Source organism: Oncorhynchus mykiss, chromosome 20, assembly GCF_013265735.2.
Source record: "Oncorhynchus mykiss isolate Arlee chromosome 20, USDA_OmykA_1.1, whole genome shotgun sequence".
NCBI classification, from domain to species: domain Eukaryota; kingdom Metazoa; phylum Chordata; class Actinopteri; order Salmoniformes; family Salmonidae; genus Oncorhynchus; species Oncorhynchus mykiss.
Window position 1 is genome coordinate 19,743,826 of NC_048584.1, and position 121,896 is coordinate 19,865,721.

The 121,896-nt window shown below is 41.7% G+C and overlaps 2 protein-coding genes, 1 long non-coding RNA gene and 1 pseudogene across 4 annotated transcripts; 2 read left to right on the top strand and 2 right to left on the bottom strand.

Annotated features, from left to right (window-relative positions):
- Window positions 1–15,062: 15,062 nt before the first annotated feature.
- On the top strand, window positions 15,063–17,737 carry LOC110498767 (annotated as a pseudogene).
- Window positions 17,738–53,924: 36,187 nt separating this feature from the next.
- LOC110498765 (src kinase-associated phosphoprotein 1) lies at window positions 53,925–98,264 on the top strand. The gene is made up of 12 exons (XM_036955941.1): window positions 53,925–54,350; window positions 55,778–55,883; window positions 57,727–57,752; window positions 58,152–58,268; window positions 76,748–76,828; window positions 76,941–77,024; window positions 77,124–77,248; window positions 77,373–77,436; window positions 78,347–78,586; window positions 81,345–81,398; window positions 81,685–81,794; window positions 96,607–98,264. The coding sequence occupies exons 1-12, from the start codon at window positions 54,311–54,313 to the stop codon at window positions 96,697–96,699; spliced, it is 1,140 nt and encodes a 379-aa protein (XP_036811836.1). The 5' UTR covers window positions 53,925–54,310; the 3' UTR covers window positions 96,700–98,264.
- Window positions 98,265–99,280: 1,016 nt separating this feature from the next.
- On the bottom strand, window positions 99,281–102,671 carry LOC118942049. Its single transcript, XR_005037955.1, has 2 exons — window positions 100,034–102,671; window positions 99,281–99,815 (listed from the first exon to the last, which is right to left on the bottom strand). It is a non-coding gene; the product is annotated as an uncharacterized LOC118942049 (long non-coding RNA).
- Window positions 102,672–105,577: 2,906 nt separating this feature from the next.
- On the bottom strand, window positions 105,578–121,604 carry LOC110499128. 2 transcript variants are annotated; one of them, XM_021576054.2, is made up of 7 exons: window positions 121,502–121,604; window positions 120,590–120,639; window positions 120,251–120,337; window positions 111,857–111,957; window positions 111,632–111,727; window positions 111,199–111,420; window positions 105,578–110,518 (listed from the first exon to the last, which is right to left on the bottom strand). In XM_021576054.2, the coding sequence occupies exons 2-7, from the start codon at window positions 120,611–120,613 to the stop codon at window positions 109,321–109,323; spliced, it is 1,728 nt and encodes a 575-aa protein (XP_021431729.2). In that variant the 5' UTR covers window positions 120,614–120,639; window positions 121,502–121,604; the 3' UTR covers window positions 105,578–109,320. The 2 variants fall into 2 exon arrangements, with proteins under 2 accessions (XP_021431729.2, XP_021431728.2); XM_021576053.2 differs by lacking the exon at window positions 121,502–121,604 and adding an exon at window positions 121,224–121,491.
- Between the last annotated feature and the right edge of the window lie 292 nt (window positions 121,605–121,896).

A 121,896-nucleotide genomic window follows, 5' to 3' on the forward strand; every position in this document is an offset into this window, starting at 1 on the left:
GTTGCAGAGGGAGATGTTTAGTCCCAGGGTTCTTAGCTTAGTGATGAGCTTCCTGGGCACTATGGTGTTGAACGCTGCGCTGTAGTAAATTAACAGCATTCTCACATAAGTGTTCCTTTTGTCCAGGTGGGAAAGGGCAGTGTGTAGTGCCATTGAGATTGCGTCATCTGTGGATCTGTTGGGGTGGTATGCGAATTGGAGTGGGTCTAGGGTATCCAGGAGGATGATGTTGATGTGAACCATGACCAGCCTTTCAAAGCACTTCATGGCTACTGACGTGAGTGCTACGGGCAGTAATCATTTAAGCAGGTTACCTTTGCTTCCTTGGGCACAGGGACTAGGGTGGTCTGCTTGAAACATTTTGGCATTACAGACTCAGTCAGGGAGAGGTTGAAATGTCAGTGAAGACACTTGCCAGTTGGTCTGCGCATGCTTTGAGTACACGTCCTGGTAATCTATCTGGCCCTGCGGCTTTGTGAATGTTGACCTGTTTTAAGGTCTTGCTCACATCGGCTACCGAGAGCGTTATCACACAGTCGTCCGGAACAGCTAGTGTTCTCATGCATGCTTCAGTGTTGCTTGCCTCTAAGCGATTATAAGAGTCACTGGGCAGCTTGCGGCTGGGTTTCCCTTTGTAGTCCATAATAGTTCTCAAGCCCGGCCACATCCGCCGAGCGTCAGAGCTGGTGTAGGATTCAATCTTAACCCTGTATTGACGCTTTGCCTGTTTGATGGTTAGTCTGAGGGAGTAGCGGGGTTTCTTATTAGTGTCCCGCTCCTAGAAAGAGGAAGCTCTAAATCAAATCAAATCAAATGTATTTGTCACATACACATGATTAGCAGATGTTAATGCGAGTGTAGCAAAATGCTTGTGCTTCTAGTTCCAACAATGCAGTAATAACCAACGAGTAACCTAACAATTCCAAAACTACTACCTTATACACACAAGTGTAAAGGGATAAAGAATATATACATAAAGATATATGAATAAGTGATGGTACAGAACGGCATAGGCAAGATGCAGTAGATGGTATCGAATACAGTATATACATATGAGATGAGTAATGTAGGGTATGTAAACATTATATTAAGTAGCATTGTTTAAAGTGGCTAGTGATGTATTTTACATCAATTTCCATCAATTCCCATTATTAAAGTGGCTGGAGTTGAGTCAGTGTGTTGGCAGCAGCCACTCAATGTTAGTGGTGGCTGTTTAACAGTCTGATGGCCTTGAGATAGAAGCTGTTTTTCAGTCTCTCGGTCCCAGCTTTGATGCACCTGTACTGACCTCGCCTTCTGGATGATAGCGGGGTGAACAGGCAGTGGCTCGGGTGGTTGTTGTCCTTGATGATCTTTATGTCCTTCCTGTGACATCGGGTGGTGTAGGTGTCCTGGAGGGCAGATAGTTTGCCCCCGGTGATGCGTTGTGCAGACCTCACTACCCTCTGGAGAGCCTTACGGTTGTGGGCGGAGCAGTTGCCATACCAGGCGGTGATACAGCCCGACAGGATGCTCTCGATTGTGCATCTGTAGAAGTTTGTGAGTGTTTTTGGTGACAAGCCAAATTTCTTCAGCCTCCTGAGGTTGAAGAGTTGCTGCTGCGCCTTCTTCACGATGCTGTCTGTGTGGGTGGACCAATTCAGTTTGTCTGTGATGTGTACGCCGAAGAACTTAAAACTTACTACCCTCTACACTACTGTCCCATCGATGTGGATAGGGGGGTGTTCCCTCTGCTGTTTCCTGAAGTCCACAATCATCTCCTTAGTTTTGCTGACGTTGAGTGTGAGGTTATTTTCCTGACACCACACTCCGAGGGCCCTCACCTCCTCCCTGTAGGCCGTCTCGTCGTTGTTGGTAATTGTTGGTAATTAAGCCTACCACTCTTTCCTTTTGCTCGATGCGGATGTTGCCTGTAATCCATGGCTTCTGGTTGGGATATGTACGTACGGTCACTGTGGGGACGACGTCGTCGATGCACTTATTGATGAAGCCGAGGACTGAGGTGGTCAATGCTATTGGATGAATCCCAGAACTTATTCCAGTCTGTGCTAGCAAAACAGTCCTGTAGCGTAGCATCTGCGTCATCTGACCACTTCCGTATTGAGCGAGTATCTGGTACTTCCTGTTTTAGTTTTTAAGCAGAAATCAGGAGGATAGAATTATGGTCAGATTTCCCAAATGGAGGACGAGGGAGAGCTTTGTATGCATCTCTGTGTGTGGGGTAAAGGTGGTCTAGAGTTTTCTCCCCCCTCTAGTTGCACATGTGACTTGCTGGTAGAAATTAGGTAAAACGGATTTAAGTTTGCCAGCATTAAAGTCCCCAGCCACTAGGATCACCACTTCTGGGTGAGTATATTCTTGTTTGCTTATGGCCTTATACAGCTGGTTGAGTGCGGTCTTAGTGCCAGCGTCGGGTTTGTGGTGGTAAATAGACAGCTACAAATCACCTCTCCTGTAAAACACATTTAAAAAAGAGATGGTTAAAAGAGACATTGAATGTTGTTTATCCTGTTTATGAGCTTACTTGTTGGTTTGCCAAACACGGAACAGTTAAGTTTAAGATGAAACTGTGGTTGGTGTGTGTAACATTATAGTTACACGTATAGTTACTTTATGGATTATGTTTAACTTTATGTTATCAAATGTGAGAACACATTAAAAATAACCAATGGATTGAAGTCTCTTATATTTAGATATAACTAAGGACATTAAACCATGAACATATGTTTAGCAAACTGTGTCCACAAAGCTTATTCAGAAATGTCCTTTTTAAGTTCTTTTAAAATCTCAAATCTCAAAATTAATAAAGTGTTAGTAATGCGCAGATTCTCTTCACTGCAGATCTGACCCATCACACCAGTCTTCAAGAGGGCCACTATGCTTCAGGTCACCTTCTGTGATCAGAGAACCTTGATGAGGATCTACCCCATCACACAACTCTTAATTTGTATTTATTATCTAACTAGGCAAGTCAGTTAAGAACAAATTCTTATTTTCAATGACGGCCTAGGAACAGTGGGATAACTGCCTTGTTCAGGGGCAGAACGACAGATTTGTACCTTGTCAGCTCGAGGATTCAAACTTGCAACCTTTCGGTAGTAGACTGGTTGCAAGTTTGATTCCCCGAGCTGACAAGGTACAAATCTGCCACCCCAATTAATCAAATAAAACTATGGGCACTTATATATGCTGTGTCCCAGTCTTTCTTTGCATGTAATGTCTGTGGGTGAATTATGAAACAATTACTGTATGCAGATGTGCAAAAAAATGGGGATGTAGATTTGTTTTAAATGTTGCAGATTTAAACTTGAATTGGTGCTTATGGAAACACATAGAAATGTAAACATTCAATATCCAACTTTATCCTCTGCAATACTTTTTTATAGTCGGTAATAAGCTGTAGTCAGGTGGTCATTACCAGATTATGATGAGGTCTTAACTATGACCAGTACATAATATAGCACATAATATAGTGGTCAGAGTTATGACCAGGGAGGGAGGGGGGGGGGGGGGGGGGGGGGGGGCAGGAAAGGGGGCTGAGCTGGACCCAAGGAAAGAAGGACAAGGACCCAAGGAAAGAAACAATGAGCAGCCAAAAACACCCATAAACTATACTAGCCTATTTCAACAACAGCTAACTAACCAAAAATACAGTCGGTGGTCCGCCCAGGTCTAACTAGTGTATTTAACAAAGTTTACCTACGGGTAGTGTACGCCCATGGGCGACTTGTCTTGTTTCCCCCTTTTCCCACCATAAAACAAACACTCAAACACCATAACCAAAAACAATACTCACAGGTGAGGACAAAGTGATATGGAGGTGCTCAAACAAAAGAGAGCTCAATACATAAAGAGATATGGAGAGAGTGAAACATAGCACTCTACAGACATATGGCATTTACAGAGATTGAGCTGCAGAACAAACAACTGACAGGGTTTTTAAACCAAGGGAAAGGAACTGTGATTGGGTAGGAAACAGGAGGAGGTGTGTCTTCTGATTGATGATTGATTGGTGACTGATTAGGGAGTGATGATTTTCACCTGTGAGGGGAGAAGGAGAGAAAAGAACACAGGATACATACACATACACAGACACACACAGGATACCTGTATCCGTAACAATTACAGTCGCGCTGGTTGGCATTGGATGAAGCTCAATGTTAAATTCAAATCTCCCTACCATCATATCTAAGCCAATATGGTGCCAATGTCAACGAACATTTGCAAATCAACTTCATTTGAGGTACACAACTCTCTTCATGTGCCGTCCGACTGTTACCGAGAACCACATAACCGATTTTTAACAGGGCCATTTACCAGGACATTAGGGGAAAAAAGAAGAAATGTGGGCCGAATGTCTAGCCTCTGATAAGAACGAGAATACATCGTCCATAAAGTGACCATTAGACTGGCCACCTATCGGACTGAATACGTTTGTAGGGGCAGCGGTTTTGACTAACCTTTTACCGCAGTGGGGCAAATCAGGGTCACACAGGAGTTCTTGGTAGTCTACTTTCAAACAAAAGTATACACCTCACACACATGGTTATGGGCTTTAAAAAAATAACACCTGTACCATGTCAGACATAGAATTGAAATGTATTCAATTTTGAGTTTGCATCCCAATATTACACTTTATATATGTTAGCAGTTGATGTTACTCTTCAATAACACAGACCCCAAAGCAAATCGGTGAGGAAAATAGGTTTATTCAAAGAGGACAAATCATGCTTGGAAATAGATGGTAGATGTTCGTGCTCCTCTGTCCTCAGTGATTCTCTCCTGAGTGATTCTCTCTACAGAACAATGGGACAGGATGTAGTTTTATAACCCAGCCCTAGCCTGTGGTTGACCAATTAGAATTCCTTGCAATAAAACTGGGTCAATGGCCAAATAACAAGTATCCTATTTCAGACTCAATATGTAGACAAATTCCTCCCATGTCTCTGCATAAATCCCCTATTACAGAAAAAACACAATTTCCATTGATCGTTAATACTCTGTTGACTTTTAGTCCTCTTGACCTTTAGTACGGTATTGACCTCTCGTCCTCTGCGTTGTTTATTTATCTTCGAAATATTCTTACATATAGATCACAGAACACAAAAATATAACAAAACTGTTTGACATAGAAACACTGGATTTTCTGCGGTAAAGAAATAAATAAAAAATCTTAAATATGAAATTATGAAAAATATTAATAACGTTCCACCCATGAGGCCAATAGAGGTCGATTTGGAAGAAGAAAAAAAAAATATCAGGTAGGCTAAATCCAGTGGGTGTCTTTTTAGACCCAACTAGAGTTGCTTGGCCACCACTCAGTAGGCCCTCCATGGATGCCTTTCAAAACCCATTTTGAAACCCCACCTGTTTAGTTTGGGTTGTCAGTGGCTCCTTTGTTAGTTTCCTTTTTCTGTTGAGCAACGATTTTGTGGGCAACGATTTTGTGGGCTTTTGTGGGCTCATAAAATGTGGGCTCATCCAGGACGTTGTGTCCCAGGTTTGTTGTAGTCGCACAAATCACTCTGAAGCAGTGGAAAGTTGCATAAACACACACACACACACACACACACACACACAAAAAGCCATTGACTTTGAAGTGAAAAGCATTTGAAGAAACAACCCACTTGGGAAGTACTAGACCGATGTACCGAGGCAACTGTGATCCCCTTTGCTAATATTTTAACACTTGTATAACACATATTAAAAAGCAGTAGTCAAAGAGTTGCTTGAGGCTGCTTTGGTGGAGGATGGAATCCTCTCTGAAAGCTAGGCTGATGACAAGGGTGCTACGGGCAGTGGAGTCCCATAGACGTGCAACTGCGGGAGGTAGAACGAAGGGAGTGAACATTATTTATAGTAAGGGTTACGTGGGGAAAACCAGGCCTCTCTGAAATAAAAATAGATAACCTTCCCTTCAGCAAATATGTTTTACCTAAACTCTTCCTGAATGATTGAAAAAAACGAAACGAGTGACTTTTCCCTATACCCAAAATAATATGTAAAACAAAGTGCATAGCAGAGAAGATCCTTACCGTTTAACCTCACTTCTTGGACAGATCAGAGCCTTATATGCCGTTTAAGAAACTGTTCTGTAAGCATAACATGGCCACGCAGGAATTTTGATAGTGAGACAGAAGGTTGTGGGGTCACAGACCACCATGGACAAGAGTAGGGGTGGAAAGATCTCCTTTATAGTAAAATAATTGCATTCATCTATCATTGTATTTGCAGGTCAGACATAAACATTTCATTTAATTCTACATCATTTGACATTTTAACAGAATATGTTTTAATACCAAACAAATGACAGAAAATACAGGCTAAGAATGGATAGAGAGATAGGCCTATGTCTTCATCTTATCATATTTATCCAATGCCAAATCAATCTGTATTGTTTGGAACAAAACTGTCCATGTTTGCAAATAGTTACATCTGAGATGTCATTAGGAATCTGAGCATGGTACTTTCAAAAGTTAGGCCTACCTTTCCACCCCAGACAGTAGGCCTAGCGACGCAGAAAAAAATTTAAGCTTTAACTGCTGGCTACTCTTCTTCTATGGCTAAACCCAAATGAGAGAAAGTCACAAGTTGTTTCCCTAAAAGCTGTCTGGGTTTAAACAACTTCTATTATACAGAAAGTGAATAGCTTAATCAATTGATAGTGACAGAATCACATCACTTCCCAAGCAAAGTACATTTTTTTGTCTCCTCGGCTATAGAAGGTTGTAGCACAGCCTCTGAATATCAAAGAAACGAAACAATGACATCACCATATGCATTGGAGTCATGTCTTTCCCTGGTATTTTACAGCTTGTTTCCACCATAAAGCATTACGGACCAAAGTGCTGTAATACTGTAGTACACTTTATATAATCGGATTTGTTTTATTTTCTTCAAAATTTTAAGCTAACAATGGGTAAGCCTGTGCTTTTTTCCATTTTGTTTAATTGAAGGTACTCCTGGTTTTAACATCACAGCCCTTCACTGACACGGAGGTAGGCTATTTAAAGCACGCATGGTGGGTGGAGAAATTGGCCGACTGCACAGCTATTTTCAGGTCTCTCAAGAGATGTTCGATAGGGTCCAAGTCCGGGCTCTGGCTGGGCCACTCAAGGACATTCCGAGTTGCCTTGTCTGTGTGCTTAGGGTTGTTGTCCTTTTGGAAGGTGAAGGCTTGGTTTTGCTTGGTTTTGCTCTGACATGCACTGTCAACTGTGGGACCTTATACAGTGGGGCAAAAAAGTATTTAGTCAGCCACCAATTGTGCAAGTTCTCCCACTTAAAAAGATGAGAGAGGCCTGTAATTGTCATCATAGGTACACTTCAACTATGACAGACAAAATGAGAAAAAAAATCCAGAAAATCACATTGTAGGATTTTTAATGAATTTATTTGCAAATTATGGTGGAGAATAAGTATTTTTTCAACATCAAATGCTTATCTCAATAATTTGTTATATACCCTTTGTTGGCAATGACAGAGGTCAAACGTTTTCTGTAAGTGTTCACAAGGTTTTCACACACTGTTGCTGGTATTTTGACCCATTCCTCCATGCAGATCTCCTCTAGAGCAGTGATGTTTTGGGGCTGTTGCTGGGCAACACGGACTTTCAACTCCCTCCGAAGATTTGCTATGGGGTTGAGATCTGGAGACTGGCTAGGCCACTCCAGGACCTTGAAATGCTTCTTACGAAGCCACTCCTTCGTTGCCCGGGCGGTGTGTTTGGGATCATTGTCATGCTGAAAGACCCAGCCACGTTTCATCTTCAATGCCCTTGCTGATGGAAGGAGGTTTTCACTCAAAATCTCACGATACATGGCCCCATTCATTCTTTCCTTTACACAGATCATTCGTCCTGGTCCCTTTGCAGAAAAACATTCCCAAAGCATGATGTTTCCACCACCATGCTTCACAGTAGGTATGGTGTTCTTTGGATGCAACTCAGCATTCTTTGTCCTCCAAACATGACGAGTTGAGTTTTTACCAAAAAGTTATATTTTGGTTTCATCTGACCATGTGACATTCTCCAAATCTTCTTCTGGATCATCCAAATGCTCTCTAGCAAACTTCAGACGGGCCTGGACATGTACTGGCTTAAGCAGGGGGACATGTCTGGCACTGCAGGATTTGAGTCCCTGGCGGCGTAGTGTAGTGATGGTAGGCTTTGTTACTTTGGTCCCAGCTCTCTGCACGTCATTCACTAGGTCCCCCCGTGTGGTTCTGGGATTTTTGCTCACCGTTCTTGTGATCATTTTGACCCCACGGGGTGAGATCTTGTGTGGAGCCCCAGATCGAGGGAGATTATCAGTGGTCTTGTATGTCTTCCATTTCCTAATAATTGCTCCCACAGTTGATTTCTTCAAACCAAGCTGCTTACCTATTGCTTCCCAGCCTAGTGCAGGTCTACAATTTTGTTTCTGGTGTCCTTTAACAGCTCTTTGGTCTTGGCCATAGTGGAGTTTGGAGTGTGACTGTTTGAGGTTGTGGCCAGGTGTCTTTTATACTGATAACAAGTTCAAACAGGTGCCATTAATACAGGTAACAAGTGGAGGACAGAGGAGCCTCTTAAAGAATAAGTTACAGGTCTGTGAGAGCCAGAAATCTTGCTTGTTTGTAGGTGACCAAATACTTATTTTCCACCATAATTTGCAAATAAATTCATTAAAAATCCTACAATGTGATTTTCTGGATTTTTTTTCTCATTTTGTCTGTCATAGTTGAAGTGTACCTATGATGACAATTACAGGCCTCTCTCATCTTTTTAAGTGGGAGAACTTGCACAATTTGTGGCTGACCAAATACTTTTTTGCCCCACTGTATAGACAGGTGAGTGCCTTTCCAAATCATGTCCAATCAATTGAATATACCACAGGTGGACTCCAATCAAGTTGTAGAAACATCTCAAGGAGGATCAATGGAAACATGATGCACCTGAGCTAAATTGAGTCTCACAGCAAAGGGTCTGAATATTTATGTAAATAAGGTATTTCTGTTTTCATTTTTAATCCATTTGCAGAAATGACTAAACTGTTTTCGCTTTGTCATTATGGGGTATTGTGTGTAGATTGCTGAAGATGTTATTTTATTTTATCAATTTTAGAGCAAGGCTGTAATGTAACAAAATGTGGAAAAAGTCAAGCGGTCTGAATAGCATTTTTTTAATCCCAGCCCCCGTCCCCGCGGGAGGCCTTTTTCCTTTTACAAATAAGAATTTGTTCTTAACTGACTTGCCTAGTTAAATAAAGGTTAAACCAATATAAATAAATGGACAAAACTTTTTTTTTTTAAATAAGTTTGTATTATTTACCAATTTAACTGTGCCAAACTAAATTGTCGTTAAGATTTTGATTTGGACAATTTATGACTTTGCATAATATGGCATGGCCCAATGCCACACGAGTAAATCGAATCCCTGCATGAATAATGTATGATGTCAATGAGGAATTTGCCAAAACGTTCATGTAAATTTGCTATCTCAATATAATTTATTTCCATGATCTGTGAATTTGAGGTTTCAGGATTGTGCTGTTGTCTAACCTGGCAGAGAACCACAACGAAAAGCGTACTATTTTGCACACCACAGGTCAAAACATCAACCACTGACTGATATTCAGTTTTGGAGAGGTAACGTTTATTTTCCAGAATATTCGTGGCTCAAAAGTTCATGGACCCAAATTGCATCAATTTCTTTGGGTAACCATCTGCCTCTTAGCTGTACAGTTAGCTTAGACATTGAGCCTACTGGAGGTGAGGATCAGACGTGCCGCTATGGGATTGTTGTTAGTGGATCGATACCCATTAGGACTGTGGCGGTGCTTTGATCTATCGTGTTCATCTTTTATTTTAAAATATTCAATCCCCTCGATTCATTCGTTAGGGAAAAGATGTATTACCCCAGGCAGGATAGCTCATGTTTAATTACAAGTGAAAGTAATTAGGCGATAACACAACATAACCTAAACATTGATTGACCAGTCATTTGATTAAATACTGCCAATCTAACGAAATTTTGCCGAGATATGTCTGTGACCGTTCAGACCATGCACATGGATGTGTTGAATTTAACTATCAAATGGATACCGTAATTCTATTGAATCGTTGTTGATCTCCCACTATTTCCCTTTACATTGTCATTAAAAATGTAGGCCAATATATCATGATACATGCCTATACCATAACCTTTCAGTGAGGCAGTGATCAAATAGGCTATATTTGTGTGGTATAATAGCCTATTCTTCAAATCTCAAGACAAATTATTGCCATATATCCTGTCCTGAGAATACTATAATAATAGTTTTCAATATTACTTCATAATAAACTCCTATCCTGGAGGAACGATGCATCATTTCGAAAAGATGCATAAATACATGTGGTGTCGAAATTTGACAATGATTTATTTCAAGATTTAAACTTAACATTTAAGTCTCTGTTATTGCCAAGTTGATGTAACCCGAGACCTCCATTCTTAAAGTCTTTATATCAGTCATTGATCAGCCCAGATGAAGGCTGGAGAAAGACGACGAAGAGCACCGATTAATCTTATCACTTGTGGATTTGACGATGAATCGCACATACATTCATAAACAAAAAGAGTCTTGCAGGATTGGCAGCTGGCTCTGACAGTGGGTCACATATCACTAGTCTATAAATCAAAACGAACGACTGGCAGACTGGAAAGAGAGGAAGACAGCATAGGAAGCAATGTATACATCATCTATTCTAAAACATCAAAATCAATTAAATAGAGATAGATAGTCTAGCGAGCCCATGGATCTCTCCTTTACTGAAACCTCAACATAGAAAATCCAACAACATGATGTAACATTCCTTGAATTGGACTATACATTTTCTGCAATGTCACAGAGTAAGCTACATTTATATAATACCAATCATATCCTCCCCCCCGAAAAAAACATTGTCGATATAGGCTACTTATAATACATTTGCAGGATCTTCTTCATTCAGGCTATGTACACCAGACGGTTGTAAATGACAGTGGTTGGCCTGACCAATGCACCTACTCTGCAAACTCTTTCTCGAGTATTTCATGAATCACGTGACAGAGATGGTGGGGGTCAACTATGGTTGCTCACCAGACTTTCTGACATATGATTTAGGAACTTGCTTCAGAGCAGTACAACTTTGTGTTTTATATTATTTACAGGGTGCTGCAAATATTAAATAAACATACCCATAGTTTTTTCTTTGCCTTCAAGAACAAAGATAAGAACTCTCATATTTCTTTGGCATATATATATATATATATATATATATATATATATATATATATATATATATATATATATATATATATATATATATATATATATAAAGTAATATCCTGAACAATGCCCACATCTTAGGCCTCTCCTGAAATGTTGAATGGGGCCATTTATTTATGTATCAGAAAATGGTTGGTTGGTTACAATTTTATCAATTCTAATTGATGCCATGTATATACAGTATCAGTCAAAAGTTTGGACACACCTACTCATTCCAGGGTTTTTCTAAATGTTTACTATTTTCTATATTGTAGAATAATAGTGAAGGCATCAAAACTATGAAATAACACACATGGAATGATGTACTAACCAAAAAAGTCAAAAAATCAAAATATCAAAGTAGCCACCCTTTGCCTTGATGACAGCTTTGCACACTCTTGGCATTCTCTCAACCAGCTTCATGAGGTAGTTAGTTACCTGGAATGCTTTTCAATTAACAGTTTATTTTTTATTTTTTCAATTAACAGATGGGCCTTGTTAAAAGTTCATATGTGGAATGTCCTTCCTTCTTAATGCGTTTGAGGCAATCAGTTGTGTTGTAACAAGGTAGGGGTGGTATACAGAAGATAGCTCTATTTAGTAAAAGACCAAGTCCATATTATGGCAAGAACATCTCAAATAAGCAAATAGAAATGACAGTCCATCATTACTTTAAGACATGAAGGTCAGTCAATGCAGACAATTTCAAGAACTTTGAAAGTTTCTTCAAGTGCAGTCTCAAAAACCATCAAGCGCTATAATGAAACTGGCTCTCAATGAGGGCCGCCACAGGATAGGAAGACCTACAGTTACCTCTGCTGCAGAGGATAAGTTTATTAGAGTTACCAGCCTCAGAAATTACAGCCCAAATAAATGTTTCACAGAGTTCAAGTAACAGACACATCTCAACATCAACTGTTCAGAGGAGACTGCATGAATCAGGCCTTCATGGTCAAATTGCTGCATAGAAACCACTACTAAAGGACACCAATAAGAAGAAGAGACTTGATTGGGTAAGAAACATGAACAAAGGACATTAGACTGGTGGAACTCTGTCCTTTGGTATGATGAGTCCAAATTTGAGATTTTTAGTTCCAACCGCCGTGTCTTTGTGAGACGCAGAGTGGGTGAACTAATGATCTTTGCATGTGTGGGTTCCTACCGTGAAGCATGGAGGAGGTGTAATGGTTTGGGGGTGCTTTGCTGGTGACCCTGTCTGTGATTTATTTAGAATTCAAGTAACACTTAACCAGCATGGCTACCACAGTATTCCACAGCTATACGCCATCTAGTCTGGTTTGCGCTTAGTAGTATTATCATTTGTTTTTCGACAGGACAATGACCCAAAACACCTCCAGGCTGTGTAAGGGCTATTTGACCAAGAAGGAGAGTGACGGAGTGCTCCAACAGATGACCTGGCCTCCACAATCACCCGACCTCAACCCAATTTGAGATGGTTTGGGAAGAGTTGGACTGCAGAGTGAAGGTAAAGCAGCCAACAATATGTGGGAATTGTTTGGAAAGCATTTCAGGTGAAGCTGGTTGAGAGAATGCCAAGAGTGTGCAAAGCTGTCATCAAGGCAAAAGGTGGCTACTTTGAAGAATCTAAAATCTAAAATCTATTTAGATTTGTTTAACACTTTTTTTGCTTACTACATGATTCCATATGTGTTATTTAATAGTTTTGGTGTCTTCACAATGTAGAAAATAGTCAAATAAAATAGTAAAAATAAAGAAAAACCCTGGAATGATTAGGTGTGTCCAAACTTTTGACTGGTACTATATATATATATATATATATATAATCGGATTCGTTTACATTGTTATATGACAAATGATTATTAAAAACGGCAAGGCCTCCTGCTGCCCTTCTCATGCGATGCCAATTGGTAACAGGGGGGATTAAATACAATAAACAGGATTTGCAAATCAAATGGATTTACTAATGTTCAAACAACTAATCATAGTCCACGAGGCAGCCATGTTCACGTCAGCAATTATATCCTAAATTAATTAATGTAAGGCAAGTAAACTATAATGCATGCGGTATATATTAATATTCCGGACTCTGACATTGCTCATCCTAATATTTATATATTTCTTAATTCCATTATTTAACTTTTTAGATTTGCGTGATTTGTTTTGCATTATTAGATATGACTGCACTGTTGGACCTAGGAACACAAGCATTTACACCCGCAATAACATCTGTTAAATATGTGTATGCTTCCAATAAAATTTGATTTGATTCTTATTTACGGAATGAGATCCTGGTGATCGGCGAATAGTGTTTCCCAATAGGCGATGTGGCCATTACTCTTCTTCGCTTTCTAGTCAGCTTCGTAGGCTAAAAGCTACCCATGCTCTCCTACGACCTCTCCCACAGTGGGCGCCTCCCGCCCAAGGTTTATAGGCAACCAATCATTGGAACTGGATTTGAATACTCCTTTATGTTTTAGAAAGGATAGAGCTCTCGTTATTGATTCTAGAGGCAATGTATGTGAAATGAATCTGTAGTTCCGCGATCTACGTTATGGCTACACTACGCTAAAAGAAGGTAAGCCGAGGGCTGAAAAATGCTTGTAAATGGTTGGCTATTTTCTTTTTGATTTATGACCATATGGCTCGCGCGCGGTTCAAGCAGAGTTCATAAAGCTGTATGCCTCCATACCAAACGACATTTGTTTTCTCTTCAAAACAACTGTGTCTAATCTTATGTTTTACCTATTTTGGTTACTTATAATAGCATACCCGTTACAGCATAATCGTTATCATGAATTTAGAGACCTTGATTTTCTTCATGTTGAAGATATCAATGTAAATGAAAATAAACGTTATTAGACATTTACAACATATAGCCTACCATTAACAGTTATTTTTATTTTCCTTTTTTATTAACTTTTATTTATTCAGGTTAGCTCAATTGAGACAGGGTCTCATTCCCAATGGTGCCCTAAGGACACACTTTTTTTTGCACAACAGGAAGAACAATTTACATCAAAAATAAAATACATTAAAAATACATTAAAAAAATAACCACAAGGCACAACCTCAACATCAAAATTTCAACAAATAAACCACTACAATGGCAAGCCTAAATAAATTCAGGAGTAAAAATGTCTTTAACAATTCACATAATAAGTTGCATGGACTCACTCTTTGTGCAATTTTTGCGTTTAACATTTTTGAATGACTACCTCATCTCTGTACCCCACATACAGTTATCTGCAAAGTCCGACAGTCAAACAGTGAATTTCAAACACAGATTCAACCACAAAGTACAGGGAGGTGTTCCAATGTCTTGCAAAGAAGGGCACCTATTGGTAGATGGGTAAAAAATAAAATAAAGCAGACATTGAAAATCCCTTTGAGCATGGTGAATTATGCTATTAACTATTAATTATACTTTGGATGGTGTATCAATACACAAACACTACAAAGATACTGGCATCCTTCCTAACTCAGTTGCTGGAGAGGAAGAAAAGTCTTCAGGGATTTCACCATGAGGCCAATGGTGTTTAATGGCTGTGAACTTTATATCCTGAATTTAAAAAAAACATTATGTTTGGGGCAAATCCAACACATCACTGAGTACCACTCTCCATATTTTCAAGCATGGTGGTGGCTGCATCATGTTATGGCTATTTAGCAGTCTTATTTATTTTTTAATTAGGCAAGTCAGTTAAGAAGAGCTACGGACAAGAAAGACAATTTTATTGAAGGCATTGGAACACCTCCCTTTTATTGTATCATCGCTGCAACTCCCCAACGGACTCCCCTATGGTTTCCCCAATGGGCATGGGAGACGTAGGTCGAGTCATGTTTCCTCCGAAACATGACCCGCCAAAGAGCGCTTCTTAATAACACCCGCCAGCTTAACCTGGAAGTCAGCTGCACCAATGTGTCAGAGGAAACACCGTTCACCTGACGACCGTGGTCAGCCTGCAGGCACCCGGCCCGCCACAAGAAGTCGCTAGAGTGCGATAAAGCCCTTGGCCCACCTGGAGAGCCAGAGCAACCTGAAGGATTTCGATTGCTCATCGCAGTTAAATGGCAACAACAAATCACAGCATTCACAGCACCCAAAGGAGTGTGACCCTAACTCAAATTCTACCTTCACCAAAAGCATCTTCCCATGGATGAAGGAGTCAACAAGGCAGATCTGTAAAAAGAACAACAGAGACAAACCTGTAAAAGTATATGGTGTGTATTCAAATGCGTAGCCAAACAGATGGACAGTAGGCAAAATCCTATTTACAAATAATACATTTTTAAGCTTGATAAATGCTAATATTATTAGGTGATTACGACCAATAGGCGATGGCTAATTGTAGCCTATTTCCAGTTTCGACTGAAGCTTAAATGTTGATATAATGTAATATAATATAATGTTGATAAGATTCCATTTATGATTGTTACATTTAATTTTATCCCGGCAGAACTCTCTGGTAAAGAGGAAAGCCCAACAACTACAGCCTAAAAAGGGTGCGCACAGTTGGTGGAGCTCGAGGCGTTCCACTTAAATCGTTTCATGTGCCAACTTAGGCGCGTGGAGATGCCTAACCAAATCAATTTAAAGGAAAGGCAGATCAAGATTTGGTTTCAAAATCTGAGAAGTACAAGAAAGTACAAGAAATATGAAAAGTTAAAGGACTGTGCTCTTAATCAGGTAGCCCAGAAGCTCTTACCAGTCTTGGTTATATTAATGCAATGGGTGATGATGATGTTGATTACGACGCTGTTTCCCCGCCATCTTTAAAGCTGCAATATGTAACTTTCTGGGTGGCCGACCAAATTCACATAGAAATGGGAGTTATTGATCTGTCATTCTCATTGACAGCAAGTCTAAGAAGCAGTAGATCTGTTCAATTTGTGCTATTTCTATGCTTCCCGTTCTTAAGTTTTGTTTTTGCATATTTTACATTAGGTTTTGTACACCAGCTTTAAACAGCTGAAAATACAATATTTTGGGTCATTGACTATATATTTCACAGTGGTTTAGACGGTACAATGATTCTCTACACTATGCATTGCTTGTTTTGTCACATAAACTGAAATTTGGGGAACTATTAGAAGTTTAGCAACCAGGAAATGGTGGAGCGATATCTGCATATTGCACTTTTAAAAGCTCTTCGATGTAAAATCCCCTGTTTAGGGGACCTGCTTGGTTCTGGTACTGGTTTCCGACCAACATTTTTGCTCATAAATCGATATGTGGAAACGGCTTGCATTGAACGGTAGTCCTGTTTCTCACTGAAACAGGAGTATGTATCTTCTGCCTGTATGAAGCTGGATTTGAAATCTGACTCCACTTGAAGCTGGGATGTCCCTCCTACCATTTCATTTGCTCTTTCAACTGTCCATCTACTCCGAGCTGAACCCTATGTCAACGCCACTAACACCACATATGAATCGAATCCTTACATCGTTATGCAGAAGAAGAGAGTGTTTTCACACATTCAGAGATCGATTTATAGCCAGTAATCTAAAATAATTCATAGATTTTAAATAAAACCACTTTCTGTTTGTCATGGATGGATAAAATAAATATGAGATGAAAGGCGAGCTCCTAAAGAGTTCGGTAAACCAAGCTAGAGCTCTTTGAGACATTCACCGCAATGGGGGCAGAGGTTTTGATAAAGAGAGACCTTTAGAAAATATGCACATTTCTCTAACTCTAAATATACAAATATGTATTTTACTATAAGGAAGGTGAAATCTTATAGTTAGTTGTTTTATAAATATATTAAACTATATTTAGAAACATTTGTGAAGCCTTATTCATACAGTTTTGTTGAATAGGAAATTCTGTTTCATATTTTCACATTTCATCCCTTCATCTTTTATGATATTTGTACTGTGTACTTAAGCTTGTTCTCAAAAGTGACTACACCTCAGCAATGTATAACTATTTTTTACCAGAAAGGTAATATTTGAACCTTTCTTGGAGTATGTAGCATTAGTAGTTATTGTTTATGGCCCTCTCATGATAAATAATTACTTTGGGGGATTCAAGTAGATTGCATTTAGTTACATTCAAGAAGCTTCAACAAAAATATTATGTTAGTGCACCAGTCTATTCAAACTCAATGAAAACCAAACAGAAAAAGACCAACACAACCCCAGAATATGCTCCATGCAGTATGCAGGACAAGGATAGTATTTTATTCATAATGCTCAAGATGGCCCTGTTTATGTTGACGTGAACTTGCCATTCACTGCATATGAGATAAATAACTTGTGTAATAATACTGCACAGATGACATCAAGGCAACATAAACCTACACTGTGATCCAAACACATCATACCTGTTGGGGCATAATTATTCCCAAGAAAGAATCAAACACGCTCTTAAACTGACTCATTACTTGATGGAATCCAAACTTCAGGTTGTGCTATTAAACTTTTTTGTTGTTGCTCAAAGGCACATTACTCGCAATATCCAAATGCATGCAGCACCTGCAGGCTATTGATCCTGTTGGGCAGTTCTCTATTTATATTATTTTGGTTTCTTATCCAATTATCTGAAACCACAGGTTAATGTAAAACATCAAATGTAGTTCAAATTTAAATCAATATAAGGCAAAAACGTTTCTCACTTGTGTGTTCGTGCTGGACTTGACATGGTGTACTTTTATAATTGGAGCAGGCATGCATTGGAATATTAGAAACACATTTATTACAATGTTATTTTGTGTTATTTATAGGCTATTTATTAAATTAATTTATGGGAAATTCTTATTTTTTATTCTGTAAGACTGACAATTTTTATCATAGGGCTTAGTGTTTACAGACAGACTGACTCTTATGCTCGAGGGACCGATGAATCAATCGATGTTCCTCAAAATGTTATTTAATTGTGATATATTTTTACATACTCTATCAAGTAGGCTATATGCTGACGAAGAATTGTCGTATTGTTGAATAAAATGCATGTGTTGTTCAGACGTTCTACAGCACCTGTGTGTTTATTTATGACACAAAAAAACGACCTATAAATCTACTCAATTTAAAATACATGAAAAGTATTAAAATATGTCAAATGAAATAGGCCACACGAAGTGTAGTCTGCTGAAAATTGTATGCAATAAATAAATGGTTAAAAGTCTAAAAGGCTCAATGATTTAGCCGTTTCTTTGTTCCCGCTTGAACAAATTGAAGAATCAGCTGTCAAGCGTTTAGAAGAGGAGCGTAAAGATTGATCATTGCATTCAAAACTCATCTCTAAACTTATCTCTCAGCCAGTAAAACACGCCGAGTTAATAAAATAATTCACGAGCTGCTTTACTCATACACATTGGGAACATCATTTTCATGGAAGATGCATGGTAGGCTATCATACACCAATCTTGTATCATCTTGTTAACCTCATGAATGACAATTGAACATTTCAGTTCACTAAACTTATATAGGCCTTTTCTTAGCACACTCGTAAAACAGCACAGCTAATTGACTACTTCGAGCACGATTGCTTCGAACTCTAAAATATCGAGAAATTAAATCTTTACTTTTTTAAGACTTTATCATTCTCCCACAGTCTGACCAGAAGGTATTTGCAGAAGCTCTGTTACGTGTTCGCGTTCTTATCAAATTGATGGGCGAGTTTGATTCAACCATTTGTCATGTAAATGTGAAACGTTTGATGGGATGATCCCGACTTGACAAACTGCTGTAGGTGCCTTGCCATTGACCTAAAGTGAGTCACATGGCCTGTCACTAAGGTGATATGAGCTTTGGTAGGCAGTTTTACAGCTTTGACATACAACCTAAAGGTTAGGTTGTAGGGCACAGGGAAGATAAATTATCCGTCATCATTAATTTTGCCATAACAATACAGTATGAGCTCTTACTTAGATTATACAAGTAATACCGGGGGACGAACATATTCAATGCCAAGGCCGGATACCACAATTGAAACAATGTTTACATGTCCTCGTCTTCCAATTCATGCGCAACAAGTGATAGTTATGGGTCCGATGGGCAGGTTCTTCGGTGCCTCAGCATAAGACTTAGAGCCACATTATCCGCCAGCATCAGCCACATCATATAGATCTCCAGTTTGGCACAACGGGAAACTCTGTGTACTGCTCGCCAACAGGGCCCAACTTGGACTATGGACTTCATCAATACGCTCTCAATCATGAGAAAGAACGAGGTTTCATTCTGTCGCCTGTGATTCCTGTTTCAGCCATGGGAACGAACATGCCCCCCCTGGACGAGGGGAACAGTGGGCCAGGGTCGGCACCAAGCAGCTAGTATCTTCACTTTAGCAGTGGGAAACAGGGGCAGCAAGAAGACTTGGAGAGTATTTACTCGAGATTAGTTCCTTCCCAATGTAGTGATAAGGATTCTGCCGATCAAACTTAAAAAACTTTCGACTGGATGAAAGTTAAGAGGAATCCCGTAAAACAGGTTGGTTAACTACTAGGACATGGTCAGAAATAACATTGTCATGACAAAAGTTCATTTATAGACAACATTACCATTTTTTTTTTTTTTAGGACATTTAACAGAGACGCTGCCTAATCAATGTGTGTGCTGTCCATGTTTGTGCATAAACAAATGTACCGTGATGCGTAATATAAATGATCAAATATAGAATGTGTTTCTGTATAATTATAACTGCACTGTTTGCTTGGCTGCTCACAATCATCACATAATCATAATAAGTCTACATAGTTGATTCCTGTTTTCATTTCTTCGTTCAAAATTACATTTATTGAATCAGTTCCTTCATCCATTCATTCACTTTTACAGTTTAACAATATGGAGTCCCTGGCCAAAAGAATGTAATCCACACCAACTTCACCACAAAGCAGCTGATAGAGCTCGAGAAGGAGTTCCATTTCAACAACCAGGGCCGATCGAGTGGAAATTGCCGCTGAAGAGCACAACGAAACTCAAGTTAAAATTTGGTTCCAAAACCGCAGGATGAAGCAGAAAAAGCGTGAGAAAGCAGGCACGGTTTTTATAGACACCGCAGCACCGGCTAATGATGTGGTAGAGATCACCCCATCTTCTCCTGATGTGTCACCAAGCTCGAAGCCCAAAAGCAATCATTTTACAAATAATATTTGAAATACCGCACTCAGGGTGCTGCACTTTGCTTATCACATTTTCAAGGATAACTCAGGTTTTACAGGTAGGATTAAGGCGCACTAATTTCTGCAAACAATTCAGTGTAATGTTTGCACTATTCAAACATGGTATTTTCAGACAAATTCGACTTATAATTTAACTAATTATGAGAGAAATAAAATGAATGAAATATTTGTTTTGAAAATGTACGTCTGTATTTGTGCTGATTTCCATATTTGTGAGTGAACAAATACACCATACAGGATATGGTGCAAAAAAACATACATCTATAGTTCTTCTTCTTGGTGTTATTTTTATGCAAATAGTATTTTGAAAGTAAAAAATATCGCTGTTTTGTGAAACTATTTTAAATTATGCTACTCAGGAAATCAGGAATCGATTGTCAACGATTGTCAATCTCGTATTATTGATTTCTATATATATATATTATAAAACTACAACTAATATACAATGTTCTCTCTCTTTGCAGTTGAGTTTTACTCATCGTTTTTCTTTGCATAATGTGACACGAGAAGTCTTTCACCACACATGGGATGGCTACTAATGACCTCTACACCTCGGAATACATCCAGTGGTTCTAAACATGACAACAAATTGCAGGGCGCCAGGTTTCACACTAGAAGTGTTACCAGATTTCCAAATTGTTTATGGGGCTAATAAAAATATAATTTCAACGGTCAAAATGAACGATCTTTTAATGTGGCATGAACACAACCAGTCATTATATTTTAATCTGATTGTCAAACAAATCACGTCAAAAAGTAGGCTACCTGTGCATGTTCTTCCACTCCAAAATAATTCCAGCATCCAAACTGCATGTATATTCGAGCCATTTGATGAATGTAAATATACATCTGTTACAAAACACCAAAATGTGTGCCTAATGATATTCAGCAATTGTCATTGACTAGGCCTAAATTAATTGATTCATCTTGCTGACAAATTAAAAAATGTTGTAGCCTGAAAAGTCAGGACACCTGAAATGGGTCTGAAACTGTCCCAGGAAAAACGTGATGGTCACCCTAACACACACGGTCAATTTACTAGTCTAGGCTAAAATGTGCATTACCACGAACTTCAAATTGACCTACTGGTAGCCAGTGATGTAGGCTAGTGGTAAAAAAAACACTTGGGTAAACATTAAGTATATTAAATACATGAAGTAATGGTCCCTATACTTTCACTGCATTTTTCTGAAAAGGTGGGTAAACGGGGCTTACTTGCGTTTACCTTCCACTAAGACGACACCACCGCCGGTAGCCTACCCTCTAAACCGAGGCAATTATACACACGTGAACACACGCAAGCAGGTAACCTACATTCAATATAATACACGAGTTTAATCAAAACATGTCTTACACCCTAGTTCATCAGTTGTCCATAATTCACGAGTTAATGCTTGGAGTCTTCACAGATCTTGTTACATAATATACTACCTTTCTTTCCTTACGTTAAGGACATTTGTGACAGTGTTAGGCTATTTGTAATTCTTAAGCATTCAACAATTCAAATAGAACATAGCATTTAAAGCCTGTACAAATTATGGATCTTGGAGATCTCGGGGGAAAATGCACTGTAAGTGTAACTACGCCTGTAAGTGTAACTATGCCTCTAATACACGTTTCGCTGTGAAAACAGTTCTCATGGGCACACACATCCAAAACATTGTAGGTCTATGCCATTGCAAAATCACATGCTTCTAACCGAACGTTAAACCTCTTCAAATCGAAAGTCACCTTATAGGCCTTCTGTCATTAACGTATGGCCTACTTGTTGGATGGATTAGATGCGCATTGGTGTCTAGCTCTAGGCTAGTTGTCTAGTGATATTCTCGACCACAAATATCGATAGAAAATAATAAAGGTAACTAAATGGTCTACTTCTCCTGGCCACAGATGGCAAGAAGAACGCCAGTATCCGTGCGCATCTGAAAAACAAAGCAATTAGCACTATGAACAGCTGACTGACAAAATCCCCAAAGTATAAATCAACGGATAAATCGAACGCATTGGAATAAAGGCTGTTTTTATTAAAATATCCATGCCAAACAAATAGCGAAAATTAGGAAGTGCAAAGGAAAATCCATATGTAAAGGTGCTCAGCTAAGGCCGAAATTCAGCCCCAGTCCTACTACTGAGTGGACAGCGCAGCCACAAATAAATGTAATGGTTTATTAAACAATAACATAAAGGTGGGGGTGTGTGTTTCATTTGGAAGCTTTTATTTTCATATTTACCATTGTAAAACATATGCCCTGAGATCCACAAACAATTAGCACAGTTTCTCACTTGCACTTGCCACTTTCTCTTTGATTGTTATAATTGTTCATTCATCTCCGGATGGTATAGGCAGTCTCAATATTTGCACTGGTTGTTAGGTTTGCACAGTTCCTGCCCCAGAGGCACTGGCCTGTCAGTGCCCTCTCCACCAAAGCTGAGGTTCATTCAAAGTTCACCCACAAATGGATTCACGAAGGCTTCTAGTCAATCAGTCAGGACACCAGAATGGCTTTGAAGAGTCAACTACAGGTCTCCCTCTCTTCTTTTTCTTTTCCTTTAATATTCGAGGCTAAAAATGGCAGGGGATTTTTTTCCCTCTACATATTGTATGGCTTGTTAGACAATTGAAGTGGATAATCATCATAGTTCATTTCAAAATGTTACCATTAATTGTTAACAAAGATGGAACCCGTGCTAGATGATGATAATTTCATTAAAAGGCATATCTGCCTCATTGCCTCCAGCCTCCCACAACCCATGCCATCTTCTCCCCCCTCATTGTCTCTCTCTTTTCAAGCTCTCTTTCCCTATTTCCCTCTTCAGACTGTTTGAACAGCTAGTTAGCAGGCAAGCCTGAGGATTTGAAATACATCTACATGAGTTTTTACGTTCTCTTCTAACAATTGGCATTAGTAATAGATATATTTTCATCTCATTCTCTTCTGGAATATGCCAGGAGATGCCGATTCTGGTAGCAGGTAGCAGATCACGCTTTGACCAGGCAAAACGAGGAAGCTATATCATCCACTAGAGGCAACGTGAGCGCCTATTACCTTATAGTAGGCTTGAGGCTTGCTAGGGTGTTGTGGATGGGAGATGGTGGATGGGTGTTATAACCTAATGCTAGGCACTGGTTTTTGTTTTAAGCCTTTCCCAAACCTTAATCCTTTAAAGGTTATTGACACAACTGTAATATGTCTTTTTTTAAACCCATCAAAATCCCTCAGTTTAAAATAGATATATGGGTTGCATCTCAATCCACCACATCCTCCTATGCTGGCCTACCGCATCTGTGGTGGAAGTTGGCCGAGCTACAGCGGTGTTTGTCAGACCATGAGACATCCCGAAAATCGTCCTTCTCACGAAAATGTCTGTAGTGTCCGAACAGTTTGGCCTACAAACTAATATGACCACTCTATGTAAAGATGAGATTCTAACGAACAAGATGGTATTCACTTTGCTCTAGGAATGTGTTATTCAAATAATTTCTATGGGCTATACAGTAGTAGTAAAGGTCAAATTCAATATTATATATATATTTTTTAAAATATCTACAGGGGACATAAAATTCCAAATCAAATAGCTAAATGATCCATGCTATGACCATGTTAAAACAATTCCATATGTTAGCTTAGTAGAACCCCCGCAAAGGCTTAGACTTTTAGAGGTTTTAACCCTTAATTTAAGCACTTGAACCAGCCACAGACTCTGGCTCTGAGGGTTGCATGTTCAATCCCAGGCACAATTTTTAAAATTTTTTTATGGGAATTGCACCGACTGATTTGAACTACTTTGACTTGCTCCTGAAGAGATGCTGGCAGCCATGACAGGATACCATCTGTGGTCATCTTCACCATACCCAATTGGCTTATACTCCCTTATCATCTTGGAATGAAATCATTTTTGGAGGTTGCTAAACCATTGCAATCACATTTCTGGACATGTTATGATACCCACTTTTGCTTCTTCTGGTAGGTCCCGGCATATGTTCATAACCTGGGGATCAGTTTGGAACAAACTTTGTCTAACAGAAAAACAGTGATTGTCATCATCCCTCAATTATAAACATAACAAGACAAATAGTATAATCTCAGTTGGAAGCTAATTCTATTCTTTACAGATGTAGACTGGCTGACTCCAGATTGGATTTGATTCAGGCAATGACGCAGTTTCACTATGCAACCAACTGTGACATGTTTTGGTATGTCCCTTGGTTGGTTTGAGTTTGTTGGTTGGTATAAGTTTGTTGCTGCTAGTTCGTACACTGTTGTAGTCAGACATAAGTTAGATAGTACCATCATAGCTCCATCCAATATTTATTTGTGCCCTAGACATGGGTTACACTTCAGAGGCTAATGTGACTGTTTCCTCTAAATGACAGAGTGGCATGGAAATGTGATGACATTGCTAAAGTAGGCAAATAATTAGTTGGAAACAACTTTGACATATTATATATTGCACCAGTCTGAGGTCCTTAAATCAGACCAGAGAATCTTGTTTCTCATGGTCTGAGAGTCCTATAGGTTTCTTTTGGCCTACTCCAAGCGGGCTGTCATGTGCCTTTTACTGAGGAGTGGCTTCCATCTGGCCACTCTATCATAAAGGCCTGATTGGTGGAGTGCTGCAGAGATGGTTGTCCTTCTGGAAGGTTCTCCTATCTCCACAAAGGAGCTTTGGAGCTCTGTCCGAGTGACCATTGGGTTCTTGGTCACCTCCCTGACCAAGGCCCTTCTCCACCGGTTGCTCAGTTTGGCCGGGTAGCCAGCTCTAGGAAGAAGTCTTGGTGTTTCCAAACTTCTTCCATTTAAGAATGATGGAGGCCACTGTGTTCTTGGGGACTTTCAATGCTGCAGAAATGGGTTTGTACACTTCCCCAGATCGGTGCCTCGACACAATCCTGTCTTGGAGGTCTACGGACAATTCCTTTGACCTCATGGCTTGGTTTTTGCTCGGAAATGCACTGTCAACTTTGGGACCTTATGTAGACAGGTGTGTGCCTTTTCAAATCATGTCCAATCAATTGAATTTACCGCAGGTGTACTCAAATCAAGTTGTAGAAACATCTCAAGGTTGATCAATGGAAACAGGATGCACCTGAACTATATTTTGATTCTCCTATTTACAATATTTACACTATTAAGTCCATTTTGAAACTAAAATACATGTTTTTGACCAACCGCTCCTCAAGCCTTTATCAAACCTTAACCCTTAACTTAACCACTCTGAATTCATGCCTAAACTTAAGGGCTCAGAAACACCAATAGCGTTTGCTGGCTGAGAGTATTTAGCACTTCTGAACTTAATTTGTGAACCGAGTGTGCACCGATTTTACTTGTAGAATCGGCAGCCAGACGTCTACAGCGGTGGTCCCTAAAACACAGCGTGCTGAATGATCAGCAGATGAAAGCTATCTCCACATTCAGTGGGATGTGTGCGAGCCTTATGTTTAACCCTATCCCTAATCTTGATCCTAACTTTGGCCATTCAGAATTAATGCCTTAACTTACATTTTAGTTTAACCTTTTCAGAGTTTCATTAACAGCTAAGATACGGCACCACATGGCGTAATTCAAATGTCAAGCCATGGCGTAATTTTGTTGCTGCTGTTACGCAATAGGTTGGCATTTAATATGGAGATTTGGATGTACAGTTGAAGTCTGAAGTTTACATACACCTTAACCAAATACATTAAAATGCAGTTTTTCACAGTTCCTGCCATTCAATTCTAGTAAAAATTCCCTGTCTTAGGTCAGTTAGGATCACCACTTTATTTTAGGAATGTGAAATGTCAGAATAATAGTAGAGAGAATGATTTATTTAAGCTTTTATTTCTTTCATCACATTCCCAGTGGGTCAGAAGTTCACATACACTCAATTAGTATTTGGTAGCATTGCCTTTAAATTGTTTAACTTGGGTCAAATGTTTTGGGTAGCCTTCCACAAGCTTCCCACATTAATTTGGGTGAATTTTGGCCCATTCCTCCTGACAGAGCTGGTGTAACTGAGTCATGTTTGTAGGCCTCCTTGCTCGCACATGCTTTCTCAGTTCTGCCAACAAATTTTCTATAGGATTGAGGTCAGGGTTTTGTGATGTCCACTCCAATACCTTGACTTTGTTGTCCTTAAGCCATTTTGCAACAACTTTGGAAATATGCGGTCATTGTCCATTTGGAAGAGCCATTTGCGACCAAGCTTTTACTTCCTGACTGATGTCTTGAGATGTTGCTTCAATATATCCACATCATTTTCTTTCCTCATAATGCCATCTATTTTGTGAAGTGCACCAGTCCCTCCTGCAGCAAAGCACCCCCACAACATGATACTGCCACCCCGTGCCTCACGGTTGGGATGGTGTTCTTTGGCTTGCAAGCCTCCCCCTTTCTCCTCCAAACATAACGATGGTCATTATGGCCAAACAGTTCTATTTTTGTTTCATCAGACCAGAAGACATTTCTCCAAAAAGTACAATCTTTGTCCCCATGTGCAGTTGCAAACCATAGTCTGGCTTTTTTTTGGCGGTTTTGGAGCAGTGGCTTCTTCCTTGCTGAGCGGTCTTATAGGTTATGTCGATATAGGACTCGTTTTACTGTGAATATAGATACTTTTGTACCTGTTTCCTCCAGCATCTTCACAAGGTCCTTTGCTGTTGTTCTGGGATTGATTTGCATTTTTTGCACCACAGTATGTTCATCTCTAGGAGACAGAACACGTCTCCTTCCTGAGGGGTATGACGGCTGCGTGGTCCCATGGTGTTTCTACTTGTGTACTATTGTTTGTACAGATGAACGTGGTACCTTCAGGTGTTTGTAAATTGCTCCCAAGGATGAACCAGACTTGTGAAGGTCTACCGTCTTTTGATTTTCCCATGATGTCAAGCAAAGAGGCACTGAGTTTGAAGGTAGGCCACAGGTACACCTCAAATTTACTCAAATTATGTCAATTAGCCTATCAGAAGCTTCTAAAGCCATGAAATAATTTTCTGGAATTTTCAAAGCTGTTTAAAGGCACAGTCAACTTAGTGTATGTAAATATCTGACCCACTGGAATTGTGATACAGTCAAATATTCTGTCTGTAAACAATTGTTGGAAAAATTACTTGTGTCATGCACAAAGTAGATTTCCTAACCGACTTGCCAAAACTATAGTTTGTTAACAAGAAATTTGTGCAGTGGTTGAAAAAAAAGTTTTAATGACTCCAACCTAAGTGTATGTAAACCTGCGACTTCAACTGTAGATTTTCAACTAATTACTGTTTCAGTTTCAACTTTACACTGAGCGTCAATGTTAAAAAAGAGAATATTTGATATGTATATTTTCTTTACCCTGACAGTCACAATGGGGCCTTTGGAGGGGATTGCAGTAGATATAGAGACAGATCCACCAAAAACAGGCAAGGGAATACAAGTGAGAGACCCAGAGGTGTGATTCCTGTCCTCTTGCTCGGTAATACCTCAGAGCTCCCACCGGGCTCTCCATCTGGAGGTGTCATAGCCAGCAATGGAGGAGTCAGTACCATGGAGACAGATGTTCAACCAGGGAGATGGAGGATGTTTTTTTTTTTTTTACCAGCCTGTCACTGTGGCACTACAACTCTAACTGGAAAATATAGAGCAAGCAGGGCCAGGGATTTAACCAGGGGAGAACGACTGCCCCACCTCATTGAAGCCACGGACATTCAAGGCAGACCGGTGTAATGCAGGCATTCTTAGCAGAAAACCGGATCTCACAAAATTCCCCCAATATTCATGGTCAATCTTCATGTAAATAAGAAAATGTTATGAAGACAATCATGGCACCAATAATTACTTTTAATACACCAAATAAAGATCTATTTGCCCCCTTTCTGATTTTCTCTATTTTTGCATATTTTTGACACTGAACGTTATCAGACCTTCAACCAAAACCTAATATTATATAAAGGGAACCTGAGTGAATAATAATCATAGTTATAGAACACACAATGGCCCTGGGTGAAACAGTAATTGCCACCTTACATTCTATAACTGGTTGTGCCACCTTTAGCTGCGATGACTGCAACCAAACACTTCCTGTAGTTGTTGATCATTCTCTCATATCTCTGTGGAGCAATTTTGTCCCACTCTTCCATGCAGAACTGCTTTAACAGTGTAATTTGTTGGTTTTTGAGCATAAACTGCTCCTTTCAGGTCCTGCTACAACAACATCTCAATCAGGTTTAGGTCTGGACTTCGACTAGGCCATTCCAGAACTTTACATTTGTTGGTTTTCCGCCATTCTGATGGAGACTTGCTTGCGTGTTTTGGATAATTATCTTGCTGCATGACCCAGCTGTGCTTCAGCTTCAGTTTCAGCTCATGGACAGATGGCCTGACATTCTCCTTTAGAATTCTCTGATACATGAGCAGCATTCAGGGATCTTTCAATAATGGCAAGTCGTCCACTTCCTGAGGCAGCAAAGCATCCCCAAACCATCACACTACCACCACCATGCTTAATCGTTGTTATCAGGTTCTTACTGTGGAATGCAGTGTTTGGTTTTCGCTAGACATAACCGGACCCATGTCTTCCAGGACCTCTATACCAGGCCACCCAAGTCATAGACTGTTCTCTGCACGGCAAGCGGTACTGGAGTGCCAAGTCGGGGAACAAAATGCCCCTAAACAGCTTCTACCCCCAAGCCATAAGACTTCTGTACAGTTAATCAAATGGCTACCCAGACTATTAACATTTTCCCCCTTCATTATTATGATTTTTTTGGGGGTAATATACTATGCTCCTCGGAGTCAAATCAAATCAAATCAAATGTTATTAGCCATATACAACAGGTGTAGTAGACCTTACAGTGAAATGCTTACTTACGAGCCCCTAACCAACAGTGCAGTTTAAAAAAATACGGATAAGAATAAGAGATAAAAGTAACAAGTAATTAAAGAGCAGCAGTAAAAAAATAACCGGTACAGAATCAATGTGCTCTGTAACCAGTCACTGGTTAGTTGAGGTAGTATGTACATGTACAGTTGAAGTCGGAAGTTTACATACACTTAGGTTGGAGTCATTAAAACTTGTTTTTCAACCACTCCACTAATTTCTTGTTAACAAACTATAGTTTTGGCAAGTCGGTTAGGACATCTACTTTGTGCATGACACAAGCAATTTTCCCAACAATTATTTACAGACAGATTATTTCACTTATAATTCACTCTATCACAATTCCAGTGGTTCAGAGGTTGACATACACTAAGTTGACTGTGCCTTTAAACAGCTTTGAAAATTCCTGAAAATGATGTCATGGCTTTCGAGGCTTCTGATAGGCTAATTGCATATTTTGAGTCAATTGGAGGTGTACCTGTGGATGTATTTCAAGGCCTACCTTCAAACTCAGTGCCTCTTTGCTTTACATCATGGGAAAATCAAAATAAATCTGCCAGGACCTCAGAAAATAAATTGTAGACCTCCACAAGTCTGGTTCATCCTTGGGAGCAATTTACAAATGCCTGAAGGTACCACGTTCATCTGTACAAACAATAGTACGCAAGTATAAACACCATGGGACCACGCATCCGCCATACCGCTCAGGAAGGAGACGCGTTCTGGCTCCTAGAGATGAACGTACTTCGATGCAAAAAGTGCAAATCAATCCCAGAACAACAGCAAAGGACCTTGTGAAGATGCTGGATGAAACAGGTACAAAAGTATCTATATCCACAGTAAAACGAGTCCCTATATCAACATAACCTGAAAGGCCGCTAAGCAAGGAGAAGCCACTGCTCCAAAACCACCATAAAAAAGCCAGACTACGGTTTGCAACTGCACATGGGGAGAAATATTGTACTTTTTGGAGAAATGTCCTCTGGTCTGATGAAACAAAAATAGAACTGTTTGGCCATAATGACCATTGTTATGTTTGGAGGAAAAAGGGGGAGGCTTGCAAGCCGAAGAACCCCATCCCAACCGTGAAGCACGGGGCCAGCAGCATCATGTTGTAGGGATGCTTTGCTGCAAGAGGGACTGGTGCACTTCACAAAATAGATGAGGAAGGGAAATTATGTGGATAAATTGAAGCAACATCTCAAAATATCAGTCAGGAAGTTAAAGCTTGCAAATAGTCTGGGTAGCCATTTGACTAGATGTTCAGCAGTCTCATGGCCTGGGGGTAGAAGCTATTTAGAAGCCTCTTGGACATAAACTTAGCGCTCCGGTACCGCTTGCCATGTGGTAGCAGAGAGAAAAGTCTATGACTAGGGTGGCTGGAGTCTTTGACATTTGTTATGGCCTTCCTCTGACACCTCCTGGTATATAGGTCCTGGATGGCATGAAGCTTGGCCCAAGTGATATAGTGGGCCGTTCACAGTACCCTCTGTAGGTTGGAAGACGAGCAGTTGCCATACCAGGCAGTGATGCAACCAGACAGGATGCTCTCGATGGTGCAGCTGTAGAACCTTTTGAGGATCTGAGAACACATGCCAAATCTTTTCTGTTTTGGCATGCCCACTTCATGACTGTCATGGTGTGTTTGGACCATGTTAGTTTGTTGGTGATGTGGACATCAAGGAACTTGAATCTCTCAACCTGCTCCACTGCAGCCCCGTCAATGAGAATGGGGGCGTGCTCGGTCCTCCTTTTCCTGTAGTCCACAATCATCTCCTTGTCTTGATCACGTTGAGGGATAGGTTGTTGTCCTGGCACCACACGGCCAGGTCTCTGACCTCCTCCCTATAGGCTGTCTCGTTGTCGTCGGTGATCAGGCCTTCCACTGTTGTGTCATCGGCAAATTTAATGATGGTGTTGGAGTCGTTTCTGGCCTGCAGTCATGAGTGAACAGGGAGTACAGGAGGGGGCTGAGCACGCACCCCTGAGGGGCCCCTGTATTAAGGATCAGCGTGGCAAATGTGTTGTTACCTACCCTTACCACCTGGGGGCGGCCCGTCAGGAAGTACAGGATCCAGTTGCAGAGGGAGGTGTTTAGTCCCAGGGTCCTTAGCTTACTGATGAGCTTTGAGGGCACTATGGTGTTGAACGCTGAGCTGTAGTCAATGAATAGCATTCTCACATAAGTGTTCCTTTTGTCCAGGTGGGAAAGGGCAGTGTGGAGTGCAATAGAGACTGGCTACAGACGTTCATGGCTACAGACGTGCTACGGGTCGGTAGTGATTTAGGCAGGTTACCTTAGTATTCCTGGGCACAGGCACTATGGTGGTCTCCTTAAACATGTTGGTATTACAGACTCGGACAAGGAGATGTTGAAAATGTCAGTGAAGACACTTGCTAGTTGTTCAGCGCATGCTCGCAGTACACATCCTGGTAATCCGTCTGGTCCTGCGGCCTTGTGAATGTTGACATGTCTAAAGGTCTTACTCACATCGGCTGAGGAGAGCGTGATCACACAGTCTTCTAGTACAGCTGGTGCTCTCATGCATGTTTCACTGTTATTTACCTCGAAGTGAGCATAGAAGTAGTTTAGCTCGTCAGGTAGACTCCTGTCACTGGTCAGCTCTCGGCTGTGCTTCCCATTGTAGTCTGTAATGGTTTGCAGGCCCTGCCACATCCGACGAGCGTCAGAGCTGGTGTAGTACGACTCGTCTTAGTCCTGTATTGACGCTTTGCCTGTTTGATGGTTCGTCACAGGGCATAGCGGGATTTCTTATAAGCTTCCGGGTTAGGGTCCTGCTCCTTGAATGCGGCAGCTCTAGCCTTTAGCTGTGGATGTTGACTGTAATCCATGGCTTCTGGTTGGGGTATGTACGTACGGTCACTGTGGGGACGACGTCATCGATGCACTTATTGATGAAGCCAATGACAGATGTGGTGTACTCCTCAGTGCCATTGGAGGAATCAGAGAACATATTCCAGTCTGCGCTAGCAAAACAATCCTGTAGCTTAGCATCTGCTTCACCTGACCACTTTTTTTTATATCTAGTCACTGGTGCTTCCTGCTTTCATTTTAGCTTGTAATCAGGAATCAGGAGGATGGAATTATGTTCAGATTTGCCAAATAAAGGGCAAGGGAGAGCTTTGTATGCATCTCTTTGTAAGGAGTATAGGTGGTCCAGAGTTCTTTTCCCTCTGGTTGCACATTTAACATGCTGATAGAAATTTGGTAAAACTGATTTAAGTTTCCCTGCATTAAAGTCACCTGTTAGTAGGAGCGCTGCCTCTAGGTGAGCGTTTTCTTGTTTGCTTATGGCGGAATACAGCTCATTCAATGCTATCTTAGTGCAAGCCTCTGACTGTGGTGGTATGCAAACAGCTGCAAAGAATATAGATGAAAACTTTCTCGGCAGGTAGTGTAGTCTGCAGCTGTTATTTACAAAAATACATAAGCCCCTTGTCTTACCAGACGCCGCTGTTCTATCCTGCCGGTACATCATATAGCCAGCCAGCTGTATGTTGATATTGTCGTCGTTCAGCCACGACTCCGTGAAGCATAAGATGTTACAGTTTTTAATGTCCCGTTGGTAGTTTATTCTCCCCAGTAACTCGTCCAGTTAATTGTCCAAATATTGCATGTTTGCTAGCAGAATTGAGGGGAAGTGGGGGTTTATTCGATCGTCTCCGACTTCTCAGAAGGCAGCCCGCTCTCCAGCCTCTCTTTCTCCGCCTCCTCTTCATGCAGATCACTGGGGTCGGGGCCTGTTCCCGAGGGAGCCGTATATCCTCCGCCTCGGGCTCGTCAGAGTCATGAAAGAAGAAAATAAGTTACAAACAGATAAGTTACAAACAACACAGATAAACAAACAAAGAAAACACAATCGGTTGGGGGCACGTAAAACGTCTGCCTTCTGCTCCGGCGCCATCTTACTATGTCCTGGCTGAACAAGGACGTGGATAATATACATCTAGCTGTTTTTTCTATATTAAGGAAGTCTCAAGGTTCTGCTCGCCTGAGTTAGAATACATGTGTCTGTAGATCATACTATTTCCCAAGATAATTTTCATCTATATTCTTTGTAGCTGTCTTTTTACCGTCCCAAACCGACGCTGGAACTAAGTCTGCACTTAATGAAAAGTATAGGGCCATAAGCAAACAGGAAAATGGTCATCCAGAGGCTGCGCTCCTAGTGGCCGGTGATTTTAATACAGAAAAACTGAAATACGTTTTACCTCCTTTCTACCAGCATGTCACCTGTGCAAATAGAGGCTAAACAACTCTAGATCACCTTTACTCGACACACAGAGACACATACAAAGCTCTCCTTCACCCTCCATTTGGCAAATCTGACCATAACTCTATCCTCTTGATTCCAGCTTAAAAGCAAAAACTCAAACAGGAAGTACCAGTGACGTGCTCAGTACGGAAGTGGTCCGAAGATGTGGATGCTAAGCTACAGGACTCTTTCTCTAGCACAGACTGGAATATGTTCCGCGATTCATCCGATGGCATTGAGGAGTTTATCCATATCAGTCACAGGCGACCTCGTCCCCACAGTGACTGTACATACATACCAGAAGCCATGGATTACAGGCCAAATCCGCACTGAGCTAAAGGCTTTAAAGGAGTGAGACAGTAATCCGGATACTTATAAGAAATCCCGCAACGCCCTCCTACGAACCATAAAACAGGCAAAAGCGTCAATGCAGGACTAAGACAACAACCTCTCCCTCAACGTAAGCAAGTCAAAGGAGCTGATTGTGGACTATAGGAGAAAGAGAGCCGAGCACGCCCCCATTCACATCGTGCACCTTTGACAGCATCTTGACTGGCTGTATCACCGTTGGGTATGGCAACTCCCTGGGGGTGAGCTCCGTGCCATCCAGGACCTCTATACCAGGCAGTGTCAGAGCAAGGCCCTAAAAATTGTCAAGGACTCCAGCTACCCAAGTCATAGACTTTTCTCTCTGCTATCGCACGGCAAGCGGTACCGGAGCGCCAAGTCTGGGACCAAAATGCTCCTTAACAGCTTCTACCCCCAAGCCATAAGACTGCTGAACAGTTAATAAAATGGCATTGAGCCCCTTATTTTATTTGTTTTTATTCTTATTTTTTGCACTGACTCTCTTGCACAGGCTCGATGTACACTCACTGGACTCTAACCACAGACTCACACTTACTACACTGACACTCCGACACACGCACACACACATTCCTTCACACTCTTAACATACGCTGCTGCTACTCTCTGTTTATTTTCTATGCATAGTCACTTTACCCCAACCTACATGTACATACACTATATATACAGAAGTATGTGGACACCCCTTCAAATTAGTAGATTCGGCTATTTCAGCCACACCCGTTGCTGACAGGTGTATAAAATCGAGCACAGTCTCCATAGACAAATATTGGGAAAAGATTTGTTAAATGAAAATCACTTGGAGCTGATTTCCTGATGTTTTTCCAGTGTTTTTATGTCCAACAATATATCAATATTTATATATATATATTTTAAATATATATATATATATATATATATATATATATATATATATATATATATTTATTTTCTTTGTGTTTTTTTGTTATTGAAAACTTGGGGGACAAAATAATACCACCCGTGGACCAAATTCGTCCTGTGGGCCGCCAGTTGGGGAACCCTGCCATAAGCTATAGCAGGTATTCCCAAAGGCGCCATTGTGGGTACGCCAAATAAAAATGTGATTCACATTTTTTTTAAATAAATAAAATACAAATATTTGATTAAAAAAATAAACAAATTCTTCACATTTTCAAACAGATGTTTTTTCTCGCCTAAATGATCTGAATCTAGGATTACAGGGACTCTCCGCAACTATATTCAATGTGCAGGACAAAACTGAGGCTATGATTAAGAAGTTGGAGCTCTTCTCTGTCTGCATTAACAAGGACAACACACAGGTCTTTCCATCATTGTATGATTTTGTGTGTGCAAATGAACTCAAGCTTACGGACAATGTCAAATGTGATAAATAGCGAAGCACCTGAGTGTGCAATTATGCAGGTACTTTCTCAAAACGGACGACACAAACAACTGGATTCATTGTCCCTTTCATGCCCTGCCTCCAGTCCACTTACCAATATCTGAGCAAGAGAGCCTCATCGAAATTGCAACAAGCAGTTCTGTGAAAATTGAATTTAGTCAGAAGCCACTGCCAGATTTCTGGATAGGGCTGTGCTCAGTTTCTTGCCTTGGTAAATCACGCTGTTAAGACACTGCTACCCTTTGCAACCACGTACCTATGTGAGAGTGGATTCTCGTCCCTCACTAGCATGAAAACTAAATACAGGCACAGACTGTGTGTGGAAAATGATTTAAGACTGAGACTCTCTCCAATACAACCCAACGTTGCAGAGTTATGTGCATCCTTTCAAGCACACCTTTCTCATTAACCTGTGGTAAGGTATTCACAATTTTTGATGAATGAATACGTTTTTATATGTAGGAAGGCAAAATAAAGAGCAACATTATTGATTATTATTATATTATAATTTGTGCCCTGGTCCTATAAGAGCTCTTTGTCACTTCCCACGAGCCGGGTTGTAACAAAAACTCACCCTCATTCTTATGTTTATGGCTTACAATGATGGCAAAAAAACAACATTTGAGAGTGTGCTGACCCTGGTGTTAGAGGGGGGTACGCAGCTGGAGTTTGAATGTTTGAAAGGGTACGGGACTATAAAAAGTTTCGGAACCACTGAGTTATAGCATGAATGCCAGCAGAAACATAAAGACAGACGCAAAGCAACAAACCAACGTTTTGCAATATTTTGAACATCCTTATTTCTTCATGCTAACATTTTCTGAGGCAGATGAACAGTGAGCCCCATGCTGGTTGCAGCTGTTGCAAGCTCTTTTACAAGGTGAATGCTTGGCTCACTTCATTGGCCTTTGGTTTCATTTCAAACCATGTGTTTGATGTATTTGATACCATTCCACCCATTCCGCTCCAGCCTTTACCACAAGCCTGTTCTCCCCAATTATTAAGGTGCCACCAACCTCCTGTGCTCTGCAGGGACACCAACCATCAATGCAGGGACGGCAGGCCTGAACTGGATACATTATTCATGAGTTAGGGGGTTGGGGATTTAATGGGCAGCACAGAGGTCACTTTTGTCGATTATCAAAGCAGAAATCAGGGTGGCATCCTAAACATTTTAGAACCAGGATAAAATATCTTTACAGGTGTTCAGTAGGCCTCAAAGAAAATGGCACATGTGTCCTGCTTCTGCATGATTCCTAGGTATCTCCAAAACCTTCCCTCTCCTTGAGAGGCTCTTTTCTATCTGGATCCCTAAGCCAACTTCCAGGCCAACCCTCCAAAGTCCTCCAGCAACAGCATTCATTCTCTACCCTATAAGCAGGCTAACCAGGGGGGACAAGTGGCTAGGCCAGGGTTAACTTCTTGATACTTGCTAGAATAGCCTCCAGGATCCAAATGACCACCTTAATAGTTTGTGTCTGTCAGTTCACCATGGCTGTTTGGCGTAAGAAAAACAGGAGTTGCAGAAAAGCAGAGTAACGAAGCAGCACTATGGAGGGGTGGTGAGACAAGACGGTTGTAACCATGGCAGGTTGAGTTGAATAAGGTTAAAGTGCTGTCACAGAAAACCTACCCTCATTTACCCGCAGTGCCTCTTTGCATACATTTATTAATCAGCTGTATTGTTCCAAATGGAGACAGGAGAGCTCGATCAGCGTCGTGTCACATGGTTCAAAGTGGCCAATTCGATGCTGCCAGGAGGGTGAGAAATGGGTGTGTTTGTATTCTAATTAGCTAGACAGAGAGAAGCCACGATATGCAGGATCAGAAGCAGCTACACACTCCTAGTGTCCTCCCTGTCTCTCATTCCACTATCAGTACTCCTGTGCACTATTGTGTTTTTTCTTTGACTGAAGCTAACTGTTCTGGGTGGAAATAGCACAGATTATTATTTTCTCAATGCCTCAAGGGACAATGTCTGAACAGTGAAGCATTTGAGAGGTGGGGAATTGTTCAGTAAAATACAATGTTCTCCAGCACAGCACACACTGTGGTAAATCAAGTCATGCAAAGAAAAAAACACCACGGTTTGGAATATGGTTTGGCATGAATTTCTTAGGTCTTAGTTTGTAAAAGTGACTGACTCACTGAATGCATGCAGGTTCTCTAGAACTTGAGTAAGTGCTATACCTGACTTTGATGTTCTCCAGCTATCATCACATTTGACCTTCCAAGACCCAATCCCATCCCTATCCTCTCTCTCATATTTTTGACTATAGGGTGGGAGAGGAATACAATGATTTCCCAGGAAATTCCTAAAGCAAACTACCTCTTAATTTCCTTCAGTAATTTAAACATTTGTAGACTCTTAAGAATCAACCCAAAAGTTGTGAAGTGGAGGGGGGGGCTCAGGTCTTCCCTCAGGTTTCTCCTGACTCTCCCTCCTGGCTATATCAGATCAGAGAGACCCACTGTCCTTCCCTCACTGCAATGTAAATGAAAAGGAACACTAAAGATGCTAAAGATGAAAGGGAAAAAGACAGGAGGACTGAATGCTAAAGGGCTCTCTTGGGGAGATGAGAGGTGGTCATGGCAGTCTAGGGTTGCATTTGATACAGGGCTTTTGTGTCCTCTGCAAACTTAATGATGGTGTTGGAGTTGTGCCTGGCCATGCAGTCGTGGGAAAACAGGGAGTACAGGATGGGACTGAGCACGCACCCCTGAGGGGCTCCAGTGTTGAGGATCAGCGTGGCAGATGTGTTGCTATCTACCCTCACCACCTGGGGGCGGCCCATCAGGAAGTCCAGGATCCAGTTGCAGAGGGAGGTGTTTAGTCCCAGGAATTATAAAATATCTGTACATTATAGGAACACCTGTAATTACAAAAGTACAATGATTAATGTTTTGCTTGAGATTAAGAATCAGTGTTAGAGACTTTGCAAGTACATGAAGAGGTCAACTGTACAAAAGTCGGATGTCTGTGTGTTGAAACTATACTTTCAGTTCCTGTTGATACTATGTTCCAGTCTTACCTCTGCTAGCACATGATAGGAATAGGAGGAAGAAGGACTGGGAAACTAACTGCAAATAACAATAAACTGAACTCCACCTAGCAGAGACATCTTTGTATTAGAAACTATTAATTATGAGCTTATATGGTATAAAAGTTAAGGGACATCACCCTGGGCGGGGTGAACCTCTGTAGGAGATAAAAAGGGAGAACATCATCTTTTGTACTGTGTGTTACTTGCAAACTACTGTAAGTGTATACTCCAGGTTGCAGTCTGGCTTGCAATCCTTATTAAACAAACTAACCTCTGATAAAATAAGTTTCCTGTGGTCACTTGTGTGCACATAGGGCGGAATTCCCTTATAATCCTTAGCTTAGTGATGAGCTTTGAGGGCACTATGGTTTTGAACATTGAGCTGGAGTCATTGAATAGCATTCTCACATAGGTGTTCATTTTGTCCAGGTGGGAAAGGGTAGTGTGGAGTGCAATAGAGATTGCATCATCTGTGGATCTGTTTGAGCGGTATGCAAATTGGTGTGGGTCTAGGGTTTTTATTTTATTATTTTTATTTCACCTTTATTTAACCAGGTAGGCTAGTTGAGAACAAGTTCTCATTTGCAACTGCGACCTGGCCAAGATAAAGCATAGCAGTGTGAACAGACAACACAGAGTTACACATGGAGTAAACAATTAACAAGTCAATAACACAGTAGAAAAAAAGGCGAATAATTACAATTTTGCAGATCAACACTGGAGTGATAAATGATCAGATGGTCATGTACAGGTGTGCAAAAGAGCAGAAAAGTAAATAAATATAAACAGTATGGGGATGAGGTAGGTAAAATTGGGTGGGCTATTTACCGATAGACTATGTACAGCTGCAGCGATCGGTTAGCTGCTCAGATAGCATTTTGAAGTTGGTGAGGGAGATAAAAGTCTCCAACTTCAGCGATTTTTGCAATTCGTTCCAGTCACAGGCAGCAGAGAACTGGAACGAAAGGCGGCCAAATGAGGTGTTGGCTTTAGCGATGATCAGTGAGATACACCTGCTGGAGCGCGTGCTACGGGTGGGTGTTGCCATCGTGACCAGTGAACTGAGATAAAGCGGAGCTTTACCTAGCATGGACTTGTAGATGACCTGGAGCCAGTGGGTCTGGCGACAAATATGTAGCCGACTAGAGCATACAGGTCACAGTGGTGGGTGGTATAAGGTGCTTTAGTAACAAAACGGATGGCACTGTGATAAACTGCATCCAGTTTGCTGAGTAGAGTATTGGAAGCTATTTTGTAGATGACATCGCCGAAGTCGAGGATCGGTAGGATAGTCAGTTTTACTAGGGTAAGTTTGGCGGCGTGAGTGAAGGAGGCTTTGTTGCGGAATAGAAAGCCGATTCTAGATTTGATTTTAGATTGGAGATGTTTGATATGAGTCTGGAAGGAGAGTTTACAGTCTAGCCAGACACCTAGGTACTTATAGATGTACACATATTCTAGGTCAGAACCATCCAGGGTGGTGATGCTAGTCGGGCGTGCGGGTGCAGGTAGCGAACCGTTGAAAAGCATGCATTTGGTTTTACTAGCGTTTAAGAGCAGTTGGAGGCCACGGAAGGAGTGTTGTATGGCATTGAAGCTCGTTTGGAGGTTAGATTGCACAGTGTCCAAGGACGGGACGGAAGTATACAGAATGGTGTCGTCTGCGTAGAGGTGGATCAGGGAATCGCCCGCAGCAAGAGCAACATCATTGATATATACAGAGAAAAGAGTCGGCCCGAGAATTGAACCCTGTGGCACCCCCATAGAGACTGCCAGAGGACCGGACAGCATGCCCTCCGATTTGACACACTGAACTCTGTCTGCAAAGTAGTTGGTGAACCAGGCAAGGCAGTCATCAGAAAAACCGAGGCTACTGAGTCTGCCGATAAGAATATGGTGATTGACAGTCGAAAGCCTTGGCAAGGTCGATGAAGACGGCTGCACAGTACTGTCTTTTATCGATGGCGGTTATGATATCGTTTAGTACCTTGAGGGTGGCTGAGGTGCACCCGTGACCGGCTCGGAAACCAGATTGCACAGCGGAGAAGGTACGGTGGGATTCAAGATGGTCAGTGACCTGTTTGTTGACTTGGCTTTCGAAGACCTTAGATAGTCAGGGCAGGATGGATATAGGTCTGTAACAGTTTGGGTCCAGGGTGTCTCCCCCTTTGAAGAGGGGGATGACTGCGGCAGCTTTCCAATCCTTGGGGATCTCAGACGATATGAAAGAGAGGTTGAACAGGCTGGTAATAGGGGTTGCGAAAATGGCGGCAGATAGTTTCAGAAATAGAGGGTCCAGATTGTCAAGCCCAGCTGATTTGTACGGGTCCAGGTTTTGCAGCTCTTTCAGAACATCTGCTATCTGGATTTGGGTAAAGGAAAACCTGGAGAGTCTTGGGCGAGTAGCTGCGGGGGGGGGGGGGGGGGGGGGGGGGGGAGCTGTTGGCCGAGGTTGGAGTAGCCAGGAGGAAGGCATGGCCAGCCGTTGAGAAATGCTTGTTGAAGATTTCGATAATCATGGATTTATCGGTGGTGACCGTGTTACCTAGCCTCAGTGCAGTGGGCAGCTGGGAGGAGGTGCTCTTGTTCTCCATGGACTTCACAGTGTCCCAGAACTTTTTGGAGTTAGAGCTACAGGATGCAAATTTCTGCCTGAAGAAGCTGGTCTTTGCTTTCCTGACTGACTGCGTGTATTGGTTCCTGACTTCCCTGAACAGTTGCATATCGCGGGGACTATTCGATGGTATTGCAGTCCGCCACAGGATGTTTTTGTGCTGGTCGAGGGCAGTCAGGTCTGGAGTGAACCAAGGGCTATATCTGTTCTTAGTTCTGCATTTTTTGAACGGAGCATGCTTATCTAAAATGGTGAGGAAGTTACTTTTAAAGAATGACCAGGCATCCTCGACTGACGGGATGAGGTCAATATCCTTCCAGGATACCCGGGCCAGGTCGATTAGAAAGGCCTGCTCACAGAAGTGTTTTAGGGAGCATTTGACAGTGATGAGGGGTGGTCATTTGACTGCGGATCCATAGCGGATACAGGCAATGAGGCAGTGATCGCTGAGATCCTGGTTGAAGACAGCGGAGGTGTATTTGGAGGGCCAGTTGGTCAGGATGACGTCTATGAGGGTGCCCTTGTTTACAGATTTATGGTTGTACCTGGTGGGTTCCTTGATGATTTGTGTGAGATTGAGGGCATCTAGCTTAGATTATAGGACTGCCGGGGTGTTACGCATATCCCAGTTTAGGTCACCTAACAGAACAAACTCTGAAGCTAGATGGGGGGCGATCAATTCACAAATGGTGTCCAGGGCACAGCTGGGAGCTGAGGGGGGTCGGTAAGCAGGCGGCAACAGTGAGAGACTTATTTCTGGAGAGAGTAATTTTTAAAATTAGTAGGTCGAACTGTTTGGGTATGGACCTGGAAAGTATGACATTACTTTGCAGGCTATCTCTGCAGTAGACTGCAACTCCTCCCCCTTTGGCAGTTCTATCTTGACGGAAAATGTTATAGTTGGGTATGGAAATCTCAGAATTTTTAGTGGCCTTCCTGAGCCAGGATTCAGACACGGCAAGGACATCAGGGTTAGCAGATGTTAGCAGATGTCCTTGGAATAATGGTGTTAATGTGAGCCATTACCAGCCTTTCAAAGCACTTCATGGCTACGGACGTGAGTGCTTACGGGTCTGTAGTCATTTAGGCAGGTTACCTTAGTGTTCTTTGGCACAGAGACTATGGTGGTCTGCTTAGAACATGTTGGTATTACAGACTCAATCAGGGATATATTGAAAAAGTCAGTTGGTCAGCACGTGCCCGGAGCACACGTCCTGGTAATCCGTCTGGCCCTGCGGCCTTGTGAATGTTCACCTGTTTAAAGGTCTTACTCACATCGGCTACGGAGAGCATGATCACACAGTCGTCCGGAACACTGCATGCCTCAGTGTTGCTTGCCTCGAAGTGAGCATAGAAGTGATTTAGCTCGTCTGGTAGGCTTGTGTCATTGGGCAGGTTGCGGCTCGCAGGTCACAGCTCTACCCTTTAGCTCAGTGCCAATGTTGCCTGTAATCAAATCAAAACAAATTTATTTACAGTGCATTGCGAAAGTATTCGGCCCCCTTGAACTTTGCAACCTTTTGCCACATTTCAGGCTTCAAACATAAAGATATAAAACTGTATTTTTTTTGTGAAGAATCAACAACAAGTGGGACACAATCATGAAGTGGAACGACATTTATTGGATATTTCAAACTTTTTTAACAAATCAAAAACTGAAAAATTGGGCGTGCAAAATTATTCAGCCCCTTTACTTTCAGTGCAGCAAACTCTCTCCAGAAGTTCAGTGAGGATCTCTGAATGATCCAATGCTGACCTAAATGACTAATGATGATAAATACAATCCACCTGTGTGTAATCAAGTCTCGGTACAAATGTATCTGCACTGTGATAGTCTCAGAGGTCCGTTAAAAGCGCAGAGAGCATCATGAAGAACAAGGAACACACCAGGCAGGTCCGAGATACTGTTGTGAAGAAGTTTAAAGCCGGATTTGGATACAAAAAGATTTCCCAAGCTTTAAACATCCCAAGGAGCACTGTGCAAGCGATAATATTGAAATGGAAGGAGTATCAGACCACTGCAAATCTACCAAGACCTGGCCGTCCCTCTAAACTTTCAGCTCATACAAGGAGAAGACTGATCAAAGATGCATTCAAGAGGCCCATGATCACTCTGGATGAACTGCAGAGATCTACAGCTGAGGTGGGAGACTCTGTCCATAGGACAACAATCAGTCGTATATTGCACAAATCTGGCCTTTATGGAAGAGTGGCAAGAAGAAAGCCATTTCTTAAAGATATCCATAAAAGTGTCGTTTAAAGTTTGCCACAAGCCACCTGGGAGACACACCAAACATGTGGAAGAAGGTGCTCTGGTCAGATGAAACCAAAATTGAACTTTTTGGCAACAATGCAAGATGTTGTGTTTGGCGTAAAAGCAACACAGCTCATCACCTTGAACACACCATCCCCACTGTCAAACATGGTGGTAGCAGTATCATGGTTTGGGCCTGCTTTTCTTCAGCAGGGACAGGGAAGATGGTTAAAATTGATGGGAAGATGGATGGAGCTAAATACAGGACCATTCTGGAAGAAAACCTGATGGAGTCTGGAGATTTGTCTTCCAACAAGACAATGATCCAAAACATAAAGCAAAATCTACAATGGAATGGTTAAAAAATAAACATATCCAGGTGTTAGAATGGCCAAGTCAAAGTCCAGACCTGAATCCAATCGGGAATCTGTGGAAAGAACTGAAAACTGCTGTTCACAAATGCTCTCCATCCAACCTCACTGAGCTCGAGCTGTTTTGCAAGGAGGAATGGGAAAAAATGTCAGTCTCTCGATGTGCAAAACTGATAGAGACATACCCCAAGCGACTTACAGCTGTAATCGCAGCAAAAGGTGGCGCTACAAAGTATTAACTTAAGGGGGCTGAATAATTTTGCACGCCCAATTTTTCAGTTTTTGATTTGTTAAAAAAGTTTGAAATATCCAATAAATGTCGTTCCACTTCATGATTGTGTCCCACTTGTTGTTGATTCTTCACAAAAAAATACAGTTTTATATCTTTATGTTTGAAGCCTGAAATGTGGCAAAAGGTCGCAAAGTTCAAGGGGGCCGAATACTTTCGCAATGCACTGTATATAGCCCTTCGTACATCAGCTGATATCTCAAAGTGCTGTACAGAAACCCAGCCTAAAACCCCAAACAGCAAGCAATGCAGGTATAGAAGCACGGTGGCTAGGAAAAACTCCCTAGAAAGGCCTAAACCTAGGAAGAAACCTAGAGAGGAACCAGGCTATGTGGGGTGGCCAGTCCTCTTCTGGCTGTGCCGGGTGGAGATTATAACAGAACATGGCCAAGATGTTTAAATGTTCATAAATGACCAGCATGGTCCAATAATAATAAGGCAGAACAGTTGAAACTGGAGCAGCAGCACGGCCAGGTGGACTGGGGACAGCAGGGGCTCAGGTCCTCTGAGAGAGAGAAAGAAAGAGAGAAAGAGAGAATTAGAGAGAGCACACTTAAATTCACACAGGACACCGAATAGGACAGGAGAAGTACTCCAGATATAACAAACTGACCCTAGCCCCTGTTGATGATTAACTTACAGGAGAGTGAGACCAAATCATGGATGCTGGACAGAGTGGATTTCAGTTGTAACAAAAAGGCAGTTTATTGAGTCAAAAGATATCTTGTCCTGCAGTTTAATGTGCACGGACCTGATTCATATAGCTCAGAAGGAGTTAGCTGAAAAAGGGACCTAGACAAAGGTTGTAGCAGATTATATACATGGAATAATGTAGGTGGAGTCTTGTCGTGGTGGTCTTCTGACTGGTCCCGAAGAGTTGGAGGCGGGCCTGCTCCAGCCAGAGCAGGAGCCCCAACGGTGCACAGCAGAGTCTTCTGCTCTTGGCACCCGACCAGTAGAGGGGGGTGGAGTGTGTGTGTGTGTCCAGGAGTCGTGAGATAAGGGGAACTGAAACTGGCAGTTTATGGCTGGGGGTAGGGTGCTTCCTGTTTGGACAGGGGTGCGTGCAATGACTTGAGTCAGGCGGCTTAATATATGTGCTTGATATATGAGCTATGTATATGAATATGTGTATATATGACACCCCCGACACATAAACTACTGCAGGATAAATACTGGAGGCTGAGACAGGAGGGGTCAGGAGACACTGTGGCCCCATCCAAGGACACCCCTGGACAGGGCCAAACAGGAAGGATATAACCCCACCCACTTTGCCAAAGCACAGCCTCCACACCACTAGAGGGATATCTTCAACCACCAACTTACCATCCTGAGACAAGGCTGAGTATAGCCCACAAAGATCTCCGCCACGGCACAACCCAAGGGGGGGAGGGGCGCCAACCCAGACAGGACGATCACATCAGTGACTCAACCCACTCAGGTGACGCACCCCTCCCAGGGACGGTATGAGAGAGCCCCAGTAAGCCAGTGACTCAGCCCCTGTAATAGGGTTAGAGGCAGAGAATCCCAGTGGAAAGAGGAGAACCGGCCAGGCAGAGACAGCAAGGGCGGTTCATTGCTCCAGAGCCTTTTCGTTCACCTTCCCACTCCTGGGCCAGACTACACTCAATCATATGACCCACTGAAGAGATGAATGAGTCTTCAGTAAAGACTTAAAGGTTGAGACCGAGTTTGCGTCTCTGACATGGGTAGGCAACCGTTTCATAAAAATGGAGCTCTATAGGAGAAAGCCCTGCCTCCAGCTGTTTGCTTAGAAATTCTAGGGACAATTAGGAGGCCTGCATCTTGTGACCGTAGCATATGTGTAGGTATGTACGGCAGGACCAAATCAGAGAGATAGGTAGGAGCAAGCCCGTGTAATGCTTTGTAGGTTAGCAGTAAAACCTTGAAATCAGCCCTTGCTTTGACAGGAAGCCAGTGTAGGGAGGCTAGCACTGGAGTAATATGATCAAATTTTTTGGTTCTAGTCAGGATTCTAGCACTAAATGAAGTTTATTTAGTCCTTTATCCGGGTAGCCGGAAAGTAGAGCATTGCAGTAGTCTAACCTAGAAATGACAAAAGCATGGATTAATTTTTCTGCATCATTTTTGGACAGAAAGTTTCTGATTTTTGCAATGTTACGTAGTTGGAAAAAAGCTGTCCTTGAAATGGTCTTGATATGTTCTTCAAAAGGGAGATCAGGGTCCAGAGTAACGCCGAGGTCTTTCACAGTTTTATTTGAGACGACTGTACAACCATTAAGATTAATTGTCATATTCAACAGAAGATCTCTTTGTTTCTTGGGACCTAGAACAAGCATCTCTGTTTTGTCCGAGTTTAAAAGTAGAAAGTTTGCAGCCATCCACTTCCTTATGTCTGAAACACATGCTTCTAGCGAGGGCAATTTTGGGGCTTCACCATGTTTCATTGAAATGTACAACTGTGTGTCATCCGCATAGCAGTGAAAGTTAACATTATGTTTTCGAATGACATCCCCAAGAGGTAAAATATATAGTGAAAACAATAGTGGTCCTAAAATGGAACCTTGAGGAACACCGAAATTTACAGTTGATTTGTCAGAGGACAAACCATTCACAGAGACAAACTGATATCTTTCCGACAGATAAGATCTAAACCAGGCCAGAACTTGTCTGTGTTGACCAATTTGGGTTTCCAATCTCTCCAAAAGAATGTGGTGATTGATGGTATCAAAAGCAGCACTAAGGTCTAGGAGCACGAGAACAGATGCAGAGCCTCGGTCTGATGCCATTAAAAGGTCATTTACCACCTTCACAAGTGCAGTCTCAGTGCTATGATGGGGTCTAAAACCAGACTGAAGCATTTCGTATACATTGTTTGTCTTCAGGAAGGCAGTGATTTACTACACAACAGCCTTTTCTAAAAAGTTTGAGAGGAATGGAAGATTCGATATAGGCCGATAGTTTTTTATATTTTCTGGGTCAAGGTTTGGCTCTTCAAGAGAGGCTTTATTACTGCCACTTTTAGTGAGTTTGGTACACATCCGGGGGATAGAGAGCCGTTTATTCTGTTCAACATAGGAGGGCCAAGCACAGGAAGCAGCTCTTTCAGTAGTTTAGTTGGAATAGGGTCCAGTTGTTACGGTGAGTGAATGAGGACCCAAAAGCGAATTAACTTAAACAGAGCTTCTTAAATAACCAAACATAGGTAGGCTCAGATAGACCGGCAGATTCCGACAGGACAGGACAAGGTTACAGCAAACATGACGATAGTCTGGTTCAGGCATGAAACACAACAAACAAGAATCCGACAAGGACAGGAGCAGAAACAGAGAGAGATATTGGGACCTAATCAGAGGGAAAAAAGGGAACAGGTGGGGAACGGGGTGAATGGGTAGTTAGAGGAGACAAGGGACAGCTGGGGGAAAGCGGGGGAGAAAAGGTAACCTAACACGACCAGCAGAGGGAGACAGGGTGAAGGGAAAGGACAGAGACAAGACAACATGACAGTACATGACACCAGTATGCAGCTTGAAGGTTTAGAGGCCATGATTATTTTAATCATTGTGTCAAGAGATAAAGTACTAAAACACTTGAGCGTCTCTCTTGATCCTAGGTCCTGGAAGAGTTGTGCAGACTCAGGACAACTGAGCTTTGAAGGAATACGCAGATTTAAAGAAGAGTCCGTAATTTGCTTTCTAATAATCATGATCTTTTCCTCAAAGAAGTTCATGAATTTATCACTGCTAAACTGAAAGCCATCCTCTCTTGGGGAATGCTGCTTTTTAGTTAGCTTTGCGACAGTCTCAAAAAGGAATTTCGGATTGTTCTTATTTTCCTCAATTAAGTTAAAAAATAGGATGATCGAGCAGCAGTAAGGGCTCTTCGGTGCTGCACGGTACTGTCTTTCCAAGCTAGTCGGAAGACTTCCAGTTTGGTGTGGCGCCATTTCCGTTCCAATTTTCTGGAAGCTTGCTTCAGAGCTCAGGTATTTTCTGTGTACCAGGGAGCTAGTTAAGAATAAGAATAAGAATGAGAAATGTTTTTAGTTTTTAGGGGTGCAACTGCATCTAGGGTATTGCGCAAGGTTAAATTGAGTTCCTCAGTTAGGTGGTTAACTGATTTTTGTCCTCTGGCATCCATGGGTAGACAGAGGGAATCTGGAAGGACATCAAGGAATCTTTGTGTTGTCTGTGAATTTATAGCACGACTTTTGATGTTCCTTGGTTGGGGTCTGAGCAGATTATTTGTTGCAATTGCAAACGTAATAAAATGGTGGTCCGATAGTCCAGGATTATGAGGAAAAACATTAAGATCCACAACATTTATTCCATGGGACAAAACTAGGTCCAGAGAATGACTGTGACAGTGAGTGGGTCCAGAGACATGTTGGACAAAACCCACTGAGTCGATGATGGCTCCGAAAGCTTTTTGGAGTGGGTCTGTGGACTTTTCCATGTGAATATTAAAGTCACCAAAGATTAGAATATTATCTGCTATGACTACAAGGTCCGATAGGAATTCAGGTAACTCAATGAGGAACGCTGTATATGGCCCAGGAGGCCTGTAAACAGTAGCTATAAAAAGTGATTGAGTAGGCTGCATAGATTTCATGACTAGAAGCTCAAAAGACGAAAAAGTCATTTTTTTTTTGAAAATTGAAATTTGCTATCGTAAATGTTAGCAACACCTCCGCCTTTGCGGGATGCACGGGGGATATGGTCACTAGTGTAGCCAGGAGGTGAGGCCTCATTTAACACAGTAAATTAATCAGGCTTAAACCATGTTTCAGTCAGGCCAATCACATCAAGATTATGATCAGTGATTAGTTAATTGACTATAATTGCCTTTGAAGTAAGGGATCTAACATTAAGTAGCCCTATTTTGAGATGTGAGGTATCATGACCTCTTTCAATAATGACAGGAATGGAGTAGGTCTTTATCCTAGTGAGATTGCTAAGGCGAACACCGCCATGTTTAGTTTTGCCCAACCTAGGTTGAGGCACAGACACGGTCTCAATGGTGATAACTGAGCTGACTACACTGACTGTGCTAGTGGCAGACTCTACTATGCTGGCAGGCTGGCTAACATCCTGCTGCCTGGCCTGCACCCTATTTCATTGTGGAGCTAGAGGAGTTAGAGCCCTGTCTATGTTGGTAGATAAGATGAGAGCACCCCTCCAGCTAGGATGGAGTCCGTCACTCCTCAGCAGGTCAGGCTTGGTCCTGTTTGTGGGTGAGTCCCAGAAAGAGGGCCAATTATCTACAAATTCTATATTTTGGGAGGGGCAGAAAACAGTTTTCAACCAGCGATTGAGTTGTGAGACTCTGCTGTTGAGCTCATCACTCCATCTAACTGGGAGGGGGCCAGAGACAATTACTCGATGCCGACACATCTTTCTAGCTGATTTACAGGCAGAAGCTATGTTGCGCTTGGTGATCTCTGACTGTTTCATCCTAACATCGTTGGTGTAATCAATGGAAAACCAACAGGTTAATGACAGGTCAATGAGAGATGAATAGGCAGCGGTCAGCAGACAGACATGAAACTGTGGTAAAGGCCTTAATTGTCTTCAAATGTAGATTATATGATTTATTTGTTGTAATAAAAATGCAATTCTCTTTCAGCAGACCTATAGCTGTTATGGTAGTTAAATGAAAAGTTGGGGGATGTCTAATCAACAAATTGTGAATGGGATAATATCTCAATAATGTGATGACCTCACCAAGCATAACTAGCCCTTCCAGAGATGCCACCTCTCTTATCATCACTCGGTGCCTGGGTTTACCTCCACTGTACCCGCACCCCACCATACCCCTGTCTGTACATTATGCCCTGAATCTATTATACCACGCCCAGAAATCTGCTCCTTTTATTCTCTGTCCCCAACGCACTAGACGACCAGTTTTGATAGCCCTTTAGCAGTACCCTCATCCTACTCGTCCTCTGTTCCTCGGGTGATGTGGAGGTTAACCTAGGCCCTGCGTGTCCCCAGGCACTCTCATTTGTTGACTTCTGTAGCCAAAAAAGCCTTTGTTTCATGCATGTTAACATCAGAAGCCTCCTCCCTAAGTTTGTTTTACTCACTGCTTTAGCACACTCCGACAACCTTGCCGTGTCTGAATCCTGGCTAAGGAAGGCCACCAAAAATTCTGAGATTTCCATCCCCAACTACAACATTTTCTGTCAAGATAGAAATGCTAACGGGTTGAGGAGTTGCAATCTACTGCAGAGATAGCCTGCAAAGTTCTGTCATACTTTCCTGGTCTATGCCCAAACAGTTCGAGCTTCTAATTTTAAAAATGAATCTCTCCAGAAATAAGTCTCTCATTGTTGCCGCCTGTTATAGACCCCCCTCAGCTCCCAGCTGTGCCCTGGACACCATATGTGAAATGATTGCACCCCATCTATCTTCAGAGTTCGTTCTGCTAGGTGACCTAAACTGGGATATGCTTAACACCCCGGCAGTCCTATAATCTTAAACTAGATGCCCTCAATCTCACACAAATTATCAAGGAACCCACCAGGTACAACCCTAAATCTGTAAACATGGGCACCCTCATAGATATTATCCTGACCAACTCGCCCTCCAAATACACCTCTGCTGTTTTCAATCAGGATCTCAGCGATCACTGCCTCATTGCCTCCATCCGCTATGGGTCCGCGGTCAAACGACCACCCCTCATCACTGTCAAACGCTCCCTAAAACACTTCTGCGAGCAGGCCTTTCTAATCGACCTGGCCCAGGTATCCTGGAAGAATATTGACCTCATCCCGTCAGTCGAGGATGCCTGGTCGTTCTTTAAAAATAATTTCCTCACCATCTTAAATAAGCATGCCCCTTTTTCCTCCTGGCTTCCCCAACCCCGGCCAACAGCCCCGCAACACCCGCAGCTACTTGCCAAAGCCTCCCCAGCTTCTCCTTCACCCAAATCCAGATAGCAGGTGTTCGGAAAGAGCTGCAAAACCTGGACACGTACAAATCAGCTGGGCTAGACAATCTGGACCCTCTCTTTCTAAAATTATCTGCCGCCATTGTTGCAACCCCTATTACCAGTCTATTCAACCTCTCTTTCGTATAGTCCGAGATCCCTAAAGATTGGAAAGCTGCCGCGGTCAACTGCCTCTTCAAAGGGGGTGACACTCTAGACACAACCTGTATCCATCCTGCCCTGCCTTTCTAAAGTCTTCGAAAGCCAAGTCAACAAACAGTTCACTGACCATCTTGAATCCCACCGTACCTTCTCCGCTGTGCAATCCGGTTTCCGAGCTGGTCATGGGTGCACCTCAGCCACGCTCAAGGTACTAAACGATATCATAACCGCCATCGATAAAAGACGGCACTGTGCAGCTGTCTTCATCGACCTGGTCAAGGCTTTCGACTCTGTCAATCACCGTATCCTTATCGGCAGACTCAACTGACTCAAATGACTGCCTCGCCTGGTTCACCAACTACTTCTCAAATAGAGTTCAGTGTGTCAAATTGGAGGGCCTGTTGTCCGGACCTCTGGCAGTCTCTATGGGGTACCACAGGGTTCAATTCTCGGGCCGACTCATTTCTCTGTATATATCAATGATGTCTCTCTTGCTGCGGGTGATTCCCCGATCCACCTCTACGCAGATGACACCATTCTGTATACATCTGGCCCTTCTTTGTACTGTGTTAACTAACCTCCAAATGAGCTTCAATGCCATACAACACTCCTTCCGTGGCTTCCAACTGCTCTTAAACGCTAGTGAAACCAAATGCATGCTTTTCAACCGCTCGCTGCCCGCACCCGCCCACCTGACTAGCATTACTACTTTGGACGGTTCTGACTTAGAATATGTGGACAACTACAAATACCTACAGTGCCTTGCGAAAGTATTCGGCCCCCTTGAACTTTGCGACCTTTTGCCACATTTCAGGCTTCAAACATAAAGATATAAAACTGTATTTTTTTGTGAAGAATCAACAACAAGTGGGACACAATCATGAAGTGGAAAGACATTTATTGGATATTTCAAACTTTTTTAACAAATCAAAAACTGAAAAATTGGGCGTGCAAAATTATTCAGCCCCCTTAAGTTAATACTTTGTAGCGCCACCTTTTGCTGCGATTACAGCTGTAAGTCGCTTGGGGTATGTCTCTATCAGTTTTGCACATCGAGAGACTGACATTTTTTCCCATTCCTCCTTGCAAAACAGCTCGAGCTCAGTGAGGTTGGATGGAGAGCATTTGTGAACAGCAGTTTTCAGTTCTTTCCACAGATTCTCGATTGGATTCAGGTCTGGACTTTGACTTGGCCATTCTAACACCTGGATATGTTTATTTTTGAACCATTCCAATGTAGATTTTGCTTTATGTTTTGGATCATTGTCTTGTTGGAAGACAAATCTCCGTCCCAGTCTCAGGTCTTTTGCAGACTCCATCAGGGTTTCTTCCAGAATGGTCCTGTATTTGGCTCCATCCATCTTCCCATCCATCTTCCCTGTCCCTGCTGAAGAAAAGCAGGCCCAAACCATGATGCTGCCACCACCATGTTTGACAGTGGGGATGGTGTGTTCAGCTGTGTTGCTTTTACGCCAAACATAACGTTTTGCATTGTTGCCAAAAAGTTCCATTTTGGTTTCATCTGACCAGAGCACCTTCTTCCACATGTTTGGTGTGTCTCCCAGGTGGCTTGTGGCAAACTTTAAACTACACTTTTTATGGATATCTTTAAGAAATGGCTTTCATCTTGCCACTCTTCCATAAAGGCCAGATTTGTGCAATATACTGATTGTTGTCCTATGGACAGAGTCTCCCACCTCAGCTGTAGATCTCTGCAGTTCATCCAGAGTGATCATGGGCCTCTTGGCTGCATCTCTGATCAGTCTTCTCCTTGTATGAGCTGAAAGTTTAGAGGGACGGCCAGGTCTTGGTAGATTTGCAGTGGTGTGATACTCCTTCCATTTCAATATTATCGCTTGCACAGTGCTCCTTGGGATGTTTAAAGCTTGGGAAATCTTTTTGTATCCAAATCCGACTTTAAACTTCTTCACAACAGTATCTCGGACCTGCCTGGTGTGTTCCTTGTTCTTCATGATGCTCTCTGCGCTTTTAACGGACCTCTGAGACTATCACTGTGCAGGTGCATTTATACAGAGACTTGATTACACACAGGTGGATTGTATTTATCATCATTAGTCATTTAGGTCAACATTGGATCATTCAGAGATCCTCACTGAACTTCTGGAGAGAGTTTGCTGCACTGAAAGTAAAGGGGCTGAATAATTTTGCACGCCCAATTTTTCAGTTTTTGATTTGTTAAAAAAGTTTGAAATATCCAATAAATGTCGTTCCACTTCATGATTGTGTCCCACTTGTTGTTGATTCTTCACAAAAAAATACAGTTTTATATCTTTATGTTTGAAGCCTGAAATGTGGCAAAAGGTCGCAAAGTTCAAGGGGGCCGAATACTTTCGCAAGGCACTGTATGTATGTACTGGCTATTTACAGTAGTGCTAATGCTCCCTACTAGCAATATGGATTACAAACCGAAAAGGGACCTGAGGAAGCGAGGACGTTTCAGTGATCGTTTTTTTTGGTTGGTGTTTTCTTATAAATATAGGATAATTAACATTTGGTCGGAAGACACGTGAAGCTATTCAGCAATTTAGTTACTGATTTAAAAAGCTGCACTAGTTACCTACACATTAGCCTACAGTACAGGGTTTGGTGGAGGGATTTCCACTCAGCAGGCCTATAGTAGGCCTTAACAATGTTGAATGAGACATTCCATCGGAAACATAGAGACATATTTCTACATTTGATGTAGGGTAGCCTATTTACTCTGTGAAAATAATCTCTGCAAGTGGCTGTCATGAGTGTAGACTTTATTATCCATGTATTTTACTCATGTTATGAGCATGCATTAATCTCAGTTAGCTAAAGAGTAGACCTGAGCAATTAAATAGAGTCAACTGTTACCAAAACATCACCAGTTATCAATAGCCTGAGTGACAGTCTTTCTCTTTTAGCCAAGTATTTTATTGTGGTCCAGAAAACAAGGTGTATTGATGATAAAACAAAGGAGTTGGCTAAACCAGATTCTTCCACCCATGCTACCCGGTGTCACCACTCTAATAGACATACTTGAGGTTGGATGCATACAGCCAGGGACTTTGAATAAGCTGATGTGACATATGATATAACAACTGAAGAACACCATTCAAAGGAAGCTTTTAGTCACCTCATGCTCCGCCCCATTTTTGTAAATACGGCTTGTTATATCATATGTCACATCAGCTTATTCAAAGTCCCTGGCTGTATGCACACACGGAAATGGTTTTGGTTTGAGAATAGTAGGGTACAGGTGCTGTGTGAGTGTATGAATGTAGTGTGTGAGTATTCACAGGCTTTCATTTCAAGCAGTGAGCTGTTACAGTGTGACGGGTCAGGTCTACACAGATACTATAACCTTTCACCAAAGTATAGCTCTGATTTACCGTATCAAAATTAAAATTGCCTGAAAATTCTTCTGGAACTTTGAGAGAAGGATGGGGACAGTCTCTGATGACATTAGAAGGCTTTTGGAGGGTAAAGTTTTATATGTATATACAGTATATATTGTTTATTTTAAGCAGTGTGATGTAATGTACAATTATTGTCATAAAGATGTAGTACTCAATCATATACTTAGTGAGCTTTTCGATATCGTTGACATTCTTACGTATAACTAGAAACATTGTTCATAAGAGCAGTGGTAGAAAAAGTACCCAATTTTCATACTCGAGTAAAAGTAAAGATACCTTAAAAGAAAATGTAAAAGTAAAAGTCACCCAGCAAAATACTACTTGAGTAAAAGTCTAAAAGTATTTGGTTTTAAATATACATAAGTATCAAAAGTACAAGTACAAATCATTTAAAATGTCTTATATTAAGCAAACCGGACGACACAATTTTCTTGTTCTTAACATTTACAGATAGTGAGTCTGCCAGATATGAGGTAGCCGGGATGACCAGGGATGTTCTCTTGATAAGTGTGTGAATTAGGCAATTTTCCTGTCCTGCTAAGCATTCAAAATGTAATGAGTACTTTTGGGTGTCAGGGAAAATGTAAGGAGTAAAAAGTACATGACTTTATTTAGGAATGTAGTGGGGTAAAATGAAAAGTTGTCAAAAATATATATAGTAAAGTACAGATACCCAAAAAAACAACTTAAGTAGTACTTAAAAGTATTTTTTACTTAAGTATTTTACACCACTGCAAAAGAGGACCTATTGTATAACCTTGCTTCTATATGTAGGCCTACTGAGTGTTTTGAATTGTTAAAACAATGCCTGTTAACATTATGATGTGCAGCAGAATTCAGTGATCTGTGTTAAAACTCATCAAACTGTCTGGATTTATATTACACTATTATCTACAGTGGCGCTGTGAACTACTATACGTGTGCCTTTTCTGTATTTCACATTCTATGGTCTTTATGACAAAAGAATGTTGCAAGTTCCTTATGGTTATCCATCATAGATTTCAATCTGATTCACCCTGTAGTGACAACTGTCAATATTCCCAAACAGGAATACTGGCGTTTGTCATATTTGCATGTACTAGCAACCAGAGCAACCTGACTTGGCCCTCTGACCAACATTTGCATATGTTAACGCCTTTATGTAATATTACAATGAAAGGAATAAAGAAATCTGAAGTTCAACATGTTTTTCCTGTGTGAACATGAAAGATAACATTATTTCTGATATGCTCGTGACTTGGCATACAGTTTGTGATTAAATGTGCCGGTGGAAATTGTAACAGAAAAGATCATTGCATGGTTTTGAGGCACTTAAAATGGTGTACATTTTCAGGAAGAGTTGATGCTCTAGGTAATGAGACACAAAATATCTGAATTGGCTACATAGATTATGATGATCTTTTCTATAATGTCTTTTCAGGATTGTGATGTACAGGTAAAACATCTTTCCTCCTCTTATCAAATGTGTGACTTGTCTGACTTGTCTTTCAGACTGTGAGCTCTTTGTATCAGATATCCTACAGGACGAGAACCTCAGTAAACATGCCAGAGAAACACGGGACGTCCTACTTAATAACTTCAGGGTGGTCCACTCCAGGTACGTGGAAGTGGATGATAGGAAATATAGATTTTAGAGTCTTGTTTGTAGCTAGGTTTCCACCCAATTGGCGACATATTTTCATATGAATATTCTAAAATCTGTAGAAAGAAAATATCCACATTTTCCAACCAGTGGTGTGTTTCCGCTAAACTAACTTGTTGAGGATAAACATCTGTTTGTGATTATGTAGTGCACACAAAATGTACTTTTTAGCTTAAGTTTTCTTGTACCGAATAAAAATCAAAAGTTCAATGTGTTTCCATCGCATTTTCAAATCTAACGATAGTTTGGTCACAAAAACTGTTGCGTTAAATAGCGAATCTACTCTGTATACTCTGGTTTTGGCATGCGTGCTCTAGCCAACAGCTTGCAGATACCGTCAATAGTGAGCACCTGCAGCCCGCAATTCCTGCATGTGGGCATTCCTGTATCTCATTGGTTCCTGCATGAACCCCCCCTTGAGCACCCCATTGGTTCCTGTATACATTTTTTTATGTGGGTCAAAAGGGAAATAAAAGTATTAACTGAGTTTCTAGCGGGAGACGTTAGACAGTGTCCTTCGCTCCAGCCGAACACCTGCCCTCACCGGTGTTAACAGAACTGAGGGAAAACAGTGCCCGACAGGCAGGGTTGAAGGACACTGTCTACCGGTTGTCCCCACTAGCACAGCAGACGGAAGGCTAGAGTGACACTGTGTACTAGCTAGCTTGCTAGTTAGCTAGCACATGGTGTCGCCCCCCCACCTCCCACATGCTGTGTACCAGAGTCCTCCTTAGGCCTAGCTGGCTAAGCTAGAAAAGTGTCCTTCGCTCCCGCCTCCCGAACACCTGCCCTTTGCCGCCATTAACAGAAATACGGGAAAACAGTGGCCGACAGGCGGGGGCGAAGGACACTGTCTACCGGTGTAAGGCTAGCTAGCTACCGTCGTTGCCCCTTCTGTGAGTTTTATCGGCGGCTGACATCCAACCTTATTGTGCATTAACACCACCTTCTGTGCTGGAGTCCTAAATTAAATTGACCAACAGAAGTATAAAGAGTGGTTCCTGCAGATGCAGGAATGCCCACATGCAGGAACACCCCGAATTGCAGGCTGCAATTGCACCCTACTCAATACAGTCTATATGATGAGATTATTATCGATAAGAGAGAGATTATTATTTATTTTTTTAAATGGCAGTCAAGCATCGATCATCATGTCACCAGAATCCGCCCCTCTGTATTTATTGGAACGGAGCATCAAGATCACCTCATGAAGTTCATTATAAGTTATTTCAACTGTAGCCTAATAAACTGCATGGTTTCCTGAGTCGTAGTGGGAGGACCACACACACCATATCATCTCGTGACTCCAAGTTTACTTCGATATGATGGTTATTACATCAATATTTGCGCACCTCCATTTCTCACATAATTCATTTTTAAAAAGAAAAAAAGAAGAGATCCCACCATGACAAACGAACAAAGGACTTGTCCGCGTTTATAAAATTGTACCTAAACTTCCATCGCAACTTTTGTGATTTTTTTTCTACAATACTGACTTTACTTGCATAAAAACTGTGGATGGAAATGTGGTTTGTGAAACAAAAATATGTGTGAAAGCAAGCACGAGAGGAAATTAATAGATAACTGCAATCTGAGATATCTGCACCAGATACTAACTACTCTGTGCACGTTGCACTTGTTTGCAAGAGGTTGTCTTGTGGTCTGTGAAGCAGGAAGCCAAAGTAGAGTGTTTGAAGCAATTTAAAGAACTATCAACACCCCAAAAAACGTACAACCTATTTGTGTTTAAATGAATTTGCAGTCTAAATTTAACTCATGTCCAACTTTTATTTTGCAGAAATCCTCAGGAGTTTCCTTTCAGATGTAAGTGACTGCATATTTTACATTATAAAACGGTTGAATCCTTACTTGAGGTGTAACTTAGGCTTTTTTGTGTACACTGACATGAATTCAAGCATCTAATACTTTTGGCCATATTATTTTTCTTTCTTTCTTTTTATTTAACCTTTATTTAACTAGGCAAGTCAGTTAAAAACAAATTCTTATTTACAATGACGGCCTACCAAAAGGCAAAAGGCCTCCTGCAGGGACTGGGGTCTGGGATTAAAAATAAAAAATAAATACAATATAAATATAGGACAAAACACACATTACAACAAGAGAGACCACACAACACTACATAATATTAGGGCATTTTCTGTTTGCTTTTGAAAGTTCTCCCACTGGCTTCCTGGCCCTGACATTGTGTTGGTGCCTTTCTAGCTGAGCCCAGACAAGAGGACAGTTCAGATGACAACCAGAGCTCAAGTCTGGGCCGCTCGGCCCCCTCAGACGACCTGTCTGTGGCCTCTGACTACCAGGACGAGGGCTCTCCTGAGTGTGAGTAAAGGCTTGGTTTGTGTGTGTGTGTGTGTGTGTGTGTGTGTGTGTGTGTGTGTGTGTGTTTCAATGCAACGTGCATATGTTTTTAAGGCACAGTGCAGTCAAAATTCAGTTTTTCCTGTGTTTCAAATCATTTTGTACAGCAGCTGATGAAACTAACACTGTACAAGTGTGAAACAATGTGATTCGATTTATTTCCTGATAGTTTCTGGTTGAAAATGCAAGTTACACAGGACCTTCCAATCAGCAGGTTTTTCATGGGTGGAGTTTTGGCTTGCCTGGAGACATCACCAGGCGGTATTAGTTAATAGACCAATAACAAAGAGAATTTCAAACCTCTCTGCCAACATCAGCTAGTTTTCAGTTTACTTATCCATCCTATTAGGTCCCTCACTCAGACCACTCCCAGACAGTCTTAGCAAAAATCATGCTTGAGAAATAGATTTTTGCAGAAAATCTATTTTTTTTAACATTTTTTACAATTTTAATGGGAAACTATTTACAGTAAGGTACTTAATTGTTACCCACAAATGATTTGATATAGAGATTTTTTAAAAACAGCTGCATTGGGCATGTCAAGAGGGTGTTTGCTACATTATATTTGCGATTTGTAAGGGGAACATAAAGTTAAAACAAAATAAATAAAATAAAGCATAGGAACTCTTGCTGTGCACTTTACCTAAATTATGTCAGGACATAAAATAGGTGTCAAGTAATAGCTTGCCCTCTAGTGGTTGGCTCTGCTGCACAAATGGGGTGTTGGTGGGAATACTAAGGGTGTGGGGATTGTTCACACAGAACTGATAGGTGACCAAGAGCTTTCAGGGGTGAGAGTATTCTGGAGCCCTCAGTGTATCCATCTGTGTGTACCGGGGGAGGCAGAGGTGTTAAGTCAGTTTCTCTAAGATCAGCCCACATGAAGTGCAGCTCTGTAGCTCAAGGCGATTGAGGTGATTGATTAACCCTTACCCTGCTCTTCATTCCCAACTCAGTTTGAAATACAACACTGTAGCTGAGAAGCCATGTGTGTTCCATCTCTCTTCCCTTTTCAGTCTTGCTCTCCATCTTCCTCTCTCTAGTTTCTCTATCTGTCTCTCTCTCTCTGTCTCTCTATCTTTAGTTATATGAGACATGGTAGTACTTGACTGGTTATTCAGAAGTGGCACAGGGACTCACCTAGAGCCTTGGGTGCCTCATGCACTCAGTGGGTGTTATGCCATGACATAGATGATGGGCATCTGTTTCTGTAACTTTCTACGTATAACTTCTCTATTTAGGTTATACAGGCCTGTGCCTTTTCCTCCAGGGCTGCTGGAGTTCATAGTTCACTGTCTGTTCACTACCCAGAGTAAATGACATATGGCTTTACTCGCTTTGCAGAGTGGGGCATTTCAAAGGAAGAGGGTGTGTGTGAAAATAATGAAATGATGAGCCAATGGAATCAATAACATTTTGGAAATAACATTTATTCATGGTTTAATTACAGAAGCTGGATATGCGGTGTTGGAGTGTAGTGAACTACATGTAGTTCAACTAGAAATTGAACTATGATTCGCAGTAGCTTGGTGGTAGTTCAACTAAATTCACATCTGGGTAGTGTTTTTAGTAGTTAATTACTTTTTTTTGCCATGTAGGGGTGTTTAGCTAACTATTGGAACAACACAACTTTTTTTTAGAAAAAATCAAATATGGGTGAAGTAGGCAATCATTTCCTTTCTTTTTCGGTGTCAGCCCTGCCTAATTCTCACTTGAAACATTGTTCTTGTGTTTAATAGGCTACGTTACACAATCTCTTACCATATGATTCTCTTAACATATGATTCCCTTAACATATGACCCCAAAGTTCTTGCAGTTCTTTCAATTCATGGTCTATGACATTTCAGATTTCCATATGACAACTTTTCACGAAGTGGTATGGATGTAGTGAACTACTTCTTTAAAGCAACTTTAGTTAAGTCAACTATATTTTTTGTCAGGGTAGCTTTAGTGCATCTTAACTTCTTTCGGTGTGAAATAATTGGTTGTTTCGTAAAATATACTTTCAGAGTAGATTCCCGACACTGGATATGCGTCACTGTTTTTAGTAGCACGGCCCTTCCAGTGCCCCAAACCACAAAGGCCTATATGAGCTCAACTTTTAACTCAGTAAAAATCCTAAAGGCAATCGCACGTCTGAGCTATCTTTGTTGCAGGTGCATGGTAACAGTTGAATAAGATGAGAAAAAAGAAGAAACCCGCACACCGCTCTTGCTAGTATCACTGCTCTTTATTAAGCTTTACGTATCGGCCTCAATCCCTTTGTCAGAGCTCTTGTGAGTGTTTTTAATTTGCACCCTTATGTCGACATTGCATTGAATGGATGTGGGTGGAGAATTGTCTATGGCCTTGAGGCCGATATGTAAAGCTTATTAAAGAGCAGTGACACTAGCAAGAGTGGTGTGCGGGCTTCTTCTTTTTTCTCAACTCAGTAAAAATCCCAAATTCTTTTAATGTATTTAGCCTTATGAGAATAATAAACAATCGAATTTCTAAAGATAACCCAGCAAAAAAAGAAACATCCCTTTTTCAGGACCCTGTCTTTCAAAGATCATTCATAAAAATCCAAATAACTTCACAGATCTTCATTGTAAAGGATTTAAACACTGTTTCCCATGCTTGTTCAAGGAACCATAAACAATTAATGAACATGCACCTGTGGAACGGTTGTTAAGACACTAACAGCTTACAGACGGTAGGCAATTAAGGTCACAGTTATGAAAACTTAGGACACTAAAGAGTTCTTTCTACTGAGTCTGAAAAACACAAAAGAAAGATGCCCAGGGACCCTGCTCATCTGCATGAACGTGCATTAGGCATGCTGCAAGGAGGCATGAGGACTGCAGATGTGGTCAGGGCAATAAATTGCAATATCCGTACTGTGAGACGCCTAAGACAGCGCTACAGGGAGACAGGATGGACAGCTGATCGTCCTCGCAGTGGCAGACCACGTGTAACAACACCTGCACAGGATCTGTACATCCGGACATCACACCTGCGGGACAGGTACAGGATGGCAACAACAACTGCCCGAGTTACACCACGAACGCACAATCCCTCCATCAGTGCTCAGACTGTCCGCAATAGGCTGACTGAGGGTGGACTGAGGGCTTATAGGCCTAAGGCAGGTCCTCACCAGACATCACCGGAAACAACGTCACCTATGGGCACAAACCCACCGTTGCTGGACCAAACAGGACTGGGAAAAAGTGCTCTTCACTGATGAGTCGCGGTTTTGTCTCACCAGGGGTGATGGTCGGAGTTGGGTTTATCGTCGAAGGAATGAGCGTTACACCGAGGCCTGTACTCTGGAGCGGGATCGATTTGGAGGTGGAGGGTCCGTCATGGTGTGGGGGGCGGTGTGTCACAGCATCATCGGACTGTGCTTGTTGTCATTGCAGGCAATCTCAACGCTGTGGGTTACAGGGAAGACCACACCAGATACTGACTGTTACTTTTGATTTTGACCCCCCCTTTGTTCAGGGACACATTATTCCATTTCTGTTAGTCACATGTCTGTGGAACTTGTTCAGTTAATATCTCAGTTGTTGAATCTTGTTATGTTTATACAAATATTTACACATGTTAAGTTTGCTGAAAATAAACGCAGTTGACAGTGAGAGGACGTTTCTTTTTTTGCTGAGTTTAAAAAGGCTTGAAAGAAATGCAGGAAGTAAGTATAGGAAAATGGATATTATGGGTTCAGTTGGTTGCCCTATGTAGAGGAGACCCATGACACTCAGTAGGTATTTGACATGGGAATTTGACTGCCTCTATTTCTCTGTTCCCTAACCTGAGTGTTTAATAAGTGTATTCGATGTAGTCACCGACACAGTGTTGTTTCACTAATTGGCCTGGCCTGTTGTCTCCAGTGACACCAGATTTGTAATGGCTGACAGGAACAGATGGACCCTCTATTGTTTCCCTATGTGTCTGCATGGTAATTTGAACTGCGTTTCACCCGCCGACCACACAGTTGACCTGACCGTGCCAGCAGTCTCCCAGCCCGGTTGACAACAGCCCCCATCACCACCCAGCACTCCTCCAGTGTGAGGAGGAATTGGGAAGCGGAGGGAGGGAGGGAAGTAGGAGATGGGGGTCAAAGTACTATGAGTCTTGGCATGCCATTTTACAGGGTCAAGTTTACGATCTGTCTTAAAAGAATATTGTGATATTGGTTGGCAGCCGAGGCAATTAAAGTATTGGCATCAGACCATTGTATCAGGGGCGGCCAGAGGAGATTGGGTTTTGATACTGTATCTCTGCTTCTGCAACATTTTTGTAGTCATAATGATTGTGCTCATATATTGTTATCTCCTATATTTGTTCAGGTGTGTAGAAAAGGTGTGATTATTGATTTAGTAAAACATCTAACAATATGTTTCATAGTGGACATATTTGTTATTGAACGCATGCAGGACATGTTAAAGCTGAAACAGGCACCAACTCTCTAACTGATATCTCACCAGATGATTAGTGTTTCTTTATTGATCCCATTGATTGCTATGATCTATTGACGAACATGTCTGAGTGGTGAGAAAGATCTGTTCGTAAGAAGCAGGGGTAGGCAGAGCTACTGTGTGGTATCAGAGAATTGCAGGTAGCCTGGGCCCTTGTGTCTGCTGACTGATAGATATCGGAGACAATGGGCAGCAGGCTCCAGCTCTGACAGTGCCAACACTATTTCCTGCAATTACGGCCAATTAGAAAAAGGCCAAGATAAACATTTTGAATTTGAAATAGTCATTTCAGATAAATTGATAAATTGTATTGAGGTATTTTCTTACATTGGGTCAATATAATGTAAATCTAGAATTTAAATTGCCAAAGAGTGTGCTAACGTAACATTTTTGTGTTTTGATTGGTATAATTTAGTTCGGAAAGAGTTTGCTTTCAATTATATTATGCTATCAGTTATAACTATGCTATCGAGAACAAAATTGCATAGAGGAAAAAGGTTAGTGGGTAGTATAAAGTATCTAAAGATGCACCTGCCCCAGTCAAAGATAACACAGGACTAAATAAATAAAGAGATTTGTGGGGTTGTGGCTAGACTTTGAATGGCCTCTGTATAGTAAGTGGTTTTAGTGGAGGAAGCTGTTAAACTTCAACTTGGATGGACATTTACTGAGGATAATAGCAGATGATATTGCCACTCCTATTTGCCATATCTACAATTTAAGCCTACTAGAAAGTGTGTACCCTCTGGCCTGGAGGGAAAAAAGTCATTCCGCTACCTAAGAATAGTAAAGCCCCCTTTACTGGCTCAAATAGCTGACCAATCAGCCTGTTACCAACCCTTAGTAAATTTTGGAGAAAAATGGTGCTTGACCAGATACAATGCTATTTTACAGTAAACAAATTGACAACAGCTTTCAGCATGCTTATAGGGAAGTACTTTCAACAAGCACAGCACTTACACAAATTACTGATGATTGGCTGAGAGAAATTGATGATAAAAAGATTTGTGGGGGCTGTTTTGTTAGACTTCAGTGCGGCTTTTGACATTATTGATCATAGTCTGCTGTTGGAAAAACATACGTGTTATGGCTTTACACCTCCTGCTATATTGTGGATAAAGAGTTACCTGTCTAACAGGACACATAGCCTCTCCAACATACTCCAGGTAGAATCAGGAATTCCCCAGGGCAGATGTCTAGGCCATCTAACTTTTTTAAATCTTTACTAACGACATGCCACTGGCTTTGAGTAATGACTCAACTCTATACACGTCAACGACTACAGCGACTGAAATGACTGCAACACTTAACAAAGAGCTGCAGTTAGTTTCAGAATGGGTGGCAAGGAGTAAGTTAGTCCTAAATATTTCAAAAACCGAAAACATTGTATTTGGGACAAATCATTCACTAAACCCTAAACCTCAACTAAATCTTGTAATGAATAAAATGGAAATTGAGCAAATTGAGGTGACTAAACTACTTGGAGTAACCTTGGATTGTAAAACACTCATGGTCAAAACATATTGATACAACAGTAGCTAAGATGGGGAGAAATCTGTCCATGAACCACTGCTCTGCCTACTTACTGTAACAACACTATCAACAAGGCAGGTCCTACAGGCCTTAGTTTTGTACACCTGGATTACTGTTCAGTCGTGTGGTAATGTACCACAAAGAGGGATTTAGGAGAATGACAATTGGCTCAGAACAAATGTACACAGGGAGCTAACATTAATGACATGCATGTCAATCTCTCATGGCTCAAAGTGGATGAGAGATTGACTTCATCATTACTTGTTTTTGTAAGCTGACAAGCTGAATGCACGAGCTGTCTGTTTAAACTACTAGCACACAGCTCAGACACCCATGCAGACCCCACAAGACATGCCACCAGAGGTCTCTTCACTATCCCCAAGTCCAGAACAGACTATGGGAGGCGCACAGTATTGCATAGAGCCATGACTACATGGAACTCTATTCCACATCAGGTAACTGATGCAAGCAGTAGAATCAGATTTAAAAAACAGATAAAAATACACCTTATGGAACAGAGGGAACTGTAAAAAGACATACACACACACACACACACACACACACAAGTACAGACACACAGGTACAGACACACAGGTACAGATACACACATATACGCTAGCACATGCACTCTACACACGTGCATTGTAATATTGTTGTATGGTGGTATTATACATTTTGTATTGTAGCTATGTAGTGGTGTAGTAATGTTACATGATGTACTGTTTAATATTTTTGTTCATGTGTAATGTAATTGCCTTAATGTGTTTGGACCTCAGAAAATGTAGCTGCTGCCTTGGCAGCTAAGAAATACAAATACAAAAATACCTCAGATACAGATGATCTTTATTTTAGCTGGTACTTTGCTGACTCAGCTACAGTGTCTAGAAGTTCTGTGAGAAACAGACCTGGCTCTCCCTGTGAGTGGTCATGTTGTCTATCCACTCAGTGAACTTCTGACCCCTGGCCTCTTGGCTGGTCAATCTGTGACCTGTCAGAACCCAGTAACCTTGTCTAGAATATTGACCTGGCTGCCCATAGTAACTCCACAGATCTACATTTCTTTTGACTTGGAAATACCCACCCTTCAGAAAACAGGGAAATTCATTTTCCAGTGTTCATTGGTGCATGGATTTCAAGCCACTCATGCTACTCATTTGCAGGATGCACAGAACATATTAATGACCATGTTCTTTTTTCCTTTCTCCTTCACTCTGTCCTTTTCCCTCGCTCTTCTCCTCTACTTTAGTCAAGAGACACATTACAAGACTGGAACAGGCTCGGCATGATGCTGCCCCTGCAATCACGGTTCAAAAGTTCACGCTATTCCCCTGGGGCTACTGTGCTGCTGCAGATGCTGATAGTTTTTCCTTTCTCTCCCTGCTCCTTTTCTCCCCCTCGCTCCCCTTCTGCGCCCTCTCTCCCTGTTTAGACTATTCATCTCCAACACTCTCACTCTCTCATGCTGCCTGGCAAGAGGAGAGGACTGCTTGAAGGGGGGGGATTTAGATGTATTTAACTGAGGGGCATCCATCACTCTTGTCTCCTCGCCCCCACTACAAGCTCTGCCATGTTGTTTTCTGGCAGCTTCTGTAAAAAGCTATTTTGTTTCAGCTTTCTCCTTAATTTCCTTTGTTTAATTGTTTTTCTGGTGTAAGTCTTTGGTAAAACAGGGCTGTGAGAATGTCAAAGTGTAACAGTCTACATTAAGGGGTGTCGAACACATTTTGCCCCGGGGGCCGCATTCGATATTCGACCAGGTCCAGAGGACAGCACTGAAAATGTCTTATATTTCCTCGCTGTCAACAATTGAAATAAATTGTTCTCTATACATTGTTTTGGAAACGTTTTTTGCTCCCTGACTGTTTGGTGTTTTTTTTTGTTTTTTTGGACACAATCAAAAAAACTGTATGAATGTAAGCCCATTATATTTTCTGCACAGTTTCGATTTGGTTTTAGTCATTTAAAATTAAATTGAGTTTATTTTAAATGTATTTAAAACATTTTTTTTTACTCAAACCCCCATCATGGGCCAGATCCGGCCCGCCTGCAGTGAGTTTGACACCCCTGGTCTACATAGACAGCATGCAGAGTGGGAAGCCCGGGCTGGGTGGTTTCCCCTTTAGCTTTCAATGACACAGACAAATAGCAAAACTATCACCATGCGCTAGGTTCACCCAGAGGTTAGGCTTCCCAGGTATCTCCTGCATTCACTCCCTCGCCTCTCCCCCCTCCTGTCTTGCAAATGAGAATTTGATTTTTCTCTCCACTTGAATCCATTTCTGGAGATGAAGTTTTGATGCCAAGCCCAGGTGGCCCGCTGATTTCTTAGGGTAATAAATGGAGAGTAGAGAGATGTGTTGGCCTGTGCAAAGACAGTGGCACAACAGCTTCCAAGGCCTCTGGGATTCCTTCGTTTAATTGGGGCTTTAATGTAGCACTTTGAGGTCATTAACATGCCCTTGTGGAGTTATTTGAGGACACTGAATTCGATGCATCCCTCTTGTTCATCAGGGATACCTCTGGAGAGCCAGTCGCACTGTGTGTGTCAGCGTGACAGGGTTGCCTCTGTGTGGAACCATGTGCCTGTACTTTGTGAGCAGATTGCTTATCTACAATGGAAATGATCTCCAACGATATATTGTAGCCTGTATTGTAACTTAGCCTTATCTCAGGGAAATAGTGTGTGATCACTCTGTGTGGAAAAGAACACACTCAATCTTGTAAAAACACAGTACTTAATATTGTCAAAAAATCGAATGAAATTGTATTTATCACATCTGCCGAATACAACAGGTGTAGCCTTTACCGTGAAATGCTTACTTACAAGCCCTTAACCAACAATGCAGTTGAAGAAATAGAGTTAAGAAAATATTTACTAAATAACTAAAGTAAAAAATAAAATAAAAAAGTAACACAATAAAATAACAATACCGAGGCTATATACATGGGTACCGGTACCGAGTCATTGTGCGGGGGTACAGGTTAGTCGAGGTAATTTCTACAGCGAGTTGCATCAGTGTAAAAACAAAGGGAGGTCAATGTAAATAGTCCAGGTGGCCATTTGATTGATTGTTCAGCAGACTTATGGCTTGGGGGTAGAAGCTGTTAAGGAGCCTTTTGGACTTAGACTTGGCGCTCCGGTAACGCTTGCCGTGCGGTAGCAGAGAGAACAGTCTATGACTTGGGTGACTGGAGTCTTTTTTGGGCCTTCCTCTGACACCACCTAGTATATAGGTCCTGGATGGCAGGAAGCTTGGCCCCGGTGATGTACTGGGCCGTACCCACTACCCTCTGTAGCGTCTTACGGCCGGATTAGATTGTTCTACTGATAATGATCATGCAAGGATTAATCCTGAGGTTGGGAGTTTGTCCTAATGCAGATCTGTCTGTCTTCTTCTGAAAACAAAAACATTGTTAACAATAGATCTCTCCCCTCTGAATAAACAGCTCATGGAAAATGTGTATATCAATGATTGAAACCACTTTATGTGAATTCACTACATAATAGGCCTATGTAGATAGATTTGTAGATAGATTTGAGTTTTATTTTTTATTTTTACAGGGACAGTGTACATTAATCAACGTTTCAGTAAAAGTGCTGGTATTAGCCAGCCGGCTCATTTTCAACCACAGTCCCTGGGCAGGTTATTAAAAACAATTACAATAACAATACAATCATTGAGCAGTGAGCACACGCAGAGCAACATAGGACAAGCAAGACGCAGCATGCAGACAGAGTAACATAGCACAAAAAGCAACAAGACAATATCCATAAAAGCAACAAAGTGTTTCCACACCTCACAAGCTACAGACAACGTGGAAAGCGGCAACACACAACTAGGGATTATGTTCACAAATCTGATTGGCCTTTTGCCATGTCTTCATGTTTTTTTTTTCATGTGAAAGTGTGATAGGTGGTGCAGTTATGTGTGTCTGATGCCAGTGTATTCCAGACATGGGACACTCTCAACATTATATTAATATGGTGTTGATCCATAAGTTAAATTGATTTATAAAGCAAGTAAAATGATTAAATAACACTCATCAGCAAGCACACCACAATGCAAATAATAATGGGCTAAATCTAATCATAGAGCGAGGCCTGTTCTATTCAAACAGCAGATTACTTTATTGGACTTTTGGCACTAAATTACCGCAGTGCCACTGATATTTTCAATTCTGGTTATTTTTGTTGTATGTTTATTGTTCTCATAAATGATACATTATGTTACTACATTGATACATTGATTAAAAATCAAATTATTTTATTGTTGATTCAGTCAAGCCCATATAAGTGTCTAAGAAATATTCATATTCTATAACCAATAAAAAAAATGACAATGTACAAATAATCAGACACATAGGGAGGGTGATCAGTGCCAGTTCCAAAATGCAAAACTTAAATGCTCAATTGAAATGCACAACATTATAAATGCATTTATATTTTCATATAACTGCACATGAGTCATGCCACAATGAAATTACAAAGTTAAAATGAAAATCGAAAAACGGTTAATGGTTAATGGTAAACAGAAAATGGCAGATGATTAACAGAAAATCGTAAATGCAATGAGCAAAGTGAAATGGAAAAAGTGGCTGTTTTCATTTTCCAACCTCTCTCTTTTCACTTTCACTTTCAAAGTGTATGCAAATTATTTCCTGGAGGCGTGAACCAGAAGAGAAACATGGCACCACCATGTGGTTGTACATCCTAGACATGTCACGCTGGCTGTGGATTGATTTTAGACAAGTGTAACCACCGGGGTTTAAATCTGGTGTTTTGTAAACCAGAAGAACATATTAGCCTGCTAAGCCAAAGTTACTCAACACAAGGCAAAGTTATTCATCACATGTGGGTTGTGGGTAGTCACCAAACCACTTCTTCCTGGTTAGTAGTTCGCATGATGAGTAACCTTGAATAGTTACCTGAATAGTGGTGATTGGTTTAGTGGACTAATGTGCTCTTCTGATGTGCAGAAGACTGTTGTTCAAACCCTGTTTGTTATATTTGTCCCGTGGCTCAGATTTGTCTCTGTGAGGAGGAGGAGGTCAAAGGATGGTGAATTGTAACTGAGGTGATTCAGTTACCCCACATGAAGGCCTAACCTTGCCTGAGATCTGAAGTTGCATTCGCTCCCCGAATCAATGCTAGGCTTCAGCTTCAAGTCCATGATTTTCTGGTTCGCAGGAGACCTGGGTTGGCTTGGTTCGCAGCCTGTGAGTTGGTTACACTAGTTTAAAATCCATGTACAGAAGCCCGGCATGGCTGGGATGTATGACGGTGTGGTATGGCTCTCTTGGTTCGCAGCCTGTGAGTTGGTTACACTAGTTTAAAATCCATGTACAGAAGCCCGGCATGGCTGGGATGTATGACGGTGTGGTATGGCTCTCTTGGTTCGCAGCCTGTGAGTTGGTTACACTAGTTTACAATCCATGTACAGAAGCCCGGCATGGCTGGGATGTATGACGGTGTGGTATGGCTCTCTTGGTTCACGCCTCCAAGAAGCAATTTGCATACACTTTGAAAATTAAAATGGAAAGACAATGAAAGACAAAATGCTTAATTGGTTAGTTGGAAAAGGAAAACAACAACTTTCAAATTCCCTAGTTAAATTGATTTATAAAGCAAGTAAAATGATTAAATAACACTCATCAGTAAGCACACCACAATGCAAATAATAATGGGCTAAATCTAATCATAGAACGAGGCTTATTCTATTCAAACAGCAGTGTACAGTATCCGTATAATGTACAGTATCTTCCACCAGTTTTAGCCCTGGTTTCTCATCAAATAAAATGTATTGGTACATTAGAATGGCTAATAATGATCAATATTTCCCCACAAATGGAAGAATCACTGAAGTTTTCATTAGACAGATGACAATGATCAAGGAAACTCTAAAGTTCTAGATATTTCCCTCCTTATTGGCTGGCTGAGAAATATTTATTTAGATTTGTATGTAAACAAAAAAAATTGATATTATTTTATATTTCCATAGAAAAGCGTTATATTGCATGTCTTATACTCAATCAATTTTGTAACAATAGCCTCTATCAAAACATACAACTAGTAAGACAATTATTATCTCATCCAAAATGGCTTTTATTGTACTTTTCAGATGATCATTTATGCATTAATCCCAGGTATAGCTTACTTTGATTTTTTTGCTGCTACTTCTCAGTTCCCACAATGTTAGCACAAAACAATTGTACTTTGCTTCCTGATGTAAACGAGGCAATTGCCAATATGTATGTAATCTAAATCCCTATTTTTGTTGTTATTCCCACTCTATGCCGACCTAGATTTATACATTTTCATCCAAAACTCCCTCATTGGTTTGCTGTTGTATTCAGTGTTTTATCACAGATAAACTTTCCTGTGGGCCGTGCTCCGCCATTGTTGGTATTTGTATCCCAACTGTAGTTTTTCCAAGTGTCAGTGAGGCGGCTGAAAGCCATCCCCTGTGATTAGAGGATAATTGTATCTGCAGTTAAGCATTTGAATAGTGGTTGTAAATCTATGAGAGGGAATTTAGTGCGAAATAGTCACTCCTTATGGCTTCCCAGGGGGAACCTGATGTCACTTAAGATTGCTCCCTCTGCCCCTGAACACTGGCACAGGGAATGGGAAAGCAGCAGAGCCTGGCAGGACTGACACAATATTTTTTATCCTGCACAGAGGGATGAAAGGCAAGCGATCTGCTCCCTCTCATAGCCATTGGCCTACACAGAGGCTCTCATTGCTATCACAATACCGATACATAACATACTGTACATTCTATTTATTTATAAATAAAACATGGACCTCTACCTCTACTGCTTTTGCTCAGAAGCATACATTACAAGATTGATTATATATGCTCTGCGTATCGATGAGTAAAATCCTAATCAGATCAGTGATTGGAGTTGGGGGCAGGGAGGACATTTGGACTTTAACCTCAGAGCCTCTGTGTCTCTCCTCCTCCCCCTGACAGTGGCTTTGTGGAGGGATGCACACACAGGGAAGAAGGAGGCTCTCCTACTGTAATGAGGAGAAATGTCTCCATTTAGCCTGGGTTGTGTGCAGATGGAGTGCTGGGCAGGGTGAGGGTGCACTGAGTGGATCCTTTTTCCTAATTAAGGACAGTGTCGGAGGGGGTCACACTGTCGCTCTGTCTTCCAAAGCAGCATTCCTCCCTCTCTCTGTCCCCCAGGCCTGGGGGGGCCAGCCTCTGCCTTCTGGTTCACCTCATCACCAGGGTTCACACTGAGGTCAGGTCTTGGCCCTGTTTTTTCTCTACTCCGACTCAATGCAGTATCTTTCTCAGCAAAAGAGACAGGAAAGAGGCTAGTGCTAGGGATCCAAGGACTACTGAGGAGAAACAGTATGGTTCCTATCCTAATCCTCTCCCGGTAACCCACCTGACCCAGCTTGAACAGTTCCAGGACACAACCATTTTGGCTCACCTAAAACTGATTAGGAGAAAGTCCACTCCTGGATAGGATGGTTAGCAGCTGTATATGGCAAGGCCCTCCAGGTAACAATGAGTAATTTAACCCAGGTTATGTTGACACCTAACCAGGGTAGTTTCACATTGAGCTGACACACTGAGTCTGGGCAGTACCCTGCACACCAGGCCGGCCACCTTGAGATTTTTATGTTACTCAATGTAAATCACTGACAGCCTCTTTACACCATTTATTGTTTTTATAACACATTTGTTGCGTTATGGCAATATAGATATAATATATTGTGTTCGTCCTCCCAACTACCATTTGCCTTCATTATGATTCACTCTCTAGCCAGCCTCGGATTGACTTGCAGCATAACTAAAGTGGATTTTAATGGGAGAATACATTAACTCCTTCTGGTCATTATCACATAAATCAAGAGATTTTTGCTGGATCAACTGCTGAGCTCATAACACCATGCTGAGACTAAGGGTGAATAACCAAATGAGAGAGAGTGGCCATGACACTGCTATGGCAGCTCACATGCATCATATATCACTTTGGTTTAAGGGTTAACATGGGGTTTTTGTAGGTGTATATCTGTTTAATTAATAACAATATAAATGATATGAATGACACTAATTTAAACAGGAAAGAATGAAAATTAAGGAGATGCATAGCGCTGAATAATTAATAATGCAATTTACGATTGATAGAAGAACCGCCTCCATCTTGGATTTGGAAGAAGCCTTCAATAGATGGTGCTCTTCAGTTTAGGGAAAATATCATCTCATCATTGCTTCTTTATGTGTCTGTGTTTTAAGAAACATCCCAATTGAAACAAATTGGATTCTGTATTTGTGGTTTGTGTGAATCACACATTTTTAATAAATAGTTTCACATTTTGGCTCAAACCAAGAGTAGAAACATTGCTATACCTGTTGATAAGTATTTTCATAAGACGAGGTATTGCTTGCTCTCAACCAATCAGAATTTGTTATACAGAGGGGTGGGATAAAAATATGTCAGGGGAGTAGGATTTCTGACTGTTCATTATGTGAACTTTAAGGTTACACTGCTACCCTGTGATAGAACCCTGGACCAATCAAGAATCATTCTAAATCACCAGCCCCTTAATTGTTGGTGAATTTTGTCCTCAACCTGTCAGAGCAATTCCTTGACCCTTGCGATATATTTTAAATCCAGTATGAACCACATCCCTGGTTTAAACCATGAGGTCTGGTCAAGGAGCTCCCTTTGAGGGTGAGAAGCCATCGCTCTGTTGTTTACTGATTCAAGCAAATATAACCATCCCTTTGTTGACTTTATGTCTCCTCAACTATTAACTGGGAAAGGCCTTTGAAAAGGGAAGGAAGTAGATGTATGAGGGGATTAAAAGGTGCCATGACAAGGAAGCAGGCCTGGAACAGAGAACTGGATGGATGAGGTGACTGGGCTTTTGTTATGATAAGGTTCTCTTTAACAAAATAGTCTGTAGCGGCGTAGCGCCAGCTGCCGTATTTTTAGTGGCACGAGTCAAGTCATCCACAAAGCAGAGTGATATGTGAGTGTGGTAGTGTCATGAGGTGTCTTGGACCGTACTCTGAGTTGACCGCCAGTGACCACCTTATCTGTCAGTAGAACCTGCGAGGTACAGCGGCCAGTGCAGCGTTTATATGTCACACATGCATAGGATGGGCTTATAACGTGAATCTCTGTTATGTTCCTTATACGGCATGAAGTTCAGATATGACTTCGATTCCATTGCATTCTGGACCAGGTGAATTTGCATACAGTAAAACAACAGGGGCAGATAGCCACTGACATTTTGGCTAGGGGAGCTCTACCAGTGCAGCATAGAAGCTATCAGCTCTGTCTCTTCCTCTCTCGTGTTTTGGATTTTGTAATAAATGAGAGAGATGCTCCATGTTCAGCGGAAAGCTGAACGTTGGGGGGTTTCATCTACTTTGTTTGGACAAGAAGACTCAGTTGTGGCGCAGTGTGTTTGGTTTTGTTCGTTGAAAGTCAAGGTCTGGTTCAAAGGGGATGGATTCCAGGCCTCTTTCTCTGTCATCCGTGGTCCGAATTGAATTAAAGGTCACACAGACTAGTATAAATGGGATTTAAATAACTCCTGCACCCCAAATCAAAGGGGGCCACCTGTTCCCCCATCCTCCCTCCTTGGTAACTAGGCTCAAGCCTGATGACAGGTTAATTGAAAAGTGGTTGGGATTGAGCTTTGTTTTGTCATGTATGTTCAGGAGGACAGGCACTTTGGTTGAATTCCATTCAACTGTGGAATCCTAGATGGAGTCGTAAAGAGAGACAAATAATGGCCATTTAAAGTCAAAATGAAGATGTAGTGGATGTTTAAATCAAATCCAATTGTATTTGTCACATGCTTCATAAACAACATGTGTAGACTTAACAGTGAAATGCTTATGGGTCCGTTTCCAACATTGCAGAGTTAAAGATTTAAAAAAAATATATATAAATAGTGACACGAGGAATGAATACATATTGAATAATGAATAACAATTATGAGTAAAAAATAACATGGCTGTATACAGGGAGTACCAGTACCGAGTCGATTTACAGGGATACAAGATCATTTTTAGGTAGTTCTGTACATATAAGGAAGGGGTCAAGTGATTACTTGTGTAGTATTACTTTAGTGCCGTGTTGCAAACAGGATTCACATTTGTGAAAATGTTGATTATGTGCAGGCTTCCTTCTTTCCACTGTCATTTAGGTTAGTATTGTGGAGTAACTACAATGTTGTTAATCCATCCTCAGTTTTCTCCTATCACAGCCTTTTAAAATCTGTAACTGTTTTAAAGTCACCGTTGGCCTCATAGTGAAATCCCTCCGGGGTTTCATTCCTCTCCGGCAACTGAGTTAGGAAGGACGCCTGTATCTTTGTGGTGACTGGGTGTGTTGATACACCATCCAAAGTGTAATTAATAACTTCACCATGCTCAAAGGGATATTCAATGTCTGCTTTTTACATTTTTTACCCATCTACCAATAGGTGCCCTTCTTTGCGAGGCATTGGAAAACCTCCCTGGTCTTTGTGGTTGAATCTGTGTTTAAAATTCCCTGCTCAACTGAAGGACCTTACAGATAATTGTATCATGTTAAACATTATTGTTGCAACTCTGTCCATGCAACTTATGTGACTTGTTAAGCACATTTCTACTTCTGAACTTATTGAGGTTTGCCATAAAAAAAGTGTTTGAATTCTTATTGACTCAATCAGTTTCAGCTTTACATTTTGAATTCATTTGTAAAAATGCCAAGAAACATAAGTCCACTTTGACATGGGTTATTGTGTGTAGGCCAGTGACATCAGTTTTAAATGTATGTATGTGTATGTGTGAGTGTGTGTGAGTGTGTGTAGAGTCAGTGCAAGACAGTTGGTGCAAATGTAACAGTATAACTGTAGTCCGTCCCCTCGCCCATACCCGGGCTCGAACCCTCTGCACACATCAACAACTGACACCCACGAAGCATCCTTACCCATCGCTCCACAAAAGCCATGGCCCTTCCACTACTTCAAGGTCTCAAAGTGAGTGACGTCACCGATTGAAACGCTAATAGCGCGCACCACCGCTAACTAGCTAGCCATTTCACATCGGTTACACAAAGAAGGGTCAATGCAGGGATTCCGGTTAGCCATTTGATTAGCTATTTAAGCAGTCTTGTTTAGCAGTCTTATGGCTTGGGGGTAGAAGCTGTTCAAGGTCCTGTTGGTTCCAGACTTGGTGCACTGGTACCGGCTTGCCGTGCGGTAGCAGAGAGAACCGTCTATGGCTTGGTTGGTTGGAGTCTTTGGCCTCAGTGATATACTCACCACCCTCTGTAGCGCCTCGGGTGGCTTGCAGTGGTCGTACCAAGTGGTGATGCAGCCAGTCAAGATGCTCTCAATGGTGCAGCTTTAGAACCTTTTGAAGATCTGAGGGCCCATGCCAAATCTTTTCAGCCTCCTGAGGGGGAAGAGGCACTGCCGTGCCCTCTTCACAAATGTGTGGGTGTGTGTGGACCATGTTAATTCCGAGGAACTTGAAGCTCTTGACCCGCTCCACTACAGCCCCATCGATGTGGATGGGGGCGTGCTCGCCCTTCTGTTTTCTGTAGTCCACTATCAGCTCCTTTGTCTTGCTGACATTGAGGGAGAGGTTGTTGTGCTGGCACCTCACTGCCATGTCTCTGACCTCCTCCCTGTAGGCTGCCTCATCGTTGTTGGTGATCTGTCCTACCACTGTCATGTCGTCAACAAACTTGATGATGGCTTTGGAATAGTGCGCAGAAACGCAGTAATGCGTGAAAAGGGTGTACAGGAGGGGACTAAGCACACACTCCTGAGAGGCCCCGGTGTTGATGGTCAGCGTGGCGGATGTGTTGTTGCCTACCCTCACCGCCTGGGGGCTGCCCATCAGGAAGTCCAGGATCCAGTTGCAGAGGGAGGTGTCAGGTCTCAGGGTCCTGAACTTGCCCTGATTTTACACTGCTACATGTGTAACATGGTGCGGCTCTCTGTAACACATCTGTTAGATGTCAGTTAATAGCACACACCTAAAGGCCTCTGAGGTGCAGAGTCACTGTATAACTGAAGCTCCAGACCAGGAGGGAGTCATACAGAGACCCTTTCTGTTCATTCCCCACTGCATTGTTGGTTAAAGGGCTTGTACGTAAGCATTTCACTGTTGTATTCTGTGCATGTGACAAATACAATTTGATTTGATTTGATTTTGCAGTGGGAGCAGAGGTACTGTATCTGCTGCATCGTTAATCTGCAGCACCAAAATTGTTCTGTCATCTCAGTACATTTACAGAAGTGCTGTAAATGTATTGATCCCAGTTTCCCCTAAGCTAGCAGTGGTGTATTTGATCCAGGGACAGCTGGCAGTGTGGCCTGTTGCTGCTTCCTGGGTATGAGAGTCCATGACAAATACAATAATATACCAACATTTTTCTGTCAACTTATATGTATCCTACTTTGTGATCTTCCACAGACTTTGAGGAGATCCAATTGGTGGCAGCCCAGGATCTCAGTAACATCTTGAAACAAGGCTACCTGGAAAAGAAACGACGGGGTACTAAGATTATGGAGTCAATTATTATGGAAATATGGAATGCTGAGTGCTCATTTAAAGACGTGTGGGAAGAATGACATCATTTGTTATTTTCCTTACGTTTTCCATTTAGATCACAGCTTCTTCAGCTTAGAATGGCAAAAGCGATGGTGTGTCCTCAATAACACAATATTCTACTACTTTGGGAGCGACAAGGGTTGGTTTGATCCCTTACATAACACTAAGACATACAATGTAGTCATGTAGTCATTTATGCCTGGATCTCATACCTGTGAGTTGACACTTCTTCCTTCAGACAAGCAGCAGAAGGGCTCCTTCTATATCAATGGCTACAGCGCAGAGCTGGTGGCCAACCTACGTAAAGACTCCAAGAAGAATGCCTGCTTTGAGCTGAGTGCCCCTGACCGACGCTCCTTCCAGGTGGGTGTACAGTACAATAACAATACAACTGACTCCTAACAATGGGATTGAATGACAGTAATGTTTCATAGCATACCAGTCTGACCTAATGATCATACTTTATGATGGTGTCTATCCTCCCCAGTTCACTGCTAGCAGTCCGCGAGAGGCCAGGGAATGGGTGGATCAGATCAACTTTGTCCTGAAAGGTATATCTACATAGTTTGAAAACGATTTCAAAGACACAGTAGTAGAAAATGATATAGTGATTATTGTGTATGTTTGTCCTCTGTTAGATTGGTATTGCCTGAAAGGGCAGAAAACAAACCATTTTATATCCCTTCCCAAATATATCCATCCCCAGAACGACCAATCAGACGCCTTCCAAACCTCCTCATCTGCTACGTCACAAGGCATTCATGTCACGTGTCGTTCCCCCCCCCCCTAATAATTTCCCCCTTACGGGAAATTGATTGATAGTTGTTCTGGTTATCTTCTAGCGACATTGATTTCTGCCTGGCCTATGGTGTATCACAGAGGACCTGATACCCTGTGTTGCAGTGCCCAGTCGTCAGCAATCACAGCGCTGCTCCATCTGAGAGAGGCGAGCTGCACCGGCTGCTCTTAAATGGGCTGATTTGCGGGATGTAACAGACACCCCATCATTTGTCTTGTCCTCTTTTACTACTAAACAAGATCCAGATAGACATGGAGTTTGAGGCGAAGATTTTGCTCTCTGTTACTTGCTCTGGATTTATGAAGGGTGGATTTTTCCTTTTTCCCGCCAACTGTTCATCAAAGGAGTACATTAATGTCCAATAGAATGACTAGATGTTTCACAGATATCGTTTAAAATATAATCAAATGGGGAAGTCAGTGGATGCCATCTTCTACTCTGGGCCCTTTGGGGAGGGAGGGAGAGAGGGAGAGAGGGAGAGAGGGAGGGAGGGAGGGAGGGAGGGAGGGAGGGAGGGAGGGAGGGAGGGAGGGAGGGAGGGAGAGAGGGAGAGAGAGAGAGAGAGAGAGAGAGAGAGCGAGAGAGAGAGAGAGAGAGAGAGAGAGAGAGAGAGAGAGAGAGAGACTGCTCATTATTTTATGCCATGTCTGTGTCCCATGCAGATTTGAGTTCCAGCTTCATCCCCTTTGATGACGATGAGGAAGAGGAAGAGGAAGAGGAGGAGGAGACCTATGATGACATTGAGGGGGTGACCGGGGCGGCCAGCCCTCCCCCTCGTCCCACCCCCGCCCCCGTCCTGCCCCAGCAGGCCAAAGCCTCTCTCAGTAGCCAGGAGGAATGGAGGCCCAAGCAGGGGGGGCAAGAGGAAGCAGAGGAGGATGATATCTACGAGGTGCTCCCAGGTATGAGAACACACACATTCTCATTACCCCTCAGAGATGCATCACTATCACTGTAACTCAAAGACTAATTACACATTATAAATAATTTATTCTTAATAAGAGTGTCAGAGGTCTGGCTGCTGTTTACAGAGTAAATACAGGACTGTCCCACAGGCAGGTGGGTGGCTAAAGGGATCCTGAGAATGACCAAAGGGGGCGACTTCTCAGTGTCATTATCCATCACTCCATTTAAGATACATCAAGATTCTGTTTCCCCTTTGCCGAAATCATTGGTTGGAGAGATATGTGTCTTGTCAACTGCCTTTTCACCATAAAAAGCCATCTGGGATGGGTACAGACCCTGACCACAGATGGTGTATCGAATGTCTTTTTCTTTCACTTTCTCACCCTACCACTTATCAATCTCTCTTTCCTTCTTTGATCGCTCTCAGATGTTCTTAAAAGGCACTGGATGTAGTACATTGATTACAAACCTTGTTCTTTTCACATATTTATTTTAAAGAAAGATATTTTCCTATTATTATAATTATTGTAACAAGTTACATTTTTAATGGGTAACCATGGCTGTTAAGTTGGTGCAGTAGGTGTATTGGTCAGTGGTCTGGGTGTATTTGTGTTTGTGTGTGTGTGTGTGTGTGCGTGTGTGTGCGTGTGTGTGCACATATGCATCTTTGTGTGTGTGTCTTTTCCATGCTGTTACTGGAAGCAGAGGGCAGGTTGGTCTGGAGGGTGTATAGGGTTGCTGGCTGGTGGCTTTACTGTCAGACTGACAGCGTGACGATGGATGTGGGAGACAGAGAGCAGGGATATCACTGTCACCTCTCAGACCACGAGGTGCCACGCCCGTAATCCATGTCACATCTAGCTCTATAAGGCTAAGGAGGTTGAGAAATGTCCCCTTTAGATATTTGGTTTATGTGATTCAAAGTTAACAGTAGCATATGGTAAAAGTTTAAAACTCTGTTGTTCATTGTAATGTGGTAAAGTGCACATCCCTGCTTGTCTGGTCAATTGATTAGCACTGTTAACACGTAAGGTAGAGTAAGTGCCCTATTGGCTGCGTGTCGGCAAGGCCGACGGGCTCAATAGGCAGGATTGGGCGGCCTCCTATGGTGCCAGCATTTTCGGAGCTAAACTGACCAAGACGCACCTCCAACAACAACACATAAAACATCACATAATTCTGCCCAAAAACAATGACAATTTATTCCAACCAGTGGCATATGGGCTTTTTAGGTGAGCGCTGATGACATCGTGTGATAAGCAGTGCCCGTGTTGTCAAAGGCAGGGGCGCAAAATATTTGTATTGTCCATTCCCAGCGCACCTCTCCAGGGTGTTATTGGAGACACGCATCTAACATAAATCATTTAGCAGATATAGGATATGTTAGAAAGAGTATGTGGCCTTTTCTGAAGCCTAAAGGCTGGAGATAAAATGTATGGCAATGTAATGAGACGGACACTTTTTACATCATGCAGGTTTCTCCAGATCAAATTGCCAAATCTAAATGGCCCTCAAGCAAATAATAAATGCACTGTCATGTTAACAAACAACATATCCTAAAAACAGGACAGATATGGAATGGACAATCACTACTGTTGTCCAGGAGTTTCACCCTGTTGTCATGATCAGTGATTTCAAGTTTGTATCCTTCTATTTTTGACATGTTGATCATAGCGAAAAAGAAAATACTTCTGCATTTCCCGCTGTGTAAACAAATTGCAAATATGCTCACGATAGCTCCTGATAAAGTTGGGTAGATGATATTCAGTGCTTAAATAGCCAAGTTGATTAGTCACAGGAATCAGGACTAATAAAGGAAATGCAATGGCCTGTTTTACAAATGGTGGGCCTACCACATGGATGGGCGTTCATAAAATTACATTGCGGGCCGACATGGTTGGCTACACCAGATTAAGCACAAGACAATGTCTTTTGGTCGTCTTTTTTTGGTCCGATTCGGACCGGATGTCTTTTTTTTGTGTTATATAAATGGTAGGTTTACGATATAGATGGGCATTCATAAAATTCAATTTCAGGCAGCACTGTAGGCTACACCTCCGTAAGCACGGACCGTCACCGACATCTTTTCGACGTCTTTTTTTGGTGGCCTTGATTTCCACATCTAAGAACATTGGTTTGTGGTCCGGCCCAGACCAAATCTGAACCAATGATAGACGTCTATCTTTGGTTCAGATTTTGTCCAGTCTGGACCAGTCTTGATTTGACCTGAACATAAACGTCTATAAATGACTTATTTTCAACTTTCATTCAGAACCCAAAATTTGCTTGATTTAATCATCCGGAAAATACATATTTTTTACGTCAGGAAAATAAGTATTTTCCACTTTCATTCAGAACCAAAAAAGGAACCTGATTTCAACGTCTGTAAACACATATTTTTCAATGTCCGGAAAATATTTATTTTAAACATATGGAAAATACCTTTTCACCTTTCATTCAGAACTTAACTTCTACGTCTGGAAAATACATATTTTTTAAAATATCTTTTCAACATAACATTTTGCTTACTGTGACTATTCTGGTTTTGCGTGAGAGCGTGATTTTTTTGGTCCTGCCTGGGGTGGCAGAACGGCAAGGACACGCCCTGGTGTAAGTATGTAGTCGTGTCCAGGGCCAAGGGAGGTGGTGGGAAGACAGGTGGTACCCACATCTCCACAATACAGAAAGTGCATTATCTTTTCCAGGAAAGGTCTTGGAATTTCTCACCTCTTTTGTTTTCATCCCATTTTCCAGACGATGACTTTCCAGAACCAATTGAGGAGATAAGTGAGAAGAGCACAAAACCAGGTCTGAATACCAAAGAGCACGCATTGACCAGCAAAATAGGAAAGTAAAAAAATGAATGTATAAATGTTGGATACCCTTTCAACAATCTGTATCAACTTTTCATCTTCCACAAAGTCCCCTTTGTCAGCTGTTTATGTTAATACAAGATAGATGAGGGTATGAAGGAAATGAGATATCAGCAAGCTGCTGTTCTAGAGAGGAGGTGTGTAGGTGTCACTTTTATAGAGTTAAAGATAGAGGTATTACTGACATATTTTAGGCAACAGCATTGTGTGTTTTTCCTTAGTCTGGTCCATGGACTATGCCAACTACTACCAGGGCTTGTGGGACTGTGAGGCAGACGAGCCTGATGAGCTGGCCTTCCAGAGAGGTGACCTCATCTATATCGTCAGTAAGGTCAGCATCAACAACGCCAGTCAAAGTTCCTTCATGCACTTCATCAACAAGCTACATATAGTATGTTCTATTCTAATTTGATTCTGATATTTTCCAAATAACGCCTCAATCCCTCTTTGTAACACTTATTTAAGTCTAACTCCAACCCATCCATTGTCCAATCCAAGGCCAGTGGGAAGGGGGGGGGCTATCAGATGTTCGGTAATGGGATTGTGGGACATTACTGAGTCTGTATCTGTATCATGGGGGTTAATTGAGAGAGCAGCCATGCGAAACCCCGCTGTGTTCAACACAAATTGCAGGTGGAGCATCCTGCATCTCAGCTTTTTTCCATCAATCTATTTCCCTGTGTTTTATGGCAATTGTGTAGTAACATGCAGTCTATCTACTTGTTACAGCCACTCTAGTGGAAATCAATGTGTTGTAATTTGGGCACCGCCGCCCACTAAGCTTTTCAAGACCTTGTTCGCATTGAAGCTATTTTGGAAGGCTTGGATTTGTGTGTCATCATATATCCTGTTTTTACAGTATGTACAACTGGTATTTTATAGGAAGAGTTAAGAATAATTTTTAGTTGAACACGGTGGTCTCCTCTGCAGTATCAGATAAAGGAGCATGTATCTATGTGTACTAGTTTATAAAGGAATGTCAAAACAACCCAGTCTATTTTTCATAGAAGCATAATAATGCCACTTGCTCTGAATCTGTTGGAAGTGGATCAAGAAGACATTACCAGCCTTCAAGTGTTTTAGGATTTCTACAGTATTACCTTTCAGTGTAGGTGTTGGCTTACCTACCTTTCACTGTAACAGACCAACTGTTAGTGGCTGTAGCTGTACCATCTGGTACACGGCTATAATGATACAGATGACTCGTTTTGTCAAGCCGATAGACTACAACAGAGCCTTCTAACGGTCCCGTAATGGATTGAAAGTGAGGGCCTCATTGTAATTAATTTAGAGGTGATTCCTTCCTGTCTGTTTCTGAGTGGAAGCCTTTGGTTTAGTGTGACACTAGTCCACCCGTGTCCCACTCACACTCATAACCTTGTACCACATTTTCCTCATGAATTACACGATTAGGACCCTACGTGGCTATGTTTGTTTTAACGAGCCTTATGGGAGGGCAATCCCTGTTCCCTCTCTGGTGCGTCAGTAGAGCAGTCAATTTAGTTTAACAGGGGTTTCCTGGGAATCCTGACCTCTACGAATGAAATACAGGCCCTTGGCTGCAATTTAAGCCTAGCTCTAACTGGGGAACACAGACATAAAATGGCCATAATAAAACTAAGGCCCATAAATTCTCATGAACAGAGGCTTGAGGTGTTGGGGGAGGCTGGGTGTATGTCAACACTGCCCATAATTACAAAGGAGTAAGGACACGCTCTAAGTGCTAAATCAATGGTGCTAACAAACTGTTATTTTTAAGGCCGAGGCTTCAGATACTGAGTTTTCCCCCACGCCCCGCTCTACTGAGTTTTCCCCCACGTCCCTCCCGCCCCTCCGGAAACCTCTTTCTTAAAGCCTAAGATCCGGATCACATTCTGCGCATGTGTTATTTTATGCACACATTCGTTTTTCTAACTTCCCCCGCCCTTCACGTTTCGCTCTGTACTCACCCTCTTCTGAACCATGAAGATGTAGTCTATGTCTCTGTCTCATATTTCTGAACAGCTGAATCAAAAACCCTGCGGTGATTAGAACAAACATTCCAAAACATATATATTATGAAGGCTCCAGCTGAATGTTCCAGGCAGCTGAGAGTGTATTCAGACCAGTAAAAAAGGGTGTTTTTCATCACCCTGTGCCAAAGTTATACCATACCATTTGGAAAGTATAAAGACCCCTTGAATATTTCCACATGTTGGTACGTTACAGCTTTATTTTAAAATGGATTCAATTGTTTAAAAAAATTAACTGAAATATAACATTTACATAAGTATTCAGACCCTTTAAATCAGTACTTTATTGAAGCATCTTTGGCAGCAATTACAGCCTCGAGTCTTCTTGGGTATGACACTACAAGCTTGGCACGTCTATATTTGGGGAGTTTCTCCCATTCTTCTCTATAGATCCTGTCAAGCTCTCTCAGGTTGGATGGGGAGCGTCGCTGCACAACTATTCTCAGGTCTCTCCAGAGTTGTTTGATCAGGTTCAAGTCCGGGCTCTGGCCGGGCCACTCAAGGACATTCAGAGAGTTGTCCCGAAGTCACTCCTATGTTGTCTTGGCTGTGTGCTTAGGGTCATTTCCTAGTTAAATAAAGGTTAAATAAAAAAATATACACTGCTCAAAAAAATAAAGGGAACACTAAAATAACACATCCTAGATCTGAATTAATGAAATATTCTTATTAAATACTTTTTTCTTTACATAGCTGAATGTGCTGACAACAAAATCACACACAAATTATCAATGGAAATCAAATTTATCAACCGATGGAGGTCTGGATTAGGAGTCACACTCAAAATTAAAGTGGAAAACCACACTACAGGCTGATCCAACTTTGATGTAATGTCCTTAAAACAAGTCAAAATGAGGCTCAGTAGTGTGTGTGGCCTCCACGTGCCTGTATGACTTCCCTAAAACGTCTGGGCATGCTCCTGATGAGGTGGCGGATGGTCTCCTGAGGGATCTCCTCCCAGACCTGGACTAAAGCATCCGCCAACTCCTGGACAGTCTGTGGTGCAAAGTGACGTTGGTGGATGGAGCGAGACATGATGTCCCAGATGTGCTCATTTGGATTCAGGTCTAGGGAATGGGCGGGCCAGTCCATAGCATCAATGCCTTCCTCTTGCAGGAACTGCTGACACACTCCAGCCACATGAGGTCTAGCATTGTCTTGCATTAGGAGGAACCCAGGGCCAACCGCACCAGCATACGGTCTCACAAGGGGTCTGAGGATCTCATCTCAGTACCTAATGGCAGTCAGGCTACCTCTGGCGAGCACATGGAAAAAAATGCCACCCCACACCATGACTGACCCACCGCCAAACCGGTCATGCTGGAGGATGTTGCAGGCAGCAGAACGTTCTCCACGGCGTCTCCAGACTCTGTCACGTCTGTCACATGTGCTCAGTGTGAACCTGCTTTCATCTGTGAAGAGCACAGGGCGCCAGTGGCGAATTTGCCATTCTTGGTGTTCTCTGGCAAATGAAAAACGTCCTGCACGGTGTTGGGCTGTAAGCACAACCCCCACCTGTGGACGTCGGGCCCTCATACCACCCTCATGGAGTCTGTTTCTGACCGTTTGAGCAGTCACATGCACATTTGTGGCCTGCTGGAGGTCATTTTGCAGGGCTCTGGCAGTGCTCCTCCTGCTCCTCCTTGCACAAAGGCGGAGGTAGCGGTCCTGCTGCTGGGTTGTTGTCCTCCTCCATATCTCCTGATGTACTGGCCTGTCTCCTGGTAGCGCCTCCATGCTCTGGACACTACGCTGACAGACACAGCAAACCTTCTTGCCACAGCTCGCATTGATGTGCCATCCTGGATGAGCTGCACTACCTGAGCCACTTGTGTGGGTTGTAGACTCTGTCTCATGCTACCACTAGAGTGAAAGCACCGCCAGCATTCAAAAGTGACCAAAACATCAGCCAGGAAGCATAGGAACTGAGAATTGGTCTGTGGTCACCACCTGCAGAACCACTCCTTTATTGGGGGTGTCTTGCTAATTGCCTATAATTTCCACCTGTTGTCTATTCTATTTGCACAACAGCATGTGAAATTTATTGTCAATCAGTGTTGCTTCCTAAGTGGACAGTTTGATTTCACAGAAGTGTGATTGACTTGGAGTTACATTGTGTTGTTTAAGTGTTCCCTTTATTTTTTTGAGCAGCGTATATATATAATTGTCTTCGCCCCAGTCTGAGGTCTTGAGTGCTCTGGAGCAGGTTTTCATCCAAGATCTCTCTGTATTTTTACCGTTCATCTTTCCCTCGATCTTGACTAGTCTCCCAGGCCCTGCTGCTGAAAAACATCCCCACAGCATGTGTTGCCACCACCATGCTTCACTGTAGGGATGGTGCCGGGTTTCCTCCAGATGTGATGCTTGGCATTCAGCATTCCAACATTTTCATTTTGTTCTACCTTTTTTTCAATGTACATTTCTTTGTAAACAGTTGAAGTCGGAAGTTTACATATTCTTAGGTAGGAGGTAGGTAGGTAACTCGTTTTTCAACCTCTCTACAAATTTCTTGTTAACAAACTATAGTTTTGGCAAGTTGGTTAGGACATCTACTTTGTGCATGACAAAAGTAATTTGTCCAACAATTGTTTACAGACAGATTATTTCACTTATAATTCACTGTATCACAATTCCAGTGGGTCAGAAGTTTACATACACTAAGTTGAAAAATCCAGAAAATTATTTAATGGCTTTAGAAGCTTCTGATAGGCGAATTAACATAATTTGAGTGAATTGGAGGTGTACCTTACCTGTGGATGTATTTCAAGGCCTACCTTCAAACTAAGTGCCTCTTTGCTTGACATCATAGGAAAATCAAAAAATTGTAGACCTCCACAAGTCTGGTTCATCCTTGGGAGCAATTTACAAACACCTGAAGGTACCACGTTCATCTGTACAAACAATAGTACGCAAGTATAAACACCATGGGACCACGCAGCTGTCATACCTCTCAGGAAGGAGACGCGTTCTGTCTCCTAGAGATGAACGTACTTTGGTGCGAGAAGCGAAAATCAATCCCAGAACAACAGCAATGGACCTTGTGAAGATGCTGGAGGAAACAGGTACAAAAGTATCTATATCCACAGTAAAACGAGTCCCTATATCGACATAACCTGAAAGGCCGCTCAGCAAGGAAGAAGCCACTGGTCCAAAACCGCCATGAAAAAGCCAGACTACGGTTTGCAACTGCACATGGGGACAAAGATTGTACTTTTTGGAGAAATGTCCTCTGGTCTGATGAAACAAACTTATTGTGGGAAGCTTGTGGAAGACTACCCGAAACGTTTGACCCAAGATAAACAATTTAAAGCCAAATACTGATTAAGTCTATGTAAACTTCTGACCCACTGGGAATGTGATGAAAGAAATTAAAGCTGAAATAAATCATTCTCTTTACTATTATTCTGACATTTCTCATTCATTAAATAAAGTGGTGATCCTAACTGACCTAAGACAGGGAATTTTTACTAGGATTAAATGTAAGGAATTGTGAACAACTAAGTTGAAATGTTGTTGGCTAAGGTGTATGTAAACTTCTGACTTCAACTGTACATCCATAAAAAATATTTTGACTGGCTGAGAAACGCTGCCTTACTTCTCTCTCTTCCAGACTCCTGACCCCTACACGTTCATTACTATGGGACAGTTAGAAATCGAATTTGAATACGACAGTTTATACAAATCTCCGCAGTTGAAAACTAAATGTTAATCTAAAAAAAAAGTGAGATAATATCTAGATGCTTTTTATAGTGGATATCGAGTTTATAAATTGCCTGGCTGGGCTGATAAGACAGTGGATTATGCAGTCAGATGGAACAGAGTAAATAGGCATTTTAACGTCATAGATTTAGCCGGTGGTAACTTGTGGAATAGACACCAGCTGGAATGCGCTTTTAACCAATCAGCATTCAGGATTAGACCTACCCATTGTGTAAATGCTGATATTGTGGCAAGTAAATATTTTACAGAAAATACATTATCAAAATGTTTGTATGAGTTACATGCAGCTAAGAAAAACATGAAATCGCTAGACTGCGCGTTTGTGTTGTGCTTATGTTTGCAATACTGACAACAATGTTTATACGAACATTTTGATAACGTATTTTAAGTCAAATATGTAAATAGCTGCATGTATTCTCCTCCCATCCTGAAAAAAGAACATGAAATGATGCTTACTGAGGCATGGAATCCAATAGTTTTAACAATTTTGTGTACAACATGAAGTTTGTAGGCTACACCAGTGACCAGAACAAAGGCGATCAAGGAGGGGGGTTGGCGGCAGTGGAGCACTCAGCACAGCAGCTACGTAGGCAGCGGTGTGCAACCAGCTACAACAAAAAAAAATCATGCACATTGGCAGAAATATCAACAAAAAAATTCTAGGCACGTTGGAATACAGAAACTCTGTGATTTGATTAACTGCCTGAGTGTAGACCAGGCTAAGGGCTAGCCACAGGCACGGTGTCGTATGGCTGTGAACTGAGTATTACATGACGATTATACAAAGAGCCCCCATCAATTATTATTGATCTAGCGAGATATTACTGTAAAGAGGAGCATTTTTACAGTATTTGTGTGTTTCTTTTTATTGGATAGTTTTTTATTTTACTGTGTTTGTATATAAGGGGGAAATTGTGTGTGTGTGTGTGTGTGTGTGTGTGTGTGTGTGTGTGACATTTTAGAGCATGACATGTTTTTAGCTGTTATAGATTCTTCTGATAAACATTATCATACTAATATCAAACTATTTTACTCTCTACCATTTTTATATTTTTTGGATATACTACTGGATTTAACACCGTTTGGTGTGTCTTTGGCATATACAATTGTGTAATTGTTATTGTCTAACTTTTTATTAGTGTTTACTCTATTTAGATTTATTTTGATCCTGACAGACTCCCGTGTCCTAACCCTAACCCTAACCCAGACCTAACCCTGGGATAGAGTTTTATTTTTCAGCGGGACAATTAGACTAATTTCAATGCCAAAAAATAGGTGCTGAGTGTTGGCTCGTTACAGCTCCTTTGAAGCCTTAGGAGATGCAGAGAAGATGAAGGATACCCGGCCTTTACATTATAAGTTTCTGTCACAAGGAGTTTCCTGGTTCAGTGTTGGTCAAGTCTCTCCAGGGTCCCTCCTCCAAGGAGTTCCTGAAGATGTTTGAGTTCCTCACCTTCCAGATGCCCACCTCCAAAGTGGAGGAGGAGGTCCCCAGGACTCCTGATAAAATGCCTGAAATTAGTAAATACGATCTTTGCTCTGCTAACATCTGTATTGCTTATATTCACTCCTAAGCATGGTTCTCACTAATCTTTCGGGTTGTCCTGCATTCCAGAACGGTAATTTATGTAGCCGGAATCAAAAGACATGGCTCCACAGGTTAGCAGCCACATTCCGATATTCCCAGAGGCACTCATCTGGAATGGTGGAATGGAGTGGGTGAGATTTACGATGTCAACCCATCCAGCCTCCTTTAGAGAGAGAGAGAGAGAGAGAGAGAGAGAGAGAGAGAGAGAGAGAGAGAGAGAGAGAGAGAGAGAGAGAGAGAGAGAGAGAGAGGACTACTCTAGACACTGCTGTTGTCTCCAGAACATGGACACTAGTGACACCTAGTGGCTTACCTCTGTGCGTTTCTGTCTCTAATTAATACTGTGAATGTTTAATGGATGACAGCACACACACTGAGACTGATTTACACTAGTAGGCTGTATCTCCCTCTTAAATTAACATGAACTTTACCCTAAGTAAATAACCATGAGTTATGTTTAAGTTTGCAGCAAGGAGAAAAAACAAACAATTTAGAATTGATTAAATGAATTAAAAACCTGTATTCATAAATGCAATCAAAACAGAAATAAATAAATAACTTTCATTTTAAACATTCACACAGGCACACCTTTTCTCTCTCTCACACACAACACAGCTTAACGCTTCAGGCATTCTAAATGAGTGTCACTAAAGGAAAAAATAACTGGCTCTATGGATACAAGGAACATATTAAACTTGTTGAAGAATGTTACGAAAACATTGTAACCATCTGTACTTTTCAGAGAACTTCCAACATACACTTATAGGGAAAAAAAATGTGTTATCTAGAACCTAAAAGGGTTCTTCGGTTGTCCCCATAGGAGAACCCTTTGAAGAACCATTGTTGGTTCCAAGTAGAACCCTTTTGAGTTCCATGTAGAACCGTTTTGAGTTCCATGTAGAACCCTTTTGATTTCCATGTAGAATGCTTTCCAGAGAGAGTTCTACATAGAACCCAAAAGAGTTCTACCTGGAACCATTAAAGGGTTCCAGGTGGACTCTTTCAAGGGGGCGTCTACATTGAACCCAAAAGAGTTCTACCTAGAACCAAAAAGGGTTCTCCTTTGTGGACAGCTGAAGAACCCTTTTGGAACGCTTTTTTCTATGAGTGTAGGCCTACCCTTCCTCCCTCCCACACCCTCTCTCTCTCTTACTTACTCCCGATCTCACACACATCCTCTCTCACACACACATACAATCATACACACCCCACGCTTGCATATGGAGCCTACCTTCGAAACATCTCTTTGAGTAGCCTATTCCTTTTAAATTTTTCCTGTGCCATCCAAATATGTACATAGCCTAGTCAGTGGTCAAGTTATCCGGCTAGCAACCGTTTGTTATCAAACCAAAACATAGCGAACTGCGAGTAGTTTAAAATGGCTCACGAATCCGGAGCAGAAATAAAATAACATATTGGGCCCACTTTAGCTCCGGTAATATTGGGCATCATTTTTACATTATTTTGTCTAGAGGCACACGGTCTTTGGCAAAGTAGCTAAAGGCGCAAGCATTTACTGTGTTATGTTCTGCACATAAAAGGTGCGCTTAGAAGGTTACATGCGTTGAAGAAATGGAGACGTGATTAACGGCGTCAAGAGAAATGATGCTGATAAATATGTCACATTCTATATTTTTACATCAGAAATGTATCAATTTATGTTGGAAGGTAGAACCAAATCATATAAAGATGTGTCTGTAACTACATCATTATCCTCCATCAGTCAGCGTGCTTCAATAGGACAAAGTGGAAACTATATATGCTACCATTTGGAATTATAGTGTAATGTGCAATGCGCTGCTGAAATAATTTGGTTGTAATATAACAATATATTCCACTCATTATCTGGATTTCATTGATACACTGTACGCTGATCATTTTAGCTGGTGAAACTGTAGCAGTTGCAGTAATGATGTAAGTCACATAGAAAAGTTGATCTTGTGCAATACATCCCATAATATCTGATGATTTCTTCAACATACAGTGCATTCGAAAAGTATTCAGACCACTTGACCTTTTCCACATTTTGTTAAGTTAGTCTTATTCTAAAATTAATTAAATTGTTTTTCCCCCTCATCAATCTACACACAATACCCCATAATGACAAAGCAAAAACAGGTTTACATTTTTTTTGCTAATTTATAATCAAATGGAATACTGAAATATGACATTGACATAAGTATGCAGAATCTTTACTCAGTACTTTGTTGAAGCACCTTTGCCAGCGATTACAGCCCAAGTTTTCTTGGGTATGACGCTACATGCTTGGCACACCTGTATTTGGGGAGTTTCTCCCATTCTTCTCTGCAGATCCTCACAAGCTCTGTCAGGTTGGGAGTGTCGCTGCACAGCTATTTTCAGGTCTCTCCAGAGATGTTCGATCGGGTTCAAGTCCGGGCTCTGGCTGGGCCACTCAAGGACATTCAGAGACTTGTCCCGAAGCCACTCCTGCATTGCCTTGGCTGTGTGCTTAGGTTCGTTGTCCTGTTGGAAGATGAATTTTCACCCCATTCTGATGTTCTGAGCCCTCTGGATTAGGTTTTCATCAAGGATCTCTCTATACTTTGCTCTGTTCATCTTTCCGTCAATCCTGACTAGTCTGCGAGTCCCTGACACTGAAAAACATCCCCACAGCATGATGCAGCCACCACCATGCTTCACGGTAGGGATGGTGCCAGGTAGGGATGGCATTTAGGCCAAAGAGTTCAATCTTGGTTTCATCAGACCAGAGAATCTTGTTTCTCATGGTCCGAGAGTCCTTTAGGTGCCTTTTGGCAAAGTCCAAGCGGGCTATCATGTGCCTTTTACTGAGGAGTGGCTTTCGTCTGGCCACTCTAGCATAAAGGCCTGATTGGTGCAGTGCTGCAGAGATGGTTGTCCTTTTGGAAGGTTCTCCAATTCTACAGAGGAACTCTGGAGCTCTGTCAGAGTGACCATCGGGTTCTTTGTCACCTTCCTGACCAATGCCCTTCTCCCACGATTGCAGTTTGGCCGGGTGGCCAGCCAGCTCTAGGAAGAGTCTTGGTGGTTCCAAACTTCTTCCATTTAAGAATGATGGAGGCCACTGTGTTCTTTGGGGACCGTCAATGCTGCATAAATGTTTTGTGACCCTTCTCCAGATCTGTGCCTCGACACAATCCTGTCTTGGAGCTCTACAGACAATTCCTTCGACCTCATAGCTTGGTTTTTGCTCTAACATGAACTGTCAACTGTGGGACCTTATATAGACAGGTGTGTGCCTTGACAAATCATGTCCAATCAATTGAATTTACCACAGGTGGACTCCAATAGAGTTGTATAAACATCTCAAGGATGATCAATGGAAACAGGACGCACCTGAGCTCAATTTCGAGTCTCATAGCAAAGTGTCTGAATTCTGTTTTTTAGAGGTCTGAATACTTTCCAAATGTACTGTATGTACGTTATAAGGATACTGAAACTGTAAGACTGACATCTGCTCCAAACCTTACATTTTATATATTTTTTTTATATGATTTGCAGTAAACTTGAAAACATTATACATACTGGTACATAGCTAAATACTGTATGGAACATTTGATTTAACCTTTATTATTCCTTCTATTCAGCACTTCAAAAAGATCAGTTTTTAAAATTACATTATGTCTTTTTTGCTATTGGATTACATTTTAGTTAAATCTAAACTGTGAGCTCATTATTATCGGATGTATTGGTGACTAAACTAAATGTTCTCATGGTATGACTCAGAGGTGAAAGATGTGTTGAACTCCATGCTCAATCAAAGGTTCTGAACAAAAAAGACAGGGGGCATTACAAGTGTTTGCAGATTTACTGTTGTACTAAGAGTTTTCAAAATATACCACTTACATCTGAACAATTTGACAAAGTGATTGACAAAAATATGTAGTTTGCATTGAATTGTATTTTCTTAGGATAAATAATATGTGAGTATCTTATTTCCACATAGGGTCATATTCTCATGTCCTCAACTGCCTTAAGTCCATAACAACCCCAGTTGGCCCATTGCCATAGGTCACACAATGTGAATGTGGCCAAAGAAAAGGGAAAGGGAGGAAAAACAATCAGATGGAGATCCCTTTATCGCTTCGTGTGAACCCTTTATCCCCCTCTCTTTATCGCTCCTTTCCTTTGTCACACACCCCTTTAAAGCTGCTTTTGTGTCTATAGACACCAATACCCTATAGACAGGGCAAGACATCCTATTTACCACCCAAAGTGGTAGGGGGTGAGTCTGGGATTTGGGGTCATCTAGGAGGCAGTGGTCATCTCCCGGTCAACTACAGAAAGGTTATTTTTCCGGCCGAGCCAATAGCCTAGAACTGTGCCTGGGCAACCCCTAACATTCTGCCTAATTATTATAAATGAGGGGCAGCGTAAACAGCTATTATTACAGACACTCAGTGGTATACACAAATCCACTTTAAATTGCTATTAAGTTAAAGAACCATCCATAATCCAAAGGCGGCTTTCGAAGAGAAGCGGATTGTTTGTTCCTTCATCATTTAGACCACTCTCATGCTCAGTTATCTCTCGACTTTGAATCTATCACGTTGATTGAATTAAAAGATTGCCTGTTTATTAAAATTTCAAGAAATCACCAAGCCTAAAACCAGTGTGTCCAAATAGGCATTGCTAGGATTCCCTTTAAATATTCATATCTGGCAAAAATAAGTAGACATTTATTTTGCAATGGTCGGATACGTGTCCATGTGCAAAAATATTTCCAGAACAGCTAAGGCAGTCCAGTCCACCTGTGTGAGCAAAATTCTTTGACTAGATTTGTGGTCAAATAGACCAGGAGCTGCGGCTTGTAAGAGGTGTCCATGTTTCATTGTTAGGATGACTAGTGGAGAGAGACGCAGCGCTGCAGTGTGTGTCTGATGACTCTCCTTGTGGATGAGAGCAAAACAGAGAGGGGGGAGAGGTAGCTAGAGAGAAAGAGGGGGCGATGGAGGGAGGGCAGGGAGAGATTGTAACACCCAGACGGCGGGTTCAGCGGCAGGGCAATGAGAGACTTCCTGCGCTCCATCACGCCCAAGGCCTGCCTTATGGGTCAGTCTTATTAACACTCCTCCTGCGTACGTGTGTGTTTGTGTTTGTGCTCGTACGTGTGTGTATGTAGGTGTGTGTTTGTGTTCGTACGTGTGTGTATGTAGGTGTGTGCGTCTGTGTATGTGAATGTATGTGTTTACGTGTGTATGTATTGCTTATACATCAAGAGAAATAGTGAGAGCAAAAATACACAGAATGACAGTGGAACGTGAGCAGAACCTGATGTTCAAAAAGGAGTGAATATATAGCTCAAGGAGGAGAGTGGGAATCGGGTAGAGCAGCTGTCACAGTGACCTGGCATGGCATACAAAGTGCTCCTTCTCCTGCATCCTGCTTCTGTCATTCACCCTATGAGAGACAGTCAAGCCAACCTCCTTCCTCTTCAGGCATCGTTAGCTGTCAATCTGTCCTCCTGCCCAAAGTGAGCGATGGGTCCATCCAAATGTCACCATTAGCCAGCCCCCTGAGTGGTAAATAAACGATGCTACTGGTGTACTGCAGATGTTGTCATGGCAACTTGCGCAATCCCCCTCTCTCCCCGTGCCGGCCCCACCCATGTTCATTTGCACCCTCTCAATGGAGGAGTCATGGGGAGGTCAACGAGTCAAAGCACTGCCACAACATGGCGCTGTTCTCTCCTCATTCCACCTCCTCCCACCATACACAGTTATGAACTCAGGCCGCACAAAACATTCCAGACTGCCACTAAGGGCCACTTGATAATTTTTTTATTGGAGGAGAATGTCTTGGTATGGAAATGGCATGGCATCCTTGGCACCCACAGAAAGGTGTTATCCATTCTATTTTCTCCTGAAACTTAAAGTCCTACTCCATTCTCATTTTCACCTCATTTAACACCTGATTTACTTAACAAAAGTCACATCTCAATAGGGGACACTGGTATCCCCCATCACATGAAACATGTGTGTGTGGGGGGGGAGGCCGATGACGTCACAAAGTGACCATCAGACCAACCATCAGTTGTGTCGAAAAAACACTATTTTGCTCAAAATTTAGATTTTATGTACCCTTTAGTGAGTGTACTTTATTGTATTTATATTACTTTTCAACAGGAAAAGTCCCCAAAAAATCACTGGAAGATCATCATATCCAAAAGTCTGATATGCATTTTACACCAAATGAAAGGAGAAAAATCAGAAGGAGGTAGGAGAGATTGAAGTTAGGGCATTGTCATTGGAATACATTTCCTCCCTATGCTTCTCTACGAGACCTCCCCTTCCAGCAGGTGTACTCTGTATGAACCCGTAGTAAGCAGCGAGGAAGATGGAGTTGGCATGCTTGACAGACCTTTGCTGCCATTGGCACACTGTGGTGATGTAGCAAGCGTATTCAAATGGTGGCGTTAATAATCAAAAAGAGCTTTCTCAGGGAGGACGTGAGACTGGCTGCACAGATGGGCTGGGGAGATAAATACAACTTTCTGTCACTGGGGTTGGAGGAATGGAGCTGCAACAGCCCCGGGGGAGAGAAACGGTTTCGTTCCTACTCTCTGATGCCCCAGTCCGTCTGTTTCTCTCCTTTTTTGGATTACTATTCAAGCTAGCTTTCCACAACATTTTCGCTGTATGTTTTTGGTTTTTAAGATAGAAACATGGGTTTTTATTACTTCAGATATTAGGGCCATGTGTTGGAAATCACAGGGACTAGAAAGAAAATGTGTGTGCTTGCTTCACATGTCTTAAAGCCAGCAAGCACATCAATTTGCCATTTTGAGTGGAGTATTCCACCTTCAATCACTCTGTAATTGCATTGAAACAGTCAGTTCTCAGTGCTCTGTGTAGGTGAACAGACAGAATGATAATGTTCTCTCTGTTCTGCACATCCAGATGGATGAGCTGCTTATCATGACCTGCTCTAAGAACACTTCAGGCCTGGACCATCACTCTGATCTGTGAGCTCTAACCGGCCAATATGTCATCTCTGTCCAGACACAACTTATACGTTATCTCTGTCCAGTCACCAGTCATTAGGAGTAGGTCTGTTTTTCATTCCTCTGGCTCTATAGTGAGGTGTCAGAACTCTCTGTATGATAGGATGGGCTGCTGACTGAGGATGTGGGATCTATCACACCAGTGGCCAGAGAGACAGCCAGGAGAGGGAGAAATGGTTCTACAAACATGCGTTCTACACGTAAACCTCATACAAATGGATTGATCGATAGATATAAGATAGCCTTTGGCTTTCAGATGTTGTACCCAGAGTGCGAATTACACCGTGACATTCGGGGGGGGGGGGGGTCTCACGCCATTTGATGAATGGAAAGAGACATCTGTTACAAAACACCAAAAAGTGTAATGACATTTAGCGATTGTCATTGGGTCTACATTCTTGTAGCCGGAATTAATTGATGTGCCTTTCTGACTGACAAAAGGACCTTTTTTTGTGTTAAGAAAAGGACACCTGAAAAGAGGCTGAAATATGGGACTGTCACGGGATGACAAGTGCTGCCACATGGATTTTTTTTTTTTTTACCATGTGGGAGTGTTCGTTTAATTTGGAATAAGCTTTTATTTGAATATTTACCACTGTAGCAGTACAAATTGCATTTTAAACCAATAGGACAATCTGAGACCCCCCTGGGCCCCTGGTAATTCTCAATCTGCATGTACCCCAAAAATGACCCCAAAACAAGGTATCAAGAGCCATTTTGAGGCAATGCTAAATTCTGTTATAAACCTATGATGACATAGTCTACTGAGCATAGTTATGCGTGTTCCTCCTCACCATACTTGTGTCTCTCTGTGTTCCAGGAGTATAACATCCATGGCTGGTGGGTCGGAGAGCTAAATGGTACCATCGGTATCGTCCCTAAAGACTTCCTCCACCCTGCCTACATCCTCTGAGCTCCAAGAAGTACTGGATCACTCTCTTATTGTTAAGATTATAAAATAATTTAATGGAGTAATGTAGCGTAACAGGTCTCCTGACACCCACTGAGATAGCCATTGAGAGAGCAGGAGATGTGTATATTCGCAGCGCTTGGCCGGCCATTTAGGACATCTGGTGGCTGAAAGTAGAACTGCGTGGGAAATTGAATCAGCATTTATAGACAGGTTGGTTGTTTAGCAACAAAACCGACGTGTGCGCAACTATGGGGCAAAATAACTGGCTTAGGTGGTTGACAGCATGTAAACTATATTTAGTCTCTAAATGTTTATTGAAAATGTAAATATATTTGCACAATGAGCACTTGTTGTCTCTCAAATACATAGTTACAGTTGTTGGTTAGCTAGCTAATTCATTTTTAGCCATATTAGCGTAGACGTGTCATGAGTCAAAACAAGAAATGGTATCAATAACAAGATGCAATGAGCTGAAACGAGCCACCTACGATTCCCCACATGACAGCTTCTTCTCATTGTTGCTAGCTATCTGACCATCCAGAATCATTACACCACATGGCCTTCTGCATCATCGACATGCGCGCATCGTTGTTTCTTGACATTGTCAGCTAACCCGTCTTTATAGATATTGATATGCTCAGTAATGCTTAATTATAGCATCATTGACATCATCATTGGATTGGGAAAAATTATTCCAACTATACGCCATAGAAAAAATATCACACTGCACAATACTACAGGAACTGTATGTTACACGTTCCGCTCTGATGATCGTTTATCTTTGTATTATGCCTTACTTCTTTCTACAGTTGAGTGATGTGACTGACTGCGTTCCCAGTCCCAAACACTGAACACTTCGAGATTGATGACAAACTGAGATATTTTATTATTTCGTAATATAATGTAATGCAATGCTGTTAGTGTAAGGTTTTTGTAGAATGTTTTTGTAAAGATTGACTTAATTTCCATGCATAAATGACATTACCTTGGTCCTTCAGAGGCCTTTGGTCTACACATTGAATTATGGATCATGTGAAAAGGTTTCCTCTATCCAATTGTTTCCAGTGTGCAGTATTTGTACCCATGTGTGTGAATGGGAATGGCCAGATATTTATGAAACATTATGCCCTTGTGACTAAAATAAGAAATCCTCACCTCTGAGTGAACTGGGGGCTATTTGACATTACAAAGCATACTGACTTGTGCCTTCAACAGCCTTGTGTCTGAAGGAAGGCTACAGTGCGTGTTATCTTGATGCTGACATTAAGATATATAGGCAACAAGGGTTCAGGCTTGCTCCACTATCTTGTTTCAATTAAGAGTTTGAAATTGGAATACCTGATAATTAACAATATCAAGAAAAATACTATATTTTGATTGTTGAGCTTGTACAAATATATTTTCTTAGCCTAGTGGTTGTGTTTTTCTTATGGTTTGGGCCTACTGGCCTTTTATGTCCGAGTGAATTGATTGAGTGCTTATGCTTTAACATCATGCTGTTTGTGACTGCTGTCTTTCTATACGCTTTTTGTGTTTTAAAAGAAGTGCACTCTCCTACACATCAACTTGGTCTCAGAGCATTTCATATTATTCTGTATGTACATCCAAGACACTCCATTTAGTAGGTATGAATGAATTTGTGGATGTCCATCATTCATTTCATATATGTTACGAATTGCAATTCGCATGATATGTTACAAATTGCAATTCGTACAATATGTTGCGAATTGCAATTTGTACAATATGTTACACATTTGCAAAACTTATATGTTACGAATTTCAATTTGTTGTGGCTACCTACCTATACGGAAAACTAATATATGGAAATATATGTATATTAAGGATATGTTTTATATGGGCATATATGGTGTAAACGTACACTTAGTATACCAAACATTAGGAACACCTACTCCCATACCCCGTTCAAAGGCACTTACATTTTTTTTGTCTGGCCCATTCACGCTCTGAATGGCACACATACACAATCCAAGTCTCAATTGTCTCAAGGCTTAAAAATCCTTCTTTAACCTGTCCTCTTCCCCTTCATCTACACAAATTGAAGTGGATTTAAGGAGTGACATCAATAAGGGATCATAGCTTTCACCAGGATTCACCTGGTCAGTCTATGTCATGGAAAGAGCAGGTGTCCTTAATGTTTTGTACACTCAGTGTATATGCCCATATACAGTATGCTTATATATGTATCCACACATATGTACGTATATGTCACATACTGTATATGTTGAAATATTCATTTACATGACATACATTTCTTACTTTTATATACATACAGTATATATGCATTTATTTATAATACTTATATGCTCATACTGTAAATGTATGAAACATGGTATTCAAATGTTTATTACATATAGGTCCTTTGTATGTCACAATACTTGAGTGATAATGCCCGAGATGCCGGTGTTTGGAGGATACATTGGCATGGGTGCTGTTAGAACCGAGACGAGGGCCAGCAAACCGTGCCAATATATCCTCCAAACACCGGCTTCAAGGCCATTGTCACTTTTATACAACAGGTTAAACAACATGTTCAAATAATGATTGACATATTTTCATTAAAAACTTTATTTTGATGAATTTATTCATACTATTTCATCCTTCCAAAAGATATAGTCCCGAAACGATATGTGTTAAGCCGGCTGGTCGTTCGTTCTATCGGTTTGGTTGCTAGAAATGTTTAGTCTTTTTGTTCTGTATCTATGGAGAGAACAAGTTGTTCATTATAAATGCTCCATTGCCATACTCGCTGGCAACGTTCTTATCCCTTGCTTGCTAGCTAGCCAACTACGGCTAACTTAAATGTCTCGTCAAACAGTGCAGACAGAATAACAACAAAGTAGCTGCATTTGCATTTGTTTAAGATGTTTTCTAGTGACATTTATTTGGATACACCCAATGAGCTAATTAGGTGCGATTTCGCCTGGCATCGAAAACGTGCTCACTCGTCAGGACACTGTTGTTCAGAAGAGCTAGCCAACAACAAAGCTAACACAGTCATTAACTAATCCTAGTCATTAACTTTTATTTACTTTTACTGTTTTAAGCCGTTCCCACTTGTCCCTTTGTTGCACCAGGGAAGCACATCATGACAGCATCTGTGGGAGGAAAGCAACACATAAGACAAAGAGCACATAGAACAGTTAGGGTTGGGTTTGAGGCCATAAATATAAAAAATATATATATAATGAAAAAAACATTGTGAAAAGCTTATCAGAAATCCTTGACCATTAATGCCCTATTTGCAATGATTTGTAAATTCAATTAAGGGATAGTTCACTTTTTAAAACTTATAGTCAGTCAGATGGTTCCTTACCCTGAAAGTAGTCCATGGACCAGGAGAAACGGTAATCCATGATTCAGAGTTGTTTCAATGGCGCTGTCCATGCGCTCACAGACGCCATAATAAGAGATACAGTACATCTCTGCGATCTTTAACCGGACAGAGAATGAGGACGTGGCTAGAATCTCGTTTCTTATGATTATCAGTCAAATTAGCTCATTTATAAAATATCGATTACTATGTATAGACTATAAATGACCAACCACACAGCTTTGGAGTAGTTAGAAGGTGTATTACCCTGAGAGGAGCTGGCTACTGTGGGAGACTACCAGTAATTGCGCTAAACTAACTTCAATAATCTCCTGCAAGCAAAGACCTAAAAATGGGTTTCCATGAGTTCGTCGGACTCTGGGTAAGTAAAAAAACGACCTAAATCTTGAAATCTCACAGTATCCTTTTAAGCCATGTCAGTGTCTGGAATCATATTCACCATTATTTCTGCCATGAGTCATTTATGAGTTATATTATGTTTAAAACAATATCATGATAATACCCGCACACTGTCAAATGCTCATTTGCAATCAATGAACAAAAACCTTCTCACCAATTACTGTCACTTTTCCAGGATCCTTTTCTCTCTCCATCTTCTCCCTTTTAGCTTAACCATAGTTCAAATGAAATAACTTCAATGTGTCAAATAATTGTCCAAAGTCATAATGACACAGCCAGATATTTCAATTTGAGTTAGGGCAGAAGATGACTTAGCTGTACAATGCTACAAATAATACATACATATAGCCAGGGGTGCAACTTTCTCTGCGGACAGTGACATGTCTCCCCCCCATTCTGAAAATTGCATTTTTGTCACCCCCAGTTTTATCAATGGAATGTGATACAAAACATGGGCAAAGGTGTGCTTTAGGACCGTGCGGACGCCTCCGAGTGATCGGGTAGGCTGTTTGGAGTGTTTATCCGATTGGGGAAAAAATCTATAAAATAAATGTCCCCACTTCTAAAACCAAAGTTGCGAGTAGCCTCTTTTCAAAGGCGATGTATCTCCGATATGTGCATTCTGTGTTGGAGACCACCCAAAAAAGACCCAATGTGATTAGATCTTCTTTGAACTAAATTATAATGCGCCTGAGAAAGCTACTCCCGAGCCCCACCTAGCCTTGATCTTGACAGAACGGAGCTGCTCTTCCTCCCGGGGAAGGCCTGCCTGCTCCAAGACCTCTCAGTCATGGTTGACAACTCCGCACTACAGATGTTCTTTGGGCCAGTAAAGTTTGAGTCGGGGTGAATTTTGATCTGCAACATAAATAATCCACTCAGATGCTGTAAAAGACTAGAAAGTACTATAACTAAGTACAGTAACACACATCCTCTGTATTTAAAAAAGTCATACTAGCTGATACAGTAACTTGTATTTAAAAATATACCTTCTCCGTTTTTACTTTAACCTAAGATAAAAAAAAAAGTTAAACAAAAAGGAATACACAGTAGGAAGCAATACTGAGCCAGCTAACTGTAGCCGTTAACCTAATAGCAACCCTATAGGCTTGACAGGCTAGCGTTAGCACAGTTAGCTTAGCATATAGTGTTTCTCTAAAAATACAACTCTGTAACATAGCACATGGGTGGGGAGATGTCAGTGCCTAGACCATATAAACAAAGTAGAATATTACCTCAGAGGAGCTATACATCAATACATTCAAACCAAAATATTATCTGGCACCATTTTTTATTATTTTATTATATGACCTAGTCTTACTTAGCCACAACCCTAATCTCCATGTCAAGATCGCTAACAGTTTCACTCAATCAATTTACACATTTACATTCTACAACTTCAACATAAAAGGTAAGTATCACTCAGATAACCATTTAGGCTAACATTTTCTATAGATAATGTGCTTGTTTACACCACATACCTGCTTAAGAGAACAACGAAAAAAGAGACAGGAGGAGAAACGGTTAATTGTCACAGCCTCTTTGAGTGCTGTTGAGGGGAGAGGGCAAACCTCTGTGCTCCAGCGCCCCCTGCTGGTGGCAACATATAAACAATTCTCAATGGAAATCCTTGGACTCAGCCCAAAATAATAGTGGGTTACAACCTCTACAGTCATTGATAACAACAATATCTAAACCACGTTTTATAAATATACTAAACAAAAATATAAACGCAACATGCAACAATTTCAACGATTTTACTGAGTTACAGTTCATATAAGGAAATCAGTCATTAAATTCATTAGGCCCTAATTTATGGATTACATGACTGGGCCTGGGCACAACCACTGGGGAGCCAGGCCCAGCCAATCAGAATTAGTTTTTCCCCACAAAAGGGCTTTATTACAGACAGAAATACTTCTCAATTTCATCAGTGGCTGGTCTCAGACAATCCCGCAGGTGAAGAAGACGGATGTGGATGTCCTAGGCTGGCGTGGTTATATGTGGTCTGCGGTCGTGAGGCGAGTTGGACATTCTGCCAAATTCTCTAAAACGATGTTGGAGGCTCACTCGCTCAAAACTTGAGACATCTGTGGCATTGTGCTACATGACAAAACTGCACATTGTAGAGTGGCCTTAATTGTCCCACGCACAAGGTGCACTTGTGTAATGATTATGCTGTTTAATCATCTTCTTGATATGCCACACCTGTAAGGTGGAAGGATTATCTTGGCAAATGAGAAATACTCACTGACAGGGATATATATATAAATTTGTCCACACAATTTAAGAGAAGCTTTTTGTGCATATGGTACATTTACGGGATCTTTTTTTTCAGCTCATGAAACCAACACTACATGTACCCTTATGGGCAGCCACAACTATAGTGTTTGAAAATAAACATTCACACTCATTTTGAAAAGGCACAGAAAACTAAGACAAACCTAAGACACAGAAACCTTTAGTGCCTTTTGGCAAACTCCAATGAGCTGTCATGTCTTTTACTAAAGAATGGCTTTCATCTCGCCACTCGACCATAAAGGCCTGATTGGTGGAGTGCTGAAGAGATGGTTGTCCTTCTGGAAGGTTCTCCCATCTTCACAGAGGAACTCTGGAGCTCTGTCAGAGTGACCGTCGGGTTCCCTGACCAAGGCCCTTCTCCCCCGATTGCTCAGTTTGGCCGAGTGGCCAGCTCTAGGATCAGTCTTGGTGGTTCCAAACTTCTTCCATTTAAGAATGATGGAGGCCACTGTGTTCTTGCGAACCTTCAATGCTGCAGAAATGTTTTTGGTAACCTTTTTTGGTACCCTTCCCCAGATCTGTGCCTCGATGCAATCCTGTCTCGGTGCTCAACGTACAATTCCTTCAACTTCATGGCTTGGTATTGCTCGGACATGCACTGTCAACTGTGGGACCTTATATAGTCAGTTGTGTGCCTTTCCAAATAATGTCTAATCAATTGAATTTACCACAGGTGGACTCCAATCAAGTTGTAGAAACATCTCAAGGATGATCAATGGAACAGGATGCACCTGAGCTCCATTTCGTGTCTTATAGCAAAGGGTCTGAATACTTTTGTACATAAGGTATTTCTAATTTTTTTATTTTTTATTAACACATTTCTATAAACCTGTTTTCGCTTTGTCATTATGGGGTATTGCAAGTGTAGACTTATTAGGAAAACATTTATTTAATACATTTAGAATAAGGCTGTAATGTAACAAAATGTGGAAAAGGGGAGGGCTCTGAATAGTTTCCGAATGCACTGTATATACACTTATTTCATGAAACATTAATATGTTATCGACTATTGAAACCTGGGCATCCAACTTGACTCGTTTAAAAATATGGTCAAACTTTTATCTTACTCGTCAAAATCTTGATTTGATGGTAGGGAAGAGTGGGGGGATTCTTTGAAAGTTGCACGCTCACTATTAGTAAGGGGAGACGGGGAAGGATAGTAAGAGCAGTCTTTATCTTTTAGACATGTTTGCGCAGTGGCGAACCGTGGATATTGAACCTAGGTCTTCAGTGTGGTGAAAAAAATATTTCAAGATCTTGTACCAAACTCAAATCAAGAAAAATAACAGAAACTTAGCATCACTTAATGTGCTGAACAAGAATCAAACAGGCCTGCGACTGAGCCAAACTTCAGACTGCCACTCTCACAGAGATAAGAAACTTGTACATTTCAGACTTGCTGACTCGTTGAACACAGTACATGTACAACTACAACTTGCAAACTGAAAGTCGGATAATTCAGAGGTTCCTAGTTTTGAATAGCACTTGAACACGGAATATCACACATTCACCAAAAAAGACAAGTGATCACGGACAACTTCAGCATTTTAGCAACTACTTAGCATGTTCGCTAACCGTTTACACTTACCCAGGGATGTCAAATTCATTCCAAAGAGGGCAGAGTGTCTACGCGTTTTTGTTTATGTCTAAGACCTAGACTAATTAGTGACCTTAACCGTAATTAATTAATTCATCAATCAAGTGCAAGGGTGGAGCAAAAATCTGCAGACACTCAGCCCTAACCTTAATATGGATATGTATTTTCATCATGCAAAATGTACTTAAGAGCATTCATATTTCTTGTTCAACACATTTATTGCTTTGAAATGTATTCTATAAACTTCTTTTTACATGGAATTTAAACAATACATAAATCTCACACACAATGATTAGTTATTTTCTAATTGCATTTACTGTTAGGCAACCTTATGACTACTTTGTTTGTTGTATCTATTGTAAATGATACATGCCAACCCCACTTTGAGATTAAAATTGAGATGGTGTAGACTATTGTAGGTTTATAATTTATGATGTACTAGTTTACGGGGCGGCAGGGTAGCCTAGTGGTTAGAGTGTTGCAAGTTCAAACCCCCAAGCTGACAGGCGTTCTGCCCCTGAACAGGCCGTCATTGTAAATAAGAATTTGTTCTTAACTGACTTGCCTAGTTAAATAAAGGTAAAATAAAATAAAACATAACTATTCAGACCCATTGCTATGAAACTCAAAATTGAGCTCAGGTGCATACTGTTTCCATTAATTATCCTTGAGATGTTTCTACACTTGTAGTAAGGTCCCCACAGTTGACAATGAACACCTGACACCTGTCTCTATAAGGTCCCGCAGTTGACAGTGAATGTCGGCACAAAAACCAAGCCATGAGGTCGAAGGAATTGTTCGTATTTTTTACTCCGCTGGTCTCGGGAAGACATAGCGAGTACTCATTGTCTGAGACTGATTAAAAATGTCTCAGACCCCGAGACAAGACTGAGACTCAATATGTGGTCTCTAGACCGGTCTCGAGTACTACTACACTGCAATGCATACCAACTTGTGCATCCAACAGCCTTGTGTCTGAATGAAGGCAAAAGTGCTTGTTTTTTGATGCTGACATGAAATGTGTAAGCCACAAGGGGTCAGGATTGTGCCACCATCTTGTTTCATTGAAATACATGATAATTCATAATGTTAAATCATTGTTTTGATTGTTGCGCTTTAAAAATATATATTTTCTGTTAGATATAAAAATGTCACATATGAACTTGCTTGACTGTGCAAGTCTGACAAATGTCTAAATGTCATGCATTAAAATACTCATGGATGCAAAGTCCAGGTGTGGGGGGGACTATCATTTTATTTCCAGTTAAAATGATATTAAAAATAAAACATTGTCAATAGGTGCATTCCTAGTTTGTTGTTGACTATTTTAGATGATTGGTATAATATTGCCCATGTAAATCCATGTGTCTAAAATACATAACATTGAAAATCTAAAACCATGTGTCCGGGAACCATCTACCACTTAAAATAACTAATGCACCTGTTAAAATGCAGAATATGGGAACAAACATAGCCTGATGACAGAATATAGGGAAGCATGATACCAGAAATGTTACCAGACAATGTGGTCTAACAGAAGGTTGGCTATAGTTAAATCTGCACTCTATGCTTCCTCTAGTAGTCCACCCCACATCATGTTTCACATACCCAGTAGAACAGTGATCCTGTCATAATTTCAAATGCACTACAAGTATCATGACCAATTATATCTAAATGTAGTTGTCTACCCACACAAAACATAAATAATAAATGGTCCCTTTTCTCAGTGTTGAAAAATACAAACAGGTCGTCTTGAAATAAAATAATGAAGCATCCCTGGGAAGACACTAAAAGCATATGTTCGCTCTGACTGCATTGGTGTAACATGTTGACAATTTACAAAGATACCAGTGTTGAGTACCGTTTACTATACCTATACTGTAACTAACCCCGAGGACAGAGAGCTTAGTAAAGCTAGTGTCCATGCAGCCTTCGGCTCAATTGGCTAACATGGCAAGCCATGACACCCACCATCTCAGATTTACAGAAACTATTTCAGAACATTAGAAATAGATAAGATTAGCATTACTTCAACATTATTTCGTTGACATTTAATTTGATCTGACAATGTAAGATAATTGTTGGCACCTAAATTGGCCCTTAACATTTTTAGGATTCACATCATATTCAACAAATATAGTACAACATCCAATTTGAACCAAACTTCTTCCTCCCATTATGCAAGACATGAAGAATCCATTAAAGTGGTAAAAAGCCACCAATGGAACCCCCACACACCTCCCACCCCAACAACCAGTATCAGTTATGTCTGACAAGCAGTATGGACCTGATCCCGCGAGCTTACAGTGAACATACATATCCATACAACGTTTAATGTAAGCTCGCGGGATCTGGCGACGTTGCAAGGCTAGGTCCGTGGGAGGCTTTTGATAATTTTATTGGATTCCTCGTGTCTTACTCATTGTTAGGAGGAATTATGGTCCAAATTGGATGTTAGGTACTACATTTATTGACAATTATATAAATCCAATAAATTAAAATGGCCAATTTGGGTGCAATCAATTAGAGTCCCAGTGCAGTCAAATATATGAGGTTAGAATAATACACTATGAGGTTGGAAGAACACGGAAAATGATAATGGCCTTTTAGTGTAAGCTGTTTGAAAAGACGACCTGAAATTTCTGCCTGGGATGGAGTTTAGGTCTGCTTGGTGACGTCACCAGGCGGTAATTAAGTTAATAGACCAATAAGAAAGAGTTCCAAACATCTCTGCCAATAACAGCTAGTTTTCAGTTTTCCGCTCCCCACTGGGACCACTCTCCAAATTCTTGCTTGAGAAATGGCTCTTAAAACAATCACAGTAAGGTACTTAATTGCTACCCAGAAAATATTTGATACCGAGATAAACGTGACTGCATTGGGCCTTTAATTTCTCAGATATTAAATTATATTTCAACAAAATAATGTTTCAGGAACGCTAATCTTATCTGTTTCTAACTACAGAAACTATTACAACACAATCTGAGAAGGTGGGTGTCAAAATCCTCTTACTTGTGCTTTTTGAGGTGGAACGACCCTCATCCCTGTTTATTCAAGCTGAACCAAGAAATCGCCCACATCAGCAAAGGGAATGCATGCAGGATGACACTTTTTGCTGGAAGTTATTAATAAAACACAGTCAAAGTTGATTGCAAGACAACTTTTCACGGACTCCAAATTCGTAATCACGACTTCCCTGCGACAGTTATGGATCACATAATAATAATAAATTACATTTGTAAAGCACTTTTCATTATACAGAATAATCTAAGTGCATAAAATAAATGTAAAAACAAATAACGTTTTTTGGGACAACTAGACCAGGCAACTGACACAAAGAACACAGTTGACGCTACAAGGGACAAGGACAAGCCCAGCTTTCTTTATCTAACTTTGCATTGTTGGAAAAGTAAGAATTTCACTGTCAGTCTACACTTGTTGTTAACGAAGCATGTGACAAATAACATTGGATTTAAAAGCCTTCCTAAAGAGAAAGGTCTTTAGGCCCATTTTAAAGGAGCCCAGAGTCTGTGATGCCTTTCAGGTGGTCCGGGAGGGCATTCCAGAGGCTGGGGGCGGTCGAGCTGAAAGGCTGATCTCCCAAGAAGCTGAGCTTGGTCCTGGGGGCGTGGAGTCGCTTGTCCTAAGGGTGCAGGTGGGGTTATGGAGGGAGAGTAGTTATTTTTAGATAAAGGAGGGGCATTGCCAAGAACACACGGGAATGTCCGCAGGAGGGTTTTGAATTCAATCTGTAATGAGATGGGGAGCCAGTGCAGAGAGATGCCGCGATGGGGTTGATGTGATGGCGTTTCCGCACTCTCATTAGGATCCTGGCAGCTCTGTTCAGGATGTACTGGAGCTTCTGGAGACTCCTGCCTGGGTTCCCGATGAAGAGTGTGTCGAGGTAGTTCAGCCGTGAGGAGATGGAATGGCGCTTTACGCGGTTGTTTGACGTGGCTGTCAAAGGTCAGGGAGGAATCAAGCTTTAACACCCAGACTGGAAACTGAGGGGGAGAGAGGCGTGTTCTGTCCTGCTATGGTGAGGTGTGTTATTGGTAAGTGCTGGACCTGACAGTGGGTGCCAACAAGCAGGGCCTCGGTTTTGCTGCTGTTCAGTTGAAGGGCATTTTGCTTCATCAAGGCAGGTGTTCAGATGGGCACATGCATCAGAGGGACTTGGGGCAGGTTGGGACACGTTTGCCCCTCATAGTCAAGCATACAGTGTTACGGCATATGGGTAATAAAATAATTGTCACATTAATGCCATTGGGGCACCACAGCCGGTTGAGTTAAATGGACTAATTCCCTTATAGGCACAAGTTCACAGAGTATACAGAGGAACACATGAAAGTGACAGACTTGAGGAAAGTCAATGACCAAATACGAAGCGTGATACACTGGACTTGTCAGCTTGGGGAAGTTCTCACCCATAGACTCAAGTATTACTGTGACTTTGAGCACTCTCTGCTGCCCAACAGAGGAAGTTCATCAACGCAAGCGAAGCAGAGCTCAGCTGGAGTGTGAGAATAGGCGTGCAGGGTGAGTGAGAGACTGGTTCTGTCTTTGGCAGAAGACATCCCACTATCCATTGTTCAGGTTCAGAGTGCATGCAGCAGCCTAATATCTAGGGCTCCATCTCTGGGCTCACAGTCTGGTTTGTAGCAACAGTGAACCCATGGGCCTCCCATTCCTGGCTCACTTCTGAGGCCTCAGTATTACCCTCCTGGGCTAATGAGATGTTCTGCTCTGTACAGTGGCCCTCAGACTCCAGATGACTGCTTTCTTGGATTCTCATGTCCTTTAGCTCAACTCCATCACCCACTAGCTCTGAAGATTCATTCTCTAGGGTTTTTGCTGAGCAACTGTTGACCATGTACAAAATATCCCTGTCCTCTCTGAATTTGACATCATTGGTCCCCTGAGCATTGGATACCTCAGGTGTGATTTCATCATGTGAGGGACCTCGGTTAGTTTAGAGAATTACAGAGTCTGAGTTGTTGAAGGCCTTTTCTGCCTCTGTGCAGTCTGTTTGGCGATTTTTCTTCTCGGGAGCTGTCTCCATGTAGCCATTCGTCTCTTGTATTGCATTGTCGTTATTGGCAAAATCCTTGTTGTCGCTCTCCTTATGGCTACTCCCATCAAATGTTGTTGCCCCATCCCCAAGACTCTCCCCATCCTTTCCATTAATTTCCTCATCAATCTCAACCTCTTGGGTTGTGTCCAGCTGATCATCTACTTGTTGAATGTCCAAGGGAGCCTTCTTCTTCTGGGTTGTCTCATCTCCACTTTCTATCCTTTGAGTTGAGTCATCAACACGTTCCACCTCTTCTGATGTGATCTCATGACACTCTTCCTCTAGGCTGATCTCTATGTGGGAGTTAATCTCATCCATGTGCCCTTGGCTGTCCAGCTCAATGGCTGTTACTGTGTCTTTGTTGATGTCCCCTTCCGAGGTTGTCTTCTCATGACTGATGCTTTCTTGAGCTTCCTCCGCAAGGCTAAGGTCCTCTAGAACTCCATCTCCATCTCGAACTCCATCTGCATCTCCAGGAGTTTCCTCGTGGATATCTAGCTCTGGGCTACGCTGTTTGGGAGGGATCGTCTCTGTAGTCGTGTCAGTATTGTCCTTTTCTGATACATACTCCTTCTCCAGGCCTGTGGCCTCTTCCTCAGGTGTCTGTTTACGTTCCCCTTGGTGGATCAGTTCCTCGTGGCTATCTGGGTCTAGGTTACTCTGTTTGGGAGGGATTGTCTCTGTAGTTATGTCAGCATGGCTCTCCTCACAAATGACCCTCTCAGTCGTCACCTCCACTACACACTCCTCCTCCAAGCCTGTGTCCTTTTCACAATGCACTTCCACAGGTGTCTGCAGTTGACAATCACCTTGGTGGTGGATCATCGCCTCATGGTCGAGCCTCTCTGGAGTAGATTCTTCATGGCTGCCCCACTTAAAGATAGTCTCCACTGGGCTGTGTATCTCCAGGATGGGGTCTGCCTGGACTACATTGCGGTCCTCCTGGGTGACCTCTGGGGAAAGGGTCTCCACAGTGTCTATGTCATCGGCGTCAGCTAGGAACTTCTCGGTCCGTAGGCCCTCTGGCTCACTGGAGGCGAGGTTCACAGGGCTGAGGGGCTCTTGACATTGCAGGGTAGGTAGATGAGGGGCAGGGCTGTGGGGAAAGAGAAGGCCATAGAGTACCACTACTCAACATAACCTTTATATTGACATGTAAAACCTGAAATACAGGTATGGGTAACAGATTGATGCGGAGTCAGATTTTTCACTTTAAAAATGCATGCCAAACTAAAACCAATGATTGCAAAGTTAAGCAAAACAATGTAACTATTCACAAGGAGTACTTTTAACAGACACATTTACTTCAAGAACAGTGCAGATGCAAAGCTTATAAACAGAATAACGCTTTGTGCTGTTTGTGCCGTCATTCTATTACCTAACTTCTCATCTGCACTGTTCTTAGAGTAAATGTGTTTTTGTCCAATTTTCCATGATAATTGTTAAAAGTCATCCTCATTCTCTTACCGTAGAATTGCATGCATCTGCAAAGACTTGGAATTCAATCCGACCGGCCCTTTTTGGCTCTGCACAATTTATAGGCAAAGATAACCTAACGTTCAAAGTAAACGCTGAAGATGTCGGATCAATTGGAAATGACCTTTACATGTCCATCACGCTACAATGCGGGTCTTCCACGGTCCAGATTGAATCCTGGCCTAAAACAATGTGTTAATTGAACACACTCAAGTCTATTCAGGAGCACACCAGGCGTTTAAACTCAAACCTACGCCTTATTTGTGCCTGTGTGGACAGTTTGATCTGCTCCAGTCTTACCTCTCCATGGACTCATAAGGAACTGGAGTGAGACTAGGCTCCTGGGTCAAGTCCTCTTCCTGAACCCAGCCCTGATTGGACGAGGCATAGGTGAGGATGGCCTCTGTCACAGTGTAGGGGGTGTGGCCCTGCACACAGTCTAGGATGTGACCAACCGGCAGTTGGGTTTGCAGGAAGAGGTGGAGCTGGCTGTCTGACAGACACACTGTCATGCTGCACACTCTGAAGAAAGACAAACAAGGTATGTTTGAAGAAAGACAAGACAAACAATGCCATGCTCAATGCTGTGGTCTCTTGATCGTCGGCTAGTCATGGTACCATTTTTCCTTTGTGCTCATTCTAGGTGTGACAATGACAAATAGAGGGAACAAGCAAGCACTATAATTGAAATGGTGGAGTCATTGCTAATTATTAACTTAGGAGAGGAACTGACTTGTCCAGGAAGCACTGCAGGCCTTTCCTCCTCTTCTCCAGGAAGTCCTCACCACTGAAGGAGAAGAAGGACTTGCTGGGCAGGTCTGGGACAGGTCTATAGGGCAGACAGGGACAGAGAATAACCCATATCTCCCAGAACAGGACAACTTCACATTGGTGTTTGTAATTATTTTATAACCAAGCAGTTAAGCCAAGCACATTGGGGGACAATGCTATGACTTACACCAAGCCAGTGTTTTTCTGCATCCTCTTCTTGAGCCAGACAAACTCACTGTAGCGCCGGCGCACACAGGACGTCTTGGCAGTGAAGGACTTGCTGTTGGTCTGTGAGTAAAAAGAGATGGTGCACCATTACATCCTGCGGATACAGACAACGCCAATGGGAGTGAAAACATCAAGCCCAAACTAGAGAGCTGGGCAATAAGGACAAAAAGTAATATTGCAATAAATTGACTTTCCATTAGTGGAAGGGCTCTAGACTAACTATTTCCGGGCCAAGTAACACATGAAAGAAGTTATTTATCTTACATGTTCAGGGAATGCATGATGGATATTTTGATGTGCAACATGTCAAAATAAGACTCAGAATTGTCAGATTTATTTTTGGCTCTTTAGAGATGATCTGCCTGCATATTTTTTGGGCATATTGGCCTAGGCTATATAATTCACCACTTGAGGGAGGGGGAACTCAAAACACACCAAATGTTATATTGCTGCTGGATAGCCATGTAATTCATCTAACAGTCAATTTAATGTCCTACAAAAAAGGTTTCATCATCTCAATTACATCCTCTGTTTAGCAGTGGTATTTCCTCAATGTTCAGGGTAAATACTGTAATAATTTTTTACACTCAGAAAGCTGAGACTCTCACCAGTAAAAGTAATTGTTTTAAAAACGGTGTTTTACATTTTGAAATGTTGTTCGACTGTCGTATGCTTGTGCGACTGTCGTATGCTTGTGCGACTATCGTATGCTTGTGCGACTGTCGTATGCTTGTGCTTATCAGAATGTATCTCTCCCTTCACAACATGCGCAAAGGGGGGAGAGGGAGTGAGAGTTGGCAGCGAAAGGGCAAGTTTTCTTCCATTTTCGACAATGTTGCAAACTAGCATACACAATAACTCTGCAAAATGTGTCCTAAACGGTTGGAAAACAATGACGAACATAACACGCAGCACCCCTTCTTCTATCGGCATGTGGGGGAGGGTTCTTGAAATGTAACATCCAATAAAAAAGCCAGAGGATCATTCTAGCAGTTTCGGCTAATACAAAATGATCTAGACCTCCAAAAACAACGTGATTTCAAGGTATGTATGGCTATGTGAGACTGTTGATCAAATGTGACCCGTTTCAGGAAACTAGGTGTATGTCGTGGGTTACTACTTCACAGGAGAGTCATTTGAAAGTACTTTTAAAATTATTATTATTTTTTTAATCAAAATAGTTTTTGGGCAGAAATGCCTCGAACATGTGCACTTTCATGTGCCTTAATAACAGACTTGTATGCCATCTGTAAATATGAATAACATTGTTAAATTACGAGCCTAGTTGTTTAAGTCACAGAAAAAGGGAGCAACCTTCCTGCTACCTATGATTGGCTGAGATAATGAGTGGTCTGGACATGCCGAGAGTGGAGTTTGGATTGGTCGGCAATATCTGTCTATTTGAGCTGGTCAGTTTGTGTAAGTAATCCTGTCTAACGCAGCTTTTAATAAATAAAAAATGTATTGCGTAGTAAAACTTAACAAAAAGACTCAACTATGCAAGTATCCATTTCAGTAGAAAGTCACTGCAAAAACTGTTTCAGATCACTCTCGTCTAAGTGTGCCAGAGCGCAGAATAACTGATGAATTTACGAACGCTCAACACCGGATGAAAATGGCCGGTGTTGGTAAACGTCGGCAAAAAAACGTAATTAAATTGTTGCCAGGAGCACAAATACAGTCAACAACGCTCTGGATAACATGAAAACAGCCAAACCAACTCTGCTAGGGCAAGTAACTTGGTCAGAGTTTTGGTAGGGGTTAAAGCTTATGAGGATTCTTATAGCATTGCACACGGTAAGTGTGAACCAGTGACTTGACGGCAAGCAAGCCTTATTTAATGAAAGGGGATGCAGTCTGCCGTGAAGCTTTCATCCACGTATACATACGGGTAAGAATCTAGCTACAGATTCAGATATAATATACGTTTCTAATTTTGTCAGAAAGTTGTTCCATTGCAAGTTAAAGCTTATTGTTAGCTAGCTATATGTGGCTGGAGGTTATAGCAGATCACCTATCGGTAGATTTTTTTTAAAAGCAGACACTGAATATCCCTTTGAGCATGATCAAAGTTATTAATTACACATTGTATGGTGTATCAATACACCCAGTCACTACAAAGACACAGGCGTCCTTCCTAACTCAGTTGTCGGAGAAGAAGGAAACCACTAGCCCAAACTGTTCGAACTCTACAGACTGAAGTTGGCAGGTCGGCTGAACCGACTTCAGACGAGTCCCAAGATGCTTGTGGGAGTCGTAGAGAAAAGCGGAGAACACCATCATGTTCGTGAGAGTCTCCTCTTTCCATAGAGGGGTTTATAGGCCAAACTGTTTGGACACTACAGAAGATTTTGTGAGAAGACCGATTTTTGGGGGTTTATCTCATGGTCTGGCAAACAACGCTCTAGCTCCGCCACCTTTCACAGCAGATGCGGAAATGCGACATTGGTGGATGCGGTGAATTGAGATGCATCCAATGCAAAAAAACTGATCTCTGGCGTAAACTTTTTATCCATTATGCTAATTACATTTCTACGGGGGTGCGGACATCGACTCTAGGGGGTTAATTGGGGTGTCAATACTTTCTGAAGGCACTATAAATGCCTTTTATGCAACACCAAGCCAAGCATGAGGGCCTCCGCTGTTCCGGATGACTGATTTCGCTCAAAGTGGCTGTAATCATGCTTGGCTCATCTCCGTAGCGCACATCTGTAATCATGAATTCCTTTGAAAAGCTGGTCATGGCACACATCAACGTCCCAGATAGCCTGGTAGGCCCCCCATCCACCTGGCTGTAGTGGAGCGGGTCAAGAACTTCAAGCTCCTCTGTGTCCACATCACTGAGGACTTAATATGGTCCACACACAAACACACACACACACACAGTCGTGAAGCAGGCACAACAGCGCCTCTTCTCCCTCAGGAGGCTGAATAGATTTGACACGGGCCCCCAGATCCTGAAGAAGTTCTACAGCTGCACCATTGATAGCATTTTGACTGGCTACACCACTGCCTGGTATGGCAACTGCAATGCTCTCAAACGCAAGGCTCTACAGAGGATGGTGTGGACGCCCCAGAACATCACTGGTGTTGAGCTCCCTACCATCCAGGTAATTTTATACCAGTCGGTGTCTGAGGAAGGCCCAGAAAATTGCCAAAAAACTTCAGACACCCAAGCCATGGGCTGTTCTCTCTGCTACCATCTGGCAAGGGGTATCGGAGCATCAGATCTCGGACCAACAGGCGCCGAGACCGCTTCTACCCCGAAGCAATAAGACTGTTGAGTAGCTAATCAATGGCTACCTGGACTACCTGCACTGACTCTATGCACACTCACAGGTCTTTATCCACATACTCAGACATGCACTCACCATATACGGTACTGCTACTTTTTACTTTTATTATTATCATCATCATCATCTATCCAGATGTCCATATTTATCTCAATTACAACATATTGAGCACAGTGATATGGTATTGGTACTCCTTATAGCTTACATATTTATATTAATTTATAGTGTTTTTATTTTATTTATTTAACTCCACATCATTGAGGAAGAGCTTTTAAGTAAGCATTTCACTGTAAGGTCTACACCGGTTGTATTCGGCACGTGACAAATACAATTAGCATTTTACTGCATTACCTCCTGAGGAATCGATCAAGCAATTCATATGAATCCATTTTTCTTAGGCTAATGTCAGAAAGGGACAACGATGGTACATATTAAGAATGATACTTCACCTGCAGGATTCCATTGTATGTTTATAGAGAACAAAGTAAATGCTAGATTGACAAGCAATTTGAATGAAGCCCAATTGTTAAACCTCCAGTATAAGCCTACAAGACCTTCATTACCATGAGTCAAACATCATGGGGAGAGAAAAGTCAACAGCAGAGATGAACAAAAACACGTGAACATTGTAGAATTCATACCAACAAATGTTGTTGTTTACCTCCAAGCAGGGTACCATGGTTTGAGTGAAGACACATAGCATTCCAAACCACTTGCCATCAACTTTAGCGATATCATCTAGGTGTATTTGCTGTAGTAGGGCGGTGCAATGTGGTCAAAATGTCAATTCACTGGATTTTTTTACATTTTTGACTGTATTTTATGCAACACGCAGTGGCGTGTACTCATGGATGCCAAGGGAAGCCAGGTTTCCCCCCCAAAAATGAAAAAAAAAAACATACATTATTTTATCTTGTCTCTTTGTGTTTCATTCATCGTCAGAGGCTGAATGCATCTCACTGGAGAAAGCATCCGAAAGAGAAAAACAGCGCCCCTCTGTCTCTGTATGTGTAGGCCATCAATCTGATGATGTTGGGTCCAAAAGAGTATGACATTGATGCCGCCCACAAGCATTTGGCCTCCCTTGATAAAAAAAAAGTATAAAATAGGCAATCAGCATTGAGCTCGACTGTGAATGGTCCTGGCACACAAGGGAAGCCAGTTTGGATATGGCGTCACTCCTATCAAATCGCATTGAGAGCATACGTCATTGACAGAAACAACTTGAATTGTTGCATGTTGTTGTCATCCGATGGATAAAAATTGGCCCTTTGTTAAAGTTAGCCATGGATGGAGATAGGGATGTGTTTACTTAATATACTGGCCAATGATTATAATGGCGATTCTGATCCAACCATTAATTAAGTGTAGTTCAATACGTAACTAGATATAGAAGACTAATGTTAACTATCTAACGCTGCCCATGAAAGGAAGTTCGGCTACCGAACAAGCATTTTAGCCAGGTAGCCAAGGACAACAAGAAATAAAAGCGTGTACTGTATGAGAGTGATAGACCGTTTCGCCAACATGAAAGAGAGGAGGATGGCATTGGCGTTTCTATACAAGTAGGTAGAGTCAACATGTTTTTTTCTACTTGCACGAACACACCCGCACACAGGAATCAGAACAATGGGCAGCCACATAATATTTAGCTTATGTTGACTGGACTAAATAGTGTTTTGTATCTTTAGTTCTCACTGTATTAGACTAAGCATACGGTGTAAACAGAAAGTATTGAGACCCCTTCACTTTTTCCACATTCTTACGTTACAGCCTTATTATAAAATGTATTTCATTTTTTTTTAAATCAATCTACACACAATACACCATAATGACAAAGCAAAAACAGGTCTAGACTTTTTTTTTGCAAACGTATAAAAAATAAAAACTGAAATATCACATTTACGTAAGTATTCAGACCCTTTACTCAGTACTTTGTTGAAGCACCTGTGGCAGCGATTACAGCCTGGAGTCTTCTTGGGTATGACGCTACAAGCTTGGCACACCTGTATTTTGGGAGTTTCTCCCCTTCTTCTCTGCAGATCCTCTCAAGCTCTGTCAGGTTGGATGGGGAGCGTCACTACACAGCTATTTTCAGGTCTCTCAAGAGATGTTTGATCGTGTTCAAGTTCAGGCTCTGGCTGGGTCACTCAAAGACATTCAGAGACATGTCCCGAAGCCACTCCTGCGTTGTCTTGGCTGTGTGCTTAGGGTCGTTGTCCTGTTGGAATGGTGAACCTTTGCACCAGTCCGAGGTCCTGATCGTTCTGGAGCAGGTTTTCATCAAGGATCTCTCTGTACTTTGCTCTTACATCTTTCCCTCGATCCTGACTAGTCTCCCAGTCCCTGCCTCTGAAAAATATCCCAAAAGCATGATGCTGCCACCACCAAGCTTGTTCAATCTTGGTTTCATCAGACCATAGAATCTTGTTTCTCATGGTTTGAGAGTCCTTTAGGTGCCTTTTGGCAAACTCCAAGCGGGCTGTCATGTGCCTTCCATCTGGCCACTCTACCATAAAGGCCTGATTGGTGGGTGGAGTGCTGCAGAGATGGTTGTCCTTCTGGAAGGTTCTCCCATCTCCAAAGGCGAACGCTGGAGCTCTGTCAGAGTGACCATCGGGTTCTTGGTCATCTCCCTGACCAAGGCCCTTCTCCCCCGATTGCTCAGTTTGGCTGGGCGGCCAGCTCTAGGAAGAGTCTTGGTGGTTTCAAACTTCTTCCATTTAAGAATGATGGAGACCACTGTGTTCTTGGGGACCTTGGGTACCCTTCCCCAGATCTGTGCCTCGACACAATCATGTCTTGGAGCTCAACAGACAATTCCTTTGACCTCATGGCTAGGTTTTTGCTCTGACATGCACTGTCAACTGTGGGACCTTATATAGACAGCTGTGTGCCTTTCCAAATCATGTCCAATCAATAGAATTTATCACATTACCAATTAAGTTGTAGAAACATCTCAAGGCTGATCAATGGAAACAGGATGCATCTGAGCTCAATTTCAAGTCTCATAGCAAAAGGTCTGAATACTTTTTAACGTTTAAAAAAAATCAATTTGCAAACATTTCTAAAAACCTGTTTTCACTTTGTCATTATGGGGTATTGTGTATAGACTGATGAGGAACATTTTTATTTCATCAATTTTAGAATAAGGCTGTAACATAACAAAATGTGGAAAAAGGGTAGGGGTCTGAATACTTTCCGAATGCATTGTAGGTGATTTGATGATGTTGAAGTTGAAATGGACCTGGAATAGTGGACCGTTTTCTTTGTGACTTGCGGTAGCTCTGTGGTTCCAACTCCTCGATCACACCTAGTGTCATTTCGCAAAATGGTACGCAGCATCATCACCTGGATGTGTGCATCAAAAGTGACTGCCAGTGATTTTACCCACGCACAGCTACTGGCAACACATACATTCTAAGTGATGTCAATGAGTCTTTCTCCATTCTGATTGTTTTATACTGTTCAATTCAACTTCAACCTAAAATAATTTCCTGCATTTCCACACTGCCACGTAGGGTTGCACGATATTGGCAAAAAAGCAAGGCCTTATTTTAAACCAAATGTTGCAATTGTGATTTCACTTGCGATTTAGAGCAAAACACTTGGGTGAACTGTTAGCATCATGGAAATAGAATGTTTATTCTAATTCTATAACTGAATAAATAATAGTGTTTGACATAACAACGAATGAAAATGCCAGGGAGGAGTTATTGTGACAGGGTAAGAACCAAAGTGATGTTCAGTGTTTCCTAGGGGACCCTATAATCGTTGGCTACATTACGATGCGCTCGTAAATTCACTCTGGCTAGCTACTCCGATTTCAGAGCATTCTCGTCTGAGTGTGCTAGAGCGCAAAATAACTGATGAATTTACGAACGCTCAACACTTGTTGAATATGGCCGGCAGCAGAAGTTACAGTCACCAACGCGCTGGATAACATGAACACCCTAACCTGCTCTGCGAGGCCAATAAAATGGTCAGAGTGAGATTCTCTCATTTGTGTCTGGAAGTAGCTAGCAAGATAGCCAGTTTGCTTGGGTGCTTTACTGCCGTTGAGGTCAGAACACTCGTATCAACCCTACTCTTCGGCCCGAGAGTCCAGTGTGCACTCTGAAAGCGAAACGCTTTGAATTTATGAACGCCCAAAACACACTCTGGCACTTGTCTCCAGATTGAATTTACGAAAACACTTGAAATGTTTCTTCATGTAGCCAACATGTTAATACTTTGCCTATTCCGCTTTGAGTTGTACGATACTGTTGCTTTGCCTATTCCGCTTTGAGTTGTAAGATACTGTTGCACAATCAACATGCTGATTTAGCCTACAGTACTCGTACTGGTATCAGGCTGTGTTAGCTAGCTACGTTTGCTCTGATTCAGTACATTTATTAGCTGGCCAGCTAACTATCGATTAGCAGCTAACACGACTTAGTTTTCTACTGCAATTTCTTGCTAAGAAAAGACAAACTAGCTGTTTGCAGATGTCAGAAACAAGCTAATAGTGTAATAATATAACGCTGGTGATTTTATATTGAGAAGCTAACTGGAAACATCGTTGTAATCAACATTGTTGCATGTGCTGCATTGCCCATGCAGAGACTGAATGCAAGTGTATCCTGGTCAAGCAACAACAAATGCGCTCTGAGTGACAGGGGGCGGGGCTAGGTCTGTGTGGAAAGCTGCATGGAGAAAGGAATGACTCAAGTAGCGGTGTAAACTATAAAGGATATTACACACCGCATATCACATTTGAAAAATTAAAAAAACATAAAAATACCGTTATAGAAGGTAAAGTAAAGATCCAGACAGGTCCCGTGCATAAATACCGGTATACTGTAACATATGGTATACCGCCCGGCCCTAGGGAGTAGTCATTTGTTTTTTCTGATCCTGACTCATCTATGACAAATGCATACAATGAGAGTCTTAAGTAATTTCAAACTAGCCCTTTCCAAGACTTGGGTTCTACAGCTCTAATATGGCTTAAGGACCCTACACACTCATTGAGACAACTGCTTCTTTGTTAAGTTTGTTTATGGTGAATGGATACTCACGTGAAGGAATATCTTGAAGTCCACGTACGAGTTCCAAGAGCCTTCATTCTGAACCCGGGGGTCTTGGACCCGCACTGCAACAAATTCCTGCAGAGACAAACAAAGAAGTGGTTTCACTAACAGAGGGAACTACAGGCATTTACTTTAGCTAAATTGATGAATCAACAGCTTGAGCACTGCAATGAGGAAGTGATACACCATGGTGTAGGTGGTTCCAAGTCATGGATGGCTCTTGTCCCACTACTGTATATACTTTTTTTTCATCCAACAATTCTTTGTTAACCTGAGGCTACAGCGGAGAAGAGGATCATGGTAAAAGAGTGAATGATGTTAACTTACATCTTCTTCGTGATTCTTCATCATCCTTATGTAGGCTGCACAGGAGACATCTGCCAAACAAAGAAACCAAAGAATCATTAAAAACAATTCAGCAAGTGGGAAAGGACTCAGCCAATGCTTCTCTTCCGCAGGTTGTGCCACTCAAGTCTTACTAAAGTACTCATGTGTCTCATCCTCTACTTTTAGGAGGACAACGTTTCAGGGCCAAAAGAAGTTGTGAACAATGTATGCATGGATAACATCTCAAATGCAGTTAGTATTTGACTTCTCTCTCTCTTTGATGTTAGCCATGTTGGGAACAGAAGAGACAACTGGGATGAATTCCTTCACTTGCCCTTTCTCCTGAAGATAAACGCCCTCCTCTTTATAGTACAGACACTGCATTGGAAAAAGGTTTAACTCCCCCACCACCAATCACTCCACACTTCTGTGTAAGAAAAGGATTTTGCAATCCATGATGATTTGATACATGCATGTCTTTGACTGTAGCCACATTCTATAAACGAATTTTCATAAAATTCAAGTCACTCTGACACTAACAGTTAATCTAGCTCTATCTAGCAAATGTGTGGGTAACGTTAAACAAACTGATGAATGATGTTTTGGATTGACTAATGCAAGGCTAGTTACTTACTTCTAAATGGTAGTCAGGGTATCACGTCTTCTTAAAAACTTGTTTTGAAAGAGCCGCAAATAATTAGCTAGTAATAATTAGCTATTTAGTTTGTAAGAAGTACAGCTATAACAAACGTTATCTAACTCTGCTGAGCTATTCATGAGTCAGAGGTTTTTGTACAAATGATGTCATGTCACGAAGGTCTTAGAAAGTACATAGACTGTGCACTACCACAGATCTGTATCTTTAGTAAAAACTCTGTCTACAATTATGGCGAATTCCAACCAAATCCTTACCATGCAAAGATCTGTGGAACTCGGCGCAGCATCAACTAACTCTATTTTTGTTATCTTTGTGTGAAGCAGGCAAAAATAACGAAGTACTTCCGGGTAACATGTGTTTTATTTTCTTCTTCGGTATCATGGCGTTTGAACATTTTGTTTGTGCATGCCGCCACCTACTGTGCGGTAGTGTGCATTCAATCAAATCAAAATGTATTTGTCAAATGCGCCGAATGCAACACGTGTAGACCTTACAGTGACCTTACAATGAAATACTTACTTACAAGCCCTTAACCAACAATGCATTTAAGAAAAGTATGTATTAAGAAAGTATTTACTAAAATAAACTGAAGTAAAAAAAAACTAAAATTAAAAAATTAAAAAGGAGAAAATAGCTTGCTGCTACATTA

Coding starts and splice junctions, on each gene's coding strand:
- LOC110498765 (XM_036955941.1), top strand. CDS start 54,311: ATGGGGACAGTCTCTGATGACATTAGAAGGCTTTTGGAGG. Junction 57,753..58,151: donor TCAGGAGTTTCCTTTCAGAT/GTAAGTGACTGC, acceptor GTGCCTTTCTAG/CTGAGCCCAGACAAGAGGAC. Junction 78,587..81,344: donor TATCTACGAGGTGCTCCCAG/GTATGAGAACAC, acceptor CCCATTTTCCAG/ACGATGACTTTCCAGAACCA.
- LOC110499128 (XM_021576054.2), bottom strand. CDS start 120,613: ATGATGAAGAATCACGAAGAAGAT. Junction 111,958..120,250: donor ACTTCAAGATATTCCTTCAC/GTGAGTATCCAT, acceptor TTTTACTCACAG/ACCAACAGCAAGTCCTTCAC. Junction 111,421..111,631: donor CTGCAGTGCTTCCTGGACAA/GTCAGTTCCTCT, acceptor GTCTTTCTTCAG/AGTGTGCAGCATGACAGTGT.